The sequence below is a fragment of the Chlorocebus sabaeus genome, chromosome 20 (assembly GCF_047675955.1).
Source record: "Chlorocebus sabaeus isolate Y175 chromosome 20, mChlSab1.0.hap1, whole genome shotgun sequence".
Classification (NCBI taxonomy): Eukaryota; Metazoa; Chordata; class Mammalia; order Primates; family Cercopithecidae; genus Chlorocebus; species Chlorocebus sabaeus.
In genome coordinates, this window is record NC_132923.1 from 109,483,803 (window position 1) to 109,586,225 (window position 102,423).

The 102,423-nt window shown below is 55.1% G+C and overlaps 1 protein-coding gene across 1 annotated transcript; it reads left to right on the forward strand.

The window, feature by feature from the left end:
- The first annotated feature begins 25,346 nt into the window (after positions 1–25,346).
- Positions 25,347–73,916, forward strand: AHDC1 (AT-hook DNA binding motif containing 1). Its single transcript, XM_037985624.2, is given in 9 exon segments — positions 25,347–26,619; positions 49,600–49,777; positions 49,953–50,177; positions 55,296–55,407; positions 55,552–55,589; positions 56,292–57,649; positions 57,651–58,268; positions 58,270–61,222; positions 73,638–73,916. Coding segments are annotated over 3 exon segments (4,812 nt in total). The 5' UTR covers positions 25,347–26,619; positions 49,600–49,777; positions 49,953–50,177; positions 55,296–55,407; positions 55,552–55,589; positions 56,292–56,365; the 3' UTR covers positions 61,180–61,222; positions 73,638–73,916.
- Positions 73,917–102,423: the final 28,507 nt, after the last annotated feature.

Sequence of the window (102,423 nt, forward strand, 5' to 3'; positions counted from 1 at the left end):
GATTCTCCTGATTCAGCCTCCCAAGTAGCTGGGACTGCAGGCGGGAGCCACCATATCCGGCTTATTTTTGTATTTTTAATAGAGATGGGGTTTCGCCATATTGGCCAGGGTTGTCTCGAACGCCTGACCTCAAGTGATCTGCCCACCTTGGCCTCCCAAACTGCTGGGATCACAGGTGTGAGCCACCGCGCCCAGCCAGATTCATTTTTCAGAAGGAATCCTTTGGTGACAATGGGGAGGAAAGATGGGAGGGGAAGAGGCAGGAGAGGGACACCCTTCTTGGACACAAAGAACCATACCAGGTCACCTTCATATAAGGACATGTAGCTTTGACCGCGCCAATGAACCAGACAGAGTGATACAAGTTATGGCACCTACAGACATGTCAGTGGGATCCCAGGCTGAGCACCCACAGACAAACATGTACTGCTTCACACGCAGACACAGAAGTCAGGCCCGCAAGCGAAAGCAAACCGAGGACACACAGTTATCCCCCAGACACAGGCGCACAGCGGGAACTACACAACCCTGATGGCCACAGGAATTCACACACACTCAGCATGGCTGTCAAGGGCCCGACCCTGCTCCCCCTCTGTCTCCCCCAGGTCCCTTACCACCTCCGGCAGGAACAAAGCTGACCTTTGCCCTCTGGCCTCTGGCCTCTCCTCCCACACCCCCTGCCCCAGAGGGAGGAGCTGTTTGAAGTCTGGGCTGCAGCTGGGGTTTCCTGTGGCCTAGAGGAATGTGGGAGGACTTGCACGGGGGAGGGGAAAGAGGCTGGCCCAGGAGGAGGGCTAACGGGGCCTGGGGGCCTTAGTCCCCACTGTACCACAATGAGGGAGGCTTCCTGCTTGCATGGCCTCTTGGGCTCCAGCTTTGAGTTGTTCCCATCCAAAGAAGGGGAAAACCAGGGCCATAATGGCTCCAGCCCAATAGGCCTCTTGTTCCTGGATCTGCAGCTCAATAGCTTAGGATAGGCCCGCAACCTCTCTAGGCGTCTGTCTCCCCTTCTTCATACTGGGCTGAACCACCCTCTAGCAGTCCACACCTCCCCTGAGGCAGCCCCAGGAGTAGGGCCAGTCCCAGAAATTCCATATTCAGGGAGGGCCATGCTAGTCCCTACCCTATCCTGCCCTTTCCATGAGGCCCGGGGGCCTGGCTCCAGGCTGCTGGGACCTGTCAGTTATTGTCATTATTAGTGTGACTCATCATCTCTCTCACCATGCCCTTGCCAGTTTTCACAGTGCTTTTACATCTATGTGCTCAGTTAATCTTCTCAACAGCTCTGCTTCTATTTTACAAACGGGAAAACTGAGACTCACACAGACTGAGGACACACAAGTAAAATCAAGATCAGGACCAGGCCAGTCTGGCTGCTACTCCACATGGCCTCTCAAACCCAAGGCTCCACAACTTTATCTCCAGACTCTCATCTTTATTTTCTAGGGTCTAGCTACACCACCTTCTGCTTACACTGAAACAAAAGCGGCTGGAGGGAGCTGAGCCCAGAGAGGGATGATTCAGGCACTTCCAGAACCTGTGTCCTCTGCCTCAAGCCTCCTTTCCCTCCTGCTTGCTAACTGCTGAAGCAGAAATGGAGATTAGACACTAGGTGGCAGCAGCAGCCCACGGGAAGACAGCTTGAGTTTGGGGAGACCCCCTCCCCAACTCAACACAATTTGGAGAGGTTCCACGAAAAAAGACCAGCCCCCAGATAACAGGGAGACTCTGCAATGCTTGGTTTTCAGTGATGATCAACACTTTAAGGGCTAACGGAATTCACCCTCACAGGGGAGGGGACGCTGAAGTAGCCTGGGGTGGGAGGGGCATGCTTGAGAAACCCTACCTAACTTCTATTTCCCTCTAACTCATAGAGCCATGGGCCCTACTAATCTTGCCCTCTGCATCTCATTACTTAACCTCCCCCTCCCACGCTTTTCCCAAACTCCCCTTCATCCCAGCCTACTGGGGCTCTCCACACCCCAGAAATCATCCTATATTATCCCACCCAACTCCCTCCTAAAACTTGATTCAAACTGAGTAGAGTCTTCATGTCCAGGGGCAGAATCTAATGGGTAATGGCGGAAGGGAGAGAAAGGAGGAGGAACCTGGGTCTCTTTCACCCTCCCCAACACCAAAGTCTGTCTGTCCTATAGGGGGCCAGCTAGGGCAAGGTGCCCAAGCCTCATCTATTTGCGATCACTTCAGGCCCAGGCTTTGGAGCTGCAGAATTTCTAATGACTTTAGCCACTACTTTTATGAGTATCTGACCTTATATTTCCCATTCAATGAATAAATCTTCGAACCCAAGGTCTAACTTGTCTGCAAGGAGAAGCTGCTCCAAGATGACAGTCTCTCCAGCCGGTCATGGCAGCCCCACAATGCCAAATCAATAGTGTCCCGTTTAGAGCCCTAGACCTCTCCTATTACTGCTGCACACACCGTCTGCCAAGGGCCAATAGAGAGTGCTCCCCAGATCCCATCTTTTGTCCTCTGGGGGTACCGGACTGCCATAGAGAAGGAGCTTGGAAGGAGTGGGTGGGGAAGATAGTGACCAGGGAGCTGCAGTTGGCAAAATGTCACCAGCTGCCTTTGTCACACACTGGCCATCACCCTGCAAGGCCAAAGGAAGAGCCAGAAACAGGGAGGCCAGAGACAAAGGCACTGCTCTAGGAACTTCAGACCTGGAGCAAGATAGACAAGGCCAGCAGACACAGAGTGTGGAACATCAGACACACAGATGAGGTGGTCCAATGAGGTGGGACCGCCGCAGGGCCAGTCAGGGCCGGCGTTGGTAGACACCTAGGACACAGGACAGGACAGCCACTATGCATTATTCATCTCCGAGTCCCCTGCAAGCCCTGCATACCTCAGTTAACATTTGTTGAAGTGCCAAGAAAGGATACACAGACACAGGGAGAGAAGGTCAGTTACAGAAATGGAGGGAATCACAACTGCTTGCCATAGCCCAGGGGTTAAGCTTGTGGGGTTTGGAGTTAGTCAGACCCTGGTTCAAACCCAGCTGGGCTCAGCCACTTGCTAACCAGAAGAACCTGGGCCTCAGTGCCCCCATCTCTAAAATGGAAATAACAGCACGATGTTACCACAGCAGTTCAGCCATCTCTGGGGGCGGTAACAAGGCCCTCAAGCAGCGCACAATCCCATCTGTGGGATAGGCTAGGGAGGGGGCCCAGGAGCCAGGGGCTGGAGAACAGATGTGACCTGAAGAGGAGGTAGGTGAAAGTGCTGAGCCCAGCCCCCGGCCGCGGCAGGAGGTCAGCACCGTTCAATCTGAATCCTGCTTCCTGACACAACGCAAATGCTCAGCAGAATTCCGAAAAGGGTGTGTGTGTTCTATCTGTGGATTATCCAAGACTTCTGAGCCCTCGCCGCCCTTGGACATGTAGGAAAGCTGGGTTGCAAGGGCGAAACCCAGAGCTCGGAGTTTGAGAGGAGGGGTCACCGAGTGAGGAGGCAGCGCTGGCTGGGTCTCCTCCGCTGCCCCGCCCCAGCTGCCCTCCCGCCATAAATACTTGCGCTTTACTCAATAAGAAACCTTTTCAGAAAAGGATAACGTCCCCAGATTGAGAGAGCCGGTCCTCTCCTCCGTCCTTTCCTCCTCACATTTAACTGGGACGCCCCAGAAAGTCGCAGCCCCTTTGGCTAATCCCCTGGTTCCCTATTCCACTCCCATTCCACTCTCAGACCCCGCCCCTTCACTCCCACTCGCAACCTCCGCTCGATCCAGAGCCCCCCGGTGGAGACAAGGAACACGGGGACCATTCGTAACTCTTGGGGAGGATCTGCGCCCGTTGGTAAACGAGGACGCGCCCCAGCCAGACGCGCCCCAGGTACGGGGTCCCCGGGGCTCCCGGCCGCGCCGTCGGAGCAGCCGGCGCGGCCCCGCCCTCCCCGCGCGCGGAGCGGCCGGGGCGGGGACTACAAGTCCCGGCGTGCCGCGCGCGCGCTCCCCCCTAGGGTTCCGGATGGTGAGCGGCGAAGGTAAGGCGAGCTCGCAGAGGCATCGGCGGCGGCGGCGGAGACGGAGAGAGGCAGGCAGGCAGGGCGAGGGCGAGAGACGGAGGGAGGGAGCGAGCGAGGCGGACCAGACAGACAGACAGGCGGGCGGGCGGGCAGAGCGAGCCACCCGCCAGGCTGCGCTCAGCCCCGCTCGCAGCGGAGAGAGCAGAAGGCAGGAGGAGGGAGGGGAGGAGGGGGAGGGAGGGAGAGAGGGAATCCAGCTACCACCACCCAAAGCCAGCGTCTGCTTTCTGTCCTCATTTCCTTTTCCCACCCAGCTTGGAGAGCAGAGAAAGGCAGAGAGAGCGAGAAATAGAGACAGTCTGAGAGACAGACAGACAGCCAGAGAGAGCGGGAGGGAGGAGGGCGGAGGAGGAGGAGCAGGAGGACTACGCGGGGCGCGTTCCCTCCCAGGTTTGCAATTGGGGGGGTGGGGGCGGGGGTGTCCAGGGCTGGGAGAGTGTGTGCGCGGCGGGAGGGCGAGGGGAGCGCAGAGAGCGAAGGAGTGATCGAGGTGGGGGGGCGCCGCGGGAGCGGGGGGCCGTGTCCAGCGGAGTTAGCGGCGGAGAATGTGAGCCGAGGCGCGAGCCATGCTGTCAGCGACGGCGGGCGGCTCAGGGCTCCTCCACGACTCCTCTCCTCAGCAGCCGGGCGCCCGCGTCGCTGCCACCGCCGGAAGACAGACGCCCCCTAAAACCCCTCGCCTGGCTCGGACCCACGGAGCCGGCAGCCCAGCACTCCGGTGAGTGGCGCCTCCTCCCCAGCCCCAGACCCCCGCTGGGGACCGGCCGGCCGGGCTCTTTTGTGCAGCGCACGGTGGGGGGGGCCCGCGTCCCCCGGTCCGGTCCGCTGGACCCGGTGGCTGCGGTGCCCGCGGTGCGATCGGTCTTTGTTTCCACCGGGGCCCGCGGCTCGGCTGGGCTCGGCTCGAAGCCTGGCAGGCAGCGCCGGGAAGGGGGAGGGGGAGGTGGACGGGGAGGGGGGGGGCGGGGAGGGGGGGTTCTCGGGTTTCCTGGCCGCCCCGCGGCTCCCCCGGCTCGGGGGCGAGGTGCGCGCCCAGCGCTGCCGCGCGCCCCCTCCTCCTTCCCCCTCCCTCCGCCTTTGGATTTAAAACTGCAATTTGCTCTCCAGCTTGCTGAGAATGTGGGGGGGGGGGAATGAAGGGGGGACCGTGGGAGCGGAGAACAAGGCTGGATTTTAGGATCGGCGCTGGGAAAAGGGGAGACTGCGGAGGGAGGAGCCCCTCCCCTCCAACCCCCAAATCCCTAGGATCCACTGGCTCTCGGGGAGTTGAGGGGCGGGGACCTAATGACCCGGAGGGGGTGTGGGGCGGAGGAGGGATTTGGGGGCGGCTAGGGCTGAAGGGGTTGGGCCGCGTGCCCGGTTACCTGGCGAACAAAGTCGGCTCACTTTTGCATAAATAAATAAATAATCGCCTATCAATGCGTTTCCTCTGGGGCTCTGATTGAATCGGCCCCCTCTTCCCCAGGGGGTGGGGTGCTGAGTGACAGCTGTCAGCCCCCTAGGCAGGGAGCTGGGGTGAATTGCTGAATCTCTGCTTGCTGGTTGAGGGCGCCTTCCCCTGCTGGGTCTGGGTCCCCGGGCAGAGCCAGAGGGGCAAGGGGCTGGCTCTGAGTCTAGGAAATAACCTTGTTTCCTGTTCTACAGGAAAAGGGACAGCAACCCAGAGTTTGGGGGCTGGGGATGAGGACTGATGGGAGCTTGGGGGGGTTCCCCAGCAGCCTGACCCCCCAGCCTCCTGCCAGGCGAAGGGGCCAGCTGAGGGAGGAAGGATGTGGGCCTTGCTGGCCGGAGGCGGGAGCTGGGGCTGTCCCTGAGGCGGGCAGCGGGCACAGAGCGGGAGGAGGGAGAGAGAGAAGCGGGGGCGGGAATTCTCTACCGCAGACCCTGGGGGCCAGGGCCAGATGTGGAGGGGTGGGGAGTCTCCCCTCCCTCCCAGCTTGGGGGCCCTGGGGCTGGGCTGGGAGGGGCTGAGCCTGGTGCCCTCGGTTCTGCACCAGTGCCTGACTGGCAGGGCCAGCTGAATTTGGGCCCAGGCGTCACCCTGGGAGGCAGGGCCGGACTGCACCAGCCTGGTCCCTAAGCACAAGGAGGGACCCTTGGGGGGCCTGTGCCTGTCTGGCTGGGCAGGCGTTTCCCGCCGGACCAGTTGGTGTCAGGCGGGACTTGGCCCCAGCTCCCTGGGCAGAGCTCAGGGTGTGAGGACAAGCTTTGCCTCCGGGTCAGGGTGGCCACATTTTGTCCGCTGCTGCTGTCGCCGCCGGCTGGGCGGGGGCATGTGCCCGGGCCTGGGCAGAGTCCTGCCAGGGGCATTTGGGGTGTTTCTATTGTTGGCTTGTTCCTGTTCCGTGTGGCCCGGTGTGTGTGACTGTGTGAGCTGGGGCTGTAAGTGAAAGATTACCAGTCTCTCTGTCCCCCAGCCTGGCGTGGGGGGGGCAGGCAGGCTGGGTTGTGGGGGGACCCCCCAGGTGGCATGTGCATGCTGCTTGCCATCTCCCTCCTTTGAGCAGATGTATATTTATTTTTATAGTAATGGAAAATCAAACTGGATAGTAAGTTGAATTCATTTTTTTCTCCTGCTGTGTCAATAGTTGGAGTAATCCCCAGAGACTGGTGAACTTCTGGCCCCAGAGCTCCCACTCTTCAGGGGTTGCAAAGACTAGTGAGGGCATGAGCTTTGGGGGACCAGTGGCCACCAGCCCAAACCAGTGACTTGTCCTTCTTCATCCGGCTTTGGGGCAGATGCCCAGGTGGGCAGGCATTGCCCCCTCCCCAGGAATCCCCCACAGCCCAAGGTGTAGCCTGGCCTTTCTAATCTGGTCAGTGCCTAACTGTGCCCAAGCCCTCAGGGACATTCCCCTGGTGGGCTCTCTCCTCCATCTGGGCTCCCGGCCCACGTGCTGATATTTATTTTCTGTAGTAAAATCCATTTTTAATGCCGTTACTTTTGAAATAATATAGAGAGAAACAAATGTGATGTGTTTAAGTTGCCCTCTGTGAGTTTTTAATGTGATCTATGGCTGAGGTAGTGATGGAAGGAGCTGTTGGGCTTGGAGAAATTTGGTGTCATAAAGAAAAAGAGCTAGCTGTTTATTATTGTTGCTGGGCTGGGGGGTCTGGAACAGGGTCGTGGGGGCAGGGAGCCCCTACCACCCTCAGGCGCTGTGAATGGACAGCATAGCTTCTCAGTTTCAATGCATGAGGATTCTGGGGTTATTTTGCATTGCTCCCCAGCCCTCGATGGGGCCTTTGGGGAAGGGGTTTGGGAGCTGGGGGGCTTTGTTAACCCCCACTGCATGTACTTAGATCTGGGCTGGGAGGCTTCTGGAACCCCCTGCTGAGCTAAGTGGAGGTGTACAGTAGGGAAGTTGGACTTGGACTCAAAAGCTTAAAAGATGGGGTCTCCACCTGATGGCTATGGTTGTGCTGGAGGCTTGAGGGGCAGACTGCCCCTGGCAGAAGACATTTGGGTAGGGGGAGCTGTTCTGGACGGACAGAGCCCCAGAGGGACATTGTTGTTCTCCAATCAGCCTGGAGCATTGACTTTGAACCACTCCCTCCTCTATGCTTCTGTTCCCCATTGGACAGGGGCTTCCTCCAGGCAAACCTGATCTCCCTCATTTCCCCCTTCCCCTCTCTGTCCCACCCCTAGGTCAACTTCAATTTTTTTTATTTTTTATTTTTTTGGTTTGTAGAACACAGAGCTCTGTGTCTCATGCCAGCCACCCAAGACCAGGGGGTGCCATGCCTGCGTACCAGATGCCCAGGCCCTTCTGGTCTGGCTTGGTGAGGTCAAGCAGACTCACTATTATGGGATGGAGCCCAGCTCTGTCTCTGGGTCCCCTGGGTCTCTTGGGACAGAGTGGGGAGGTGGAAGCCAGGATGGAGTAGAGCTGGGGACTATGGGAGGAAGCAAGGGTAACATTGTTGCTAATGCCAGCAGATGGGCCCCCCCACAGGGAGGGGGGTGGGGGCATGGGGAGGAGAGACCCACAGCCACATGCATGGTGAAGAGAGAGAAAGATGGAGACCAAAGCCAGTGATGAGAGTGAAAGAGAAAACAGGCAAGAAGAGCTGGGATTACAGCCCCTGGAGGTGGGGGCTGGGGACCAAGAAGGCCTGGGAATATACCACTCCCCACCCTGGAGCCAGAGAAGAGGGAGCACTGAGGGCCTCTCACCCAGGATCAGATTCTGGGGTTGTTTTTGGAGGAGAGACAAGCAGATGTTTGGGAAGAGGGAGGAGGACAGGTGGGGGTCGGGGAGAGAGAGAGACTCTCACAGGAGGAGGGAAATGGGGAGACGGAGGGATTCCAGGGTTTTCGACAAATGCTTCTGGTCCCAGGGTAGTGTCTCCCCTCTGCCCTCCCCAAATGCCTGGAACACAGCTGAGCTTTTATTGGGACCTGGGGGGGCGTGGCCTGTGGCAGGTACTGCACACTACAGGTTGTCAGGTGCTCTGTGCCAGAAGACACCCAGGTTATAAAAGTGGGAAACATTAGGGTCCCAGAGTTGCCAGGAGCATCATCCAGTTGGACACCCCCCAGTTGTTTGACAAGAGAAAGCCAAGTCTAGGGAGAGGAGCCACTTGCCCAGCGTGGGGGTCACAGATACCTTTGGCAAGGCCAGGCTGGGATCTGGGCTGTTTGCACTCCACCTCACTGTAGTTAGAGAATTAGAACAGCTGCAGGGGGCCTCCTGGGAGCAGAGGGGGCTGGAGCCTGGGGAGAGAAGCAGGCGGGCACCCTTGCGGCCAGAGCCCCCCCAGGGGAGGGGGAGGCGCCGCTGCTGCCGGGAGAGAGAGGGAGGGAGGGGAGAGAGGAGGGGAAACAGTGAGTCAGGCTTCCAAGAGCTGAGGATGAGAGAGCCAGAGCTGGGAGGGAGAGGGCAGGGAGGGCTGCTCAGAACGGGGGAGAGGGAGGGGGCCCAACCAGGGGCAAGGAGAGCTTGAGAGGGAGGGAGCCAGCCCCTGGCCCTGGCCCTGGCCCAGTGGAAGGGCTGTGTGGAGGGCGCAGCCAATACGGACTTTGCCCGTGGTAGGTCAGGAAGGAGCCTGATTCTGCCCCTGCAGCATCTCTTTCTTCTTTCCTCATTTATGATCCTATCCCTGGGTCTCAGGAGGGATGACTGTGTCCTCCCATCCCTTCCTCTTGGGCCTCAGTTTCCCCATCCACTGTGGGATTTGGACTGTGAGCTATTGGAGAGGAAGTGGGGGACAGGGATAAAGTAGCCAGGAAGAATGTTGAGGGATGCTGTCTGAAGCTGCTGGCTTTGTGACGGGGGCGCTGTCACTGGTGCAAGGTAGGGTGCTGGTCTCTGCGTTCATGTCATGACGGTGGGTACTGGTGTTGGGGGGCGTGGGCAGGCGGTGCGTACTGGGATGCACTGTATATATGTGTGTGTGAGGTGCTAGACTCAGGATGGCCAGTGCCTAGACAGGGCCAGGGTCACTACATAGCCACAACCAGCCTCTACCATTGTGGGGGTGACACTGGTTTGATCCCCCCATGTCCCTATGGGTTGATGGAGGTGGGAATGGCTCCAGTGCAGTTGGCAAGAACAACCCCTCGTGCCTGGAACTGGGACCAGAGCAGGAGGGGTCCCCAGGGACTGCCTGGAAAGAGTAGGGAAGGAGCCCCCCTCCAACCCAGCTGACAGGAAGCCCTGGCTCCCAGCCCCTCCTTCCCCCAAGGCCTGGCCTCTCCTGGCCCCTCCCTCCTGGATCCCAGCATCTCTTCCATTGGCCAGGGGATGAGGAAGGTGGGCATCAAGGATCCCTCTCCTGCAGGGCCTGGCTCCAGGGGCAATGGTGAAGTGAGAGTAAAGTGAGGCCCTGCCTCCCTCTAGCCCCCTTCCAGCCCCCCTCCACCACACATGCAAACCCAACTGCAGTGAGGCCCTGTTTTCTCTCCTCTTCTGCTCTGGGGTCCTTGGCCTGGGAGCCCAAGGGAGGGGCCGCTTCTGCAGCTGGCTGGCCCCGAACTCCCAATTCAGCCCAGCTGCTACTGAAGCTTCCAGAAGCTGCAGCTCTGCACCCCTTCCCCACCCCCTGAGCCAGGAGAGGCCTTGCTGACCTGGGGGAGGGTGCCTTGGGGAGCGAGTGGGCACCCTTGGAAGGACTAACACAGACAGCCAGACAGATGGGTGGTGGAACAGATGGACAGAGACACCCACACACAGACAGACGGAGAGAGACGGACAGATGGACTGGGACAGGGAGAGACGGACAGACAGAGGTGCTGGCAGAGAGAGGAGGAGGCAGAAAAATGGAAGACAGAGACTTAGAGACAAGAAAGGAGACAGAGTGACTGAGATTGAGAAGGAGAGAGATGGGGAGGCTGAGAGACAGGAAGAGATAAAGAAAGGGGGAAACCCAGACAGACAGAGAGAGAGAGGGAGGGAAAGGGAGGGAGGAGAGACTGGAGGCTACAAACCACAAACAGGGATTTGATGAGAATCTGGAAGGTGTTTTCTCCCTCTTCCCTCCCCAAACCCCCAGGCCAGCCAAGTCTCCATTCCTTCCACCCCCGGCTCAGCTTCCAGCTGCTAAAGAGGTCAGGGAGAAAGAGCAAGAGAGAGAAGCCGCCCAGAGCCCCTTGCTCCCTGCTCCTCTTTTCGTAGGGGAGGGGTTGCTGAGAGGCCTGCAGCCCTGACCCCTCCACCAGTTGCAGATATGCACCTCTCCTGTCTTGGGAAGCACCCCCTCACACTCACCTGGGGGATGTCCCTTGTAAAAACGCAGCCACACCTGTCTACACAGGCCCTGCATCTTTCTCTGTCTTACACACACACACACACGCGCTCACACACACACACACACATTTGTGACATGTAAATCTCTACCCGCACACTCATTCTATGTCTCACGAACATAACTGGTGAACACGCACCTGTGCTTCCTTCCCTGTACGGGTGTTGACTCACAGGCCCTGTCATGGGTCTCAGGACATGTTATCACACCCTCACACATACAGTGGCAGTCACACCAGAGCACAGAGAACCTGCCCCTGCCACCCGCCCCCCCGCCCCGCCATACTCTGACCCACCTGGCAGGGTGGGGAGGCAGAAGGTCCTCTCAGTTGGTGAGAGCCCTTCTGGGAAGCTTCAGGGCCTGGCCTGGACACTGAGAAATGCCCAGTGGGTTGGGTAGTGGGGAGCTGTCTCAAAGGTGGTGAGGCATGTGTGTATAAACGTGCTTGCATGTGCAGGTAGAAGAGATGGCGAGTGTCATGGAGTGTGAGAGAGACTGGGTGTATGGGAGATAGGATATGGGTGTGACAGGGAGCTCCAAGGTGTGTGGAGTGTGTGGCTGTATGTGTGAGAATGACTTGTCAGGTATGTATGTGTAGATGCACATTTATGTGATAGATGTGTGTGTAAGATGGGTGTGTGTAACTGTGGGTTTTGCAGGGTGGGGTATGTGTGATGGGGGTACAGAGACGAAGGTTTAAGGGCATGGGGCAAACTGCACTGTGAGGGTGCAGCGGCAGGCATGCTTGTGGGAAGGTGTATGAGTGTGTGTGAGTGTAGGGACTGTGCAGATATGAGGGTGTAGTTCAGGTGTGAGGCTGGGAGCCTGTTGCCTAGATTGGAGCGGTGTTTGCCAAGGCCTGAGTGCTACCTGAACAGGAACATCCAGCACAAGCATGTGGGAAGGGGCCCCTGGCCTGGAAGTTGGGCACTGACCCACACAGATGCACAAGGACAGACATACCCGCCGCTGTCCTCCCTCTTCCTCTCTCCTGGCGTCAGTGGTTTTTAAAGGAGCCTCCGTGAGGACTGTTTGCTGTGCAGTTCCCCCACCCCCAGCCTGTGTCTCTTCAAACACAGTGATGCCCTCCAGGCAGCTCTGTGGAGGCTCCTGCCTCGACCATCTGAAGGCAGATGGGTGGGCTCAGATCTGCTGCTGCCCCCCAGGGAGCGAGGAGGCAGCTCCGCTCCTTGGGCCTGGGCACAGACTGAGACAGATGGACTGCCTGTCTCAACACCCCCGCACAGGCACCCCATACCATAGGGGTTCTAGCGGGTAGCCCCCAGTTAGGCCCCGGAGTGAAGGCCAGGACGCTGCCCTTCATTCTCCCAGAGGGGCATCCCCCCTAACACACACACACACACACCCTGCAGCTCCATCACCTCTCTGGGGCACAGGGACTCAATTACAGCTCCCAACACCTTCTAAATAGACGACTGCCCCGTATACACACTCACAGCTCTAACACCTAAAACACAACTGATCCACCTACAACACCCAGCCCACACACCACACACACTCTACATACAGACACCCCCCGACATCCAGCTACCTCACATACACACACCCCCAAACACACAACCACCATGTGATTACCCACACACCTGCAACACCTCCCCAACACCAGGAACCCGGTTACAGCCCTCATACCTGCCCACGCATGGACCATAGCCCGTGGCACATCTCTGATATCAGAGACCCATTCTTCCCTTCCCACGTACAGAGGGACCTCAGGTCTCTAACACCTCCCCAGACCCTTGCAGGTACCCAGTTAAAATCCCAATAACCTTTCCAGAGACACTCCCCAGCTCCTCCCCAAAACCACAGTGCATCCTCCACCCACCACAACACCTTTCCAGGCACATGTTCATAGCTCTAGTACTTAAAACCCAGATTTTTATGATCCCCCAATACATCCCTAAACACCCCAACACACACACACACACACACACACACACACACACACACAGAGCTCCCGCACCCTCAGCATATCAACCGCCTATCCAACCCCAACACTTTGCCAGATACACCCAGGACCCAGCTACAGCCCTGCTACCTTCTCACTGACTCACACCCTCAAAGCCCTGACACCTCCCCAGACACACACACTCTGCCCACAGCCCCCACCATTTCTCCCAACTATAGCTCAGCACTTCCCCAAACACCGGTATCGTCTCCTATACCTTTCCAAACATACAACCTCCCCCTACAACACACATACACTCACTGCTTCAAACACCCACTCAAACAAGAACACCCTCTGTAGCCACAACATTTGCCTCAAACACACAGAGACATGGCTTCAGTTATAGTATATCTCTAACAGATCAGGCCCTGAATCTTCTAATACCTCCCGAAGCTTGCACGTGCACATGTGCACACTGCCCCCTGGATCCCAGCACCTCCTCAACAGGCAGTCCTAAAGGCCCGGCCCCACCACTCCCCAGACGGTCTCAGCTCCAGTACTTTCCTCAGCCACCTAAGGGCCCAGGGACACCCCTACACCTCTCCAAACACCCCGATACCACACCTATACACAAAGACATACAGCTTCAGCAAGTCACAACCCTGCACCCATTCTGTGCTCTGCCTGCACCCCACGGCACCCTGTCACATACCCCGCTTAATTCTTCTGCAACCCTCACTCCCACCGTTGGCACATTCCAGCACACCCTCTCCCCCACCTTGTTCCCCTAGACAGCCTCAGCCTGTCACACACATTGCTCACTCTTGTGTGCTCTCTCTCTCTCTCTCTCTCTGCTGCCCAGGCCTCCCCCTCTTCCCACAGCCTCCTCTGCCTGGGGAGGCATCTCCACCCCTTCACCGCCCCAGGCTCTTCATTCCTGGACAGTGAGGCTGGACATCTGGTTCAAAGCTGCCCCACCCAAGACCCTGTGCTCTGGGCACCCTGGCCTGGGCTTGAAGGTTTGGGGCCCCTTTGGGGTGGGGGCAGAGCCCGTTGGCACCTGGTCACCCTGGTCTTTCAGCCAGGAAACTCTCAGTACCCAGCCCTGCCGTGGCTCTGGCATGTATGTGGGAGAGGGGGACAGGGGGAGTTGCCCCCAGCCTACACTTTTTCAAGTGCTTGCCAAATCACTGCCCCCTCCCCCAACCCCTTGGCTCACCTGAGAGGGACATAGGGCCTGGGGCTTCAGGGAGAGGGATGGGGAAGGTGCTGGATTGACACTACCCCCCACCACCAAATCCAGGCTGCGGGGCTTGGTCTCCCTGGGAGTCAGTTCCGACAGTGAAGGTTACTTTACTAGATGCATGATTTTAAACGGAATCTCCACCATCTGTTCCACCCCCTAATTACAGATGCACAGAATCCGCCTCAGAGGGCAGCATGAGGGGAGTGATTTAGAGGCTGAGCTGCTTCTGCCTGCATTAGGACTGGGGAGATAGGGGGGCTCTGGATATTGCTCACAGCCCCCAAATCCCTTCTCTTTCCTAGGGGTCCCTCGTGCCTCCTCTCTTGCTGAGGGAAGGCTCACAGAGGGGCTCCACTGACCCCCAAGACCCGAAAGAGGAAGCAATGGCAGTGCCGTGGGAAGGGTCCCCAAGACATCGCCTGTGTCCCAGTCCAGCAAGTCCTGGGATGCAGGCTCTATTAGGGCCTTAAAAAATTCAGTGAATCGATCTCCTGCCTGCCTCTTGTGCCCTGGGGAGCCGCAGGCACTGGCTTAGTCCAGCTGTCTGCCCACCCTGGGGGTAGCAGGGATTGGTGAGATAGGGAGGGGTTCAGAGCAGAGGTGGGGCAGCCAGGTTCAGGCAGCAAAGCCCACGGGCAGGCATGCCGAGATCCACCGGGGGTGTTTGCACATATGTGCCCATCCGCCCTGGCGCAGCTGGCGTGCCTGACCCCAGCTGGAGCCATGGCTGTGGGACTGGGGCAGCACCAAGGGCCAGAGGGAATGGGCTGGGGCCTGGGCCTTAGAGGGTTCTGAGGGACACAGGGCTACACCCTGAGAATGGGTCCATCTTTGCCTATGGACACCAGGGACCTGGGTCCCAGCCTGCCTAGGGGTAGTGGTGGCGGCAGCAGTGGGCACACTGCGGTAGACTCTGGAGCATTCACTGCAGGGAGAGAGGGAGAGAGGTTGGGCTGGAGGAATTTTAAAGATTGCTGCAGGCAGGAGGGTCTCTGGAACCCTGTGGAGCGGGCAGTCATGCAGAAGTAATCCTATCGCTGCCTGCCTGGAGGAGTGGAGGGGGAGGGGAGGGACGGAGCTGCTCCCCCTTCCCCACCTCAGCCCCTGCCCCAGCCAGCCCTGGAGGGAGCCCGGGACCCTAGGGGTCTTCCCTGAGGAGGCACCGTGTCTTCTCCGTTCCACCGAGGCCTGTGCCCCCTGGAGGGGCAGCACCGCAGCTGTTGCTCAGTTCCTTGCTCTGGGTTTTATAAATAATGCAGCTCGGAGGTGGGGCCAACTCTGCCCCTGGTCACCTTGGGTCACCCAGTATGGCACCTCCAGCTGGCAGTTCTTTGGCAGGGCCCCTCTCCTGTCCAGCCTGTGCCTCCTTATCTGCTGTGTGAGCTTGGGCCAGGGGCCCAGCCTCTCTGAGCTGGGCCCAAGGTAGAGGAGTGTGGAAGAACCCAGAAACCCTGGTCCTTTCGTCCCACCCCCAGCCCTCACAGGTTAACCGGCAGCCGACTCAGCCAATCCAGGCTGGAGAGGGATGGCCTGTCTACAGGGCCTCCTCCGTTCCGGCCCCTCCATTTTGCAGATGGAGTAACCGAGTCCAGAGGGGCGCAAGGGTGGTTAAGGCCAGCCAGCTGGGGAGCCCCCTCCTTCCTGCCCCATTCTGCTGTCACTCAGGCTCTTCTCAGCCTCAGCTCAGCTAAGCTAAGAGCAGGGCCTGGGGGGGGAGGGCGGGGGATGTTTGGGAAAGTGGTTGCGGCTGAGAGGTTGCCATGGCGATGCTGCAGGATGCCGAGCTGAAGTGGGGGTCCTACAGGGTCTCTGGGGCCCCCAGCTCTGCACCCCTGTGGTCTTCTCCTCCCCATCTCCTGTCCCCCACCCAGATGTCTGTCAGGCGGCTCTGGTGACAGGCTGGGTGGGTGACAGGTGGTGCAGGTGATGGGCTGGGTGGGTGACGAGCTGGGTGGGTGACAGGTGGTGCGGGTGCGAGGCAGGCAGGTGACAAGCTGGGTGGTGACGGGCTCTGCGGATGACAGGCAGGGGGTGTGGTTGGCGAGGATGCTGTCTCCTGGCTGGTGGCCTGTTGCAGCCCCCTACCCTCATGCGTGTGCACACATATAGACTCTGGGCTCAGAGCTTGGGGCTAAGATACTAATGAGGCTTATTACTCGTGGAGGGGCAGGTGCCCAGGCTTACTAATGAGAGGCCTTTAACGAATAGGGGAGACAGCTAGGGGGCTTCAAGGAATTGGTCTGGCCCTTCTGGGCTGAGACCCTGGGGGTCCTGATCTGGCTCAAGGATGAAGCTGGCATCGCCTCCAGCCAGGTCAGGGATCCCTCTTTCCACTTCTCCCCGGCCACTGGATTTATGTTAATACTAACCACAATTATGATCGCTAACACTGTTCAAGCACTTATTATGTATCAGGCACTGTGCCAAGGCCTTTGCATGCATTTTCTCATTTCAGCTCAACAGTCCTAGGAGGAAGGCACTATTACCCCATTTTACAGATGGGGAATCTGAGGCAGAGAAAAGGCACAGGACTTCATATAACAAGTTACCAGTGCAGTTAGGACATTAATCCAGGTCTATGTGTCCCTAGAGCATGTGCTCTTAACCACCTCACCAGTAAAGCTCAGGTCTTGGTGCAGACTCCAGATCCTCTCTCAGGGACTGGAAAATGGGCATGTGGTGGAGGGGTAATCACCATAAACTCTTCAGCTCTGACTTGGGTGGCTTTGAGGATTCCTCCAGGTAGCTGCTGTGACCTTACCCCTTCTGGGCCAGATTCCGGACAGAGGGCAAGGCTTAATGCTAAGGGGGCTGAGCCAAAAGGGGGTCACCTGGGATATCTGAGCCACTTTCTGCATTGTGCAGTGGGAAGGCTGAGGCCCAGCGAGGAGCAGTCACCACCCAAGGTCACACACCCTGTGAGCTGTAGGGCCCCATGGGATCCCAGGTCTCCTGGCCTCTTGAAAGGGTAGAGCTGGGTGTGGTGCCAGAGCTGGGAGGCTACCTCCTCCTGGGCCCCACCCGCCAGCCTAGTTTCCTCCCTGGATGTTGTGAGCCCCCAGCTTCTGGGAGGGTGTAGGGGTCTGTTGGCAGACTCCTTAGGGCCATGCCCTCTCCCCATCAATCTGAGCCCCTAGTGTCAGTTGTGCCCCTCCCTTTGGAACCCACTGGGGTGGAAACTCCCTGGCAACAGCTGATGGATGGGTTAGGGCTTTGACATTGGCCTGGGGCCACAGCATGGCCCTGGAGGGACCAGGCTGGGGCTGGGGGGTGGGGGTTGGAGGGGAATTTAAGGGAGAAGAATTAGGTTCATAAATCATGGAGCATCTCGTTTCTCCTCCTCAACCTTAATCTCTTAGCAAACCTGCTCTCCAACTGCTCATCCAAGGTGCTGAGGGTTGAGGGAGCCCACCTGCCCATTCCCCACTCCCTCCAGCTGATGCTCATCCCCTCCGGAAATTGCACCCTCCCACGGGAAAGAAAGAACTGCAGCCACTATTGCTAGGCAGCACTAAGACAAGTCCAGATGACTGGGTTTTGCCTCTGACTCATTGTGATGAGTAGGGCGGAGGGCTTCACTGCCTCAGTTTCCCCAACTTTGCACCTTAAATCCTCTCCTGGTGTCTCTCAGCCCAGCCAGGAAGGAGAGCTAAGACCAAGAGGGATTTAACAGATACGGGACACACAGCCTTGTCCTCAGACCCCTAGGTCTGAGAGGAGAAGCAAAACCCTCACCTTGAGAGCCCTCGCACTTGGAGGCAAGGTGCAGAACCCAGGCTGGGTGTGTGCTGAGGGGTGGGGGGCGGGTGGTGCTGGGTGGCTGGCCTGGGAATGCTTTCTTAAGCTAAGGCTGGGGCTTGGGGGAGGCCAGAGGAAGGGTAGTGGTTTGCTGGGGGTGCTGGGGAGCCATCTTTGGTTGGGAGGTATGGGCCTGGAAGGGTCTGGCTTTCCCACAGGCCCAGGCAAACAGTAGGTTGGAGTTGTGGGCCTCCCACCCCCAGCTCCCCAGGGAACCCGCTGCTGCCTGGCCCCAGGGACCCAGGCATCCTGGCGGGTGAGGGCGGGTCTCCAGCAGGCGCCCTGCCAAACCCCGCAGCCTGCTCACCAGGAATCTTGTTGCTGAGAGATGGAAAATCCCGGCCGGGCCTGTAGCTCATCCCTCCCCTCCAGGAGAAGGAGGGGCCCAAAGAGTCCTTCCTGCACCCCCAGCTCTCATCTCAGGGCAGGGCCCTCCTCAGCAGTGGGTGGGGCAGGGGGCCCAGGACAGGCCTCTAAGGCCCAGTCACATGTCCTGGAGCCCTGCCCAGCCCACAGTGGGCACTAGGGCACTCTGGAGGCAGAATGAGCCTGGTGCAGCAGAGGAGGGGGTGGGGGTGCTGAGGCCAGAAGGCAGCCTGGGTGGGGGCCGGTGCCTGGCCCTGGCCCCACTGGCTCCCCCAGGGTGGAGGGTGAAGAGTTGGTTCTCTCCTTGGACAGGAAGACGAATGATCCCATTATGGGAGCGTGATTTTATTCCACGTGTCACGGAGTCTGAGATTAACTTGCTCACCAGTCTGTGACAAACCCCTCACACCCAACACACACACACACACAGACACACACATATCCTTGGTCTCACAAACATCACACAGACAGATAAGCATCTCTATACTACAACACATGGCATAGTCTCCCATACAGAAACACAAGCACACGCTTAGATACACCGAGGCCTAGACCCACAGTCTCAAAAACACAATCTGCCCTCACTCACACCGAGGCCACATAGACCCACAAATGCAAACAGCAGTCCAGCAGGATGCTGGCACCCACTACTTAGACATGCATGGAGTCTAGGACACACGTAGACACCCATAAAACCAGACACTGCCATGCAGACAGGCATAGATCACCAGCCACACACACTGAGACAAAGGCCCAAAACATATAGAGACAAAGACAGGCACAGACACACAGCCGGAGGTACTCACACAAGCACAGGCGTGCACACCCGGACACAGACAAAGACAAAGAAATGCCCAGAGGTTTTACTGTGGACAGATGTAGAGGCGCACGCACATCTGGGCCTCCTCCTCGACCTCCCTGCCTAGGGACATGGTAATCTGGCGCCTGTGGCTCCAGGGAGGACTCTGAGGAATCTTCTGCTCTGTCAGAACCCCCCACCCTGGGCCCAGGGCCAGCCCCCACCTCTAGCACCAGGCCTGTGGTCGAGGCCATGGCAGCTGCACCCTCAGCAGAGCCCTGACACCTCTTACCTATGTTCCCCACTGGTCACACTTGCAGGGACACCATCTCCTCATGCACATGTTCACAACAGCCCCCCATATATAGTTTCTCACTCACTCGCCCCTCCTTCGTGTGTCTCCTCTTGTCTTTCTCAATGACTCCCTCCTAGCGGAAGTGCACAACCTCCATCATGTACACACACGGCATCCTGTGCACACACACAGCCTTACACACACACTCATACATACCCAAGCCCTCATGGCATGCGTACACAGCCCCCCGACAAACACACACATGTACATGTTTGCATACTTCCCTGCCTTCTCACACAGGCCACTTCACAAATGCAGCACATACATGTGTCCTCACCTCTTCTTGCCCATGTACACACACGCGCGCACACACACACACACTGAGAGCCTCCCTCACACCATCCTTTTCCTTCCTCTGTCTCTCATAAACACTGTCTCTGCCAAGAGTGTGGCCTGCTGCGGATTAGCTCTGACGGTATTTGTTACTGCTCTTCACCGTGTCCTTGCCCTTCCTGGCCTCAGTCTCTCCCTGTCTACCTCCGGCCCTGCCTACTGTGGCCTTGTATTCTTTTGTCATTTCTCTGTTTAGTCAGCAGGTCTATACAGAGCATTCACTGATTCATTCAACAAATATTGATTGAGCATTGATGAGTTAAGCCCTGGGGATACTGTAGTGACCAAGATGGACATGAGCCCTTCCCTCACAGGGCTCTCAGTTTTGTGACCAGCCTATTTGTTGCCTGTCTCTTCCAACTCCATTGTAAAGTAACCCTTGATCTTGGATGTTGAGGGATGTGTAGGAATTCATAAGAGGAAGCGTGGGAAGGGTGTTCCAGGCAGTGGGAATAGCGTATGCAAAGCCTGGAAGTGAATCAAGTGTGTTATGCTGGGAAAGCAGAGGACATTCACAGACCAGAGGAGACACTGCAAAGAGGCCAGAAGGCAGATGTCACAGCGTGTAGATATCATGCCCTGGGGCTTGAGTTTTATCCAGTGGGCTACAAGGGGTTATGGGAAATCTTTGGTGGCAGGACCAAGGGAGGGAGAGACTGGAGGCAGGGAGGCTAGTTGAGGGGCTTAGGAAGTGCAGGTGGGAGATGATGGTCTAACCTAGAAGTGGTGAGTAGGATGGAGAGGAGATTCAATTAGAGTTAAGGATCAGTGGGGTTCCAGTTCCTGAGCTGAGTGACCTTAGGAAAATCATACAGCCTCTATGAGCAGGGTTCATTGTGCAAGGATGGGGCAGTGCAGCTGTTGGGCTTGTGGTAGCTGCTCAATAAATGACAGCCATTATTGTCAGTTATCACTTGGATATGGGGGGACATCAGATGAAGAGATTTACTGAACATCTTCTGAGAGCTGGGTACTGTGCCAGCTGCTGGGGCCCAGACTCGACTCTTAGTCTACAGAAAGCTCACCTGATAACCATATCACGCAGACCGCAGAGAGGGAGTCTTCACTTTCAGCTCCACCCCAGAAGCTTAAAGGAAGTTGTCAGGGTTCTGGGTGGCTCATGGAGGAACTGGTATTGAGCTGGCTGGTAGAATTTGGGCAGGGAGAAGTTGGGGAAGGAGCTTCCAAGCAAACTATGTGAACAGCAAGCCCGAGGGCAGGAACTGAGGTTGGTTGAGGTCTAACCAGTTGCTGCACAGGACAGAAGGGAAAGTTGTCAGATGGCCTTATGGAGGCGAGGCCTCAGTGGCTAGCTAGGCTGGGGGGGGCAGCGTGGAACTGAGCTGCCCTCTGAAAATCCAGTGTTGTAGCGGTGACATGGAACGGACCCCTTAGAGAGCTTTAGGTTCTCCTACTAGGTCATTGGGAGACCACAAACAAAATGCCTTGTCCTCCCCTGCCTCAGTTTCCCCATCTGTGCAATGAGCCGATTAGTCTTGTGTAGGAGGCAATTCTGGCATCACGTCCTAGGGGTTGGTTGGTCTAGCCAACTGGGTCAGGCATTTTCTGGCTTGGGATTCTGGGCCTCAGCAGTGCTTTCTTCCAGAGCATCCTAAGCCAAAGAGTGGAGGAAAGTGAGGGGTCCTCAGAGATGGATTTTGGGGCACTCCAAATGAGGGGCTAGGGGCTCAGCACAGAAGTTGGGGGGTCTTGCCGAGACCTGACTCCAAGCCCCAAAGGGGACCCAGAAGAGAGGGCCAGGGTCCCTCCTTTCTTCCGCCCTGACCCATGTGTTTAGGAGGGCCCAGTGCCCAACCCCTGACCTAGAGGGTGTCAGGACCGTTCCTGCCCACTAGGGAGCAGGGCTTGGAGTCCCCCAGGGATAAGGAGCCAGGAGGCCAATCTTGGGGTGGCAGAGCCAGGTGGATGCCTGTGCGTGGCTGGGCTCCGCCGTTGATATTTGGGGTTGTCGGGGGTTGTGGTATAAGGCAGGTTTTGGCGACACACGCCCCCAGCCCAGGCTGCCCTGGATCCTGGCTACAAGGGGCCCGTTAAGCACCTCACCTGTGAGGTGGGGCTGGGAGAGAATTAATTTCCTGTGCTATTTTAATTTTGCTGTATTTAATCTGCTGTTTATTTTAATTAATTAATGACGGGTAATCGCCTATCATAACCTACTGCTGCTGGCTCCTCTTCCTTTTCGAATGGGTGGAAGGTTGGGCCAGGTGATTGCCGGGTTAGTGGTGGGGGAGAGGGAGGTCCTTGGGGGCCTGTCCCTCTCCCCTTCTGCCCCTCTCATCCCAGGGGTCCTCCCCACCAGGGGTCCTCTCCTCCCATCTCACCTGTGGCTCCACCTTTCCCTCCCTTTTCTCACCCAGGTCTGCTTCAGGGCCTTGGAAGTAGTGACTGTGGCAATGCGGGGCCTGACCTGAGGCCCCTGCCTGTCTCTCAATAAACAGTATTTTGATGTCATAGGATGGTGGTTGGAAGGATGGGGAACTTGCCTTGGATGGTGCTTAGGCACCCTTGGGGAAACTTTTGAAGTTGGGGTCATTTTTTAACAGCAGCCCCTTTCCCCTCTCCCCAACCCCAGTGCCCAAACAGCATCCCCATCCACATTTTCAGGACTGTGGGACACCAGCATGTCTTAGTATCTATGGACATATCCTTGGGTATGAGTTCAGTTATTCATTAATCCCCAGGACAGACCTCCAGGGGGATTATCCCCTTGTATAGAGGAGCTCGCTGAGGCTCAGAGAGGCTAAGTAACTTGCCAAGGGTCACACAACAACTAAGCAGCAGGGCCTGAATTCTGGCCACAATCTGATTGCATGGAAAGAGTTAACAGTTGGAGGGAGGGGAGGGGAAGTGGCTTGAGGACTAGGGTGGGGGGATTAGGACAGAAGACTGATTAGGCCAGGAAATGGGGTCCTCTGTCTCTGGAGGATGTGGGGAGGAGGAGTGGGTCCCTGCCACAAGGGGCTTCCCGAAGGTGTGCGGTCTCTGCTACCTCTTCATGTTTCCTTGTGTGTCTTCAGTTACATGTTTGGAATGGGCTTTGTCACTAGCTCTGTACCCTACCACGGGGACCTTTCCAGAGCTAGGTGGAGCTCAACTTTTATTTATTTAACAAACACGTATATAGTGTTTACCATGTCCCAGATACGATTCCAACTTTGTAAATAGATCTTCACTTAATCATTATAGCAGCCTTTTATTAGTGTCTTTGTTTCATATATCAGAAAACTAAGGCATAGAAAGGTAAAGTGACTTGCCCAAGGTCACACAGTCAGTATGTGGTGGAGCCGCCCTTTGAACTTGAAAGGCTGGGATCCAGAGTCCTTGTTTGTTCAGTTGTTCATTCTTTCTTTCTTTCTTTTTTTTTTTTTTTTGAGACAGGGTCTTACTCCTGTCACCTGGGTTGGAGTGCAGTGGAGCAGTCACGGCTCACTGCAGCCTCGACTTCCCAGGGTCAGGTGATTCTGTTCTCAAGTAGCTGGGACTACAGGCGTGCATATTTTTAGTAGAGACAGGGTTTTGCCATGTTGCCCAGACCGAGTAGCTGGAATTACAGGCGCCTGCCACCACACCCAGCTAATTTTTGTATTTTTAATAGAGACGGGGTTTCACCATGTTGACCAGGCTGGTCTCGTACTCCTGACCTCAGGTGATCCACCCACCTTGGCCTCCCAAAGTGCTGGGATTACAGGCATGAGCCACTGCACCTGGCCTGTCCTGCCCCCTTGTTGCCCTAAGTAGGAGATGGGAGCCCTGAATTCCTGGGAGATAAGGCATCTCTGGGGAGCCTCTAGTCTAGGTCAAAGGGGAGACCTAGCCCTGCCCTTCCCAACACTAAGGTTGATGGGGTGATAGGGCAGAGTGCTATGGGGGAAACAGGCAGAGTGTCAGGCTGTGCCTCCCTAGGAGTGTGCAGATCAGCGGTTCAGAAGCCCCTATAGAACACAGCTCGCCCTGCTACAGTGCTGGCCGCCAATGGGAGAGGTGGAAGGGTTGGCCTCAGAGAGCTTGCTGCCCAGCTAACTGGGAAAACAAGGCAGATACGTCCATTCTCAACAGCTGGATAAAACCATAAGAGAAAAACATTGCATAAAATATCATGTCATTTAAAGAATTTGGGCTTTGAATCCTGTGTGTCCTTAGTTACTTGACGCTTCTCTGAGCCTCAGTTTCCTCACCTGTTGAGGGGAAATAATAATGGCACTGATGCTATAGGGTTTTGTGAGGCTCAAATGAGATAAAACATGAAGGTTTAGCTTTGGAGCAGGGGCTCAGTGAGCATCTCTCTAGATGCTAAGATCCAATACTTGGAGAAAGAAAGGGTCCCTCCCTGGGGTTGGCATCAAAGCAGATCAGGATGGGAATGGCGAGGATGGAATGGGCAGTGAGCGGCCCGGCTTTGGAGTCAGACTGCTTGGGTTTAAATCCCAGCCCCTGGGAGCTGCTTTCCCTCTCTGGGCCTTGATTTCCTTGTCTATAACATGAATATAATACTAGTTCTTCTCTCCTCCATAGGGTGTTGTGAGGATTAAATTAGCTGATTAATTTATTCAACAACTAATACCAAGCAACTGCTGGGTGCCAGACATGTTTCCAGTCACTGCAGATTGTAAGGGGTCATGTTAGCAATCTTATTATCATCGTCATAATCTGGAAAGAAGGGACAACTATTTGGGAAGAACACAGAGAGGAGGCTGAAGACTTTAGAATGGAGATAAGTGACAAGATAAGATGCTATAGAAATAATAAAGGGCTGATACTTAGTGCTTACTATGTGCCAGGCACATTTGCTCATGAAGCAAGTGCTCATATTATCCTTATTTCACAGATAGACTCAGGTTCAGAGAGGTATAGCGACATGCTCAAGGAAACACAGCTAATAGGGAGAGGGTGGAGCTGCAGTTTGAGAGACTCAAAAGCCATACTATTAATCACAAAGCTTTAAACCTGATTAAGAGACGAGTTAGGGGTGAGGGCATTAATCCAGCAGAGGAAGGAGGGGGAGACCTGGCCAGGAGAGGGAGAGAGGGAATAGAAAGGAAGGACAGAGGTGAGCAAGGCCTTCAACTTCAGGAAACAATTAGAGAATGAACCAAATCAACGTACACTCCCCGAGTGGGTTTTACTAGCAATAAACAACAAGGCATGAGCTCAGGGAAGGGAGCAAGTGAAGTCTGGAGGGAGGGCTTCCCGGAAGAGGTGAATCTTGAGAAATGGGTAGTTGAAAGAGATGGGGGAGCCAGAGCATTCCAGGCAGGGTGCACGGCACCAGCAAAGGCCCTGAGGTGAGAATAAACAGCGGTTTAGGGCCGAGAAGTGGGAGGAAATTGCTGAGTGAGATCAGGATGAGGATTGGGAGGGCTGGTGACCTCAGGGACATAGGAAGGGTGACAGATTTGAGAGGCTTAGCTAATGTAGAAATAGAAATAAACAGCCGGGCACGGTGGCTCACGCCTGTAATCCCAGCACTTTGGGAGGCCGAGGTGGGCGGATTACCTGAGGTCAGGAGTTCGAAACCAGCCTGGCCAACATGGTAAAACCCCACGTGGTGGCAGGCGCCTGTAATCCCAGCTACTTGGGAGGCTGAGGCAGGAGAATCGCTTGAACCCGGGAGGCGGAAGTTGCAGTGAGCCAAGATTGCGCCACTGCACTGCAGCCTGGGCAACAGAGCAAGACTGTCTCAAAAAAAAAAAAAAAAGAAAGAAAAGAAAAGAAATAGAAATAAACCCCCATCTGGACAGAAACTACAGTATAGTAATCAAGAAAGCAGGCTCTGCAGTCCAGTCCTAGCTAGGTTGCATCCCACTACGTGACCAGGGCAAGTCAGCTGAACATCGCATCTCCAAAATGAGTGGTCATCAAAGTACCTGACCCCTCCGATGAGATGCTCTGTGAGGAGTGCTTAGCACAGTGCCTGGCACGCAGTAAGCAGTTGACTCATGTATTCATTCCTTAACCATCAAGTGCACATTTGATGTCAGGCGCTTTTCTAGGACACTCAGCAGTGAACAAAACAGACACAAATCCCTGCCCTCAAGGAGCTTACATTTAAAGGGTAAAACAGTTAATGTAAAAACAAGTGAAATAAATGGTCATTAGATGGTGATATGTACGAAGGAGGAAAATGAATCAGAGAAGGGGCATCGGGCAAGCCCACGTTACAGGGCTATTGCAGTTTTAAATCAGTGTACAGATGGAGGCTGTTGTTACTCTTATTTGTATAGTAGGTTTTAATAGAAAAAGCACCTTCCAGTTTACAAGGCAGTTATTCCTCGTGAGAATCAAGTGAGATGCAGGTATTGCCATCCCCATTTTATAGATAAGGACACTGTGGCTTGAAGACAACAATCCGACTGAATCAGGAGTCATGACTTTGAGGACAGAGCTATACCTGCTAACTCCCTGTGGGATTCGCTGTTCTGTTCCTGAAAGTCTAGAAGACAGACAAAAGAGATGGGAATTGGAGGGATGTGGGCAGTGCCGAGGTGGGTCAATGTCCAGGGATGGAGCTGCACTGGAGAGCAGGGGCAGAGGCCTGTTTCCTGGAGCCAAGCCTGGCCAGCTTCTGCTGGTCTGGCAGAATCAGGGTGAGTTCAGAGGTTGGCTGGACCCAGAGGCAATCCCGAGGGCATAGCAGGGGAGGCCGGAGACACTGTGTGATTGAGCAAAGGGGCAGAATCTGTCCAGAACGGAGTGAGTGTGTGGGTGGCGTTGAGACTCAGGGGAGGGCAAGAGAGGAGAGGAAGAAGTCAGCCCTGCTGACCAGATGAGAGGGAACAGCCAGGAGGTTGGTGGGGCTGGAGCTGGCTCTGAAGGCCCTTGAATGTCAGGCTAAAGACCTTGGCCTTGATGTTGTCAGCAGTAGGGAGCTGTTAAAGGTTTCAGGGCAGAGATGCAGTGTCGTGAGAATGGGATTTGAGGAAGGTGTAGCTAGCTCGAGGTGGAGGAGATTCAGTGGAGGCGACTGGAGGTTGGGAGCCCACTGGGAAGCTGCCACGGCCAAGCAGGTGAGAAACGATGAGGTCAGATCAGAGAGACCACTTGGACTGGTGGAAGGAGTAGGGCCTGGGAGAGGATACCCCTGGGTTCTGGCCTTGGATCTGCCCAGATTTTCTGAGGGTCCCTTCTTTATTATGCACCTCTGTTTTCCCATTTGGACTGAACTAAAGGCGTGTGCCTGCCCTTTTTTTTTTTTTTTTTTGCTTGGCTACCATTTTGGCTAAGGACCCATTTTGAGAAGATGATGAGACCTAGGGGCTTTCTCTCCAGAAAAATTTAAAAAAATAAAAAAACTTTTAAAAAAGTTTTGAGCCTGGGCGACATAAAAAATTAAGTAGCCAGGGCTGGGCGCGGTGGCTCACGCTTGTAATCCCAGCACTTTGGGAGGCCGAGGCGGGCGGATCACAAGGTCAGGAGATCGAGACCATCCTGGCTAACACAGTGAAACCCCATCTCTACTAAAAATGCAAAAAATTAGCCGGGCAAGGTGGCGGGCGCCTGTAGTCCCAGCTACTCGGGAGGCTGAGGCAGGAGAATGGCGTGAACCCGGGAGGCAGAGCTTGCAGTGAGCTGAGATCCGGCCACTGAACTCCAGCCAGGGGGACAGAGCAAGACTCCGTCTCAAAAAAAAAAAAAAAAATTAAGTAGCCAGGTGTGATGGCGCATGCCTGTGATCCCACTTGGGAGGCTGAGGTGGGAGGATTACTTGGGCCCAGGAGGTTGAGGCTGCAGTGAGCTATGATCATGCCACTACACTCCACCCTGGGATACAGAGCGAGACCCTGACTCAAAAACAAAATAGGCCAGATGTGGTGGCTCACACCTGTAATCCTAGCATTTTGGAAGGCCGAGGTGGGCAGATCACCTGAGGTCAGGAGTTCGAGATCAGCCTGCCAACATGGTGAAACCTTGTCTCTACTAAAAATACAGAAATTAGCTGGGCGTGGTGGCACGCACCTGTAATCCCAGCTACTCGGGAGTAGGAGGCAGGAGAATCACTTGAACCCGGGAGGCGGAGGTTGCAATGAGCTGAGATCGCACCACTGCACTCCAACCTGGCGAGAGAGTGAGACTCCATCTCCAAAAAACAAAACAAAAACAGAAACCAAGTTTTTGTTTGGTTAAAATTTTGTGAGGCTTATAAACCTGCTGAAGTCCATCTACAGAACTAAGCTAGATGATCAACAGTAATAAAAATAGCAGCTAGCATTAAATGCTTACTATGTGCCAGGCACTGGGCAGAGCGATACACCTCAGGATCTTGTTAAAGCTATATAAAAACCTGTGAAATAGTTACCATTGTTATTTGCCATTTTACAGATGAGAAAACTGAGGAGGCCTAGAGAGATGAAGTGGCTTGCCTAGAGTCAGAGTTGGAAGTTAAGCCTGGGCTTGTCAGATCCAGACCCTGAGATCTTAACCACAAAGGTTAGCCAAGGATTCTAGGATTCAGGAAGAAGAAATGGCAGGGAAGGGGACAGGTATGGGAAGGTTTTCAAAGAAAGCCGTGGAGATAGCAGAGCAGGAGAAAAGGGAAGAGGGGTAGTGGTGCCAGCTCAGCCCTGAGGGGAGACATATCAGGTAGTTGGAGGTAAGGGGCTGGAGATGCGGATTTCATTTAGAGCTTGCTGGCCTGGCTTCCAGAGGGCTTGGTATCTGTCCCACATGACCCCCAGCTAAGTGACCTGCTCTGGAGCCTGCCGGGAAGGGGTGGAGGTGGGGCTCCTCTATCTCTTGGCCTCATTATATTTTGCCCCCTTGTTCTGGAAGGACTTACCCCTAACTCTTTGACTCAGCCTCCAGTGCTGTCTCTGGAATCTACCGTCCCTCCCACATCCCAAGGCCATCAAGAAGGGCCCATGGGCCTTGATCTCTCTAGGGGAGTTAAGAAGTAGAGACACCCTTTCCATCCCAGAGAGGAGTCCTGGGGCCCATCTGCTGAGATCAGAGTAGGATTCGGAACCCAAGCACCAGGGGACCAATGTTAGGCTCTGGTTTTAGATCCTGGTCAGCAGCACTGTCTCGAACCACAGCAGGAGGTGATCTAGATTAGACTAGGCCATGGTCTTGGACTGGAATCTAAATTTACAGTGGGTTGGATTTGTTGCTCATCTAAAACGGTCATTCTGGAAAGTAAAAATTTTAGACTTTGTAAGCATTCAGTCTCTGTCATGAGTAGTACTTAACTCTGCTATTGTACCTTGAAAGCAGTCACAGACAGTGCATAAGCGAATGAGCATGGCTGTGTTCCAATCAAACTTGAATTAGAAAAACAGACAACAGGCCACATTTGGCCCATGGACCATAGTTTGCCAACCTCTGATCTAGAACCTTATTCCTCCTGAGGGGTATGTCGATTTTAAACCTAATTAGACAGTGATCTAAGCAAACAATGTTGGCCTGTCAGGCTGGAACCTTAGATCCGTGGCAAGTTAACATGGAAGGTGATCTATAGTCACACTCTTGCTGAGATCTAGATATTGGGGATTGATGAACAAGAAATGCACTAAATAGTGTGTATAAAGCAGACTAAGCCATAATCTCTGGCTGAACCTAGATTCACAGAAAATTGAGGTGGGGTGGTATGGGGTGGTGAGATTTAGACTAACACATAAGGCTGTGGTCTGGATATGAGAAAGTGAGTGAGCTAAAGTCACACAGACATTGATCTAGAAAAAGCAAAGCTTTAGTCCAAAGCCAGAACCCACAAGACCTAGAACACCAGCCTGAGCAACATAGTGAGACCCTGTCTCTACAAAAATGTTAAAAAGTTAGTTGGGCATGGTAGCGTGTAGTCCCAGCTATGCAAGAGGCTGAGGTGGGAGGATTGCTTGAGCCCAGAAGATTAAGGCTGCAGTGAGCTGTGATTATACCACTGCACTCTAGCCTGAGTGACAAAGCCAGACATTGTCTCAAAAAAAAAAAAAAAAAAAAAAGTTAGAACAGGACTATCCAGTAGACACATAATAGAAGACACATATGTGGCCGGGTGTGGTAGCTCACACCTGTAATCCCAGCACTTTGGGAGGCCAAGGCAGGTGGATCATGAGGTCAGGAGTTCAAGACCAGCATGGCCAACATAGTAAAACCCCATCTCTACTAAAAATACAAAAAATTAGCTGGGCATGGTGGTGGGCACCTGTAATCCCAGCTACTTGGGAGTCTGAGGCAGGAGAATAACTTGAACATGGGAGGTGGAGGTTGCATTGAGCTGAGATCACGCCATTTCACTCCAGCCTGGGTGAAAGTGTGAGACTCCGTGTCAAAAAAAAAAAAAGCCACATATGTAACTTAAAATTTTGAAGTGGCCACATTAAAGTAAAAAGAAGTAAGTGGAATTAATTTTAACAATTTATCTTTTTTTTTTTTTTTTTTTGAGACGGAGTCTTGCTCTGTTGCCCTCGCTGGAGTGCAGTGGCACAATCTCAGCTCACTGCAACCTCCACTTCCTGAGTTCAAGCAATTCTCCTGCCTCAGCCTCCCAAGTAGCTGGGATTACAGGTGCCCACCACCACACCCAGCTAATTTTTGTATTTTTTGTAGAGACAGGGTTTCACCATGTTGGCCAGGCTGGTCTCGAACTCCTGACCTCAGGTGATCCACCCACCTCGGCCTCCCAAAGTGCTGGGATTACAGGTGTGAGCCACTGCACCCGGCCCAACAAATTATCTTATATAACCCAATATATCCGAAATACTATTATTTCAATGTATAAGCATTATAAAAATTATTGAGGTATTTTACATTTTAAAAATATATTAAAACTTCAGAATCTGGTGTATATTTTGTACTTACAGCGCATTCCAGTTCTGACTAGCCACAGTCACATGTGGCTAGTGGCCACCATGTTGGACAGCACAGGTTTAGAAACTGACTTTTCTTTGGGACCAGGGTCCAGAGGAGTTATGAGCCAGAATAATCTGCAATAAGTAGGGTTGCACTCGCCAGAAGTTACACCCTTAGCAGACTTGAACTGGGTGTAGTCTGACTGCCTGGGAGAACATCTGGGCTGTGGGCTGGGGAGTGGGAGTTTCCCTCCCCTGGAGTCTTGACTCCCTGGCCTCAGGTGGAATCTCTGTCAGGGCTCTGGCCTCTCAGGGTATTCAGTATCACCTCTGAGCACTGGCCCCCAGTTCCTGTCCCTTATCCCAGTGTCACCTCAGTCTTGTCTGGCCTGGCAGGTCAGGGGGAGGGAGCAGGGTGGCAGCTGGACCCTTGAGAGAGCAGGAGCTCCACCCCTCCAAGCCAGCTGCTGCCAGCCTTCCTGGACTGACTCTGTGGAAACAGGGGGCCCAGAGACAGAAATAAACTGCCAGGTTTCCGGGGCGGAGTGGGGGGCCTGCCAGCCTTTGTGCTTCCTTGCTTGGGAGTGGGGGGAGCAGGAAGCAGCTCCAGGCCCTGTCCTAGGCTGTTCCCCCTGTATGCCATCTCCCCTCACCCCCAGGTGCCCCTGCCCCCATGGTTCTGAGGCTGGGCTGAGTCTAGAATTTGATGGATTAGTGAAATCTGGGGGCCCAGTAGTCTGGGACTGACACTTGGGAGCAGAGATTAGTCCTTAGGACTCTGATTGCAGCTTGGTGCCCATTTCTAGCACCCTATCATGGGGGCCCCTCTAGCTGCCGCACGGCAGGAGCTGAACAGATTCAGAGGGCTGCAGTGGGGCAACCAACCAGGAGCTGAATGATTTCTGTTGGATGCCCATGTCTGTCATTAACTGGCCAAAGGCAATTTTCTTTCCTCATTTATGATCCTATCCCCGGGTCTCAGGAGGGATGACTGTGTCCTCCCATCCCTTCCTCTTGGGCCTCAGTTTCCCCATCCATTGTGGGGTTTGGACTGTGAGCTATTGGAGAGCAGTAGGGGACAGGGAAAGAGTAGCCAGGAAGAATGTTGAGGGATGCTGTCTGAAGCTGCTGGCTTTGTGACGGGGGCGCTGTCACCAGTGCAAGGTAGGGTGCTGGTCTCTGCATTCATGTCATGACTGGGTACTGGTGTTGGGGGGTGTGGGCAGGCGGTGAGCACTGGGATGCACTGTATATATGTGTGTGTGAGGTGCTAGACTCAGGATGGCCAGTGCCTAGACAGGGCCAGGGTCACGGGTCACCACATGCCCAAAACCAGCTTCCACTGTTGTAAGGGTGACACTGGTGTGGTTCCCCCATGTCCCTTTGGGTAGATGGAGGTGGGAATGGCCCCAGTGCCGCTGTTGAGAACAGACCCTCATGCCTGGAACTGGGACCAGAGCAGGAGTCCCCAGGGACTGCCTGGAAGGGAGGAGGGAAGCAGCAATGCTTATCCTGCCTGTGTCAGGGTGAACACTGTGTTCAGTGGTTAATGGGTTCTGGAACCAGAGTTTCTGACTTTAGGCTCTGACATTGTGTGACCTTTGGTGGGTCACTTAACCTTCATCGTGAACTTCAGCTTCCTCGTTAACAAAAAGGGGATAACATTACCTACTTTATGGAGGACTTATAATTAAGTGAGCGCATGCTAACAATGCAAGGCAGGTGCCCCGTGTTGGCAGTGACCATTGGGTAGTCGCTAGGCACAAATAGGTGGTCAGTGAAAACGTATTGTTCGGATGTCCAGATGCTTTCCCTGCAGAGGGCCTTTTCAGACCCCTTCATTTTAATGAGGAAAACGGAGTCCCCCAATTGTGACAGCGTTTTGCCCAAGAAGAGGAACAAAACCTTTATATGGCACCTACCCTATAAAGCCAGGTAGCTCATCCCCAATTGACAGGTAAGGAAATCGAGGCCTGTGATTGGCCGCCGGTTCACGGTGGCGCTATCCAGTTAGGCCTCAGTCCGCCGCTGCGGAGGGAGCGCCGGGCCGCCTGTGCTCTCTGGAGGAGGGGCGTGCAGGTAGCGGGCGCCCTGGAGCCACTGCCCGAGCCAGGCGCGCTATTAATAACCCTGCCAGTCAGCCCCGGCCGAGAGCGCAGGTCCGGACCGCTGCCGGGCGCCTCCCGTCCCCGGGCCGAGCCCGAGCCCGAGCCCGACCCGGATCGCGACGGCTCTTCCCTCTCCCCGCCACGTGACGCCCCCTCCCCCCCCCCCCCCCCCCCCCCATTCCGCGGGCAGCCGAGGGCCCGGGCTGGCGGGCCGGGGGCCAGGAAAAAGCCGAAAACACCGAGGGCGGGCCGCTCCCCTCCCGCTCAAAATAGCCCCCGGACGGGGCTGCCACGCATTCCGCCGGGCCCGGGGCGCGGGAAGGGGCGGCTGGCTTGGCCCTCGCCCGGCCCGACGTGGCTACCCGGCCGGGTTGGACCGGGTGGGGGCCGAGGGCGGGCCGCGCGGCCGGCCGGCATGTGGCTCTCCTTCTGGGAGCCTTGGCAGCCCGGACTGCGCGCTGCGCGGGGATGATGGAGAGCTTCTGGAATTTCCTGCAGCTGGAGAGCGCGGCCGGCCGGGGGAGCGAGCTAAGCGCGCGGCTCGGGCAGGGGCGCCTGGCGCCCGACCCTAGGGGGCGCCTCCGCGGCAAGGGTGGTAGGGGGAGACCTCGCCGCCCGGCCCCAGACTGCGGGAGTGGAGGGGGCACTCCTCGCCTCCCCGACCTCTCTTTTTGGGTCTGGCGGGGGTCCAGTCCTGCGCCTCCGGGCCTGAGCGGCGGCGAAGGGCCAGGTGCAGGCAACGCCCCTCCCCCAGCCGCCTGGTTTCCCTCTCGGCCCGTCACCTCCTCCAGGAGCCAGAAACTCTGCGGCTTCATCTGGGAGGGGGGCGGAGGTGGCAGGGATCAGTGGGCAGTTTAGCCTGCCAGGTAGCCCCAGAGGCGATGGCGGCGGGAAAACTCGGAGGCGGGCTGTTCGGGCCCGGAGAACTGCTGGGCCTGCGGACTGGAGCCTCTTGCTCGAGCCAGAGGAGTCTGAGGGCTGCTAGGAGGGAGGCAAGGCAGTCTTTTCCCAGCATGCCCCCCCTCCCACCTCCGCCGCCGCTCCGCCTCCCAACTGCGGAGCGGAGGGCTGGGAAAATCCTGGATAATTTCCCCGACGGCGACAGTGGCTTTCTTTGAGGGCAGTTCTGCACCTTGCAGGCCCCAGAGTCCAGAGAAGGGCCCCGGAGTGGGAGGGGCTTCCTTTTACAGGAGCCCTGAGAATCCAGGGGAGTAGGTAAGTGACCTCTCAGGGCTCACTCTTGGCACTGTGGGTGGGGGAAGGAAAGAGGTCTACCCTGCCCTTTGTTGGGGAGGGGAAGGGGTGCTTTCCCACAATTTTGTTCCCTTCCAGCACCATTTGGTGCTATGCAAACTGATGAACCTTTTGGCAACTCAGCAGGCGTCTTCCCCATCTGATGGTGGACCCTTCTCCCCCTGCCAGTTGCCCCTGTTCAGTTCTGTTTCCTGCCCCCACCTAGCATACCCTCACCATGGTAAACAAAAGCAGTGGGGATAGGCACCCTTCATCTATGCCACAGTTGCCACTTACTGGCTATGTGACCTTGAACAAGTCCCTTTACTCCTGAGTTTCCCTTTCCTCACATGAAAAACTAGATAATACTAGATAGGCCATGGCCTTGTGGTGGGGCTTCAAGTTGCACAACATGTCAATCAGTTAGCATAGCGTCTGCACATAGTAAGGGTGGGAAATGAAGGGCACCGGTGTGACATCAGCCCCATCCCGAGGAATAGAGGTAGCCCCCAAAACATCTGAATTCCTTTCCCCTACACCAAGCCTGTGAGAGTTCACTTCTCAAGGTCTCTGTCACACTAGTCTCCTCACAGTGTTCCTTTTGCCTTCCACTGGGGATGGGGCGGGGGCTGGCAGAGAGCTCCAGGCTGGCTCCCCAGGGGATGGTCCAGGCAAGCTGTGAGGCTGGTGGAATTCGGCTTTCCTCTTCCTCCCATCTCTTTGCTGACCTTTCACTCTACCACTGCCAGATACCTAGATTCAAATTCAGATGCCTTGGGGCTCCTCCTCAGCCCAGGATGTCGGGTCTGGGCCTGTGTGAACTCCCAACCTCCCCCACCCCCAATTCTCCCTGTTTCCTGTTTGATTGGCCTTCAGTGTCCACTGGGAAAGACCCTGGTGTACTGGAAGGAGCTCAAGGCCCCATTTATTGTCTGTGTGAACTTGAGCAAATTACCCTACCTCTTGTGAGCCTCAATTTGCTTTTCTACAAAATGGAGTTGAAATAAAAACTACCTAGCAGAACACCTCTTTACTCATGCATCGCAGAGGCTTCCTGGCAGATATCTATGTAAATAATAAAAGGCAGGGATGCCCTGGACCACAGAGGGAACTTGCATTCAAGGCCAGGTATAGGGATCCGTGTAACCTTCCCTTGCCTTTGGTTTGGGGAGACACCTCTCTGGGGCCCTGGGATAGGAAATGGAGCAGGAATGAGCATCCACTAGCTCTTTCTGGCAAAGCCTGGATTCCGCCAAATTTATGTGACCCAAATTCCAGGGCCGCGAGGTGCCCATGGCTTTGGATGCACTGCTGGGCAGTTCTCATAAACTCCTCTCTAGGACTACAGATGCCTCTTCCAACTAGTCCACCTCCCTCGGCCTCGGAAAAGTCTTCCTGGGCTAACTGTACCCTACTCCTGAGTGTCTCTCCCATCCGTAGAGGGCTCCCAGTGGTGAACTATGAAAGAAAAAGGGGCTGGCAACCAGCAGTTGGGCTGTGTGACGTTAGGCAGGCTGCTTCCCCTCTCTGGGCCTTGGTTTCCTTCCTCCTGCGTAGTGAAGGAGGTTGGATTAGTGGCTCCCTAAGGCACCTTCTAGCTCTGACAGGCTCCAAGCCTGTGTTGACTGATGTATCCTAGGAGATAGGCGCACACAGAGAACTAAGTCAGCTCGGAGATTCTGTCAAGGTATCCCCACCCCACCCCCAGAAGGCTGGAGTGCCTCCCTTCCTGAGACACACCCTTAAGGGATACTGGTGGAGGTTGTGGTGGGTGGAGGGGGCAGATCACCCAAGCCAGTGGCACCGCTGCTTCCCTGGGTCCCTGTTGTCTGTGGAGAGGCCTGTGCACAGGAACAAGAGCTTGTGTCAGGCAGGGCTGTGAGACTGCATGCTTCTAGGGGAAGGGAATGTGTGTGTCAGTGACCAGTCAGCCTCCAGGGAATGGGGGCGCGGTGCACAAGGCAGCTAGCTCGCGGGATGGTGGTGTCTCCAGAAGAGCAATCCCAGGGGCAGTGTGTTGAGGTGTGTGCAGGACGAGGGGGCTGGCAGTGGGAGGGAGGAAGAAACATCCATGAACCAGGCTTTGGGTCAGGACAGGCTCCTCAGGGAGGCTCCAGCCTCTTGGGGAAGCGGCTGGAGTCAGCACAGTCCCACACTGCGTGGTTTCGCCTGCACCTGGGTTTGTCAGTTGTTTATGGATGTTGAACTGAGTGGCACTGTTCGGAATTGGAGTTGTCATGTTCTGTTGTGGGGGTATCTGTAGGGGTGTTGTCAGGGCCTCTGAACAGTGCGTGTGTGGCTGGCTGGGGTACAACGCGATGCGTAGCTGTCCAGAACGGTGTTGTAAGGCAATAGGCAGCTCCTGGTCATTTGGGCTGCTATCAGATGTCAGGTTGTACTGGGACCATCCGGTGGTGTTTTCAGGCTGTGAGTGAATCCTGGCCATGTTTTGGGTGCCTTGTCTCCTCTATCTTTGTACAGAGGGAGGCCCCAGTACACCTGGAGGGAGGTCTCCTGTCTTAATCAGTCCCTCCACAGGTAAGCAGGCGGGCAGCCTCAAGCCCCCTCACTCTCAGTAATTTTACCACGGTGCCTAAGTCAGGAACAGGCGTGAATTGACCTTTTAACCCCTTCCCCACCACAGGATTAGACTCTGTTTCCTGTTCAATCTCCTCCAGAACCAATTCCACCCTGTCTGGACTACCCCCCAAAATGGATAAGCAACCCCCTCCATCTTTTCTCCCCCACCCCTGTTGGGCCTTGAGTGAAGGGCTGAAGGCCAGGCTGGTGCAGGGTCTGGCAGGAGCTGAGGGCCCAGGCGGGAGTGATAAATATTGAAGAGGAGGGATTTCGGTGTGGGCTGGAGCAGCTGCAGTGGTTCGAGTGTCACACTATCTCTCCCCAGGTTTACTGACCCATTTCCATTCACGCGGCTGCTGGTTTCCTAGCAACGGCAACAGTCCCCCCAGAACAGGCGGAGTGTGTGTCTGCCATTAGCGACTGCCGCAACTGTGTCAAGGTTACCCCGCTCCCTGCAAACCCACCCCGGCGGGTTTGTTTTCTGCCAGCGCCTGGCACACACCATGCCAGCCTGGGAGGGGGAGGGGAGGGGGCTGGGGGCCAGCCCCAGGGCTTGGGTGAGGTAGGGGGCCGAGGAGGAGCTGCTGTTCCTGGTCCAGTGGGAGCCAACTTGGACAGAGGCCGAAGCAGCCACCCGCCCCCCCTTGGCTGGTGGAATTCCTGAGCCTGAGGGGAGCAGGGGGTGGGGCTGTCCCTCAGCCCTGACCCCCGAGATTCCAGAGCCTGGGGGGAGGGCTGGGGGCCGAGGGTGCCGCGGGGGCCTCCGGGAAGCCTGTCGGGTCTGACCCCACCTGACTTGTTCTGCTCCTGCCCTGACTTCTTCCTCCTCCTGCTGCAGCTCCAGGCTCTGCTGTGCTCCAGGCTCTTTGTCCCAGCCTGCCTCTGTGCCTGGTCTCCCCAGTCAGACTCCCCAGGGCAAGGTTGTATTTCTCCCATCAGACTAGGGGTTCCCGAGGTTGTCTTTTCCTTCTCCACCCTCAGCACCTCTTTTCCTTCTCCACCCTCAGCACCAGCTCATGACTGTTTTTCCAAATGGCATGGGAGATGAGATGAGACATTTGGGGTGGCAGAGAATACTAGTGGGGACTCTGGGCAGATACCCTCATTCCACCCCCACTCACTGAAGGAGATTCTTCCTACACTCCTTCCACCTGGCAGCCCACACTGGCTCTGGTCACAGGAAGTAGAGTACCCTGCCTTTTCTCCCTGACAGGCTGCAAAGGGTTAAAGGAGCTCTCCCACCCCTTGCCTTGGTATGTGAGCTCCCCCAGGCTGGGGGGATGGGAGAATGGGGGGGTCTGTCACCTTATAACCACTCATGTGGTCAGCTCAGACCTGACCAGTCACATTCCTGCCCAGGAGGGCTGGGGCTTGAGGCAGAGGGGCAGGGGCAGGGGCCTGGAGGGGGATGGGTTTGCAGGAATGGAAAGGGGGGACCAAGAAGCTGGGGCAAGGGGCTGCTGGGAAGTATTAAGATACATAAAGCTTGAGTCCATCTCCTTATTCCTCTAGGCCTCAATCTCCCTATCTTTCCTCCCAATTTGTACCCCCTAAAACCTTCCAGTGGTGCACATGCCTGTGACACAGGTACAGACCTGGTCCCAGTTCTAAACAAAGAGAAGAGTGTGGCCAAGGCAGTTTCTGACATGCAGGGCAGCTCAGGGACTTGTTGGTAGCTTGCAGTGTGACTTTCTGGTGCTTAGGGGAGGTTGGCTAGGTTTTTGGCTGGGTCAGAGGATTTGAGATCTAGGGTATGGATCAGGCTGTGCTAGACAGTAGAAAGAGACCTGGGCGGGGACCCAGGAAACTTGGTTCTTTGCCCAGCCCTGTGCCTGACTCCTAATGGCCTCAGTATCCCTGTTTGAAGGGTTTAGGCCAGTGGTCTCTAAAAGCCCTCCTGTCCTGTTAGTCGGTAGCCCTGGGTGAGGGATGAGGGGTGGGGGGCGATGGTCTGGAGGGGTGTGGGAAGCTGCCAGCTCAAGGGGGAGTTTGCAACGTGATCCCAGAGCGAAAATAGCCCAGGTCATTTTCAGCTGCTTGGGCGGAGGTATCTGATCCCGGCAGGGCAGCTTGGGCAGGGGGCAGGGAGGAGCATTCTGTAAAGCTCTCTGGGAAACCGGACCCTAGGATAGGAGGGTAGGGAAAGGTTGGCATGCCCGGCTGGGCTTCCTGAGACCCGCTGGGGGCCGGGGAATGGAAAGATGAGGAATGCAGAGGGTTAACAGGAGGTGAAGGCTGGACTCCAGCCCCCTTTGGGTCCTGGCCTGGCTGAGGTGAAAGGTCAGCTCCAGGGAGTCCAGGCACAGCTGGGGAAAGAGTAACCCGATCCTTCTCCCTAACCAGGCTCAGGGCATCACAGTGCCGCCTGCCCCAGGAAAGGTGCTTTGACATCCCCAGGAAGGAGTTTGTTTCTACTTGTTCTCAGCAGGAGTTGGGGGCTAGGGGAGGGTCCAGGCCTGTGGGGTCAGGGAGAGCTACAGGCCAGGCGCCCCAACCAATATGGCAGTGCTTTGTCATCCTGGGGTCAGGGGAGGTGGAGGTGAGCCTGCTGGAAAGGTTAGAGGTAGCCTGTTCTGGCCCTGCTCTCACTCTGCCCCATTTATGACTCCTGACGGCCAGCATCAGGGCTGGGGAAGCTTAGAGGTAGGAGACGCTCCTCCCTTCCCCAAACACACTGAGTAGTGACAGAACCCTCCTGGTACTAGACTGTGACAGCAAGATATGTTTGGGGTGGAGAATTACACCTCAACTCTGAGATAGATGGCTTTGCTGTCTGCGGTTGTGTGTGTGGTGGGGTGCTAGGGTGTAAGGTGGTGTGATGGGAGGCTGAGATGATGCGACATGGAAGAACATGGGGTTCAAATACTTGCCCATCTTAGGCAGGTTATTTTACCCAAGCCTCAGTTTCCCCATCTACAAAATAAGACTAATAGGACTCACCACGTAGGTGATGATGAAGATTGGCACAGAGTAAGTGCTCAGTAAAAAGTAACCTTAACAGGCCTTATTGGATGCCAAGGTCACACACAGTGTGGAGCCAACATTGCAGCTGGCAGTCTGACTCTAGAGCAGGGGTTGGTGAGCTATAGACCATATGAGGGAGAAGGCAGTTTCCAGAATGTGACTGCGTCAGTGTCCCCAGGGCTGCACACTAGGTGATGGGGGGTAGTAGCCAGATGATTTGGGGTGGGATGGGGTGAGGGGGCTTTCAGTATGTGGCAAGTGGGTAGGTTCGGGGCAGGGCTCTTCTTACAGCCGACTTCTGGGGCTTTCGCCAGCCCCCCGCGCCCCACCCTGACAGGCTTTGTGTGGCTGTGTGGGTGTAGTTGTCCCTGGAGTGCGGCTGTAGGTATGTTTGAGAAGGCGCAGGCATCCCGAGAAAGAACAAGTCGCCTTTTGTACGCGTCCAGCCCCAGGCTGGGCTGGGCGCTCTCTGGGGGATCCCCTGTTTCCGCGCCCAACTCCCCGCCCACGGACAGCGCCCCGGCCTGCCGCAGGCCCCCCACCTGAGGGGCGCACTGAGCGGGGCGCCCCCTCCCGGGGACCCGCGCCGCGGCGGGGGAAAGGGTCCGGGGAAGAGGGCCGGGGGAAGAGGGCGTGTCCGAAGCCCCGACCCCGCCCCTCTGACATCACTCCAGGTGCTACCAATCTCCGGGAGCCCGGCCCGCGCGGCCCGCCCCCTCGCCGGCACGCTCCTAGTGTTCGGGACGCGCCGTGGGTGGAGTCGGCGGGAGGTGGAGGAAGAGGGAGGGCTGGCCTAAGGGGCGGAGACCGTTGAAGGCCTCGCCCTTCCAAGTCTAGGAGAGGCTGAACACGCGACCTGGAGACCGAGCTGCTCTGCTCCGGTGAAGCTCCTCTCAAGACCTCTGTCCTGGAGTGCTCCATCTTCCTGCCCACCTGCCCCAGATCTTGCCAAGTACCACTTTGTGCAGGAAGCCTTCCCAGAACCTACCCTCCGATCTTTTCTGATTACCTGCACCCTCTAGGGCCCTCTGTAGTAAGGGCAGTACCAGCACTACTGCCAGCGCTAGCTGCCGTCCACTGAGCAGTTTGCTGTGTACCCCACACTGCTCCATGTTTTTCATGGAACGCCTTACCGGCTGCATTTCTGCTGGCTGTCCACCTTGTATTATCGGGCCCTTCTCACCCACAGGGTTGGGTGTTCCTCTGGTCAAGCGTTACAGACACAGGCCCGCCTCAGAATAGTCACTACTGCCTCCAGAGTCACACAGAGCAAGGAGGTAGGAGCATCAAAGCTGGACACCAGGTTTCCCAGCTCCCTTCAGGCCTTTGGTTCAGGCGTGTGACTAAGAGCAGGGAGTTGCACAGAGACTTGCTTTAGGCCTCACCTGTCCCCATAGGAGGCCTCTGCCCTTCCCTGTCCCTCCCCACAGATTGGAAGAGCCCTAAGCCTACTTTCCTCTGCAATTCACAAATCTGGACGAGAACCCCAACTTCTGGGAAGAGGGAGAGATGTTGTGGGAGCTGGGAGGGCTTTTGCAAGCCAAAGGGGCAGTTCTGGGCCACAAGGAGTATTGTGGGCCCAGTGGATTTGGGGGTGCTTGCGTTGGGGACATAATGATTTAGCTTGCAGGTGGGAGGTTCCAAGTTAGGCAAAGAGGAGGGTTAGGAGCCACAAGTATGTGGGGTTCAGTGCAGTGCAAGGGAGGCAGGGATTATGCTGGGCCAGCACTGCCCCCACCAACAGCCTGGCCCGGTGGAATGCTGGGAGGCCCCAGGGATGGGGCCAGGCAGCCAAGGTGTCTCCGGTGGCACGGAAGCAGTTAAGAGCTGCCTCAGCCTGTTCCTTCAGACAATTAGTGACATCTCGCTTGACAACACCACACTGAGCCGATGCAGACCTCAGCCCCCCCTCCCGGCCCCCCGACGGCCGCTTCAGCTGTTTATTCTTGGGCTTTAACAATTGGGATTCTGACTTGGAGGAGCGGGCGCCCCGCGCTGCCCTCTGACCCGCCGTCGCCTTGGCAACTGGAGCCCCGTAGGCCTGGGCTCTGCGTTAGGATTACAGATCCTGAATTCACAATCTTGCTGCTCCCCTGCAAGCAGCAGCGGCAGCAAGCAGCAGCATGCAGGATCTTCAGCTAGACTGGAGGGGACAGAGAGGAGGGTCCCCAGGGCCAGCCTGAGGTGCATGCAGGAAGCTGGGATGCCCACAGACAGCCTGGAGAGCGGTGCACCCTCCGCAGCCTCCCTAGGATTGGGCAGGGCCCAGAGCTGTGCTCTACTCCCAACATCTCTGTGGCTCTCTGGAAACTTTCTTCCTGGTAGAACCCCAAGGGCAGGGGCGAGGCTTCTTCCTTACCCTGCCTTTCCCCCTCAGTCAGCCCCCTACCATGCCCAGAGCGCCAAGTGCCAGCAGACTGTGCCCCTGCCGTGCCCGCCGCCATGGCAACAGGCCCCCCTCCCTCGACAGCTCTGCTCCTTCTTCCCCCCACCCTAGCAGCCAACTGCCCCAGCTGAAACCAGAGCCGATGCATCTGTGAGCCTCATGCCCAGACCCACATTCCATTTCTGTCCTCTGTCCCCCCCAGTTCTGGCAACGACATCCCTCCTCCTCCTCCTCCTCCTCCTCCTCCCTCTCCCCCTCCCTCCTCACCTCTGCCTACTCCTGCTGTTCCCCCCACACTCTAACACTTAGTGTCACCCCCTCTTCCCGCCCCATCTGAGTGTGTCTCACCCTCCGACTGTCGCTGTGGGGCTCTGGGTGTGTCAGTCCCTCTGTCTGTCTCTGGCTCCTGGGTCGCTGGTGCTCTGTGCCTCCGCCCGTCTGTGCAGACTCCTCAGGTTCCTTCTCCATCTCTTCCCCCCTGTGCATGTGTCTTTGTCTCTGCATCATCCTGCCTGTCTCTCTCTTTGTCTTTTTCTTCCTCCTTGTCTCCCTCTCTTCCTGAGTCTCTTTCTTGCTGTTTTCCTTCTTCTGGCATGCTCGCCCTCTCTCTCCCTCTCTGGCTCTCGCCCCCTCCCTCCAGATCGTTTTCTCCTTCAGCCTCTTTCTGCCCTGTTTCTTTCGCCTCAGTGTCCTTCGTCTTTCTGTCTCTCTTCCTGGATCTGAGTCTCTGCCTTGATTTCTCCCGCCCCCTCTCTTTCTTCTGACTTTCTCCTTCTAAATACATATCTTTCTTTCAGAGCTGGGCCTTTCAGTTCTCCTTACTCTATTTCCTACCAGGTTGTTTCCTTCACAGGCCTGTGAAGGTTGGGGAGCTGGTGCGGGGGGCGGGGCTCCAGAGTCACCCCAAAGGGTCCCTCTTTTTAGTAGGGGCCAGATGTCCTGGAAGCCCCACTGGGCTTGTGTGGTTGAACCTGAAATGGAGGGTGCAAAGTTAAAGAACCTGCAGAGAGTGTGGCACCAGGAAACAAGAGTGTGAGTCTGCCTTTCCAGGGTTTTAGCGGATGGGCTCCATCCATCTAGTCTACCTTCCACTAGCCCAGGTTAGGAACAGAAGATAGTCCCAGGAGCTAAACTGGCCCAAGAAGCTCTCTAGAGGGCAGGCCTCACCGATTCCTGGAATTTGTTCCTTCCCTTGCTAAAATGATGGCAATTTCAGACTATGCCTCAGTTTCCCCAGATGGTATAGGGATACTATCCTTGCTTCATGTCTGACTTCTTTAAAGTGCTTTGAGTTCCTGGAACAAAGTCAAAGTTATGAGGAACAAGGAAAGACTAGAGTGACTCCCGTCCCTTGCTCACCAGCGCCGGGGGACACCAGACAGAATGTTTGTCCAGAGCATGGGTGGAATCAGGGTCCTGTCTCCTTAAGGGTTGGGTGGAGGACAGTGCCTCGCCTCCCCTCAAGACTGGCAGCCCCTGCTGTCTGGCCCGCCCTCCCAGTCTGGGCAGTGGCCTCTGTCCTTCCTCTCTCGCCCCTCTTCGTGGAATGAGCTTGGCATCATGGGCAAACAGGCCCTGGGGTGGGGAAGCCAGGCCTCACCTCTGGGTGTGGTGAGGCCTGGTAAGGCAGACCATTCTAGGATCCTGGGGTCTGGGCACTACTCACCAAGGGGCTAGGCGGGGGAGTAGGGGTGCCTGGGGGAGGCAGGTTGCACGCAAGGCATGCTGGGCCCCCTCGGCGGGTGGGTGGGGGGAACAAAGCTGGCATCGAGGCCTCAGCTAAAATTAGCCGCTTCCCTGCGCGGGAGCGAGCATGCCTGCCAGCCGCCCAGATCGCCGCTGCCTCGGCAGGCCATCTGTCGCCACGCTTTGCTCAGTCCCCCAGGGCCCCCCAGCTCCAGCCACCCCCAGGGGCTAGAGGGACTCTGCTCTGAGGCTGTTCCCGGCCAGGACTCTAGGCTCTTCTGCTGTCATGCTGTGTGACGTCAGGTTAGGCCTTTCCCTCTCTGGGCTCCTGTAAAACGAGGGGCTCTAGACACTGACATCTCAGATCCTCTGGTCCTTCCGAGCACCAGGTGCTGCTGCTGGTCATGGTGGGATGGGAGGTGGGGTGCCTCCCTCCACTTAGAGCCACTCCTCTTGTCCAAGCTTTGGACCAAGTGGGGTTTAGGGACTCCTGTCAGATTCATTGGTCTTCACTGGGCGGCAGGGAGGCACTGCATCCAACAACACCCCAGCATCTCCCCTGTCCCCCTCCACACTTGACCTCCAAGCAGTCTTAAAGAAACAGCTCCAGGTGGGGAGCCAGGAGATAGAGGCTGAACTCAGCTGATCCTAATTTGCTCTGTGGCTTGGGCAAGTCTCTTAGTCTATTTCTCCCTCTCTTCAATCAGAAGCTTCCCATTTCTTAAGCAGTGGCCCACTTTATGCTGTCTTGTCTCAGGAGGCTGGCACTGTTGTCCCTATTTTACAGATGAGGAAGCTGAGGTTCCTTGTGAAGAAGCAGGGGAGTGGGGCTGGAGCCCTCCGTGGCCTGAAGTTTCCTGTCTGCTGGTCTCCAGCTTCAGCTTCTTTTCTCTGACCCTGGCACTTCTCTCACTGCGGCCCCTTCCCCCCTCCCCAAAGCCAAAGAGACTGAGCTGCTGCTCCAAGGTCACCCAGCTTGGCCCTGGAGGAGCTCAGACTGGAACCCGGGCCTCTTGGCTCTTGGCCTCCCTTACCACTATGGCCAGCAGGCTGGGCCTGTTCCCTGGGTGAGTCATGTTCCTGGACTTTAGCCTCCTTGTCCCCAGCTCTGTGGCCTGAAGTTTGGAGAGGGGGCCTTTGTAAGGAAGAAGTGCTTCCCTGGAAGCTGTGGGGGTCTCAAGCCGTTATCCCACCCCCTCCCCACTGAGCACATGGTGATTGCAACCCCTAACCGCCCTGCTCCCCACTGATCTCTAAGCAGTCTCATAGTAACAGCTCCTCAGGCCTCAGGACAGCCCTCCCTCCACCACTCATTCGGCCCCCTTCCTAGATACACAACTACAGTGAATGAGAAATGGAGTGGAGTGGGGGCTGGGGGAGGTGAATGGAGTGGAGTGGGGGCTGGGGGAGGTGGCATTTCCAGGTAGTCCGTGTGACCAGCAGCTTCCTCCCCAGCACTCCTCTCCCCCAGCACCCGCCACTGGGCGGGAAGCCACAGCACCTCCCCTCCTGGTGTCCAGAGACCAAGGTCACACCAGAGCCCTGTGTGCCTTCACCTTCTCTGGGACCAGTGGTGTTTGTCACTGGGGCAGCGTGTGGCTGTGCCCGGCTCTGGCAGTGCTGGGGTGACATTCATGCCCTGTGAGCTGTGACGCCTCTGCAGGCAGAGGGACAGCACTACCCAGGCTGATGACAGTGATAGGGGAGGGGTGAGGTGGGCTGTCACCTGTCCGAGGCAGCCGGGGAGGTGACATGTTGTGTACCCGTCCCACAGTCTTCAGGGAGGATTCCCAGGCAGGGGCGAGGTTGTGTCCCTGCCTCATGCTGTATGGTGGGTGGAGAGCTCCATCCCTTCCTTACACCTGGAAGATGGGACTTGTCCCACGTGTGTGTGTGTGTGTGTGTGTGTCTTGGTCAACTGACAGGTTCTCTGTGTGTGCATGTTTGTGTGTGTGTGTGTGTGTGTCTTGGTCAGCTGTGTGACAGGTTGTGTGTGTGTGTGCCTGTGTGTGTGTCTTGGTCAGCTGTGTAACAGGTTCTCTGTGCATTCACATCCTATTAGTGGGTGTGGGGGTGCCTGGTTGCATGTCAGTTATGCCATTGTGCGGGGTGACAGACGCCTGCCCCATGCTATTGAAGGTGTGTCAGGTGCGCCCATCTCATGCTTTGGGGGAAGCGACAGGTTATGTGCTTAGTTCATCCCGTTAGGAGAGTTGTCACCGACTTGTGCGCCTGTCTCTGGCTGTTGTGTGTGTGAGATGTCACCATGTGCCCGTCGCAGGCTGTTGTGGGGAGTGGCATGTGTGATTCTCTCATGCTGTTGGGAAGTTGTCAGTAACTTGGGAGCTCGTGTCTCACTCTAAAGAGACGACATGTTGCCTGGTGATATGGGGCTGGCAGCTGGTGGGGCCTTCCCATGCAGACCACAGAGCCCCAAAGGGCTGGCCAGAGGAAACGCTTGGGGCCCTGAGCAGAGGGACAAGTGCGGGTTGGGGGGCGCTCAGTCCCACATGATCTACCCTCTCACCCATATGCCAGCCCGTGGGACTGTTCCCCAGGCGGAGGGACCCAGCATTCTTCAGATGGTGTGGAGAAGGGCCTTTGGGGCCAGGACAGGTGTGTGTGAGGTGGGGCACCAGGCAGGGTTTGCATGGGGAGGGGGGAGCTGTGTCCCTGAGGGCCTGGGGACCCTATTTCCTGCCTCTCCTGCCCCTGAAACTGTTAAACTAATTAAGGCTGTGGAGCCGCAGGATTAATCGGGGCAGCTCTGCGCGGGTCGGGAGCTCAGGTAGTCGATCAGTGCACCGGGGAGGATATTGGATTTCTGAACCGCAAGTCAGCACTATTCCGGCCTGTTATCTCTCCCAGGCTCGAGGGTCAGGAGGCGGGAGGCTCGGCACGCTGGCCGCCCCCGCCCGGCCAGCTCGGGCGTGTCCACTCCCCCTGCCCACACATCCCAGCTCCGGCCTGTCTGCTGCCCACGTAGGCCTCCCCTCGGCCCTTCTGCCAGGCCCACCCTGCCTGTGCCTCGCCGCCTCTTTCTCAGGCTCCTGTAGAAATCCCTGGTCCCTGCTCTCCCCTGCCTTTCCCATGTCTGCCTGGCTCACTTCCCCCATGCCTCTCTTCCCTCTGGGGCTCTTCCTTGGTCTTTACTGGCCTCAGACTCACTCTGGGCCTGAGCTACCCCCTCCCCTCAGCCTCCGACAAGGTCTCACCCAGCTCTCTCTACCTTCCTCTCCATCTCCCTTCTTCCGTGAGCCCCTCATCACCAGTCCGTCTCTGCTTTTGTGTTTGTGCTTGCCCATCGCCCAGTTTCTGTCTTTCTCTGTCTCTCTGTCTCTGTTTCTCTCGCCATGTCTCTCTGTCTCCCTGTGTATCTTTCTCCCTCTTCCTCTCTGTCTTTTCCTTTCTCCCTCTGGCACGCTCTCTCTCTTCTGTCTTTTCCTCTCTCTCTCTTGTGTGGTCTCGGCTGGTGTCTGCAACCAGAACAAATCTCCCCCAGCCAACACCCCCTGAACAAGGAGGCCAGAGCAGCTAATGGGAAACATGTGATTCTGCCTTGCGCCTGGAGCACCGTGAAGGGAGCCTTAGTCCCAGCCCAGCCCCTGCACCCCTCCTTGCTGCGTTCTCCGCACCACACTGTCCTCTGCCTCCCAGCGGCTCCCCCAGCCTGTGTGGGCACTGTTGGAAGTTCATTTACACTGGGTGGGGGCCTGACGTTTATCTGCTGGGGAGTATCAGGTTGTGGAGGGGCTGAGGACAGCTTTGCTCCTGAAGTCCCCCCAACCCCCAGGACCAGGCAGACCCCATGCAGACTCCCCCCACCCACCACCACCATATGTAGGAGAACAGGGCCAAGATGAGCTGAGTTGTGGGGGCCTGGATGGGGGGCAGCCAGTCTACCCCCACTGGAGGGCTCTGGGGCCACCCAGATTTCCATCTTTTCCTTCCTCCTGGGCCTCTGGGGAGCTGCAAAGGTGGGGACTCCCCAAGGGCTTGGGAGCTGCCGGGCTGTGTTTCTGTGCCCACCCAACCACAGGGAAAGGGGGGACAGATCAGAGGAGGGAGGCTCTGGCAGGTTGGAATTCTCCTTCTCTGCCTGTGGATAAATTGTCCCTAATCCAGGCTTGGGGAGTTGTCTGGCTCCTACAGAGAGAGAGAGAGAGGAAGGGAGGGAGAGGGAGGAAGGAGGGAAGCAGGCACACACAAACACAGTGACACAGACACACACACACCATCTCACAAAGGGTGTCTCACATGCATGCTCACACGCACTCATACACTGAGCCCTTCACAAAGGTACCACACAAACACTGGGGCACCATTGTGCTGACACACCATGGCACACAGACCTGCTCACACATGTTGACGCTGACACACAGCCATACTGGCACAAACATACAATGACATAGCACAAGGACCTACTGACATACACAGAGACACGCAGTGGTGCACAGACACAATAAGGTCACACAAATCCACACATGCATGGACACACACACAAGCACATACTGACCCATGGTGAAGGAGACCCACAGGGACACCGTGGCCAGTCACACTACCACACCATGACCCTGAAAACACAGAGAAAGGCAGAGGTGGGAGGGAGGGAACACTGATCCACAGTGACACCAGTGCCTGCAGTCACAGGCCTCGAGATTGGAAACCTGCAGGGACAGCAGAGGATCAGCCGCACGCCCCCACCCCCTGCCAAACACACATCCAGAGAGCTCTGAGACAGGCAGGAGCCGGTTTGGCTCCTGACACAGCGAGATGCAGAGAGCCAGGCAGAGCGTGTGCACACCAAGGCATGCTCACACCCAGCCACAGCTGGGCTCACCTGGCTACACACAGGTACACATGCACCCCTGTGTCCTCACACGCATACAAACAGGCTTAGCTAGACTCACACACACACACACAAAAACTGAATAGAAGAAACATGAAAAGTGCACATACCCACATGTATGACTGAAGACACCAAATCCAGGCACACACTCAACCTGGCATCACACATACACACAGCTGACCACACCAGCCACAACTGAGCAAATGTGTGATCCCACACACAGACATGCTTAAGCCCTCATGTACCCACACAGACATACAGAAATACAGAGAAGCACACAGAGAGGCTAAATAGACCCAGGAACCCACATGCAGGTATATTTACCCAGACAGCTGAGCCTTGACAGATATGCATTTGCAAAGGCAGAATCTCGATCACACACATACAAACTCCCAGGCAACCAGAACCTGTAAGCAGTCCATGAGGCCTGGTTCCCAGACCCCCTCTGGGCTCCAGTACAGACCTCGAGGAGGCAGACAAATGGGCAGGAAGCAGGGGGGTGGTGAGGAGGGCCATGGTGGTTAAAGAAAACAAGAGACATAACCAGTTACTGATGGAGATGGGTAAATGCCAGCTGCATATACACCCGTGTGGAAATTCACATCCACCATCACTCTGAACAGCACCTCTCACACCTACATTGTCAGTAAGCTCTTTGCATTATAGTTTCCCTGGATGTTTCTCCCCATTCATAAGATCTTACTTTTTCCATTTTATAGATGAGAAAACTGACAGCCAGAAAAGTTAACTGACTTGCCCAAAGTCACACAGTTATGAAGGTTGAGCCAAGGACTGTCTGACTCCCAAAGGCCAGGTTCCTTCCACTATAGTATATGTGCGTGTATATGCATGTGTGTACATAGATGTGCAAAAACACTGCTTCTCAGTAGGAGCCTGGGATTTCAAGAAACAGGTTTGGCAGGCGCAGTGGCTCATACCTGCAATCCCAGTACTTTGGGAGGCTGAGGCTGGAGGATTGCTTGAGCCCAGGAGTTCAAGACCAGCCTGGGCAAGATGGTGAGACCCTGTCCCTACAAAAAATTTTTAAAAAACTAGCCAGGCATGGTGGTGCACGCCTGTAGCCCCAGCTACTCGGGAGGCTGAGATGGGAGGATCACTTGAGCCCAGGAATTCGAGGTGGCAGCGAGCTATGATCATGCCACTGCACTTCTACTTGGGCCACAAAGCAAGATGAGGCCCTATCTCTCTTTAAAAAAAAAAAAAAAAGAGAGAGAGAGTGTCTCACAGTTCCCTGGTGGGATAATGGGGTGAGGTTGGAGCTGGATGGGACTCAATGTATGAGAGCCTCCCGGCTTGGTGTCCCTCTGTACCCTGCTGTCTGGCTGGCTTACCCTGTGTCCATGCTTATCTCTGTGGTGTTGTGTTTGCTTCCACAGATGGGAGCTTGCCTGATTGTCAAGCCATCGGCCTGGACCCCAGAGCCTACCCAGCTGAGCATGTGCAGAGGGCCCCGAGCGCGGGGCGACGCTCAGGCCATTACAGAGACTACCCTGGAGATGCTGATGAAGACAGGCCTTTCCTGCTGAGCCGGGCCTGTCTGCACAGCCTGCTCAGGTAACAGTGTGCAGGGAAGTCAGGCTTGGGCCTGGGCCACCCCCAGGAAGTGGGGATCAGGGGAACTTGCCTCCCAGTCCCAACAGGGATCCCCTCCCAGCTTAGGTCAAAAAGAGGTTCTTTACAGAATCAAAACATATTAACCCAACATTTACTCAAACTCCCCATTATCCAGAAAGGGGAACTGAGGCTCATGGATATACAGTGAGTCCTACCTCCTAGCCTGAGGACTCTTCCCTGCGCCTTGATGACCTGAGAGAACTGGGAGGAGAAAGGGGTTGTGACAATGACCAGGACTCAGGGCAGAGGTGGAAACCAGAGTGCCTGATGTGTGCAGCTGCTGACCCCCCAGGACACCTCTCTACCGGAGTCTGTGGAAGCAGAGAACTGGGAGGCCAAGGTGAGGTGCTGGGAGGGGCCTGGGTAGCCCAGGTATGCTAAGGTGCCCTTGCAAGACAGGGAGGTGGGTGGGGGCAGTGGCAGGACCCACCTCACTACTCCTGGCCCAGGTTAGCCCACCCAGGCTCAGGAGCTGCGGAGCCAGGTGAAGCTGCCCTCCCCTGCAGAGGCAACTCCCTGAACTGACACATGAAGCCTCCGGCTCCAGGAAGCTCCCTAGAGCTGAGCCTGCCTGGGGACCCCACCCAGCTTCCAAAGGAGCATTCCTGGGGCCTGAGGTCTGGGGGTGGAGTCTCCTGGGACTGTAAGGGTGGGGAGGTACAGCTGTGGGAGGATACAGGGCTGTGTGTATCCGACTGTAAATGTACAGGGCACTCAAGCTTGTGTGCAAGCAGGTGTGTGTGGCAGGCTCTGTCCTTCCGTGCACAAGGGGTAATATACAAGAGTTGTATAAGTGGACCAGGCTGGGGAGTGTTCAAGCGCTGTGTATGTGGTACATGGGAGTATGAATATGCAGGATTCTGGGTGTGTACTGGGCAGGTGTGGGGATACTGCGTGTGCCACACTGGATGGTGTGTGTGCAAGGGTGCTAGTGTACACTGGAGAGATGTGTATATAGACAAAATCTGAATACACTGCGATGGTACAGTGTGTGCACACGGGGATCTGTGTGTACACTGTCTGTGTGTGTGCCCAGGGTTCTGGATGCACAGTGGGAGTGATGTGCACATGTGGCTCCATTTGTGCTTTGGAGGTGGGTTGGGCAAGCCTTGAGCTGAGCTGGGCTCAGCAGTGCCCAGCCTTGTGGCCAAATCGCTGAAGTCACTTCCTTTCCAGCAGCAACTTTCCAGGAGGAGGAGTTCTTCAGACCTGGGCGGGGAGGGGGGGGGCGGAACAAGGAGCTCTCTGGGGAAGGAGGTGGGCGGGGGTGAGAGGCTGCAGGGAGGGCCTAGTGGGGCTGGAGGAGGGGAGTCCTCCGGGAGACAGAAGGAAAGACAAGGACGGGAGTCTGCAAGGGCCAAGGGCAGGAGGGGAGGGGGGCGGAGCAGGGCGGGAAGCTTAGTCCCTGGGTGACCTCGGAGGGAGGAAGGGAGGGCCGCCGGCAGGGTGACCCTCGGGTCCAGCCAGAGCTGGCGGTGGTGGTGGCGCCCGCACACCTGGCACCCAGGGCAGGGGGCTGGCAGGGGGCGGTTCTAGGGCAGACCTGCTTGCCAGGTGCCCCGCTCCAGGGAGGAAGGGGGTGGGCGAGGGTTGCACAAAGGAGCTCTGTGTGGCTGGGGGTAGGGTGGGGTGGGGTGTGCAGTGCTGTGCTGTGCTGTGGGGGGGCCCCTGATGGCCCCAGGGGGTGGGGCAGGGCCAGCTCCCCTTGGGGGCATCAGTGGCTCCAAGGGGACACCTAGTGGCGAGGGAGAGTAGTGCATCTAGTTGGATGGTGGTTGGTGGGAGGTGGTGACTAGAAGCTGAGAGGAGGATAGATTAGAAGTCAAGAATGAGAACTGATGGTTGGGACTGGGACAGTTGGAGGCTGCATGGGAGGGGGCTGAATCTCTGGACACCGAAGCAGTTTGATTTAAAGAAGCCCTACCTAAATTCAGACACCAGCTGAATTGAGTGAGATGGCTGTTTGTCCTTAAGGGCATAACTTAACCTCTCTGTGCCTCTATTTAAATGATGCCAAATGAGTGACAGCTGCCATTATTATTGCCATCACTGTTATTTGTATTATGATATTGTTCCTGGGATCAGGTTGAAAGAAGATCTTCAGTTGTTACTGTGTGGGCAGGTAGGTGGCTGAAGGGAAGGAGGTGGAGAGAGGTGAGGACTAGTCCCCGAGGGGCAGATCCTAAGAGATAAGGCCGCTGGAGGAAAAAGGAGGTGATGGGAAGGTCTCAGAGCAGGAGTAATGGCCCCTTTGATGCAGTGTTTCCCATTTGAGGACATCCCAGGGCCTTCGAACCAGGCTAGGAGGGAAATGGTGGGGGAGGAGGAGTGTGCAAGCTGGAGAGAGGGTCATGAGGCCGGAAGTGAGAGCTGGGGCTGGCAGCCTGGCTCCCCTGGGGAGGCAGTGGGTGGGGGAGGGGAAGGAGGGCTGGGGAAGGGGTGGGGTGGTCACAGCCACAGCCGGGGAGGGTGGGGCTGGGGACTCAAGGATGTGGGCTGGCGCTTCCCGGCACTGTGCACAGCAGGTTGGGGCCCCCAGCCCCCTCCCAGCCGGCTGGTGTCCCTATGGGCGAGCTCAGACACACTGACCCAGCAGCAGACAGGCAGACAGAAGGACTGCTTTGACTTTGTCCCCAGACCAGGGCTAGGTAGTACCCTTGGGAGGGATCCAAGAGAATGGCCGCTGGGGTGTGGTGAGGAGGGGAGCCAGCTGCTTCCCTCAGATCCTGGAGGCTGCAAAAGAGAGCAGTGGCCAGCCTCAGGAGGCCTGGCAGGAGAACGTGCCCAGAGGTCTTCACGGGTGGATGGAACAGAAGCCACCACCAGAGAGGAGGTTTTTCTCTTCTGCCAAGATCACACCCTCAGGCCCCAGCTGGGAGGTCTCCAGAGTGGGGAAGGCTCAGCTAGCCTGACCCTCAGTAAGGGAGGGAGGGGGCTTCTGGTGGTCATCTCCAAGTGGGTGCCAGGAGCCACGGCGCAACCACACTATTGGAAATTGGACTTGGAGATTCCAGAGTCTGAGCCCCTTTTCTCGTTTGTGAGGGTGTTACCCACTGTCCTCCCTGCGAGGGCAACAGTGCTCCAAGTTCTTGGACTAGAGAGATCCTGACCTGGGAGGGGCCAGGTCCACAGCCAGGCCTGGGAGAGAGCAAAGTAGGTGGGACCAGTAGGTGGGACAACGAGGAGCAGCTGAGGCCTGGAACCTGCAGAGAGAGAAGGAAGAGTGAATAGAGGGATGTTCCACCTGGGTGGGCAACAAAAGGGCCCCTTCCTGTCCCATTTTGTGACCTCAGACAAAGTCTCTTTCCCTCTTCAGGTCTCAGTTTCCTCATCTGTAAAATGGGAGGGGCATGAGATGGCACTAGAAAGTGTACCCACTGGGGTAGCTGGTTAAAAATACAGATTCCCAGATGTCCCTTCACATCTATGAGTCACATTCCCCTGGACTAGGGCCTGGGTATCTGGAATGTTACACAGCTCCCCCAGGCCCAGGCTTTGGAAGCCAATGGGTTAGATAATTTTAAGTTTCCTCCCAGCCTTAAATTAGACCACGGCACTAGAAGGAGCATTTTCAGAAGTGGCTGAAGGATTGTTACAGGAGCTGGGAGTGGAAGGAGGCTTTGGACTTAAGGCAGAATTAGAAATCCTGCCACTTAGCAACTGTGTGACTTCAGGCAAGTTACACATCCACTCTGAGCCAGTTTCCCCTGTAACATGGGGATAATCAATCATGCCTCCCAGGCTGCTGTGAGGATTCAGTGGGTCATAGATGTGTAGGTAGGTGCTTTGTAGATTGCAAATCGCCATCCCCCAAAAGGGAGCAGAGAAGTGTCTCTTTCTACTCTATCCTGTCCCTACAGCTCTGCAGTCTTCCTGTGGGATGACAGCACTGGTAGGTGGGGAGAGTCTACATGAGTCTCTGACACATAGGTCTCAGTGACCCAGTACTAGGTCAGAGCCAAACATTAGGCAGGCATCAAGGTCAGTCTTTAAGACCCTCACAGTATTGGGGTCCATTCAGCTCCCTGCTCCCTGAGATCCCAACTCCTGGAATCAGCCATGGCCCTGAGTCCTCGGGCTCCTTTGGGAGTCAGACATGCCTGGATCTAAATCCCAGCTCTGCCCTGACCAGCTCAGGGAGTCAATCGGTAAATATTTATGTAGCATTCATAGCCCAGGCCCTAGGGTCAGGCAATACAGCGATAAACAAAGACAGACGTGATCCCTGCTCCTAAAGAGCCCACACTGTTGCAGGAGACACACTAAACAGCCAGTCACACAAGTAATTGGTTATAGTTGCGATAAATACTATGAAGGTGAAATAGATAGGGCTCTGAGAGGATGTAGCAGGGGCCAGGACAAGACCAGAGGTAGGATGGAGCGGCAGAGTTTTTCCGATGAAGGTGGAAGAAGGATCAGAGAATGTCCCTTTTCACACTCTTGGGTCCCTCCCTCAGCATCCTTCTTGGGTCTGGAGAAGAAGAAAGAGCCTAAAGGGAAAAGGCAGGGTTGATTGCTCTGTGTACCTATTCGTTTGTTGATTCATTCAACAAACTTTTTAAATTTAATGTTTTGGAGAAAGGATCTCACTCTGCTGCCCAGGCTGGAGAACAATGACACGATCATAGCTCAGAGCAGCCAGCCTGAACCTCTGGGGCTCAAGCGATCCCCCCACCTCAGCCTCTTGAGTAGCTGGGACTACAGGTGTGCACCACCATGCCCAGCTAATTTTTAAATTTTCATAGGGATGAGGTCACGCTATGTTGCCCAGGCTGGTCTTGAACTCCTGGACTCAAGCGATCCTCCTGCCTTAGCCTTTCAAAGTGCTGGGATTACAAGTGTGAGCCCCTGCACCTGGCCAAACAGCCATTTTTTAAAATGCTGCTTTAGGCCATGTGCTGTTCTGAGTGTTGGGAAATACATATAGCAGTGAATAGGACAGATATCCTTGCTTTTATGGTGTTTACCATCTTCCAGGGGATAGTTTCTGTAAGACTGGGGAAGATAATCATATTGATCTCATGTTTATATGGGGAATTTGATGAGATAATCTATATAAAGCACTTGGCCCAGTGTTTGGCAACAGAAAATGTCCCCAAACTATGGACTTTTATTGTTGTTGACTCCCCGTGTGATTGCTCTGACCTCAGGCATCTTCACTTTTTCTTTGCAGCTCTTATCCCACGAGTAATTAAGTAATTTATAATGATCTGATCAGTGTCTGTCTGTCCAGTCCTTGTCCAAAGTAGGTACTTCATAACTAATGAGTGTATGAATGAATGATGTTACTTTATCTCTGAGCCTCCATTTCTTCATCTGCAAAATGGGGTTATTAATAGCCCCTACCTCACAGGATTGGTATGAAGAATTAAATGAAACGATGCCTGGACAGCTTCCAGCCCAGTACCTGGCGCGCAGTAGGTGCTCACTAAACCTGAGCTGCGATGGTCCTTTCCAGGCGCTGTCCACGCCCCGAGGCCTGGGCTCAGGCCGAAGTTGCTCCACAGCACCCCCAGCTGACAGCCAGCGACTGGCAGAGCCCCCAGGCACGGGGGCCCTCTCTCTTCCAGGTCAGCCGGGTGTCTGCGCTGGATGGAGCGCTGAGGGAGCCCGGGGTGGTACCTGGAGGAGGCCGGGCCGGTGGGCAGGGGTTGAGCTGTGGCCACTAGATCATTTGGGGAATTCAAATCTATTGCCTGTCTTGTTGCCCACAGAGATCTCCAGTGTGACAGCCCAGGCGGCAGAGCCGAGGGTAAGTGGTGGGGGTTCTCCTGGAGCCCTTTGGGGGTAAGAAGCAGGAAGGCTGTGCCCTTGTTAGAGCTTCCTGGCCTTCTCCTTAAGTTTGATCACCCTGCTGATGTGCTTCCCTCTCAGAGGCAGGGGTCCTGTTCTTCCTAAGCACATAGCCAGATTTCCAAAGGGGATGAGCTGTCAATAAGTGAAACTGGGCCAGGCATGGTGGCTCATGCCTGTAATCCCAGTACTTTGGGAGGCCAAGGCGGTTGGATCATCTGTGGTCAGGAGCTCAAGACCAGCCTGGCCAACATGGTGAAACCCCGACTCTACTAAAATACAAAAATTAGCCAGGCGTGGTGGCGCATGCCTGTAATCCCAGGTACTTGGGAGGCTGACACCTAAGAATCGCTTGCACTAGGAGGCAGAGGTTGCAGTGAGCTGAAATCACGCTACTTCACTCTAGCCTGGGTGACGGAGTGAGACTCTCTTTCAAAAAAAAAAAAAAAGTGAAACTGGGGCCCATGAGGGGCTTGCTGTACATATGGTGGTTTGAGAAAGGCTGTGAGTCAGCAAGGGGATTGGGCTTGGGGTGGGGATGGGAGCTTGGTAAGGAGATGAGACCTCAGGAGGGAGGGGTCCAGGAGCTCATCGAGGATATGGGAAGCTGATGAGGATGTAGGTGTTCAGTAAGGGACCTCCTGCTCTTCCTGCCTGGCAGGTCCTGGTCCCGGCTTCTCGCACCCTCATGTCAGCCCCGGCCCCGCCCGGCGGCCTGTGGAGGACAAGGTCAGGATGCGTGTGAAGCCCCAGGGCCTGGTGGTGACTTCCAGTGCCGTGTGCAGCTCTCCTGACTACCTCCGGGAGCCCAAGTACTACCCCGGCGGCCCCCCCACTCCCCGGCCCCTGCTTCCCACCCGGCCCCCTGCCAGCCCACCCGACAAGGCCTTCTCCACCCACGCCTTCTCCGAGAACCCACGCCCACCCCCACGCCGGGACCCCAGCACCCGGCGCCCACCAGTCCTTGCCAAGGGGGACGACCCGCTGCCCCCACGGGCAGCCCGTCCTGTCTCACAGGCCCGCTGCCCCACACCGGCCGGAGACGGCAGCAGCTCCCGACGCTGCTGGGACAACGGGCGGGTGAACCTGCGACCAGTAGTGCAGCTGATTGACATCATGAAGGACCTGACACGCCTCTCCCAGGACCTGCAGCACAGTGGTGTACACCTGGACTGTGGTGGGCTCCGACTGAGCCGCCCGCCTGCACCGCCACCCGGCGACCTACAATACAGCTTCTTCTCCTCACCCAGTTTGGCCAACAGCATCCGTAGCCCTGAGGAGCGGGCCACCCCACACGCCAAGTCAGAGCGGCCCAGCCACCCCCTCTACGAGCCTGAGCCTGAGCCTAGGGATAGTCCCCAGCCTGGCCAAGGCCATAGTCCCGGAGCCACGGCTGTGGCCACAGGTCTGCCCCCAGAGCCTGAGCCGGACAGCACTGATTACTCAGAACTTGCTGACGCCGACATCCTTAGTGAGCTGGCCTCCCTCACTTGCCCAGAGGCCCAGCTGCTAGAGGCCCAGGCCCTCGAGCCACCATCTCCTGAGCCAGAGCCTCAGCTCCTGGACCCCCAGCCCCGCTTCCTGGACCCGCAGGCACTAGAGCCGCTCGGGGAAGCTCTGGAGCTGCCACCCCTGCAACCTCTTGCTGATCCTCTGGGGCTGCCGGGCCTGGCTCTCCAGGCCCTGGACACCTTGCCTGACTCCTTGGAGTCGCAGCTGCTTGACCCCCAGGCACTCGACCCCCTGCCCAAGCTGCTTGACGTCCCAGGTCGCCGTCTGGAGCCCCAGCAGCCCCTGGGGCACTGCCCACTGGCCGAGCCCTTGCGCCTGGACTTGTGCTCACCGCACGGCCCCCCTGGGCCTGAGGGTCACCCCAAGTACGCCTTGCGGCGTACTGATAGGCCAAAGATCCTGTGTCGCCGGCGGAAAGCCGGACGGGGGCGCAAGGCGGACGCCGGACCCGAGGGCCGCCTACTGCCCCTGCCTATGCCCACGGGGCTGGCAGCCGCCCTGGCCGAACCCCCCACCGCCACCGCCGCCTCCACCCCCTGCCCTGCCAGGCCCAGGCCCGGTCTCAGTCCCAGAATTGAAGCCAGAATCTTCCCAGACCCCAGTGGTCTCTACCCGCAAAGGCAAGTGCCGAGGCGTGCGGCGCATGGTGGTGAAGATGGCCAAGATCCCCGTATCGCTTGGGCGACGGAACAAGACCACATACAAAGTGTCTTCCTTGAGCAGCAGCCTGAGTGTGGAGGGCAAGGAGCTAGGCCTGCGTGTGTCAGCTGAGCCCACCCCGCTGCTGAAGATGAAGAACAACGGGCGGAACGTGGTAGTGGTCTTCCCACCCGGTGAGATGCCCATTATTCTTAAGCGTAAGCGCGGCCGCCCTCCTAAGAACCTGCTGCTGGGTCCTGGCAAGCCCAAGGAGCCAGCTGTGGTGGCGGCCGAGGCAGCCACTGTGGCAGCAGCCACCATGGCCATGCCAGAGGTGAAGAAACGACGGCGGCGGAAGCAGAAGCTGGCATCTCCCCAGCCGTCCTATGCGGCAGACGCCAACGACAGCAAGGCTGAGTACTCAGACGTCCTGGCCAAGCTGGCCTTCCTGAACCGCCAGAGCCAGTGCGCTGGACGGTGCTCGCCACCCCCGCTGCTGGACACCCAGTGAGCCGGAGTCAGTGCACCAGGCCCCTGACACCCAGAGCATCTCCCACTTCCTGCATCGTGTGCAGGGCTTCCGGCGGCGTGGGGGCAAAGCAGGTGGTTTTGGTGGCCGGGGTGGGGGCCATGCGGCCAAGTCAGCCCGATGCTCCTTCAGTGACTTCTTTGAGGGCATTGGCAAGAAAAAGAAGGTGGTAGCCGTGGCAGCCGCTGGGGTGGGGGGCCCTGGCCTTACCGAGTTGGGGCACCCACGCAAACGGGGCCGGGGGGAGGTAGATGCTGTGACTGGGAAGCCAAAGCGCAAGAGACGGTCCCGGAAGAATGGGACTCTGTTCCCAGAGCAGGTGCCCAGTGGCCCAGGCTTTGGGGAGGCAGGTGCCGAGTGGGCCGGAGATAAGGGTGGTGGCTGGGCCCCTCACCATGGGCACCCAGGCGGGCAAGCTGGCCGAAACTGTGGGTTTCAGGGGACCGAGGCCCGGGCCTTTGCCTCCACTGGGCTGGAGAGCGGAGCCTCAGGCCGTGGCAGCTACTACAGCACGGGCGCACCCTCAGGCCAGACCGAGCTCAGCCAGGAGCGCCAAAACCTCTTCACCGGCTACTTTCGCTCGCTGCTCGATTCGGATGACTCCTCCGATCTCTTGGACTTTGCCCTCTCAGCCTCTCGCCCAGAGTCCCGGAAGGCATCAGGCACCTATGCAGGGCCACCCACCAGCACCCTACCTGCCCAACGGGGCCTTGCCACCTTCCCTAGCCGGGGAGCCAAGGCCAGCCCAGTGGCAGTGGGTAGTGGTGGGGCTGGGGCGGACACCTCCTTCCAGCCTGTCCTGCCCACGCGCCAGACCTTCCCACCAGGACGGGCAGCGAGCTATGGGCTAACTCCGGCCACTTCAGACTGCCGGGCAGCCGAGACCTTCCCCAAGCTGGCTCCCCCGCCCTCAGCCGTGGCCCGCTCACCTACCACCCACCCGCCTGCCAACACCTACCTGCCCCAGTATGGTGGCTACGGGGCTGGACAAAGCGTATTTGCCCCGGCTAAGCCCTTTACAGGCCAGGACTGCGCTAACAGCAAGGACTGCAGCTTTGCCTATGGCAGCGGCAACAGCCTCCCTGCCTCACCCAGCAGCGCCCACAGCGCCGGCTATGCCCCACCGCCTACCGGGGGCCCCTGCCTGCCACCAAGCAAGGCCTCCTTCTTCAACAGCTCTGAGGGGACCCCCTTCTCTGGTTCAGCCCCCACTCCCCTGCGCTGTGACAGCCGGGCCAGCACAGTCTCGCCCGGTGGCTACATGGTGCCCAAGGGCACCACAGCCTCTGCCACCTCTGCAGCCTCTGCCGCCTCCTCCTCCTCTTCCTCCTTCCAGCCCTCGCCCGAGAACTGTCGGCAGTTTGCGGGGGCTTCTCAGTGGCCTTTCCGGCAGGGCTATGGAGGCCTGGACTGGGCCTCAGAGGCCTTTAGTCAGCTCTACAATCCCAGTTTTGACTGCCACGTCAGCGAGCCGAACGTGATCCTGGACATCTCCAACTACACACCACAGAAGGTGAAGCAGCAGACGGCTGTGTCGGAGACCTTCTCCGAGTCATCCTCCGACAGCACCCAGTTCAATCAGCCGGTTGGTGGCGGTGGGTTTCGGCGTGCCAACAGCGAGGCCTCAAGTAGTGAGGGCCAGTCGAGCCTGTCCAGCCTGGAGAAACTGATGATGGACTGGAACGAGGCATCATCTGCCCCCGGCTACAACTGGAACCAGAGTGTCCTCTTTCAGAGTAGCTCCAAGCCGGGCCGTGGACGGCGGAAGAAGGTGGACCTGTTCGAGGCCTCACATCTGGGCTTCCCCACATCCGCCTCTGCCGCTGCCTCAGGCTACCCATCCAAACGGAGCACTGGGCCCCGGCAGCCGCGAGGTGGACGGGGCGGTGGGGCCTGCTCAGCCAAGAAGGAGCGAGGTGGCGCAGCGGCCAAAGCCAAGTTCATCCCCAAGCCACAGCCGGTCAACCCACTGTTCCAGGACAGTCCTGACCTAGGCCTGGACTACTATAGCGGGGACAGCAGCATGTCACCACTGCCCTCACAGTCGAGGGCCTTCGGCGTGGGAGAGCGAGACCCCTGTGACTTCATAGGACCCTACTCCATGAACCCGTCCACGCCTTCCGATGGCACCTTCGGCCAAGGCTTCCACTGCGACTCGCCCAGCCTGGGTGCTCCCGAGCTTGATGGCAAGCATTTCCCACCGCTGGCCCACCCGCCCACGGTGTTTGACGCCGGCCTGCAGAAGGCATACTCGCCCACCTGCTCACCTACACTGGGCTTCAAGGAAGAGCTGCGGCCACCGCCCACCAAGCTGGCTGCCTGCGAGCCCCTCAAGCATGGGCTCCAGGGGGCCAGCCTGGGCCACGCAGCTGCAGCCCAGGCCCACCTGAGCTGCCGGGACCTGCCGCTGGGCCAGGCCCACTACGATTCCCCCAGCTGCAAGGGCACAGCATATTGGTACCCTCCAGGCTCGGCTGCCCGCAGCCCGCCCTATGAAGGCAAGGTGGGTACAGGGCTGCTGGCTGACTTCCTGGGCAGGACGGAGGCCGCGTGCCTCAGTGCCCCTCACCTGGCTAGCCCACCAGCCACGCCCAAGGCCGACAAGGAGCCACTGGAAATGGCCCGGCCCCCTGGCCCACCCCGTGGCCCTGCTGCAGCTGCTGCTGGCTATGGCTGCCCACTCCTTAGTGACTTGACCCTGTCCCCCGTGCCGAGGGACTCGCTGCTGCCCCTGCAGGACACCGCCTACAGGTACCCAGGCTTTATGCCCCAGGCGCATCCTGGCCTGGGTGGGGGCCCCAAGAGCGGCTTCCTGGGGCCCATGGCGGAACCTCACCCCGAGGACACATTCACCGTCACGTCCCTGTAGTGCCAACTGAAGTGCCGACTGGACCGCGAGGTTTTGTTCCTGGGTGAGTCTGGGGATGCGGGCGCAGTGGGCAGAAGCCTGGGGGTGGGGAGAGGACATCAGAGCTTAGGCAAGGACAGAAGTATGGAGTGCAGGAAGCAGATGCAGGATTTAAGGGCAAGGCTGGGGACCGACAGCAGGGCATAGGGATTGAGGATTCGCTGTTGCGGACAGCCTCAGAAGGAGATGGGGTACTTGGGCTGGGAACTCAGCAGGGGGCTTGGACGTTCAGGGGGTCTTGTTAATTGAAATGGCCAGAGGACTATACACTGGATGGGTCCCTGTAGTTTGGTTCATCAAGCTTTCAATTCTTTGTTCATGCTATGTCTTGGGTAGGAAGTAAGTATTTCCCAGGAAATACAAATGCAGGCATTTGCATTGCCCTGTGTGAGACAGGTGAAGGGAGGAGCAGGTTGGATGGTTGTCTACCCAGGGCCTATCCAGAGCACCAGCCGTGCTGGCACCCCCATTTCCCTGGGAACTTCATCGATTCTAAGAGGCAGCCTGGTGAGGGCCAGGCCAAGAGTGGCCAGTATGGCATGGTCACACAGTCTGCGAGGGCTTCACAGGATGGCCCAAAGTGTGTTCCCTTGGCCTCTCAAGGTACCCCCAAAGGCTATTTTCCAACATCTTTGGCCTGAGATAGGCTAGGTGTGGCCAGGAGCATATGGGGTAGGGACCCAGAAGTGGAGAAGGGGTGCTGGGATCCCACTGTCCCTGCAAACCTGCAACCAGTGAGACTATCTTCAGGCAAGGTATTTTGACCCTAGAAAAGCCAGTACCTTTCCTGAAGCCAAAGGCTTTTCTGAGAGTTCAGTTAAAGAGTGTTAAATGTTTCGGTACTGTTTTTATCAGGTACTGTGACCTCATTAGTTGGAGTCAGTTTTAGTATTCTCAAGATTTGGTGTTTTAAAAAAGGAAAATAAAAGACAGAAAAATGCCCCCAAAATGATCAAAGAGAACAAGGTAGAAGGAGCCATCTTCTTGAAGAACAGCCTGCTCCAGAAATACAGCCGCCACTGGCCCCGCTTTTGGACAACAGATCTGTCACAAAATTGTCCCAGATGTGTTGGTTGGTGGCAGGGCAGGCTGGGGGCATGCCTGCGCCCCTCACCTTTCACCTTTGCTGCCACTGAAGCTTCCTGGGAGCTTCTCTTCCTGGAGGAGTAGCTGGGCTCCTGGAAAGTCCCATCCGTGCTCTTGAATGGGAGGCCATTCAAGGCCGGGGTGACTCAGGGTCCTGAAGTCATGTCAGTGGAAACTTGTTGCCCGCTCTCTGCCAGACCCCAGCTCCCCTGGTGCCTGAAGGTAACAAAGGGCAACATGCGGGAGTCAGGAGGCCTCGGGGAGGATCATTCCCAGATTGGCCACCAACTTGCCACATGCCCTTGACCAAGCTTTTGTCCCTCTCTGTGCCTCAGTTTCCCTATCTTTTCAAAGAAATTTACTTTGATAATCACTTAGGCTCACAGCTCTGTATGGCAGAGACAATGAAGCAAACTTTTTTTTTTTTTTTTTTTGGCAGTATCTTTTCCTTCCTAATGAAGCCAGGCCAAGATTAAAACGGCCTTCCATTCCCCATGCATCTCATTGCAAGCAGCAGAACCTCAGATCTGAAGCAGGCCAGGGAGAAGCTGCTTAGGGTTTAAAATGTCAAACTGTTGATCCTTCTCACTGGAGGGGAGATGTCTCATGGATAATCCAGAAATGTGAAATAATCCAAAAACCGTTCCTCCCAGGCTCTGGGTGGGAAAATGGATGGGTGTGGGGGCTGGGTGTTTGGGCAGGTCACAGCTCAGTGAAATACATAATGGAACCACCCAGTGAGGCCTGAACACAGGAGGAACTGGGATGCCATCCAGCCCCACATTCTGGCCCTGCTCCCCACTCAGGGCTGGGAGTTAACTGCGCTGTCCTCAAACCAATGCATTCCATTGTTCTAGAGACATCTGTCCAGCACCCACTAGAAGCCAGGCATTGGGGGCACCACAGTGAACACCACAAATGAGGTACTGGTCCTCAGGGGGCTTCCCATTTAGAGGGAAGGACAGCAAACAGTGGCATTAAGCGTGGATGATTCCAGCTGTGGGAAGCACTGTGTAAGAGAAAAAAGCTAGAAGCTTGTCAGCGCACACAGCATGCTGACCAGACCTTGAAGCTGAGGCTTGAGGAATGATGGGGCTGGACAACTGGTGGGGAATGGGAAGAACATTCTGGGCAGAGGGAACAGCAGTGTGGAAAGCCTAGAGGCAGGAAGGGGCTCAGCTTTGAGAAACTGCCTGTGGGAAGGCAGTAAAGCTAAGTGAGGGGATGAGGCAGGCAAGTCCAGATCACGTGGGGCATTGGAAGGCGTCTGAACTTCATTCCCAGACACACTGGGATCCACTGAAGAGTTCCCTGCCGGAATTCCCCGAGTCACCATGGAGCGGGGCTAGTGTTGAAGCAGGGAGACCAACTGCAGAAGTCCACACACACAGTGATGGTGGTCCAGACCAAGGTGGTGGGAGGGCTGCCCCCTTTCTCTAAGATGGCACACAGGCTCTAGGGCAACCCCCCAGTGCCAGGGGATGATCAAAATCACCATGGGAATGAGAAAGAGTTGGAGATACAGAGAAAGAGAGTGGTAAGGAAAAAGAGTTCATACAGGGAGTTGCCACTTTCAACAGAGGGCTTAAGCAGAGAGGACAGGGACACACTCATTCACCAATAGCAGTGAGCGGTTTTGACGCCAGGCCCTGGAGAAGCAGTAACTGAGCTTAGTTTCCCAACTTGAGCCCCTATGTGTCCATCCAGTACTGGGTACTGGGGAGACAAAGCAGACATGGCCCCTGTCCTCCAGTTCAGCCTCCACCCCAGGAAACTAAAACAAGTACACAAAGAACCTGAAAACACCTGGGCCGGGCGCGGTGTCTCAAGCCTGTAATCCCAGCACTTTGGGAGGCCGAGACGGGCGGATCACGAGGTCAGGAGATCGAGACCATCCTGGCTAACACGGTGAAACCCCGTCTCTACTAAAAAATACAAAAAACTAGCCGGGCGAGGTGGTGGGCGCCTATAGTCCCAGCTACTCGGGAGGCTGAGGCAGGAGAGTGGCATGAACCCAGGAGGCGGAGCTTGCAGTGAGCTGAGATCCGGCCACTGCACTCCAGCCTGGGTGACAGAGCGAGACTCCGTCTCAAAAAAAAAAAAAAAAAGAACCTGAAAACACCTGGTAGAGAGTGGCAGGTGCCCAGAGGCAGTGAGAAACAAAGATTTGCACTGGGCAGCTGGGTGTTGTAGTCAGAAGTCAGCCCTCTGCTCCCTTGATGAGAAAAGGGACACTTGTGCTGGGCTGTTTATGTAACGCTGCCTCCCTGACCCTTCACAGCAGACTGTGAGGTGGGGTGTGTGTCCCCACCACAACCCCCTGCCTCCCGCCCTATCCCACATTAGAGAGAGTTGAGGAAATGGGTGCAGCTCTGAACCTTGCCCAGGGGATCCATTAGCAAATAGTGGACCCAAGATTAGAACCCAGTACTGTCCCTCCTGAGCCTGGGTACTCTGCCGTATGGCTGCCTGTCATCTCCCCATGCCTGATTCCCCATCTGCAAAAGGACAGATTGGATTGAACAATCCCTACAACTTATGTATTTATTTATTTATTTATTTGAGATGGAGTCTCGCTGTATCGCTCAGGCTGGAATGCAATGGCACGATCTCAGCTCACTGCAACCTCTGCCTCCTGGGTTCAAGCGATCCTGCCTCAGCCTCCTGTAGCTGGGATTATGGGGGTGCGCCCTGCGCCCAGCTAATTTGTTTGTATTTTTTAGTAGAGACAGGGTTTCACCATGTTGGTCAGGCTGGTCTCGAACTCCTGACCTCGTGATCCACCTGCCTCGGCCTCCCAAAGTGCTGGGATTATAGGTATGAGCCACTGCGCCTGGCCCAGTCCCCACAGCTCTTGCTGGGTCTGATATCTTAAATGGATTTTGAGGTTCTGTGGAAGAAGCTGCACTTGAGCTCAACCTTGAAGAATAGGCAACGTTTGGACACATGGAGACCGTGAGAAGGGCATTCTGGGCAGAGGGAGCTGTGGGCAAAGGCAGGTCACATCCCAATGTGAATTAGAAGATAAAAGCTCCGAGGAGACAGAATGGGGAATGTGGGGCCTGACTGATCTGAGAGCTGTGGCTGATGGGACAGGGAACAGAACGGGTCAAGCAAGGAAGGGGCCTTGGGCCTGTGCAGACATCTTCTCCAGGCCTCTAGATGGAAAGTAGAGCCAGACAGACTGGCTCCACGTTGGGCCCTGTGGGCTAAAGATCGACCCTGTCAGACACTGGGGACAGGGGTGGGAGGGTACGAAGGGCCCTCCAAGGTGTTCAGGAATCTGGAGTCCCTCTCCCCTCCCTACTCCCTCTCAGGCCTGACCTGAGGCCAAGAGAAATGTCACAGGTCCTCCAAGGTTACTCCAGCTGGGGCCTGACCAGAGCAGGAAGCAGTTTCCAAGGCCACCATCCAGGCGGGGTCAGCAGGCATGCCCGGGCCTGGGCCAGGCCCCAGCTGCTCTGGGCTTTGTCTCTTCGTGTCTTGAAACCTCGAGAGGTCACTTGATCTTGCCTGTGACTCTGAGCAAGAGGCCTTACGTCAGGGCCCAGCCAGTCCTGCCCTGACTCTTCTGGGCACAAGTTCTTCCCCACACTCTCTGAGGCCATCCTCCCTCTGATCCTATCTCTTGCCACTCCTGCAGCCATGTTTAGGCCAGGCCTTGTTCTGAGCTCTCATTTCCTGAAAATGTAATCTCTCCACAACCATGCCGACTCACCCTCCTTCTTTCTTATCTTCCCACGTCCCAGAGCAGGGCCACGGAACTGGAGGGTGGTGGCTGGGAGCCTGCCTGTGGACACAGATAGGCCTCTATGCACAACCCAGTTCCATCCCTTACCAGCCAGGTGACCTGGTGAGTCATGTCACCTGATGAGTCACGTCACCTCTCTGCGTCTCTTGTGAGAATTAAACGAGATTACGCGTGAAACCCTTGGCCAGGTCCCTGGTACACAGTGAGCACGTAGTCAGTGGCTGGTGATGGGTAGGTAAATACCCCGCAGAGGCTAAACTCTGGGGCCTCTGACCAGCCTGTGTGAGTCACACACCTCCAACCCTCGCCTCTTGTACCTTCACGCAGGACCACAGAGCCGGCCCTCCCTCGCCTGTGCACCTCCTAGGAAGGAGCTTGTATTCTAGTGTGGATTTGGGGCCTTGGGGGAGGCTTTATAATAGCACCTAGTTCTTTGCTTTAGCAATTGGGCCGAGTCCTCCCTGGGGAACCCAAGGACAAAATGACCTGGCTCAGCTAGAAACCCTGTCATCACAGTTATGCACACCAATCCTCTCCCCCACTGCAAATATGAAAAATATTTTCTCGTGACTGTAATATGTCATGATTTTTCCCCTGGCAGTTGTGCCATCTTTGTCAGCATAACCTTTGCTGCCATAGTGCACTGCGTTTGTGCTGGAAGGCTGGGGGAAGTAGATGAATTCTGTGTTCACACACATGAGCTAGTGACCTGCTTGGGGCCAGGCATTGTATCCAGTTCTGAGGGTATCACTGAGCAAGACACGCAGTGCCCTGCCCCCACAGGGCTTGCAGCCTTTTACAGGTGTTTGTTTAAAACCTCCTTGCCGGGCGCAGTGGCTCACACCTGTAATCTCAGCACTTTGGGAAACCGAGGCGGGAGGATCACCTGAGGTGGGGAGTTCGAGACCAGCCTGGCCAATGTGGTGAAACTTCGTCTCTACTAAAAATACGAAAATTAGCCGGGCATGGTGGCAGGTGCCTGTAGTGCCAGCTACTCGGGAGGCTGAGGCAGGAGAACTGCTTGAGCCCGGGAGGCAGAGGTTGCAGTGAGCCAAGATCGCGCCACTGCACTCCAGCCTGGATGACAAGAGCAAAAACTCCGTCTCAAAAGAAAAAAAAAAAAAAAACCTCCACATGGGCTGGGCACAGTGGCTGACGCCTGTAATTCCAGCACTTTTGGAGGCCGAGGTGGGCAGATCACTTGAAGCCAGGAGTTCGAGACCAGCCTGGCCAACATGGTGAAACCCCCTCTCTACTAAAAACACAAAAGTTAGCCAGGTGTGGTGGTGTGTGCCTGTAATCCCAGCTACGTGGGAGGCTGAGGCAGGAGAATGGCTTGAACCTGGGAGCCGGAGGTTACAGTGAACCACGATCACACCACTGTACTCCAGTCTGGGCAACAGAGCAAGACTCCGTCTCAAAAAAAATTTTTTTTAATTAAAAAAAAAAATCCTCCACATGAGCATCACTGTGTAGAGCAGGGCCTGGGACACTCCCAGGAGAAGGATCAGGGACCATCCTCTAAAACCATTGTGAGCAGGGCAGGCAGCAGGAGATTCCTGGAGGCAGGAAATGGGTCTTGACAAATTTGAGACTTCAGAGGTTTTAGTTCTAGCTCAGCCACCTGAGTTTCTGGCCCAACTCCCTCCCTGCTCCAGGCATGTACCCCACCCCCAGCCCCCCAGTTCATTCTCCCCATATGGCCACCAAAGTGCTGGGGAATTTTTTTTTTTTTTTAAACATTTTTAGATGCACAGTGTCTGGAGTCCCTAAAATATTTATTGGATGAATTGATTAAAACACATCTGCTCCTGTGACTCCATTGCTCTACACCTTCTGATTGCATCCTTCCCTCTCCAGCCTCCTTCCTTGCCTACAAAATAAAGGCCCAGCTTCCCAGTATGGTATTCAAGGTATTCCAGGCTTCCATCCTGGCATCCAACCTTTTTTCCAGCCCCGATCTTCCTCACACACACCCTCCCTTAACAGCCAGGAGCATGTGTGGAAACAGGAGGGAGCACTGGGAGGGCTGGCTCCCAAAGGTGCTCTGTGCTTTTGCTGTTCCTTGCCTGGGTGGCCCTTTCCTACCCCATCTCCCACCTGTCAGTTCCTATCTTTCACTCAGACATCACTTCCTCCAAGAAGCATTCCAGAGTCCTTCTCAGGCCCAATTAATCTCTCACCCTTTCTGCATCCGTGACAACCCTTCCTGGGAATGCCCTCCTTGCCACGCCATCAACTCCTTTAGGGCGATTACTCATCTCTGGGCACCGTCCTCCCCTCCCCCACCCAGTGTCTCATCATGCCTGGGACATTTCAGGTTTTTTTGTTTTTTTTTAAACTTGAGTTGAAGAAAAGCATGTAGAATAGGGAGAATTCTAAGAGGAAAGGTTAAGCCCTGGGGAACGGGATGGGACAATTTCACCCTGTCATCAGGGAGTACTCCTAATAGAAGGGCAGGGACCAGTTCAAATTTTCAGGGCTCACTGGGCCTGTGGATGTCTCCAAGCACAATCCCTCCGGTTTACAGAGAGGGAAAGGTCCTCGCCTGAGGACTCAGAGCCACCTGGTCATTGAAGCACGGAAGGTAGAGCCAGGAAGGGCGCCTGGGGATTGCCTGGTTCCATGGTTCTTGCTCTTTCCTCAGCCTCCACTTCAGTTGCGTGTCCGACACAAACCTGTCAGGAACACCTGTCTTTACATATGGTATCTCCAGCCACAGGGTAGAGGGGGAGAGAGAGAGAAAGAGAGAGATGGAGGAGGTGAGGCTAGCTTCCTCCCAGGACAGGTAAGGAATGTGAGGCTCTGAGAGCTGGTAGAGACACAGGGTCACACAAGGCTGGGGAACCCCATTTGGTCCTACTGCCCCACAGCTGCGGAGACAGGGAAAGAACCTTAAGGAGGGAATGGCTGGCAGAGCTAGAGTTTAAGGAGCACCTCTGGTCAGTAGTGGACACACATTTGAAAAAATTCTCAGGCCGGGAGCAGTGACTCACGCCTGTAATCCCAGCACTTTGGGAGGCCCAGGTGGGTGGATCACAAGATCAGGAGTTTGAGACCAGCCTGACCAACATGGTGAAACCCTGTCTCTACTAAAACTACAAAAATTAGCTGGGTGTGGTGGCGCGCACCTGTAATCCCAGCTTCATCGATAATTCAGTGAATTCCAAGTCCACCTCTCTAACGGTATTTCTGCATACCAGTTGTGGGCTGAGCCCCCAGGAAGCAGTATCCTCTCCACATGGAGGTGACTCAGAGGCCTGGCTGCCTAAAAATGTTACAGGGATGGATCAGGCTTTGAGCCTGTGTGGTTTGTCTCTGACTCTTTGTCTTTGGGGCACCATCGCAGTGCCTGAAGATCTCTCCCATCACCTGTTCAACTCCCTTATTTTATAGAATAGAAACTCAGGCTGCCACGTTGGCTCACACCTGTAATCCCAGCACTTTGGGAGGCCAAGGCAGGTGGATTGCTTGAGTTCAGGAGTTGGAGTCTAGCCTGCACAACATAATGAAACCTTGTCTCTACAAAAACTAAAATAAAATAATTAGCCATGTATGGTGATATGTGCCTGTAGTCCCAGCTACTCAAGAGGTTGAGATGGGAGGATCGCTTGGGCCTGGGAGGTGGAGGTAGCAGTGAGCCATGATTGTGCCACTGCACTCTACCTTGGGTGATAGAGTGAAAACCTGTCTCAAAAAAAAAAAAAAAAAAAAAACTGAAGCCCAGAGAGGGAAGGGACTTACTCTGGGTCACACAGGAAATCAGTCTCTCAAATTCACATGGACTTTTTTTTTTTTTTTTTGAGACAGTCTCGCTCTGTCACCCAGGCTAGAGTGGAGTGGTGCGATCTCAGCCCACTGCAACCTCCACCTCCCGGGTTCAAGCAATTCTCATGCCTTGGCCTCCCAAGTAGCTGGGATTACAGGGTGTGTGCCGCCACACCTGGCTAGTTTTGTGTGTGTGTGTGTGTGTGTTGGTTTTTTGTTTTTGTTTTGACAGGGAGTCTCACTTTGTCACCTAAGCTGGAGTGCAGTGGCATGATCTCGGCTCACTGTAACCTCTGCCTCTCGGGTTCACGCCATTCTCCTGCCTCAGCCTCCTGAGTAGCTGGGACTACAGGCACCCACTAGCATAGCACGCCCGGCTAATTTTTTGTATTTATAGTAGAGACGGGTTTCACCGTGTTAGCCAGGATGGTCTTGATCTCCTGACCTTGTGATCTGCCCACCTCAGCCTCCCAAAGTGCTGGGATTACAGGTGTGAGCCACCGCGCCCGGCCCAGTTTTTGTATTTTTTCTGTAGAGATGGGGTTTCACCATGTTGGCCAGACTGGTCTCGAACTTCTGACCTCAAGAGATCCACCCACCTCGGCCTCCCAAAGTGCTGGGATTGCAGGCGTTAACCACCTTGCCCGGCCTCATGCACTCTTTTTGCCTTCTGCTCTACTGCCTTGTTTGACATTGGACCCTTTCAAGAGAGTAGAGACCAGATAGTAGAGGTTAGACCTTAACTCATGTCCTGGCAGCCAGTGGGCATGAATACATGTTTGCTGGTTGCTTAAATGAAAGCACAAATATAGATTCCTTTTTGGAGGAGAGCAGCCCTCTCTGGACAACTGATTTATATGTGCTCTGCAGCACTTTGAATCTCTGCTCAGCTGTCCCTCAGTGCTGCCAGTGCCCCCCCTGACAGGCAGAGACCACTTAATGCCCTGGCACCTCAGATGGTGAAACCACCAGAGCGTGAGGACTCAGAGGAATGTGACTCTGCAGTTGTGTGTCACAGAGGCACTAGAAGGTGAAGTCTGCATAACAGTGGTTGGTGTGCTGGGGGCTGGTGCGTGCTAGTGCTGGGTGTGCAGCAGTACCACATACAGGTTCCTGCCCTGGAGGAGCCAGGTCGGGATGACAAGGGTACCGTAGCTATGGTAACAGGGTGGTATAAGGAGGTGTTCTGAAGGTGTGCAAGGCCTGAGCTGGACCTTGACATGCTGACCAGACTCAGGTCAGTCCCCGCTCTGTCATTCAGTCAGCGCATGTCTCAGCCCCAGCATGTGCTGGGCAGTGTTCAGTAGTGGTTGAAGAGCCACAGTCTCTCCTGCCGCGACCAGGTTAGCTGCCTCCCCAGGACCTTCCGTGGCACAGCCACCGTCTCCCTGCATGGTAATTACCTGGTTTGGGGTGTGCTTTGCTTTCCCCTCTATCTGCGAGCCTCTCAAGGACAGGAACCAGATCGGTCTTGGTCTCTGCTTTGTCCCCAGTGCCTAGCACTGGGCTGCGTGTTAGTGTCTGCTCCTGCTTTGTGGAGAGCTGAACCTGGTGAGGTCAGAGTTCCACACAGCCACAGCATTCTCCTCCCACCTCCATGAGAACCCTGGGGCTTTTGGGCTTGGATTCCCCCCTCCCCCACTCCCTCCCATCCTGAAGATTCTGCCAAAGTCTCTGGCTGGCCAAGTCCTGAAAGCTGGGGAGGGTAGTGGGAGGAGGAAGGTGAGACGCGATGGGCGGCTTAGCAGAGGGTGAGAAAGCCTCCTGCTGCCTGGCCGCAGGCACCGCGGGAATGGTTCTGGCAGGAGGCGCCTGCTGGGCTGAGATCACCATGGAGACCTGGCTTAGAGAGGGTCACTGGCAGTGGCTAAGGGCCGGGGGTGGGGGTGGGGGTGCAGGGATTTATGCAGAGGCTCCCAGCCTGCCCCAGGGCCCTTGGAGGGAGCAGAGGAGGCTGGCATTGGACAATATCAGTTTGCCAGTGGTTTGGAGCAGCCCATCCTAAAGTCCCCTTCCCTTGTCACCCAACACCCCAACAGAGGTTCTTTAGCTTGGCAACTGTTCTTCAACCACAATAGAGCTATCCTCTGGATAGATGCCCCCAGCCCTCTGGCTCAAGCAGTTACCCCAGATAAAATCCTTCTGCTCCCTAATAGACACCCCTCTTGTCTCTGCAGCCTGTTTACCACCTGACTGTGGAGACCTTGCATTCATCCCAACAGCAGCCCCTGCCCCAAGAGCTGCTTTTCTACCTATCACCCCATTGCAGCACAGCTGTCACCCTCCCAGGCACACCGCTCGCCCCTGCGGCTAGTATTCCATCCTCCTGTAACTGCAGGCGACCTGACAGCTTAACAAAGATGCAGCTCTTCTCCTCTCCCATGCCTCTGCCTGCCACCTGGTCTGATCCACCAGAATGGGGTGCTGCCCTGCCTCTGCAGGAGCCCACCTGGTTCCCCTGGACCTTGGGGTAGTCCTGGCAAGTCCAGCCTCAGGACAAAAGTCGTCCCTGGGGCTGACTGCCCGGCAGACAGCAGCCGAGGCTGAGCAGAATTTAAATGTGGCTCTGATGGAAAGGAAAGCCAAGAAAGTACAAGGGAGGAAAGGCTTTCTGTCGCCGCCTGGCTCCTGCTGCTGTGGGGGAGGACTGATGGACTCCTAAGGAACCTGAGGAGGCCGCTTCAGCATCCTCACCTCGCCCCTTAATTCGGATGGAGATGGTTGCACACTGAGGGTGGGAGATGTGTGTCTCGGGGCTCTGAGAGGAGGACAGAAGTCTGAAAGGACCAGGCTAATGACTGGAGCTCTTAGGAAGTCCTGAGCCCAACCCTGTCCTTCAGGGGACCTTCTCACTCACCCTAGCAGAGCTGTGAATCCAAGGGGTCTAGCCAAGCTGGGGGTCTGGGTAGGGAAGTCAGATCCCCAGGGCCCCGCAAGCATAATGAGAACTGTCTGGGAAAAAGGGGTACTTCCAATCTCGAGTGTCTGGCGATGGGAGGAACTGGGAACTTGGGAGTGTCTGAGCTTCAGGAAGGCAGGGTTAAGCCAAACACAGATGGCATTGTGTTGGGCAGTTTCTGTTCCTTCACTGAGAAAGACTTCCTCCTCACCTCACCTCTCTAAGGAACAAAATGGCATTGGTAAGAAGAGGATTGGATTTAGAAGAAATAAAAGCAGTGGTTCACACCTGTGCTGTGTACTGAGGCCCTGCCCTCCCCATGATGTCATTCCTCAGAACAGCCTAAGTTGGAGGAATTACTAAACTCATCATGACATGAGGAGGCAGGTTTGGAGAGCCCAACTGCCCCAGAAAAATAATAATGAATAGTAATCAGTATAATTTATTATGCACTTAAGGACCAGGCTTCCTCTGCCCTATATCACTGAGTCCTCCCAACAAACCAGTGGGGTAGTTCAGTTATCTTCTTTTTACAGATGGGCAAACTGAGGCTCACAGAAGTCCAACAACATGCCCAAGGTCATAGCGCTATTAAAGGGTAGCACTGGTATTTGAACTCAGCTGTGTCTGATTCCAGAGCCCAAGCTCTTAACAAATTCCACTGCCTAGAACCCCAGCTCCTCAACCAGCACCTGCTTCACCCTGTGGTTTGGGGCTTGGACATGCATGTTTTACAGATGGGTAAACTGGGCTCAGAGAAGGCAGGTCTGAGTTTTCAGGAGAAAGAACAATGGGTAGCTTTCTCGGACAAATCCTAGGAGGAGCTGGGTGAGGGTCTCCCTCTTCACTTCCCTGATCTCAGAGCAGTCGATGCCTGCTGCTCACTCCTGCCTCTTCTCTTGTGTTTCTTTGCAGCTTTCAGAAAACCAACGCCAAGATCCCTCCCAGCGTCCACATCGTCCTTTGGCAGGAGCGCCTGCCCCTCTGCCTCCCACCTGCCCCCTACGCCCCTTGCAGACCCATCTCCCTCCACCCCCTCCCGCCCATCTCCTCCACGCAGAAGCCGAAGGTGAGCCCTTTCTGCACAAAACCAGCAATTGTAAATACTTTTTAAAAATGTACAAAACTTAAAAACAAAACACAGTTTTAGAAAAAGACAAAAAAAAAAAGAGAGAGAGAGCGAGAGAGCGAGCGTGTGCAAGAGGTTGCGAGCGGGGCCCCGAGGTGTCCAGAGCCCCTGCAAGTATGCACTGAGAAATTTATCTACAGGTCGTTTGACAAAAATGAACAATATCCTATTTATTGTATATACTGTTTTATTATAAATCGTGGATTGTATATTGCATTCTGTAAACCTGCTGTGGTCCCGTGGTGTGCAAATTCGCATGGTGGGGGGGAGGGAGAAGAACCTCTTGCGGGAGCTTTTTTTTTCTTTCTTATTTTTCACTCTTTTGGGTTTTCTCTTCTGTTGTTGTTGTTGTTGTTTTCTGTTGGCAGGACACACCCAAAGATCCAAGTTTGTATTAAAAAGAAATGAAAAAAAGCAAAAAAAAAAAAAAAAAAAAAAAAAAAAACCAACCTTGTGTCTTGTGAAGGGGGGGAGTGAGGGTGGAGGGCCAAGGAAGGGACACCGCTGGGTTTTGTCACCAGCTACTGGTTCTCCAGAGGAGTTGAAATACCTGCATGTGTTCCTGGCCACTGAGTTCTCCCTTCTGCCTGAGATCTTGGTCACCCTTGGATCTGGGTTCCCCCCCATTTCACTCCAGGCGCTGGGTCTCCCCTGCCTCTGAGCTCCCCACTCTGCTACCAAGGACATCCTGGCCCTTGATCATGCATTCAGTCCCAGGTCCAGGGGTTCTACCTCTTGGACCTTCATTTTGTCCTAGGTCCTGGGTCTCCTCTGACTCTGAGACCCTATATTCTCTCCAAGTCCAAGGTCTCCCCAAATCCTGGATTTCCTCTCCCTGAGGAACCTCCATCATGGGCCAGAGTTTGGGGCTCCTGCTTCTGGATCCCCTTATTCCATCCAAGGTCCATGGTGTACTTTGGAGTCCCTTTGTGTGTCCTGTGTATTCATGGCTTTTGGGCCTCACAGTTCTACTCTGGTTCAAGGACACCTCTCTTGGCGACACTCATTCCATCGTAAGTCCAGGAACCCTCATGGGGCCTCCCTTTCCCACTAAGAATGGAGTACCCCCTATCTGTGTATCTCCCATTTGCCCCGGGTCATCAGTCTTCTCTACCTCCAGGCCCTTCATTTTACCCCAATATACCCACATCTGCTTATGCAGAACCTGGGATATAATCAAGCCAGTCACCCCAGTGTTGCTCTGCCCTCCCCTTTCTGTCTACCCTGAACTCCAAATGTTTCCTCCCAGCTTTGGTAAACTGTGGAAAAAGAAAACTAACCGTGTGCCTGCATCTGGTGGGCTGGAAGAGCTGAGCTGTTTCCTGATCCCTGACTTTGGGGACTTCTTGGGTGCCCTTGCCCAAATGGTGCCCACTTTGGCCTCGCTGGTCTTTGGGAAGCAGTTTTTCCCATAGACCCATTTTATGTTTAAGTTCTGCTGAGTGTGGCTTCATGTCCCTCTTCAGTGAAGCTCAGGGAGACGTCAAGGGGTAATACCACGGGGCCTGCCCTCCCTGACCCAACCAGCTAGGCCCTGGCCTCAGGAGAGTCAGAGGAGCCCGTGGTCTGAGGAGGAAACACACCTGGGCACACCTGTCTGGAAGAAGAGGCAGGAGGACTCAGGCCACAGTACCCTGAAACTGTAGCCTCTGTGCTGGATGTAAAAGGCTCATCCACCCACCCAGCCCCCTCCTTGCATCCCCCAGACTCAGAGATGAAGACATTACCCTACACTCCCTGACTGCTGACAGGGAAGACAACACTACACTCAAGCTAACGATGCAGTATGGAGCTGGAAGTGGGGGCAAGAAGCAGTGAGATTCCCTGAGAGTTAGGGAGGAGGGCTTCTCCCAGGAGAAAGTGTTTACGGAGCCAAGCCTAAGGTGCTGGGAGGGAGTTCCTGGAGGAGGAGGAGGATGTGCAAAGGCCCAGAGACTCGAAAGGCTAACAGGAGGCAAGAGCCACATGCAGTTAGCTCTGTTGGGCACACCCTGTGTTTAGGGAGGGGAGAGGGCTTTGGCAAGGTCACTCTGGGTAGGGTGGAGCCTGATTGGAGCCGGTAGGGAGCATCAGAGAAAGCAGTGGGTGAGGCTGAGATAGGCCAACCCAAGAGAAGCCTGTGTTCAGCCCCAAGAGTCACCTGCAGGGAGAAAATGCCTGTGTGCAGCAGCTGCTGAGGAAGCAGAAGAGACTTGAGGAGGCTCTCCAGGTGGGGCAGGCTGGGCCCATTTGGCGTTAGGGGAACCAGAGTGGGGCCTGGTGAGTCCAGCTGAGGGCTCAGAGAGGTGGCGGCCCAAAGGAGGTTTCGGGGAGGGGAGGGACAATGGTGGATTGCTCAGTGGAAGGGACTGGGGCTCAACATGAGATAGGAGAGGAACTTGAGAGGGAGAGGAAGGGCAGTGAAGGGTTGTGGGCCCCAGGGCTCTGGAACTGGGGCAGAGAGACAAGACCCAGGAAGGAAATGGGAGTTTGACGAGGTGATTATGGCACAGTGAAGGAGCCCCTTAACTCAAGGGAAGATGAGAGTTCACTATGAAAAGAGGCGCATAGCGAGAGGGAAGCGATGGGAGGAAGGCTTGGTGAGAACAGGGGCTCCAGGAGATGGAAAGGGAGGGGCAGGAAGGGAATGGTCGCTCAGGGAAAGGAGAGGTTTCAGCCTAGGGTCTGCTGCTTAGGAAGGGGTGAGGCGGGCCGTGGTGTACTTTGGAGACCAGACTCAGGAGATGGACCAGGGCCTCTGGGATGGAATGTTCTCTGTGCCCTTAGGCAAGGGCAGCAGACACCCTGCACAGTGTATGGTGCAGGTTTGGGGCACACTGTTTTGATCTGTTTTTTTCAGAGGTCAGGGCCCTACCGCCACCACAGTGCCACACCTGATCCCAGAATGCATCAAGGCAATGTGGTTCTCAGATACGTGGGTTTCGCCATCATTTATTAAACACTTCCTTGAGGTGTGTATTCTTTTTTTTTTTTTTTTTGAGACGGAGTCTCGCTCTGTGGCCCAGGCTGGAGTGCAGTGGCCGGATCTCAACTCACTGCAAGCTCCGCCTCCCGGGTTTACGCCATTCTCCTGCCTCAGCCTCCCGAGTAGCTGGGACTACAGGCGCCCACCACCTGAGGTGTTTATTCTTCGAACAATCCTTGAGGTAGAGAAAGATGCTCACTTGGTTTACAAATGAGAAGACAGGTTCCCAGACACAGAGTAAGGGCCTGGTCCAAAGCTCACATGGAAAGTGGCAGAAGTAGGTTGGCCTAGGCTTTAAGCCCTTCTTTTATTTTTCCCCCCTTTTTGTTTTTTTCTTTTATTTCTGCTTTTTAGAGATGGCGTCTTGCCATGTTTCCCAGGCTGGTCTCAAACCCCTGACCTCAAGCAATTCTCCCGGCTTGGCCTCCCAAAGTGCTGGGATTACAGGTGTGAGCCACCATGCCCAACCTTTTCTTTTCTTCTTTAAAATTTTTTCCCTTTTTCTTCTTCTTCTTTTTTTTTTTTTTTTTTTTTTTTTTTCTGATACGGAGTCTTGCTCTGTCACCCAGGCTATAGTGCAGTGGCAAAATCTTGGCTCACTGCAACCTCCACCTCACAGGTTGAAGCAATTCTCCTGCCTCAGCCTCCCAAGTAGCTGGGATTACAGGTGCCTGCCACCACATCCAGCTAATTTTTGTGTTTTTAGTAGAGACAGGGTTTCACCATGCTGGCCAGGCTAGTCTTGAACTCCTGACCTCGTGATCCGCCCACCTCGGCCTCCCAAAGTGCTAGGATTACAGGCGTGAGCCACTGCACCTGGCCTCCCTTGCTTTTCACAGTTTTGGGTGGGGGGGAATCTGCTTATAAAATCCAAAAATCCATTCTATAATTTAAAATTTTTAATAATAGATATATGGCACTTATATATGCCAGCTGTTCCAAACACTTTGTATATATATTAATGCGTTTGGTCTCCACCAGAATCCTATGAGGCTTCTTTTTAATGATTATTATCCCCATTTTACAGACAGGAGACTCAAGTGCAGAGAGAATTTATGAAGACCACTCAGTGAGTATGTTCAAACCAGAACTTACTAAGTGGTGACACCAGAGTACAGACCAAGCAATCTGGCTCAAAAGTCTGTGCTTCACTGTACAGTTAAAAGTGAAAATCCCTGGGCATGGTGGCACACCCTTGTGGTTCCAGCTTCTTGGGAGGCTAAGGCAGGAGAATCGCTTGACCCGGAAGGCACAGGTTGCAGTGAGCTGAGATGGCACCACTGTACTCCAGCCTGTGTGACAGATCCAGACTCCATCTCAAAAAAAAAAAAAAAAAAAAAAGTGAAAATCCTCTCTACTCCCATCCCGGGCTATAACCCCTGTGTCAACACTTGTTAGTCTCTTCATGTACATAAAGGGTTCTAGATCCTAGAAAGGAATTGCCTGGAGAGCTTCAAAATGCCTATGCCCAAGTCTTACCCAAAAATATTCCGATTTTATGGGTCTGGGGTGGGGCCTGGGCATGGGGATTTGTGAAGGCTTCTTGGGTGGTTCCAATGCACAGCCAACTGGATAACCTCTAATTGAGCTGTTGAGCTGTCACACACACCTGTATTTAGTGTACTGCCCTAGGTGTGCATATGATGCCTTCTTGTATGTACACTGTCGTATCCATTCGTGTTTTTTACTCCAAGTGGCTGTCAATTACTATGGGTTCTCTGAGAGACCCGGTGTGAACACATTCATTCAAACATTTCTTAAGCACCTTCCAGGCACCGTCGAAGGCACTTAGGGAATCAACAGTGAGCAGGACAGTCAGGGGCCTTGCCTTTGAGTGTCTAGTCTGATGGAATTGATATATTTAGTTATGGGTTTTTCCCTGTGAATGGCAGGGGTTCGAGCCCCTCAAGGGTTGCTGAGTGGGGGAAGGGGTGGACATCTGACCCGCAGAGCTTAGGATGGGGAAAGACTTTCTGGTGGGGCTGTGTGTGCTGGGTCTTCTGGCCCTTTGTGGATGGGATTGAGAGAGGGAGGCCCAGGACATGTTTCTGGGCTTGAATGAGTGTGGCTGGCTGTGTGGCAGGTGTGTAAAGGTGTGCATGATTTGGGCCTGTGAAAATGTGAACAGTGGTGGTGGGCAGAGGAGGTGTTCAATGAGGGAGGGCTGTGTACAAGGTAAGCACTAGCCCAGTGCGTCACACAGATGCGCACATGCATGTACACGTGTCCACACACACACAGCCAGCTGTGAGGAGGAGGCTGGCTTCCAGTCCCAGGGCCAGGAGAACTCTGCTTTGGGTATGTGGGGGAGGCACAGCTGGGGCTGGAAACTCTAGAGTGGGAGGGAGGGAGAGAGGAAGGGAGGCTGGGGAGCTGCATCCTTGATCTCTTCTGTTTCTGCAGTTCCGGACGCCGTGCTCTGGGTCTCTGTGTGCCTCTGAGTCTCCCTCTCTCTAATGTCCGGATCTTGGCATCTCTGTGCCTCTCTTCTCCGTCTTGGGCTTTGAGGCTGATCACGTGACTGGATCTCCACCTCTCCAGCCTACTTGGCTGTGTGTCCCTCCATGTCTCTGTCTCTGCCTCCATGTCTGCCTCTGCCTCTGCCTCCCTGTCCTTCCCTGTCCTTGCCAGGTTGGGGGAGGGGGGCCCAGTGCTCAGGGAGCAGGTGTCGGCTCACTCAGGCAGCAGGGAGTGAAGCCGAGGAGGGCAAAGAGCCAGCAGCCCCTGGACACACAGCCACACTCCAGGAGACGTGGGGCACTCACAGGAACACACAGTGCCATGCGTGGAGAGAGGGGCTCTTGGGGGCACTTACAGGGACATACACGTACAAAAGTCCACACACAGCCACACCCAAAACACGCATGGATGCCAGACACAGATATCCACGGGCCACACACACAGACACAAAGGCGCACACACAGGTACTCATTCAGACACACACGGACATCCAGAGTCGCAGACACACCCAGGGCGTTCCTCCTAGGGAAAACCCAGAGCCATGGACGCGGACACGGACACACACACACCCCTCGGGCGCGTACAGACACATACAGAGGCACAGGTTAACAGTGGCAGTCACACTTAAGCACTCGGGGCTAAGGAGGCAGATGAGCACAGACAGGCACAGACCCTCCAGGACAAGCGGAGACCGACATAAAGGCACGGCAGGCCCGCCGAGAGACCCACTGAGGGGCACACCCAGGCACGGGTAGAACGTCCTCGAGGACACACTCCTCCCTCGGGCCTCACTCCGGAGCACCTGAGGACACGCCCATGGGCGGCTGCACGGGCGTCAGGACGCCCCAGCGCACCTGGCGCCCCCGGCGCTCCCCTAGGCTCCCGGGCCGAGTGTGCGTGCGTGCCCTTGCGCGCCGCCACCTGTGGGAGGAGAGGTGCGCGCTGCGCCCGGGGCTGCCCGGCTAGCGCTGCGCGGGGGGAGCTGTTGCCATGGCGCGCGGAGCGCGGCCGCATACTAATGGAGCGGCCACGGGCGCTGCCCCCACAACTGCCCTCTTGCCGGCCGGGCTCGCTCCTCCAACTCCTTCCTCCGGCTCCAGCCAAGTCACCCCGGGGGCTGGCGGCCTCGGCCCACGCACCCCACTCAGAGGGCCTGATCCCCTTGCCTCCCATTTCCCGGCAGAGAAGTCCCAGGCCGGGCAAAGGGCTACGCTGGGGTCGGCAAGGGCAGGGCCGGGGCGCTGCGGGGGCTGCCTGGCCTGGGCTCAGGCACCAAGCGGGCACCGCAGCTGGGAGCGCAGGTGCTGTCCTGGAAATGGGGTGGCTGTCCTGGAGGGGGCGGGACAGGGGAAATAAAGGGGGAATTTAACCCTTCCTTCCCCCAGGCTTGGCTGGGGAAGGGAGAGGCCTTAACCAAGCCCTGTGCCATCTGCCTCCAGCATCTCTCCAGTCCTGGTTGTGGCTGCTCTGAGGGTCCCCATCCCTCAGGACCTGCTCCTCATCACTCCAGGCCCTAAAGTGACTGGTGAAGTTAGGGGTGTGTGAAGTGCCCCAGGACTAGGTGGAGGGGGTGGTGGCACGTGAAGGGTTAACACCTTCTCATACCTTAATTCCAGTCCAGGAGCTACCCTGACCCCCTACCCCCTCAGTCCCGCTGTGTTAATTGGCGCGGAGGGGCGAGGCCTATCCTGGCGCGGGGGGAGCCAACAGAGGGTTTGCAGGTAGAGCCAGTGGGAGGGGGTCTAATGGAGGGGGGAGCCAGGCGGTTGCCTAGCAACCCCACAGCTGTCTGTTGACCTAGAAGAAGCTGCGCCGTCTTGACACAGCTGGTGTTTACATGTAACCGAGGCTCTGGCTTAGCGCTTGCTTGGAGGAAAGCTGAGGTAGGGCCCTCGTGGCAGCCTGGCCCTGGCCCCCCGGCTGTCGTGGGCTCCCTGCCTGCCTGCCCTCTTTGCTTCAGCTCCCACCTGAAGTCCAACGGAGAAAGAGTGGGAGAGCAGATCTCAGGGCTGCAGGCTTTGGGGCTGGAGAAAGTTGCTGTACACGCACACACACAATGCCTAAGGCCTTCCACACAGAAATGGTGGGAGACTAGGAAAAGCAGAGGCAGATTCCAACCCACATGGAAAACACCAACATACAGAGGGACACATGGCCCTACAGACCTGCAAAATCAAACTGACCTAGGCACACAACACAGGCACGGAGGTGCCGTAGACATAACGACAACCAGGAAGACAGACATACAGACACACAGAAACATGGTAATCGAAACACTGACACACAGATGCACCCACATCCACCTCCATACACAGGACAGGCACTGACCATCGGACAGAGACACACGCTTGAGCACACTGACACACAAACAGAAACCCCCCATGGTGACATCGGCAATTCCGGCATGAATGCAGAGTCCATCCCAGCTAGTGTCTGCAGGCCTGCACAATGAAAGGCAGAAACCCACATACAGAGTCATCCATGTGCACACACAAGAACACAGAGAAGGCCGGGTGTGGTGGCTCATACCTGTAATCCCAGTGCTTTGGGAGGCCAAGGCAGGCAGATCACCTGAGGTCAGGAGATCGAGACCATCCTGGCTAACGTGGTGAAACCCGGTTGCTACCAAAAATACAAAAAATTAGCCAGGTGTGGTGGCACACGCCTGTAGTCCCAACTCTCGGTAGTCTGAGGCAGGAGAATAACTTGAACCCGAGAGGTGGAGGTTGCAGTGAGCAGAGATTGTGCCACTGCACTCCAGCCTGGGCAACAGAGCAAGACTCCATTTAATTAAAAAACAAAAACAAAAACAAAAAAAAACAGAGAAACAAACAACACACCCAACTTGTACTGATTGACCACAGTGCCCAAGGCGGGCAGTCGCTGACACCACTGATGCAGGCAGGAGCCCGACATGTGGAGAGGCACAGGCCCCCAGAGGACCACGGGCCCTGACATGTCCCACCTGCACCCACACAAGTACCCACAGCACAAACACGTGCCAGCCTAGGGTGTGGTGTGGGCAGAGCTGAGACTCCTCCCTACCCACAAGCTCTTCATCGCAGCAGATCTGCCCTGGGGTCAGAGGGCCCTAGTGGCCCCAGAACCAGAGCCCAGTGAAGCCCTGTCTGGCCTGGGCTGCATCCGTAACCCTCAGGCTTAGGAAGGAGACAGCACTAGTCTTTTCCCTGGGAGCCCCTGGTCTGAAGGAGACAGAGCTGTGTCCCCTGGAGTCCCTAGATGGGCAGAAGAGGCAAAGACCTGCCCCGTGGAGCTCCAGTCTGATGGGGGCCATATCTCCTTGCCAGGTAGACAGACACACAGACACACAAGCTCCTGGGGGGTTCTTGAGGGCTTCCTGAAAGAGGTGAGCCTGTAGCCTGGCTTTGGAGCCCAAGAGGAAAGGGGGAAGGGTGTGTACTGAGGAGGGCCTCCCTTCCTTCCCCTGTACCCCGCCCCCTCATCCAGCAGTTCCTCCTCCCCCTAGGGCCCAAGGGGCCGGCTGGGGCCCCACAGTCCCATCAGCCCGAGCAGTGAGCAGAAGGAGGAGAGCAGATATTTTTAGCTTCTCTGCCACTGACATTTCGCAGCAGGCGACCTGGGGTGAAGCTGAGTGAGTGCTGAAGGCTGGGAGAAGTCGACAGCGCCTTCCCAACCCCATGTACAAGCACACACAACTGTGCACGCACACAGTTGTGTGCAGTGCTCACAGACGTGGCCCAGCTTCAGGTACACAGTCACACACCTAGACACACATGCACCTGTGCGCGCACTTGGTTCATAGGCCACTTATGCTAGAAACCTCACATATCCGGACACAAAAATGTATCCATTCACACATCCAGACACACACGCACGATTCATACGCATAACACACTTCCCACACCCTGCCAAGCATGCACAGTCTTATTCATCACTCACTGGAGAAATACGTATCCAGTGCCTACTAAGTATTGAGCCCTATTCTGGACACTAGGAATACAGTTAGCAAAATAGATAAAAATTTCAGTCCTCATAGAGTTTACATTCTGACAGGGGAAGTTCAACAATAAACAAAAAATAAAGTATAGCCTTAAGAATCACAAATATAGGCCGGGCACGGTGGCTTGCACCTGTAATCCCAGCACTTTGGGAGGTCGCAGTGGACAGATCACTTGAGGCCTGTAGTTCGAGACCAGCCTGGGCAACATGGCAAAACCCCGTCTCTACTAAAAATACAAAAATTAGCCGGGCGTGGTGGCACACACCTGTAATTCCAGCTACTCAGGAGGCTGAGGCACAAGAATTGCTTGAACTCAGGAGGCAGAGGTTGCAGTGAGCCAGGATCCTGCCACTGCACTCCAGCCTGGGTGACAAGAGTGAAACTCCATCTCAAAAAGAACCACACATATAACCTAATCCCCCAAAATACACAACTGCACATGTGAACAGCTTCCTAATATTCACTACTCCATAAATACACACGACTGCACATACAACCTACAGGCAAGACTCATACAGATAACTCCACACATATACCTCAAGGTAATTACAAACACATGTACACATCTACACATATACGCAATTACACATTTAACATATAAATACTTACGCAATTCAAACACATGATACACATTCATCCAGACACACAACACATACAACTGTACAGAGCTGTACAGTTCACCTGCCTATGTACACAGGATATAGCCTTCGCAAGAACATGTAAGGCAGGTTCACACAAATCTTTCCACGCATACACAACCACTCCCTGCCGGTCACAGACACACATTCCTGCAGTCCTTCCCCTCCCAGCTGAAGTCCCAGCTTGTTCATAGCTGTCCACACAGAGTCCCAGCATACTCACAACCTCACGCACACTCTCAAGAACCCTGCTCCAAAGAGACTACACACCCTAAGTCAATGCATGCCCAGGTTCATGCCCGCTCAGTACCTGCAATCCCCTCCCTCCTTTTCCCATGAGGGCAGTTCGGTCACTGTACCCCACACCTGCACCCTGAATACTGCTCCCAGGACTCCAACCCAGCTGCCCCCAGGGTTTGGGGGTTGGGCTCAGACCCTGGAGGAGCCCTGAGATCCCCTTCCCAAGGCCCCAAGAGGCAGGACTCAGAGTCTCTGAGCTCAGAGCTCGCCCCTGTGCCCAGGCTGGAGGTGGAGGTAAAGGGGAGCCTGGGCTTCTCAGCTCTGCCGCCAGTGCCCTCCCCTAGCTCTTCTCTCTTCCTTCCTCTCATCTCAAATTTCTTTCTTTCTGTTTCTCTGTCTCCCCATCCCACCCCTACCTCTCCAATAGCCCTTGACCAAAAACCAAGCTCTCTTCTCTTCCATATTCTGCCAGAGGGTATTGAAGCCCTGTGACAAACAGATGGACTAACAGGCAGACAGACATATCACCTGGGCAACAACAGCAACACAAAAAAGAGGTCATTGTCATATCCCGAAGACCTGGGAGGGAGAAAGAGCTAAATGGACCAAGGGAAAGATCGGACTAAGTGGCCCATGGGCCAACATGCACAGCGAGGAGAAGGAACCCCGGGTTCCAGTCCTGGTTCTGCTGTGTGACCCTGGATCAGCTGCTGCTTCTCTCTGGGCCTCTTCTGCCTCTCTGCAAACAGGGAGTTGCAGTAGGTGTTTTTCTGAGGCAACAGGACTCTCAAAGACACTGCAGCAGTTGTATAAACAGGGAGAGGGGCTGGGGACCTTGAGGGCCTGGTTAGGGCCATAAAAGCCCCTCCCCAGAGGCTCTCCGCAGCCTCTTCCCCGCCCTAGGCCTGGGCTCCAGTCTGGATTGAAGCACCGGAGGCCAACAGCACCCCCTGCCCCCAACATACATAAACACATGTGCTCCTCCAAGACTCAGCCACTTCCTTTGCCCTCTCTGGACCTCAGTGTCCAGGGTTGTGCATTTAGGGGGCTCAGGTTTGGGCTCTGTGCCTATGAGCCAGTCTATGTGTGCACTGTCTGTCTGTCTGTCCGTCTGCCAGCAGCCTTCAGGCGCCAGGAGGGGAGGCAGCAGTGGAAGGTGGGGGCAGGGAAGGAGGTAGCGTTGACAAGTTCCAATGTCTGGCTTTCCCTCCTGGAAACCCCGAGCTGGGGCTGGCCCCCCCTTCCCTTCCTGTCTCTCTCGCTCAAGCACGTCCCTTCTAAGAGCCCCTCTCTGCAGACACCCCCAGTGGAACCAAGCCCAGATTTGCTGCCAAGAAGGCCGACATTTCTTAGACTTGCCACGTTAAAGGGGCCTGCACAGGCACGCACTCAAATCCCCCCCCCCCCATGTCCTCCGCCTGTGCACATTCAGGCGACCCGAAACACACAAAGACACGGTTGGACACAGCGGCCACCTGTGCACACAGGAGGTAGCACATGGAGCGCATCTGACCCCGGGCTCACAGACAAGTACAAACACAGCCATGGACTCCCTCCGCCCTCCTCCATTCAGCCTGCCACAGACCCAAGCACGCAGTTTCCAGCACACCGCGCTCACAGACACGCACAAACGCAGTCACACACAGGGCCTTGCCACACAGAGAAACAAGTGCAAACCTGTAGCACAGCACCGTCACCATCACCACCACCACTGCCGCCACCGCCCTGTGTAAATGCAACAGAAACACAATGCCTGTGCTGCCTGTTCCCTGTGCACACAGCCAAAGCATATACAGTCACACAGTGTTCCCCTGAGTCACTCTCAACAACCACACAGACAAAGTCTGTTGGGCACAGAAGCGCCCATACCTACCCTCTGGACATTTGGACTAGCCCACACCACCAGTACAGTGCCTTCCTGGGCACAAGACATGCACAAAATCCCAGCCACCTGCAGCGTTCCCTTCTGCACACACACTGTCCCTTGCACATACACAGACAAGCTCAAACCCACAGTTATGCTGTTATCCTCTTGTACACCATAAAAATCACAGGGGCTCCCAACACACCCAGACGTGACATACACAAACTCAGGCACACGTACCAACTCTTTTGTGCATACAAATATTTATTGGCACTGACATGGTGCCCATCCGCTACCATGTGCACACACTGCTAGATCCCACGTGTCTCTGTACACAGGCCCGAGTTCAAACTCAGGGCACACAGCTTTCCCTTGTGCTTACACAAACACACAGTGGCCCCAATGTCGGCACAAACTCACACACATAGCATTATCACCTGTGCACATTGAGGCAAACACAGACTCACAAATCACCCCAACGTGCTCTTCCATGCACACACGTATGTGTGCATGCTCCCACGGACAGACCCAGCTATCGGAACCTCACTCTCAGATACTGCAGCCCCCGGCCCCCAACCCCAGCTTCCTGCCTCCTTCCCTTGGCCAGTGAGGGTGGGGAAGGGCTGGGAAGGCTGGGGGCTGGCTCAGCCCTTGTTCCCTCCCTCCACCGGCTGGCTCGCTCCCTCCTGTCTGGCAGAGTCAGCCAGCCAGCCCAGCCCCGGCTCCGGCAGCCCTGACTGCTCTGGGCAAACTCTCGGCGGGTTGGTCTCGGCTGATGCCGCATCAGCAGCAGCAGCAGCAGGGGCGAGAAGGCTGAGGGTGGATGCCAACGTGGCAGACGGCGGGCAGGGCGGCAGGAAGGAAGCTGGGCCCGTTCTGCGCCCACTCACTGGGGGAGACAAAACCAAGGGGGCTGGATGAGCAAGCGAGGCAGCTGGGCAGGGGACCTTGTGCACAGCCTGGCTCTTAGCCCACACTGGCCCCAGACTCACAGGGTGACCTTGGGGAACTTGCTCCCCTTCTCAGGTTCTATTTGCTCCTTCAGTAAGTGAATAGTATGGACTGGACGCTTCCTCCAGCTCCAAATCCTTGCATTCAGTTCAGTGCTCTGTGGCCTCAGGCTAGTCCCTCCCCCTCTGGAATCCTAGCCTTTCAGCCCAACGATGAAAATTCTTCGCTTCTGTGTAGCTACCACTATTGACAAAAGGTTTTCAGTCTACAAAATTAGCACCATTTTAGAAATAAGAAAACTAAGGTTCAGAGAGGTCAAACAATCCACCCAAGGTTACCCAGCAAGAGAGTGACAGAGCTGGAACAAGACCTCAGGGCTTCTGCTTTAGTCTCCAGAATCAGTGCTGCCTCCCTTCTCTTCCAGCCATCCCATGCCCCAACTCACCCTTCAGGGTTGGCTGCCCACCCCACCTCCCAGCCCTGGGCCCCACTAGAGCCACCTGGCTCTGCCCTGGGGAGTCAGGGTGCAAAGGCCAGACAGGCCTCCCACCAGCATTCCAGCTGCCACTGGGAACACAGCTGTCAGCAGGGCCGGGAGAGCCAAAAGCCGCCTCCCCAGCAGGCCAGCATAATTGGTACATTGTCAGCTCAAAAACGGAACTGCTGTGGGATCTTGGGCTGTCCAGGCCTCAGTTTCTTCATCTGGCTGGCTGTCATGGATCGGAGGAGATGATCTCCAAGGGTCTTTTCAGCTTGGAGTGTTGCCTAAGGAGTGACCGAGGGAGGAGGCAGCTGTGCCAAGGTCTTCGGCCAGCCACGGGTGTGCCTCAGGTGTCTGGAGCCCCGAATTGGGTCCCTGCCTCACCTTTAGTTTGGGATGGGATCTGCGTCCTCTCTGAGGCCCCACAAAAGGGAGGGGCTTGAAGAGTTTGCAGGCCGGATGGAGAGACACACAGATGGAGGAACAAAGGTCTGAAGGAGAGAAGGAAAGAAAGTCTTGAACCTGCACTGAAGGAGGGTGTGAAGGCAGAAGACTGAGGGAGGCCCCCACGCCCTTCCTTTGTTTCTTCCGCCACCCTCTCCTGAGGCTCACTCTGCCCAACCTCACAGGGCTCAGTCTGTAGGAAGGACAAATGTGGGACAGTCACAGGCGGGTGCAGTGTGCTGTGGGATGAGCCCGGGGACTGTGGAGGAGGCCCCACTGGTTTGTGGGGGTGAAGAAGACTCTCGGGGAGGCATCACAGGTGTTGAGCTCAGGTTTCCAGGAAGAGGAGGAGTTAGCCTGTATGTGCAATGATTACCCCCGTTTTACAGATGGGGAAATCAATGCTCAGAGGTAGAGAAACAGAGCCAGGCCTTGCACCCAAGCCTGCTTGACTGCAAAGGCAGTGTTTTTTGTGCTATGCCACGCTGCCTCCTGAAGGAGTGCATTGCTAATGGTGGCATTTCAGATGTAGTGACAGTGCACCGGGAAGAGGTTCTGGACAGATGGTTCCCAACTGGGTCCCTGCCTCGGGCTAGCAGAGCAGAGGGTTGTCAGGGCAGGCAAAGCATGCCCTCCTCCACTCTGCTAGTGTGTGGGCTGCGGGCAGGTCCCCACTCCACTCCTCACCAACCCCCTCCAGCCCTTTGGCCTTGCCTGGGTGACCTGCATGAGCTCAGCTTCCCAGCAGCCCTGCAGAGGAGTCAGCCTGGGCAGAGGCTGCCTCTGCCCTCTGGCTGCTTGGCAGTGCCAGGGGAGGCGGGGCCACGGAGGGGTTGGGGAGACTTCCAGCCACCAGACCTCCGGTCCTGTCCCCTGGCTCTGACGCCCCTGAGGTCTTCTGCAGAGGGCCAGGCTGGGACAGGTAGTGTGGAGCTGGGCACACTGGTCAGGCCCGTCCCTGTTGCTGCAGCCTTGTTGAGCTGCCATTAACAAGTGGCCGGAGGTTGCCGTGTCTCCATGGAGACCAGACAGTTAGTGCGGCTCTGGGGTGAGGGCCGTGATTAGTGAGTGTCAGCTTTGCCAGCCCTGCTCTTCCCACCACCCGCCCGCCGCTGGGCTCAGAGACAACAGGCCTGGCAGGGGGATGGGGAAGGACTAGGAGGGGGCTCAGGGCCCTCACAGGCAGGGGGGCTCCCAGGCCCAGCCCCAGGTGCTGCATCTTTGTCTCCCCCAGTGGCTCCTCAATTCCCCTTCCTCTAGTCTCCGGCCTTCCCTCCCCAATCCATCTTCCACACAGCCACCAGGGTGAGCTTTCTAAAACCCGAGCTGCATCCTGACACTGCCTTCCTTTAGAACTTTCCATGGCTCCCCGTCTCCTGGAGGCTAACAGTCAAATCCCTTATCATGGCGTTCAAGGAATTCATTCATTCATTCGTTCATTCTTCATTCATTCATTCATCACTCATTCATCCAACAAATATTTTTTTGAGCACCTACTATGTGCCAGGGAACCTGACAGGTACACATGGACAATAAAACCAGCAAGATCCCTGCCTTCATGGAACTTCCAATCCAGTGAGGAAGACACACTGAAAATAAAATACAAATCAAGGGATACACAATTACAATCATGAGGTTTGGGAGGAAGTGGAGAGAGTGCATTGGTAGAGAATAATTTGTAGGGTAGGCAGCCTAGTTAGAGTGCTCAAGGTGGCAGCATTTGGACAGTCACAGACATTGCTGAGGATCCACTAGTCTACACAGCATCCCAGAAAGGAAGAATACTCCAAGGAATGGCCTGGGCCAGGACCGAGTCTCCTACCAAGGGAAGGCTCTGCCCTGCTCCTCTGCCCTGTCCTACTCCTCCCTCCCTCCCTCCAACCCCCTCCTCCATGGTTCCTATCTTGGTTAGAGGCACAGGGCTTACCCAGGTGAAAGAAAAACCTCTGAGTCATCACCAACTCCTTCTCTCCCCTTGTTCCCCTCTCGTGATTCCTGGGTCCTGTCAATTCTATCGTGTCTCTTCTCTCCTCGCTGCCACCGCAGACCCTGTCACTTTCACTCAAACTATCACACCTGCCCCAACAGGCTTAGCCATTCATTTGTTCCCTCTCGATCATGGATTGAGGCTCCGGGCACTGTGCCTTAGGGCCTCGTGGATACAGCAGTGAGCAGTGCCACACGGTCCCTGCCCTTGGCCACAGTCCAATCGGCCAGGCAGGCAGGTGGGCAGGTCTACAAGCGCAGAGGAGAAGTAAGTAGGAGGATCTAATCTGGACTGGGAGGGGTGTCTAGTAGAGCTTCCGGGTGGAAGTGCTGGCTAAACTGAGACCTGAAGGTGGACAAGGAGTTAGCCAGGCAAAGTCACGGGAAAGATACTCTAAGCAGAGGCAAGAGCATATGGGAAGGCAGGAAGTTGGAGAGGTCTGAGCGTGAGCTAGGGCTGGTGGGAAGCATGCTCAGATCTGCTCCCTGATAGCCAGGCTCTCCTCGTCCAGTTCACACTCTACACTGCGGTTAGAATCATCTTTCTAAAATAGGCACAATAAGGCCAGGCACCGTGGCTCACGCCTGTAATCCCAACACTTTGAGAGGCCGTGGAGGGTGGATCACGTGGTCAGGAGTTCAAGAGCCAGCCTGCCCAACATGGCAAAACCCCGTCTCTGCTAAAGATACAAAAAAAAATTAGTCAGGCATGGTGGTGCACGCCTGTAATCCTAGCTACTCAGGAGGCTGAGGCAGGAGAATCCTTTGAACCCGGGAGGCAGAAGTTGCAGTGAGCAGATTGTGCCATTGAACTCTAGCCTGGGCAACAGGGCGAGACTCCATCTCTAAATAAATAAATAAATAATAAAAATAAAATAGGTGCAATCCTGTCCCTTCCCAACTCTTTTTTTTTTTTTTTTTTTTTTTTTGTTGAGACGGAGTCTCGCTCTGTCGCCCAGGCTGGAGTGCAGTGGCCGGATCTCGGCTCACTGCAAGCTCCGCTTCCTGGGTTCATGCCATTCTCCTGCCTCAGCCTCCCGAGTAGCTGGGACTACAGATGCTCGCCACCTCGCCCGGCTATTTTTTTGTATTTTTTACTAGAGACGGGGTTTCACTGGGTTAGCCAGGATGGTCTTGATCTCCTGACCTCGTGATCCGCCCGTCTCGGCCTCCCAAAGTGCTGGGATTACAGGCTTCAGCCACCGCGCCCGGCCCCTTCCCAACTCTTAAAATCCTGCTCTGTCTCCCCAGTCCTTTAAAGTCTGCACTCAATAGCAAGGCACTGGAGGCCCTCAAAACTGCCTTTGGAGGCTCATTTCCTACCATTCCTCTCAGTCAACTCTATGTTCAGCCACACCCAAACAGGTCATATCCTTCCATATCCCTAGCCCTTTGTCCACAAAATACATTCCTCCCGGAATGCCCCCCACCACTTTTCCAGGTGAACTCTTCATTCTTCAGAGCCCAACACAGATGTTCGTTTTCTCTAAGATGCCTCTCTGGACCCCACCTCTCCAACAATAATAAGTTTCTCTTCTATGCCCCATTACAATTTATTTTCATTTATTTATTTATTTATTTATTTATTTATTTTTATTTACTTTTTTGAGACGAAGTCTCGCTCTGTCGCCTAGGCTGGAGTGCAGTGGCGCGATCTCGGCTCACTGCAAGCTCCAGCTCCCGGGTTTATGCCATTCTCCTGCCTCAGCCTCCCAAGTAGCTGGGACTACAGGCACCTGCCACCTCGCCTGGCTAGTTTTTTGTATTTTTTGGTAGAGACGGGGTTTCACCATGTTAGCCAGGATGGTCTCGATCTCCTGACCTCGTGATCCACCTGTCTTGGCCTCCCAAAGTGCTGGGATTACAGGCTTAAGCCACCGCACCTGGCCTATTTTAATTTATTTATTTTTTGAGACAGAGTCTTGCTCTGTTGCCCAGGCTGGAGTGCAGTGGTGGGATCTCGGCTCACTGCAACAACTGCCTCCCAAGTTCAAGTGATTCTCCTGCCTCAGCCTCCTGAGTAGCTGGGATTACAGGTGCACTCCACCATGGCTGGCTAATTTTTGTACTTTTAGTAGAGATGAGGCTTCATCATGTTACACAGGCTGGTCTCGAACTCCTGACCTCAGGTAATCTGCCAGCCTTGGCCTCCCAAAGTGCTGGAATTACAGGCGTGAGCCACTGCACCCAGTCTATGCCCCATTACATTTAATTCCAGATAGCTAATACTCACTGAATGCTTCTTTCTATGTGCTGGGGTTTACATAAACATTCCATGTTCGTGATCATATTTAATCTTCATGGTTATATTATAAGAAAGTGTCTTGTCATCATTCACATTTTGCTCGTGTGAAACTGAGACTCAGAAAGGTTAAGTGACTAGCTCAGTTCACAAACATAATCGGTGATAGAGCTGGGATTTGAACCCAGGCACTTTGTTGCCACAGTTTATGTGCTTAATCCTTGTTCCACACTGCTCTACAGTAAGGTTTTCTAGCAATGTATTTGCCTCCCCTACCAGACTAGCAGCACTTGGAGGGCAGAGGCCAAGACTGATTCATCCAGGTTCCCCAGGGCCCAGCACATGGCTCCACACACAAGTCGCGGTGTGCAAATGTGTGTAGAATGAATAAATCACTTTAGCTAGAATGCTGCCAGACGTTGAGATGGGCTTAAAGGTTACTTAGGGCAAATTGAGCCTTCGTGTCCTGTGTGGGTTTGGTCATTATCTTGGGACAGATACCGTGCCCACTCCAGCACCTAGCTCTGGCACAGCCTCAAAAAGGATCTGCTGGTGGCCTTGGGATTCCCACCCCTTGGCTAGCAGCCCCGTTGGAGTCAGACAGATTCAGCTTTGAGTCTCAGTTCTCCCCTTAGATATAGCAAATGACTTCACCTTTCTGAGTCTCAGCTCTTCATCTTCAAAATGAGCTCAATAGTACCTGCCTTTCAGGGTTGTTGTGAAGATAATGAATGGCAGCCATTTTTACTATTTCCCAAGTGTCAGCTATGTGCTGTGCCAGGATTTGTCATTTACTCTTAATTAGTACAGACCCTAGGCCCAGGCAGCCGTGGAGACAGGGGCCCCAGTGTTTTAGAAGGCCACCCTAGCCCTCCTCCCCTAGGTCCCTCCCCATGGAGTGAGGAGTCAGACAGGCCAAGAGGACATACCCACCCAGAGCCCACCCTTACCCCTTTCTAGACCACCTCTGAGTACCCAGGATCCTAAATTTCGCTGAGCTAGTTTCCAGGGCCTGGGTGGGCCCTTCCCTCATCCAAACCACACTTCCAGGGTAGATTCCTAGGCCTGAGGGGTGGCCAAGGGCAGCAGGGGTGGGTGGATACAGCTTGACACGTAGGCAACGGGGCAGGCAGGGAATGTGGGAGGAGAAGGGCCTCTGGTGTACTCTTTTTTTTTTTTCTTTTTGTTTTTGAGACAAGGTCTAGCTCTGTCAACCAGGCTTGAGTAACATGCCTGGCTTATTTTTGTATTTTTGGTAGAAATGGGGTTTCACCATGTTGCTCAGGTTGGTCTCAAGCTCCTGGGCTCAAGTGATTCACTTGCCTCAGCCTCTCAAAGTGCTGAGTTAACAGGCGTGAGCCACTGTGCCCGGCCCACTGCTATACTCTTATTAGGGACCAGTTTGCGCTTACTAATCTTCACAAATGCCCTGAAGCAGGAATTATTAGCCCCATTTTATCTATTATCTTCTATCTATCTATCTATCTATCTATCTATCTATTTATTTTTTAGAGACAGGGTCTTGCTCACCCAGGCTGGACAGGCTGGAGTGGAGTGGTGTGACCATAGCCCACTGCAGTCTCAAATTCCTGGGCTCAAACAATCCTCCTACCTCAGCCTCCTGACTAGAGGGTTTTGTTTGTTTTGTTTGTTTGTATTGATGGGTCTCACTATGTTGCCCAGTATGGTCTCAAACTCCAGCACTCAAGTGATCCTTCTACCTTGGCCTCCCAAAGTGCTGGAATTACAGGCATGAGTCACTGAGCCTGCCTTGTCCTGTTTTATTTATTTTATTTTATTTTTTATTTATTTTTGAGATGGAGTCTCTTTGTGTTGCCCAGGCTGGAGTGCAGTGGCACGATCTCGGCTCACTGCAACCTCCACCTCCCAGATTCAAGTGATTCTTCTGCCTCAGCCTCCCGAGTAGCTGGGACTATAGGCGCGTTCCACCAAGCCTGGCTAATTTTCGTATTTTTATTAGAGATGGGGTTTCACCATGCTGGTTTCTAACTCCTGACCCCAAGTGATCCACCCGCCTTTGCCTCCCAAAGTGCTGGAATTACAGGTATGAGCCACTGTGCTTGGCCCTGGCACCCCATTTTAAAGATAAGGAAACTAAGGGTCATCTAGAGGAGTGACTCCAAAGCCTATTCATTTTACTGCCTCTGAGGAGGCTTTAGATCCAAATGCTTTACATATATTATCTCATTTAATCCTCACAATGACCCTATGATGTAAGTAATGTTGTTATCTCACTTTTCAGATGATGAGACTGAGGCACAGAAAGGTTAAGAAACTTGCCTGCAATTGCATAGCTCATGAGTGGCCGAACTGGGAGTTGAACCCTAATAGTTAAGCTCTTAACCCTGGGCTCTGCTGTCTGTTACCATGATCATAGTTATCACTCAGTTCCTTAACTTGGCTAGCAACCCCCTGCCTCAAACACCTGCCTGAGGACGGGAATACAGTGAAGGTGCTCTGGGTGCGCCCTGGGCAAAAAGCCAGAAAGAGGTAGAAATGGAATCCAACATGAAGGCATCTGGGCAGAACGTGTGGAAGGAGCTAGGGACTGGGTCTTGACCCTGCTCCTCACCCTCTGTCCTTCAGTGCCAGGACAGCTGGGCAGGGCCCCGGGGGCCATTCAGAGAGAGGGACCTCTGGCCTGAGCCTGATACTATGTCCTTCTTCCCAGCCTGTGGCTTGAGAAGATGGCGCTTTCCCAGGACCGAGGCAGAGGCTGCCCCCCTACTTCCCCTCCAAGGCCCAGCTGTGAGGCGCCTGCCCAAGCTCCCACCAGCCCCGCCTCTCCCGCTCCCCGGCCAAGCTGCTGCTGCTCTGTGGTCACCTGGACCCAATTTTCTTCTTCCTGCCTCCTCCCATCTCTGGGAAGCACCCCTTGGTTGCCCTGCCAATTTCCAAAGGTTTCTCCCCGAGGAAGCCATCTCTGTCTTCACCGCAGTCTTACCCCCAAGGTCCCCTACCTCCACTCGGAACACTCAGGCTCCTGTCCTTTCACCCCCACATGCAGAGAATCACTTGGACCATCAGCCCATTTTCCATTTGGTTCCTGGCGGAACACTGGGTCCGCCTGGCCAAACTATGAGTTCTCTTTCCCTGGGCAGTATCACTTCCTGTGCTTCCCTCTCCCCCAACAGTGCCTGGCAGGGAGGAGGCCAGAGCTAGAGAGTTGCCCATGCATCAGGAACTGAACCTTAGCACTCACAGGCCTGGAGTCAGCGTGACTATTATTCAAGCTTTTGAGGTCAACCTCCCTGTCACTTGCTAAATGAGAAAACTCAAGAGGCCCAGGGAGGGGAAGGGACTTGCCTAAGGTCACCCAGAGGCCAGGCCAGGACTCAAATCCAGGTCTTCCAACTCTCAGACCCAGGCTTTTCACGCTATGTGAGATCAAGTTTCCAACCCTCCCAGATCCTCCTCATTTTCAGACAGAAGACCAGAATAGTACCTGAGAATGTACTGTCAGAAACTCAGGGGTTAATTCTGCCCCAAGGGCCATATCTGGAAAAGCCCCAAAGAGATTATTAGTCCAATCACATCACTCTCCATCCACATCCACTCCCATCCTTTTTTTTTTTTTTTTTTTTGAGATGGAGTTTTGTTCTTGCAGCCCAGACTAGAGTGCAATGGCAAGATCTTGGCTCACTGCAACCTCCGCCTCCTGAGTTCAAGCGATTCTCCTGCCTCAGACTCCTGAGTAGCTGGGATTACAGGCATCTGCCACCACGCCCGGATAATTTTTGTATTTTAGTAGAGATGGGGTTTCACCATGTTGGCCAGGCTGGTCTCAAACGCCTGACCTCAGGTGATCTGCCCCCCTCAGCTTCCCAAAGTGTTGGGATTACAGGCGTGAGCCACTGCACCCGGCCATCCACTCCCATCTTACAGACAAGCACGCTAAGACCTAGAAAGCAGACTATCTCTAAAGAAAACAGGCCGGGCGCGGTGGCTCAAGCCTGTAATCCCAGCACTTTGGGAGGCCGGGACGGGCGGATCACGAGGTCAGGGGATCGAGACCATCCTGGCTAACGCGGTGAAACCCCATCTCTACTAAAAAAAATACAAAAAAAAAAGTAGCCGGGTGAGGTGGCGGGCGCCTGTAGTCCCAGCTACTCGGGAGGCTGAGGCAGGAGAATGGCGAAAACCCGGGAGGCGGAGCTTGCAGTGAGCCGAGAGCCAGCCACTGCACTCCAACCTGGGCGACAGAGCGAGACTCCGTCTCAAAAAAAAAAAAAAAAAAAAAAGAAAGAAAACAAAAAGGGGGCAGGGCGCGGTGGCCTGTAATTCCAATACTTTGGGAGGCCAAGGCGGGCAGATCAAGAGGTCAGGAGTTCGAGACCAGCCTGGCCAACATGGTGAAACCCCGTCTGTATTAAAAATAGAAAAATTAGCTGGGCATGGTGGCGGGCACCTGTAATCCCAGCTACTTGGGAGGCTGAGGCAGGAGAATCTCTTGAACTTGGGAGGTGGAGGTTGCAATGAACTGATATTGCACCATGGCACTCCAGCCTGGGCAACAAGGGCAAAATTCCGTCTTTAAAAAAAAAAAAAAAAAAAAAACCTGGGCGCAGTGACTCACGCTTATAATCCCAGCACTTTGGGAGGCCGAGGTAGGCAGATCACGAGGTCAGGAGATCGAGACCATCCTAGCTAACATGGTGAAATCCTGTCTCTACTACAAAATGCAAAAAATTAGCTGGGTGTGGTGGCAGGCACCTGTCGTCCTAGCTACTTGGGAGGCTGAGGCAGGAGAATGGCATAAACCTGGGAGGCAGAGCTTGCAGTGAGCCGAGATTGTGCCACTGCACTCCAGCCTGGGGGACAGAGCAAGACTCTATCTCCAAAAAAAAAAAAAAAAAAAAAGAGAGAGAGAATCTGTTAATTCCAGGCTCTGTTCTGAGTGCTGAGAATATAAGAGTAAGAAAGACAATCATAAGGCCAGGTACGGTGGCTCATGCCTGTAATCCCAGCACTCTGAGGGGCCGAGGTGGGTGGATCACCTGAGATCAGGAGTTTGAGGCCAACCTGGCTAACATGGCAAAACCCTGTCTCTACTAAAAATACAAAAATTAGCCAGGTGTGGTGGCACACGCCTGTAATTCCAGCTACTCAGGAGTCTGAGGCAGGGAGAACTGCTTGAACCCAGGACGCGGAGGTTGCAGTGAGTCGAGATCACATGACTACACTCCAGCCTGGGCCACAGAATCATTGCTGGAAGAAACAGGAGGTGGCTTCTGGGTACAGGAAATGTTCTGTGTCTTGATCTGGGGACTGGTTATATGAGTGTGTTCAGTTTGTGAAAATTTATATCAAAGTGTATGTTTTGATATGTGTACTTTTCTGCATGCATATTTCAATAATATATATATTTTTTTCTTTTTTTTTTTTGAGACGGAGTCTCACTCTGTCACCAGGCTGGAGTGCAGTGGTGCCATCTCGGTTCACTGCAGCCTCCACCTCCCAGGTTCAAGCGATTCTCCTGCCTCAGACTCCCCAGTAGCTGGGACTACAGGCGCTTGCACACACACAGATAATTTTTGTATTTTTAGCAGAGACTGGGTTTTGCCATGTTGGCCAGGATGGTCTTGATTTCTTGACCTCGTGATCTGCCCGCCTTGGCCTCCTAAAGTGCTTGGATTACAGGCATGACCCACCGCACCTGGCCTGATTTTGTTGTTGTTTTTTTTTTGCTCTGTCACCCAGGTTGAGGTGCAGTGGTGCCATCTCAGCTCACTGCAACCTTTGCCTCCTGGCTCCAAGTGATTCTCCTGCCTCAGCCTCCCAATTAGCTGGGACTACAGGTGCTTGCCGCCATGCCTGGCTAATTTTTGTATTTTTAGTAGAGACAGAATTTCACCATGTGGACCTGGCTGGTCTTGAACTCCTGACCTCAGGTGATCCACCTGCCTCAGCCTCCCAAAATGCTGGGATTACAGGCGTGAGCCACTGCGCCCAGCCTAAAATGGATTTTTTTTTCTTTTTTTTGAGACGGAGTTTTGCTCTTGTTGCCCAGGCAGGAGTACAATAGTATGATCTCCGCTCACCGCAACCTCCACCTCCTGGGTTCAAGCGATTCTCCTGTCTCACCCTCCTGAGTAGCTGGAATTACAGACATGTGCCACCACACCTGGTTAATTTTGTATTTTTAGTGGAGACATGGTTTCACCATGTTGGTCAGGCTCCTGATCTCAGGTGATCCGCCCGCCTTGGCCTCCCAAAGTGCTGGGATTACAGGCGTGAGCCACCGCTCCCAGCCTAAAATGGATTTTTTAAAAAGACGGTCACAAGCACTGAGCTCACAAGGCTGCAGTACAGTAGGGGGGATGAGATATTAAACAAGGAATTACACAAATAATTGTTTAATTACAGTTGTGACAAGTGCTACAATCAAGTGGAAGGTGTCATGAGACATGGAGTAGGATGACCTGATCTAGTCTGGGAGTAGTCAAGGAAGACTTCTCAAAGGAGGTGGGGTATCAGCTGAACTGTAAAGAATAAGAGTTAACAGAGTAGGAATGATTCTCAACCCCTACTTCACACTGCACAAAAGTTAATTCAACATGAGTCATGGACCTACGAACACACTTTGAAGCTTCAAAACCTATGGGGCTGGGCGTGGTGGTTCATGCTTGTAATCCCAGCATTTTGGGAAGCCGAGGCAGGTGGATCACCTGAGGTCACAAGTTTGAGACAGCCTGACCAATAGGGTGAAAGCCTGTCTCTACTAAAAATACAAAAATTAGCCAGGCATGGTGGCGTGCACCTGTAGTCTCAGCTCCTTGGGAAGCTGAGGTACGAGAATCGCTTGAACTCGGGAAGCAGAGGTTGCAGTGAGCCAAGATCTTGCCACTGCATTCCAGCCTGGGCAACAGAGCAAGACTCTGTCTCAAAAAAAAAAAAAAAAAAAAAAAAAAAAAGGAAAGAAAGAAAACATATGGGAATATTTTCATGACCTTGAGATAGGCAAAGATTTCTTTTGTTGTTGTTGTTGTTGCCATGTTTTAGAGACAGAGTCTTGCTTTGTTGCCCAAACTGGAGTGCAGAGGCATAATCATGGCTCACTGCAGCCTTGGACTCCTGGGGTTAAGCAATCCTCCTGCCTTGGCCTCCCAAAGTGCTGTGACTACAGGTGTGAGCCACTCTTCCCGGCCTAAGCAAAGATTTCTGAGGCATTGAAAGCACTAACCATGAAACAAAATTATCAGGCAGTGGGGGAAACATTCATGACAGAGAAAACAGTATATGTGAAAGCCCAGAGGGGACAAGGGGAAAGGTGTGTCGGAAGAGCTGAGGAAAGGCCAGAAGAAGCAAAGTCAGGGAGAGAGTGAAGTGTGAGAGAAGGGCCAAGAGGTTGGAGACAAAGGTCAGCGATAATGTGACTTTAATCAGAGTTTGCAAAAACCTAGTATCACCCTCTTTGACATGCTCAGGACTACAAGGTGTTGCCTACACAAAAAGGAGAATAAAAGGGAACATGCCCCCTTCTCCCAGCTCAGCAACAAGGCAAGGCCAGGCTTGGATTCTGCTTCTTTGCAATTGAGACGTAGTTTTTTTTACAACTTGAAAAGTCACTTAATCCAGGTGCCAGGATGAGGTGGGGCATTGCAGGTGGGGACTCAGGCTGTTAGGCCCCGTCCTGCCAGGCCCAGCCCTGGTCTTAGAGGAGCTGGAGTTTGCCAGTTCCCACCCACGCCTCAGCTCCTGCTATAGCCCCACCCCACTCCTGCTCAGCACCTGGACCTCCTCATCTCCTCTTCCCTCTCCCCCTCTCTTGGAGGGCTGACAAGTCCCACAGGAAAGAAAGAGCTCAGAGGTCAGGAGTTTCCTCCACCCACTCGCACTCCCACGTACATCCCAACATACCCTAAACCAGAGCTGGGGGCGGGGGGTGGCCTCAGGCAACCAAGTAGCCACAGAGTTCAACTGTCTCATCATTAAGGCCTCTTCCCCACAAGGCGCTCAGGAAAGACTGATGGTAGTGACTCCATTCAATTCAACCAACATTGAGTACTTGCTGCATGCCAGGCCCTGTGTTAGAGTTAAGAAGGGTAGTTAAGAGAGTAGTTAAGTTCCTACTCTCTGGGAACTCTTGGGGCAGTGGGGGAAAGATAGTGCACACAGCCCACAGTATTATATGTGCTTTATAGTGGTGCAAAGTGCAATTGAGTGTAGAAAGTGAGACTGATTTCACTTGGGGAATGCTGAGTGGATATCAAGGAAGATTTCCTCTAAGAGGTGGCATCTGAGCTGGGCCGTAATGAATCAATAAGACTGCCAGTAAGAAATGCTCTTTGAGGCCAGGCGTGGTGGCTCATGCCTGTAATCCTAGCACTTTGGGAGGCTGAGGTGGGAGGATTGCTTGAGGCCAGGAGTTCAAGAGCAACCTGGCCAACATAGCGAGACCGTCTCTAAAGAAAACAAAAAGAAGCCAGGTGCGAAGGCTCATGCCTGTAATCCCAGCACTTTGGGAGGCCGAGGCAGGCAGATCACAAGGTCAGAAGATTGAGACCATCCTGGCCAACATGGTGAAACTCCATCTCTACTAAAATACAAAAAAAAAAAAAAAAATAGCTGGGCATGGTGGTGCGTGCCTGTAGTCCCAGTTACTTGAGAGGCTGAGGCAGGGGAATCACTTGAACTTGGGAGGCGGAGGTTGCAATGAGCTGAGATCCTGCCACTGCACTCCAGCCTGGTGACAGAGCAAGACTCTGTCTCAAAAATTTAAAAAAAAAAAAAGAAGTGCTCTTTTTAACAGAGGAAAGTATGAGAATTATAGTGACTACCAGGAATGTGAGGTAGTTTGTTCAGCACCTTATGTATTCATTTAATTGTCACGGTCACTTGGTGAAATTGTATAATTATGGCCATTCTCCAGATGTGGCAGCTGAGGCTTTGAGACACACAGCGAGTAAGAGGCTTACTGGGATTTCAGCTCAGTGCTATCTACCTCCATGAGTTGAACTTCTGCCACCTAGAGTAGCCTGAGCAAAGGACATGTGGCAACATGAGCAGAAGGCCATGAGGTGAGGAGGGCTGAGTAGCAGGGGTTGGGTTGGGGGAGCCTTGGTTGAGGAGTGTGGGCTTTAGCCAGCGAGCAATGAGTGGGGGGGCATGGGAGGTTCACTAATGGGGGTGTGGGGTAAAGAAAGATGATGCTTACGATAAGCTTTCTGTTTTCAGAGGCCCACTCTGAAGAGAAGAAATTAGAGGCAGAGAAACCTGTGTGGGAGTTGCTGCAAAAATCCAAGAGAAAGATGGGGGTTGAGGGATGAAGAGGAAAGGATGCATCCAGGAGATACCAAGTGGAACCTAGGGATTGATTGGTTCCGGTAGACAAGTGGAGGGAGGAGTCCAAGCTGATGTCTCAGGCTTTTGGCCTGTATGCTCCAAAAGGAAGCCCAATAATTAGGTTTTGTGTTTCGTTTTGTTTTTCGTTTTCTGAGACAGGGTTTCACTCTGTCTTCCAGGCTGGAGTGCCATGGCACGATCAGAGCTCACTGCAGGCTCGACTTCTCTCCACACTCAGGTGATTCTCCAACCTCAGCCTCCTGAGTAGCTGAGACTACAGGTGCGCTCTACCATGCTCGCTCATTTTTTGAATTTTTTGTGGAGATGGGGTCTTGCCATGTTGCCCAGGCTGTTCTGGAACTCCTGGGCTCAAGCGATTCGCCCACCTCAGCCTCCCAAAGTGCTCAGATTACAGGCATAAGCCACCATGCCTGACCTTGGCTAATTTAATTTTTTTTTTTTTTGAGATGGAGTCTCGCTCTGTCACACAGGCTGGAGTGCGATGGCGTGATCTTGGCTCACTGCAACCCCTGCCTCCCTGCCTCCCAGGTTCAAGCGATTCTCCTGCCTCAGACTCCCGAGTAGCTGGGATTACAGGCACTCGCCACCATGCCCAGCTAATTTTTGTATTTTTAGTAGAGACAGGGTTTTACCATGTAGGTCAGGCTGGTCTTGAACTCCTGACCTCATGGGGATCCACCTGCTTCGGCCTCCCAAAATGCTGGGATTACAGGCTTGAGCCACTGCGCTTGGCCAATTTTTAAAATTTTTTGTAGAGATGGGGTCTCGTAGGACAGGCGTGGTGGCACACACCTGTAGTTCCAGCTACTCAGGAGACTGAGGTGGGAGCCTGGGAGGTTGAGGCTACAGTGAACCCTGATTATGCCACTGTACTCTAGCCTGTGCAAGACAGTGAGACCCTGTCTCAAAAAAAAAAAAAAAAAAAGGCCAGGCGCAGTGACTCACACCTGTAATCCCAGCACTTTTGAGAAGCCAAGGCAGGCAGATCATTT